Source organism: Cupressus sempervirens, chromosome 10, assembly GCF_028749045.1.
Source record: "Cupressus sempervirens isolate cs-2001-9-10 chromosome 10, ASM2874904v1, whole genome shotgun sequence".
NCBI lineage: Eukaryota > Viridiplantae > Streptophyta > Pinopsida > Cupressales > Cupressaceae > Cupressus > Cupressus sempervirens.
Window position 1 is genome coordinate 310,593,156 of NC_143127.1, and position 144,179 is coordinate 310,737,334.

The window sequence follows — 144,179 nt, forward strand, 5'->3', positions numbered from 1 at the left end:
TTCCTTTTTTCTATCAAGGTGACATGTCACTACTAGTGAGATTCCTTCATTTCCTAGTCATGACATAGTGACCCCTTTTAGAATTTCAAAATTCTAGTGCAATGGAAATTCACCACATTCTTGCCTTTATTACTACAATTAGTGCTTCTGACAACACATCATAAGCATATATCCCCTTTAAACATATGATGACTTAATGGCACCCATCATTTTGTAGACCTCACGTCTTTTGATTTTTTTGTCAAGGCATCATGTCGCTACGATAGGGCTCTTGTATTTTCTAGTCATGACATAGCAACCTCCTAAAATTTACCCATGCTAGTGATGAAAAACAAAACACCTTCACTTAGCTCATTTCTTTGATGTTGACACTTATGACATCAACCTGACCACTGAGAAACGCTTTTTTTAAGGAAAGAAAAATTGATGCCCCATTTTTTCCATTTCCATTGCCATTCTTTTATTTCATGATAGTCACCATGTTGCATAGGATTAAAAAACTTGCAACTCTTCATAATGACTTGATGACCACCATCGATTTTATGAAAAACTCAGGAAGAGAAGACTAAAAAGTTTGAAGATTAAAATGATTTCTCAACAAGATAATTTACTTTGAAAAAAAATTTCCTACCTAAAAACATTTGAAAAATATAAGCAACAAACCTAATATGTTTATTTGGGACATGATATTTTATTTCAGTAGGTTTTCACCTAGGGTTAAAGTTACACAAAAAACCAAAACCTTATCTAATTTTTTTATAACTAATATTTATAAAAAAATTACCTTGTGAAAAATTAGACCACTAGATTACAAAACTCAGTTGCAAATAAAGATTGAGACACAAAATCAAGGACACAAAAATGAATCACAAGAGTATATCAAGTCAATATCTTACACTAGAAAAATTAACACAATAAAGGCCTTGAATGGTTCCCTTATTCTTGCCTCCAAGGTAAGTCAACAACATTTCATCTAGTAGTTACAAGTAACATGTAGAAAAATTTGAAGGACTCCTAAGAGATCATGACAAGATCACATTTTGCAAAAAAATTGGAACCCCTAAAAAACATTTACAACTACCTTTTATAGAGTTTATGCATAACTCGAAATATTACATTGGGTTCAAAGTTTAGCTAGATAGAGTTAAAATTGTAGAGGAGCAATAACTGATGAGAAAAAGAGATCATGATCAGATGCACATCTCCATACTAGAAGATTTGATCTTTTACAGGCAAATTTGGTTTTGAATGTTAGAAATGATGACCAATACCACCCTAATTGGGCAAAAGAACAACCATAGTAGTGAAAAGATGAGAACAACATTCATTAGGCATGGAGAATCACTCATAAAGTGGTTACAAGTGATCAATGATCTAATTTTCTATTAAGGAGCTACTTAAAACCATGTTCATGACAATGCCAAGTACAATAGGTCATCAAGTCAATAGGATCAACCATCAAACTTACCATGTGGATCAATCCCCTTGAAATATTTTTCCACCTCATCTAACTTCCTTCTTCTATTGACTTGTTTACTACCTAGTGTCTGTGGCTTCATAGCCTAATTCTTCCTTTAACTGTCTAACCCCACAAAACTGAGACTACCCCTTATCTCATGCTTGATTAGTGCATCACAACTTAATTTTACTTTAACACTTTGACTACTACAACCCTACAAAGGATAATAGATTGATCCCTCACACTATCATCATAGTTTAGACTTAATAGTCTTCTAACCATGTAAAGATGTGAAAACAATTGTCTAACCTTTTGTTGCCCTTTTTCTACTTATTTCCTGGTTGGGATAAAATGTCTATGACCCTACAATCATTGTAAACTTCACTACATCTTAACTATCATTCACATTGTCATGTCTTAATTACTAACTATGGTGTTTAACCCCATGAATGAGTGATCAAAGTAATGACTACATCACCATCTTATACTTGGGTTAGAATTAACCTTCTGCAACCATGCAAAACATTGAAGATCATCATTTCACAACATAAACCCTAGGTCAACCTTAATTTCCTATGATGGAGTGAAGCACTAGATAATGACTGCTATGGTTAAGTCACATGGTCACAACCTAAAGCCTTGAAGCCTTTCAAAAGAGAAATATCAATCTAGTGGATCTGCCTTCATTTGATGAAATACTTTTTACTCTTGCAATGATGGGATTGAAAGATTTTTGTTGTGTTGCCACTTTAGACTCAAGTCAAGCCTAACCATGTGTGACTATGTGAATGAAGGTTGTTCACTATGTTTCCATACTAGCCTTAGGTTAATGCTAACTTTCAGTGACTCCATGAACTACTCAATGCTTTCATGAATCGAGGCCCACCAAGACACGTATTGTACCCTCACATTCTCACTTTAGGTAAACTTTTTTCATCTTCAAAATATGGGGAAGAAATAACCTTTGATCTCCATTAGATCTAATAGTCGAGGAGATGCATCAATATTTTTTATTTGGAAACTAAAGGAGACTTACAAGATAGGTTTCAACTTGTCTCACCTTCACAGTAAAAACCATGGGTCAAGCATTTAATTGTTTGACCATGTGCATGAGGGCATTTGCTACTTCACTATCCAAACCTTGAGTTAAGCTTAACTACATGTGATCAAGTGATTAAGAGTATTTTGCAACATCACCACTCTATCTCTAGTTTTCTCTTGACCACTTACAATGATATGGTGAAGGAGCTTTGACTATGGCTAGTTGAATTTTTTGTACACTTGTAACTTAAAAAATTGAAACCATATTGATGGAATGAAATTGATTGAACAAATCAGCCCTCATTTGATGAAATACTCTTTTAGAAATGACCCCTTGTGATGTTGTAACCAAAGGATATCCTTATGTACATGGGCCACCATTGAGTTTTGTTGCACTTTGTCCACATGGTGAAAATTCCCTACCCCTCTTTGATTGATGCCTAACGAACCTAAGAAAGTGTGAATATGCTAGCCATAGATCTTGGAAGATTTAATAGTCATGAGAAGATGTGGGCCACTTGAGCTCTTTTTGAAGGTATGACTTGACCCATGATCATGTGAAGACCAAACTTTGAATACCAATCACACTATCACAACTACCTCTTGTTTCCTTCCATTAACCATTGCAACCATGTGAAGTCACAAAATGAAGTGCTTTGCAACCTCAAAGTGCTTAGGGCCTAGCCACTTCTTAACCTTGTGATAGTGCAAAAAACACCCTTTCATATCTTTTCCACTTGATATGCTAACCCAATTGCTAAGCATGTGAATGAGCGAACAAGGCATTTCACTGTGTCACCATTCTGACCCTAGGTTAGGCTTGGCTACCTGCAACTATGTGAACAAGACATTAGATAGAACTTTGTAGTCAACTTCTCTTGGTCACATCTTGAATTTATTTGAACTTGAAGTTGCTTGTGATCACACAACTAGCTACAATCCTAATTGTTCACACCTTCACAACCTATCCTATTATTAACGCATGAACTAGAGCGAGAAAGAGATGGAAGGCAGTTGCATTTTCATGAATATAAATCTTTTAAGGATGGATAATGCAATATAAAACATTTTAAGGTTTAGGGATGTAAAGGATATGACCAAGATTTTACATATCTCTCTCATGCATGCATGGCCATTAATGAATAGGCAAGAACGTGGCTGCCACTTGGAGTATTATGAGGCAAGTCAACATCTCTACCAATTTACATAAGGAGGTGGAAATTAGTAACACATATATCTTTTTTCACCAATCCCATTTTTCTTAGGGGTCTTAGGTGTTGATAGCTATCTCTTAATGTCATTTACTTCACAAAAGGCATGAAACACATTTGAGATAAACTCTCTACCTCTATCTAATCTTAAATATTTGATCTTTGTTCTAGATTCATTCTCAATTCTATTCTTAAACAACTTAAAAATTTTAAATGTCCCATAGAAACTCTACCCACATCATCCTAGTGATATCATCAACAAAAATCATGAAGTACCTTTCACCATATAATCCTCTTGTTCTAGTAGGACAACTCAAATTTGTATGCACAATCTCCAATTTAGCTATCCTAGTGAACTTCTTTCTAGGAAAGGAATCTTTCTTCTACTCATCCATAATACATTCTTTACACACAACATTAGTAGGCTTCACAATTTTAGGTAAATTTCTAACAAAAAAATGTACTAGTAGTCTTTACAATTTTATCAAAGTTTATATGACAAAATATTCTATTCCATAACCAATTATTATCCACCTTTGCAACCAAATATTTGATCTCCACAGGGTTCAATTGAAAAACATTACCTCTAGATCTTGTACTAGTATCAATCAAATTACCATATTTATCTGTTATAATGCATCTCTTCTCTGTGAATTGTTAGAGATATACTTTATCAACTAACTATCCATAACTCAATAGGTTATGCTCTAATCCATTAAAAAATTAGACATCAGAAATGTTAGTATTTCCATCAAGAATCATAGATCATATTCCCTTCATATGACAAGTTGCATTATTACAAACTTTGACAATTCCTCCATCATGACTATTGGGCTTAACAAATTTATTCATTTCACGAGTCAGATGATGCAAATAACCACTATCTATGATCCAAACATCTTTCTTTTTAATCTTTTAAACTAGAGATTTTTTTTCTACAACTTCTTTTTTAATATTTTCTTCTCTTTTAGCTATAAATCCTATCTCACCATCACAATCACTCTGAACTCTTTCACCAGTCTCGTAATCATCATTTACATACAAAAAAGCTCTAGGCCTTCTAGACATGAAATTATTTTTATACTTTTTCTCTTTTTTAGGATACTTAGAAGCATAATGGCCAAATTCATTTCAAGTCTAACATTTAAGGATTATCTTACCATCTAGTTCTCTCCTTAGAAGTAGAAAAGTTCCTTCTTTAATTCTTCTATCCTCCTCATACCTAGATTTTCTACTATTGGCATAGTCTCCACTACTACTTGTACTTCTTGAAAAAGAAGGGTGAACACTTAATGCACTAAAATTTATTTCCACTATAGGAAAATCTCTAGATTTCTTGAAGATCATTTCTACTACCAATCTTCTAAGAAGAGTCTCTTTGGTAAAATTCTCAGTGCAGGATATGACTAGCTTAATCATCTATATTATCTTCCTGAATGGTGGTGTCAAGGTTTTGAAGATCTTCCATATAATCTAATCTTTGCTTTTAGATACATTTCAAGACTTAATTCATGTAATAATTTTAGAAATTCTACCAATATAGGTTCTTATAGATTCATCTTCCATTATCTTAGCATCTTAAAATAAACATATCCAATTGTGTAATCTAATTTTCTTATCATATACATCACCTTCAAATACAAATTCTAAAGCTTTCAAAATTTCATGAGATGTCTCTAAGGATTTTACTTGTTTCTATTTATTTTTAGGAAGAGTTGATATGAATGCTTCTTTGGTGAGCATATTGCACATAAATAGATCTCTTCTAGCTTTACTGCAATCCTCAAGTTTCATTTCTTCCACAATCTTCTTTCCATTCTTTTTTGTTAGTCAATACCTTGGACCCATACATAAGAAATTATTCTTCATCTTCTCCTTCTAGATTTCATAGTTAACTCCATTGAGTTTAGGAATTTATTTTCTGAAGTGACTTATCATTGATCTACTTAATTTATTAAGATTTTCTTTCAAGGACTTGATGCTCTGATACCAATTGTTAGAAAGTAAAGCTCATTAAGATAACTAAGAAGGTACGAATTAGTTATCAAACTATTAAATCATTTATCAACCTTATTAATCCTTAACCATGTGAGAAATATAACCAACAACCATAAGAACATATTGTTAAGAATAATTCTTCAAATTGTATGTTGTCATTAATGTTACACAAATGTTAGTATTAATCAAGAAGTTGGGCAATGAGGAAACTTTAGTATCAACCAAGAAATTAGGAAATGAAGGACTTCCAGTATTAACCAAGTGGTTAGGCATTAAAGGACTTCTAGTGTTAACTAAGTGATCAATCCTAGTATTGACTAGGTATCAATAGATTACACTTGTTAATTAATTGACTAATTAGGGATGACTTATTAGATGTTCAATGGTTATTTGAAAGGATATTCAATCTAACCTATCAAATCCTATGATATATAAGAAAGATCAAGAAGTGTAATGAAAAGTGTGAGTCATGTAATACATGGAATAAGATGGATATTTTATCGAAGGAAAATGAAGGGTAGGAAAGTGTAGAAGATAAGCTGTAAAAAATATTCGGATTAGTAAGGATCCAAAGGTCTATCTAGAATAGAGATATGAATTTATAAAATAAGTTTCTTCATAACTTAGGTCAAATTAATGTTACATTCTAACTATTGTAGCAGTGAATAAATCTCTTACCAAAGTTGACTTAAAGTCAAATTTTAAATCCTTTAACAAGGCAGCCTGACATTTCAGGATTGAAGTTTTTGAAGACCGCTAACTAGGCTACTCCTAGTAGGGTGATCTAAATCCTCTAACAAGGTCATACTTAACAATATGTATTGTAACCTTTAACAAGGTTGGCTCCTAATAGGGTTCACTTTAGAAGAGTGAAAAATATTGTAACTATTTTCATGATTGTTTTCCCAAATCAGGTTTGCACATTAAATCTCGATGTCATTTGTGTCCATGTTATTTTATTTATGCTTTATGTTTCTACAACTAAGTTATTCAAGGTTATAATAGATTATTATTCATAAGATTACTTTGTTAACTAATTCACAATAATAACTTAGATTTAACTGAGATGGATTAAGTATTTCATTATCAGTGGAGAGTTTTATTTGACATCTAGAGATAGTGAATTTTATTTATGGTATATGATTCACCCCTCCCCTCTTAGTTACTTTCTTTATTTCCAACAATTGTTATTAGAGATTTTGGTGATTGCAGGAAAGGTTTCAAGGATGTAAGTTAAAGATCAAGATTTCATATAGGAGGAAGATTCCCAATCTTAATAGAGAAAAAATTTGAGCATAGTAGTAATTGAAGAAGCTACACCTATCAAGCATTGGAGATACTAGTATATTCTACTTAGAAATAGATATGTACCACCACCTAAACCTATGACTATGTAATAGATGAAAGAGGAAAAAGATCACAATATAATGATGATTGATATGGATTCCTATCTCATTTATGCTTAATTTGATAAGATTAAATATTGTAGTACTACATTTGACATGTAGGAAAGACTATATAAAGTCTATGAAGATGATAAAACTGTGCAAAGAGCCAATACAAAAAGTTTAAGAGGCAATTTTGATGAAATGAAAATGAAATAAGGTGAGAACTTGTCCAATATAGTGAGAGAATAAAAAAAAGAGTGAGCTCAATAAGAGTTTTAGGTGGAAAAATAATTGATGAAATAATGGTCAACAAGGTATTAATAACTCTTCTTCATATTTATGCCATTAGAGTTTTAGAAATTCAAGAGATGAGATGCAATCCAAAAACTAATATAACTCTGGAATTACTTATGGGAAGACTCCCTTCTTTTGAATTAGATAACATTGACAACTATCCTCCTATTACTAGAAAATTTGAATCCACATTTAAATCCAAACTAACTCTTGGAAGAAAATGGGGAAACTCAAAAAACAAACAGGTTGATAGTGAAGAATATGATGATTCAAATTAAGACATTGAAGTCATTGAAGCCTTGCTTGCAAAAAAAGTATCAAAAGGGAAAGGTAAATTTAGTGGCAAAATTCCATTGATTTGTTTCTCATGTGAAGAGGTTGGTCATATTGTTGCAAGATGTTGAAACAAAGAAGAAAAAGATGAGAGAAGAAATAAAAAGTTGACTACAAAGATAAAGATAAGAAATCTTGTTACATTGCTAAAGATTCTGATAGTGATGATAATGAAGAAGTAGTCTAGATTTTTTTAAAGATGAATATGGTAATGATGAAAATGAGAAGATGACACTTATTTCTCATATTAGAAAAAATGATTCATGGATCATAGATAGTGGTTGTTCTCATCACATGACTGGTGACAAAACTAAGTTTGAACATTTAGAGCACTATGATGGTGGAAGTGTTAGGTTTGGAAATAGTGAACCATCTTATGTAAAAGGAAAAGAATTCATAGCATTAATTGAAGGAATCAAATGTGACAAGGGTAATTGCACCAAGTTGTGGTGCCAAAAGGGGGGTATAAGTAACCACTTTTTCTTTTCTTTTTTCCCTGAAATCAGCAATTTCTAAACTTCAACAAGAATTTGAAGATAATTATGCTCAAAATTTTAAATATGACAAAAACAAAAGTAGTAGTCCTTTAAAACTTGTTTGTAAACTACTAATTTTTTTCAAAATGGTTTAGTTTTAGGTCCTCAAAAAAGAGGGCCACAAAAAGTGGTACTATTTTTTCAAAAAAAATAACATAGTGCAAAGTGTGGCTCCCCTAAAATTTCAACTTTTTTTTTAAATTCTTTAATCGCTCTAGTGAAAAGTTACCTAAAACTGTGTAGTTTATCTAATTTTTTTTGAGTAATTATATAAGGTGTATTTTTATGATAAGTTTTTTAATTGGACATATCCCAAAAATGTGAAATATGTGTGTTCTCCCCCTAGAAATGATTGAAAACTAATCTAAAATAAAAACTTTTTTTACAAAGTGTGTAGAATGGAGTCTAGTTTTTAAAAAACTAATTTGTTTCAAAATTTGATGAACAAGCTAAAATTTACACCCCAATTGGTACAAGTTGTTCTTTTACAAAAAAATGGACATACATTCAAAATAAATTATAGTTGGAAGGCTTGAAATAGTTCAAATTCAAAATAAATTATATGGTTATATAGCTAACACAGAGATCTACAATGTCATGTAACCTAATTTTATTGATGCTCAACCATGAGGAAACTTGAAGGAGAGAACACAAGAAAATCAATCATTTTTTATATGTTTGCTACAAAACACATTTTAGGCCAGTTTAGAGACTCCAAACCTTTGGGTTAGATCCCCAAGACAAAACCAAGCCTTAGGCTTGGTAGAATCCAAAGCTTTGAATAGCACATGTGTGCTTTAGTATGCACACACTATTTAAGGCATTTTAAAGTTTGGCTTACATAACATGTATGTTCTATAGTGCACCTGCACTTTGTAAACATGAATTTCAATAGAGAGGGAAGGAGAGAGGGAGAAAGGGTAGAGAATGAGAGAAAATAGAGCATGGGGAGAGAGTAGGAGATGGGAGAGGTTCAGATAGGGAGAGAGGGAGGGAGAGATAAAGAGATATTAGGGGATGCGAGAAGGTGGGATAGGGAGAGAGAGTGAGAAATGGAGAGAGAGGGAGAGTAGGGAATGGGAGAGGGAGTGAGAGAGAGGGAGAGTAGGGGATGGGATAAGGTGTGATAGGGGGAGAGAGAGAGAGAGAGAGAGAGAGAGAGAGAGGTGTGTGAGAAATATATAGTAAAAGAGAGGAGTGGGAGAGAAATTTAGGTAGAGAAATATGGAGATGAAGATCAAGATAGATACATGAAAAAATATATATAGAGAGCGAAAGAGAAAGAGGGAGAGAGAGGGTGAGATAGAGAAAGAGAGAGTAGGGGATGGGAGAGGGAGAGAGAGAGAGAGAGAGAGAGAGAGAGAGAGAGAGAGAGAGAGTATGGTATGGGAAGGGGAAGAGAGAGAGATCTTGTTCCCAATCTCTATGAAAACTTAAAAAAATACAAAATAATGCCAAAATAAGAGTCAAAAACATACTATGTGATCTCAAACTTGATCTTCAATGATGAGGAGGCATTTTGAGGAGGAGAGTGAAAAAATTCTTCAACTTCTACAAACTGTGTGTGAGTTGTTGAGGAGAAAGAAGGTAGCAACAAAAAGAAATAAGATGAAATGGAATGGGTCTTGGGTTTGTTTCCCATATATAAAAAGTTTACATTTTAAAAGTGCACAAGTGCTATAGCATGTGTGTGCTCTTCTAGAATTTTAAAAATTTGAATTGCATGTCATCTTTTTGGCACCACAACTTGGTGCATTCTCACACATTGCCTACTGGGTTGAAGGAATTAGACACAATCTAATTAGTGTGGCAAAACTAAACAACATAGAATATAATGTAGAATTTTGTTGGAAATACAGATGACATAATTGAGAGGGAAGGGGTGAATCAGTTACCATAGAAACAAGTACAAAAATTCCTTAAATGTCTAAAATGCTTATTTACTGTTGATACTCGATAAATAGTGCAGAAATACTTTAACTCGGTAAGTTAACCAGTTACTGTTCATCTAGCATTTATAGGTATTAATATGCATGCAAAGATTAACTAAATGAACACAAGAGACACCAGACTTAACGTGGAAACCCAATATGGGAAAAACCACCAAGTAACTAGTTACCAATTTTCACTTTTATGAAGTGAGCCCTGTTAGGAGCCAAACCTGTTAAAGGTTACAATACACACTATTAGGTGTGACCTTATTAGAGGATTCAATCACCCTGTTAGGAGTGGCCTGATTAGAGGTCCTTAGAACAATCCAACTAAACTGGCACCTTATTAGAGGATTTACAAAATGGTTGTTAAACCAACTCTGTTAAGAGATTTGAAGTCATTGCTACAATGGTTAGAAAGAAACAATGAATTGACCTGAATGATATGCAACTTATCTTTTGCTGAGTATAGATCTCTATTCTGCTTTAGTGGATCCTTGCTAATTTAATACAACTTTGTAGCTCCTCTAAGATATCTAGTCCTTTATCAAAATTTGCTCAATTTGCTTATTCCAACCTTCTCCATATATTCTCATTCATACACACTCTGATTCACAACTTGAGTATCTATATATATAACTTTCAGATTAACAAGTCGACTTAAATATAGGTTCCAATAACTAAAAAATCATTACATCAGTCGGCCTTATGAAGCAATTAAACTCAATATCAAAAGAGTAAAATTCTTTGCTGGCTGACCAAGCTTGGTAACCACTACTTCAGAATGGTTTTCTAGTGTTAACCAAGTGAAGCTTGGTAAACACTGCAAAATCTTACAAAAGTGCTTTGGAGACTGAGTGAACTCAGTGACCACTGACTTTCCTTTACTATCATAGTGAACTTAGTGGAAGTTAACTTCCCACCGTATTTCCTTCGATGACTGAGTGAGCTCTGTAGAAGGTAACTTTTCTTTCCTAATCGAGTGAGTTCGATAGAAGCTAACTTTCTTTTGTTGACTAAGTGAGCTTGGTAGAAGCTAACTGATGACTGATATGAAATTTGTGTAACATCAAAGACAACATTCAATTAACAATTGTATCCAAAAATTTCCCTCTTTGGCATTGATGACAACACAACATGTCATCACAGAATGAAATTTGAAAACAAGTCTAGCAAGTCTTTTCTTTAGCAAACTCCCTCTTTCCGTAATCTCCCTCTATGAAGGAATTACTTAGAAAACCCTTCTTTGAAACAAATTTCAGAAAGATATGACAGTAAAACTCTCCCTCTTTGATAACACATGCCAAAGACAACATAACTCAAATGAATTCTAATGTACCTTTAGTACTAATTCATATGCAATGTTTCATGTCTATGTTGCATCAACTAATAGATCTTCAACTTGGTATGTGTTGATGCATCACTAAAACTTCATTTTAGTGAACTTCAGATAGGGGAGTGACCCTAACTTACCTCTTAGATACAAGAATGCATCCTTAGGTAGTGGCTTTGTGAATATGTCGGCAATTTGGTCCTTTGTATGGACATATTCCATTTTGATTTCCTTATCTTGCCCCAATTCTCTAACAAAATGATATTTTATTGCAATATACTTAATTTTGGAATGAATTAATGGATTCTTAGATATGTTAATTGCACTTGTGTTATCACAGAACATAACAATTGGTTCTTTGATTTCCACCTTCATGCCTTCCAACAACTATTTAAACCAAACAATATTAGAATAGTTTACTACTACAGCAACATACTCTGCCTCTATAGTAGATTGAGATGTACAATTTTTCTTTTTACTTGTCCACAAAACCAACCTTTTTCCTAGAAAGAATGCTCCTTCAATTGTACTTTTTCGGTCATCAAGGTTTCTTTCCCAATCAGTATTAGTAAACACTTTTAAATCTAGATTACCTCCAAATTTGTACCATAAACCATAATCTTTAGTTCCTTTCAAATATCTCATTATTCTTTTGATTGCCATCATGTGATTTTCTCTTGGTTTTGCTGAAAATCTCGCTACAATCCCAACTGCAAGGGCAATATTTGGCCTAGTATGAACTACATACTGCAACTTTCCAATCATAGATCTATATAGTGTTTGATCTACTTCTTTTGATTCATCTTCCTTGGTAAGTTTTAATCTAGTACACATAGCAGTCCCAACTGGCTTACAATCTTCCATACCAAACTTTTTCAATATCTCCTTGATGTATTTTGATTGAGTGATGTAGATACCATTTTTATTCTACTGAATTTGAAGACCAACAAAGAATTTTATCTCACCAAACATAGACATTTCAACTTCCTTGTTCATTTTTTTTGAAAATTCTTTGCAAAGATCATTATTTCTTGTGAAAACAGTATCATCTACAAATATTTTTGCCAAGACAATTTTATCATTTGGTCCATCCTTTATATACAAGCTAATATTATCATTAGTTCTTTGAAAACCAATTTGAATAAGATAGTTATGTAATCTTTCATACCATGCTCGAGGGGCTTGTTTCAGACCATATAGTGCCTTGTGTAATTTGCAGACCATGTTTATCTAGATCAACAAAACCTTCAGGTTGTTCAATGTAAACCTCTTCATCTAGTATACCATTGAGGAATGTTGACTTAACATCCATTTGATAAACTTTGAATCCTTTGTGAGTAGTGTATGCAAGTAAGGTTCTGACTCTTTCCAATCTTACAACAGGACCAAAAGTTTCTCCATAGTCTATTCCTTCTTCTTGAACATATCCTTTGCATACTAATCTAGCTTTGTTTCTTGATACCTTACCATCTTCAGTCAACTTGTTGCTGAATACCCATTTAGTTCCAATCATAATTTTATCTTTAGGCTTGGGTACAAGAGTCCATGTCTTGTTTTTCTCTATTTTCTCTATTTCTTCATTGATAGCCTCAATCCAACTATCATTTTCTGAAGCATCTTTGATATTTTTAGGTTCAAAATTAGCAAGTAAACAAGTGTCTTTAAACTTGCTTCTTGTCATTGTTCCTTCATATTTGTTTTCAATGATCTGATCTACTGAATGATGTCTCCTGACATATTTTGCTAATATAGGTTCCTTGCCTTTTGAAATAATTTCTTTGTTATCCTCTTGAACTTCAATTTTATATTCTAGCTATTTTGGCTTGGTAGATATTGGCTCAAGTCCTTGAGACTCGATAGACATTTGTTGGGTAGCATCTAAATGTAACTCGAGTTGATGTAACTTAGTTTGAACTACCTGTAACTCAGTTACTAATGACTCAGGAGTAGAAGATTCCTGATTGGCTAGTATTGTATCAGGTTCAGTGAAAACAAACCTTCTATAATCTTCTAGTTCCCTTTTGCTTTCTTCTTCAGTCCTTTCTTCAAACTCATCAAATTTCACATGTGCACTTTCTATGACTTTGTAAGTAGATAGGTTCAAAAATCTATATGCTTTACTTTTGCAAAAGTATCTCAAAAATATTCTTCATCACCTTTTACATCAAATTTTCCTTTTCTAGATTCTTTCAAAATGTAACATTTACTTTCAAATACTTTTAGATAACTTACATTAGGTTTATAGCCATACCATAGCTCATAGGGAGTTTTGAATGAGTCCTTCTTAAGATGTACCTAATTCAAGGTATGAACTGCAATGCTGATAGCTTCCTTCCAGTGTTTGATAGCAATGTTCTTTTCAATCATTAGGCTTCTTGCATAATCCATGATAGATCTATTCCTCCTTTCAGCTATTCCATTTTGTTCAGTAGTTCTAGGGGATGATACCTATCTTTTGATTCCTCTTTCAATGCAAAAGTTATTGAACTCATGTGAAATGAATTCTCCTCCTCTATCTGACCTCAAGCATTTCAATCTTTTTCCTATTTCCTTTTCTACTCTAGCTAAATACCATTTGAATTTCTCAAATGCTTCTGATTTGTTCCTTCGATACATGACAATCATCATTCTTGAGTAATCATCAATAAAAACAATGAAAACTTTTCTCCAGTATAGCTAAATCAATTCCAATGGATCCACATAAATCAGTATGCACAATTTCTAATATATCTTTAGACTGATAGTTTTTACTTTTAAAACTAGTCTCTCCCATTTCACCAATCTAACAATTTTTGCATAGATCGACCTAATGTTTTTTTATGTTAGGAATGCCTCTTAATTTCTTGAATTTTCTTATATTTACCAAGTTATCAAAATTGACATGAAACAACCTTTTATGCCATAACCAACTTTCTTCAAATTGAGCAATAAAACATGAACATTCACCAAGTTCAAGATAAAATAAGTTACCTTTTGTTTCAGTGCCTGATCCAATCGGTTTTTTTTGCTATCTAGTGTTAGGAATAAAGTGTCTCAACCTTGTATAATTCCTATTCTTATTATTATTTGTTTTGTAAAATGTATTTTTGCAAATAATATGTAAATGTAAGTGTACATGTCTAGTTGGCATTTTGATCACTTACATGTGTCAGCATCTTGAAGTGTATGAAGTTGATCATGGATGAAATGGTTATGATGGATTCCTATGATGCATAAGAGTTATTTCAGGAATGAGCTATGACAGGTGTAAGAGCATCTTATGATATGAGGCCTATTTGGGTGCCAAAGAATGAGTGGTTGGTGTTTGTAAGAGAATATGCCAAAAATAGGTTGGTATGACAGATTCCCTTACACTTCTCTTGTGATCACTATTTTTGCCAGATTCTATGACAAGTTTTCATTGTCTATTCAAGAGATGGACACCCATTTCTTGATATTGGATGTAAATGTGGCATTGTGCATGTTTCTTTGTGGTTGAGCCATGAAAAATGCCCAACTCCATTATGGGCATTTTGTTGGGTCTTAAGATGTTCATAAAATGGGTATTGCATGTTGTAATGCAATAGAGTGATAGATGAAAGTTTGCAAGTACTAAGGTGTTGCTGGAGTCTTCTATTGTTGCTATTGAACTTGCATTGTAAGTGTATTGTAATGTTGTGTTGAAGATAATACATTGTGCAGGTTCTGGAAGGGTGGGGTTGTTTTACTGAAAGGTTTTTCCCCACCGAAAAATCTTTATGTTATGTGTTCTTTCTCTATCTAATTTTTGTATGCATGGTTGGATGCAATAATGTTGTTTATATGATATTGAATCTGTAAGTGTAGAAGATTTTAAAAGGATTTGCACCATACTTTCCTTATGAGATTAGTGTAGGAAGTTGTTTCCGCACCTGAGTTTCCTTACAAGTGGTATCAGAGTTTGATCAACTTTTGATCCTAGTTGTTGGGTAGGGTTTTTTGAGCTTATCTCAAGTTGAGTGGGAGTCTTGTGCAGAGCATCCTGAATCTTATTTGCAGATTAAGATGGATAGTTCATCATATGGAAGAATAGAGGTGGAGAAATTTAATGGCACTAATTTCAAGCTGTGGAAACTCAAGATGGAAGACATGTTGGAAGATCGTGACCTATGGGAAGCGAATACAAGCACTACAAGACCAGAAACTATAACTCAAGTAGATTGGGATATCAAAGATCATAAAGCTAAGGGTCTCATAAGACTCTATTTAACTGATGCAATCCTTCTGAATGTTCTAGATGAGAAAACCGCATATAGTTTGTGGGAGAGACTTGGGGCTGTGTATCAAGCCAAATATTTGGTGAACAAGTTGTTCCTAAGGAAGAAGTTGTATTCTCTATGAATGGAGGAAAGTGGATCCTTAATGGATCATTTAAATGCATTTAATCTACTGGCTGCACAGTTGACATATGCTGGTGTCAAGTTAGAGGAGGAGGATAGTTGGTACACATTTTTGTGTTCTTTGCCAAATTCATGGGACCATCTTGTGATGGCTCTCGAAAGCACATTAGTCACCTTCAAAATGGATGATGTTGTGCCTTCGCTACTATCAAAGGAGATGTGAAGAAACGCTTCTGTTTTGGAAAAAGAAGTCCTTGCTGTTTGTGGGAGATCCACAGAAAGTGGAAAGAAAAATGACAATAAGTATGACAATAAGGGTAGATCCAAATCCTGTGGGAAATCAAAGACTTCCAATAAGTCCAAGGCAAAATGTTGGAACCGTGAAAAGACTGGGCACTTCCATAAAGACTGTAAAGAGCCTAAGAAGAAGAAGAAAGCCTTAGATTCTAGTTCTAAAAAATCTCAAGAAGATGGTGATGCATTCATCATAGCTTTTGCAGCCCATGCATCTAATGATGTGTGGTTGGTTGACTCGGGTGCATCTTTTCACATGACCTCTCATTGAAACTGGTTCTCAAGATATGAAGAGTTTGATGGTGGAAAGGTGTACTTGGGTGATGATTCTCACCTAAAGATAGTTGGACACAGAAGGGTCGCTATCAAATTTCTTGATGGACGAGTAAAGGGAATCAATGGAGTTATGCAGATTCTAGGCTTGGCACGAAACCTATTATCTTTAGGTATGTTGAATGATGTAGGTGTGCAAGTTGTTTTTTTGAAAGAAGAATGTAAGATGATTAGAGGATTGATGGTGCTTTCTAAGGGTACTAGGAGAGGTACTTTGTTTCAGCTAGATGCATGTATTCCTCTATGTAACAGTTCTTCATCCTCGCCATCTGAATGAGCAATGAAGAATTCTGTGGTTATTGGTTTCGATGGCAATGCAAACACTTTGGAAGGAAAGCTTCTTGTAGAAAAGACAATGTTGTGGCATATGAGACTTGGCCACATTGGTGAGAAGGGTCTCAGAACCCTAAAGAAGAAAAATCTTGTTGAGGGGTTAAATGATTGCAATCTTGAGTTTGACTTCTGTGAACACTGTGTATATGGTAAACAAAACCGTGTTCAATTTTACTCTAGTTCTCACAAATCTTTGGATGCTTTGGATCTTATTCATTCTGATGTATTTGGTCCTGTAAAAGTTCCTTTGATCTCCAAGTCTATATTTTTTATATCTTTCATAGATGATTATAGTAGAAGGACATGGATTTATTTCCTTAAAAGTAAGACACAAGTCTTTAGTTGATTCAAGGAATTTAAAGCCCTCGTAGAGAATCAGACTAGTAAGAAGATTAAGTGTGTGAGAACTGAAAATGGTGGTGAGTTTTGCTCAGCAAAGTTTGAACAGTTCTGTAAAGAACAAGGTATCAAGAGGCATAAGAAAACTCCTTATACCCCAGAGCAAAATGGAGTTGTAGAGAGAATGAACATGACACTGATGGAGAAGGCTAGGATTATGCTTAGTGGAGCTGGTTTAGAACAAAGGTTTTGGGCCGAAGCTGTGGCCACTGCTTGCTATCTGGTTAACAGATCTCCTACATCAGCTCTTGTTGGTAAGACACCTATGGAGGTGTGGTCTAGTAAGAAGCTTTCAATTAGACATCTTTTTGTTTTTGGCTTTGAAGATTATGCATATGTTTCAAAGGAGAAAAGATCTAAGTTGAAAAACAAAGCTGTTAAATGTATTTTCATCGGGTATAGTGCTAGTGTGAAAGGATACAAGCTTTGGGATCCTGTGACTAGTAAGGTGTTGTATAGCAAAAATGTTATTTTTAGAGAGATAACATCTTCTCCTATTGTGCTACAACCAAATGAAAAAGAAGAGAAAAAATATGTTGTTCAGTTGCCTCCTACCCCTAAGAAGACTGAACAGAGAGACCATGTTGGGTCTAATGATGAGGAGAGCTCTAGCAGCTCTAAAATTTTAGAAGAAGAGGAAGAACAACCTCAACCTCAGCCCTTGAGGAGATCCACAAGGGAAAGAAAGCAACTAGAAAGGTTTGGTTATTCTATTTTAGATTCTAGTTGTGCTTTTGCTTTGATTACTAACACTGATGAGCCTAGATCTATGAAAGAGGCTTTGGGCATGAAAAATGCAAGTTCCTGGATTGAGGCTATGGATGATGAGATGGCTTCATTAGAGAAAAACAAAACTTGGGACCTTGTACCTTTGCCTAAAGGGAGAAAACCTGTTGGCTATAAATGGGTGTTCAAGAAGAAATTTTGTGCAGATGGCAGTGTTGAAAGGTACAAAGCTAGATTGGTTGCAAAGGGGTATTCATAGATAGAGGGAATAGATTATGGTGAAATATTCTCTCCTATTGCGAAGTTGACATCCATTAGATTTCTGTTATCTCTTTCTACATCATATGATTTAGAGATAGAACAGATGGATGTGAAGATAGCTTTCCTTCATGGTGATTTGGAGGAAGAGATTTATATGTCACAGCCTAAGCACTACATTGTTAAAGGTAAAGAATCCTTTGTTTGCAAATTGAATAAATATCTATATGGTTTGAGGCAATCTCCTAGGATGTGGTACCTTAAGTTTGATGCCTTTGTGTTGTCAATTGGATTTGTAAGATCAAAATCAGATCATTGTGTTTATTTTAGAGTTGAAAATGATCGCCTTCTTATTGTTGCATTATATGTTGATGATATGTTGTTGTTTGGGAAGGGTAAGGGTATGATTTCTGATTTCAAATCTCAGTTGTCAACACAGTTTGAGATGAAAGATCTTGGGGTAGCTAGGTACATCTTGGGTATGGAAATTAGTAGAGACAGGTCTAACAAAAAACTTTGGTTGAGTCAATATAAGTATGTGAAGTCTGTGTTGGACACATTTGGCATGGCAGATTGTAGACCACTATGTGTTCCTATTTTTGTTGGAACAAAGTTATCTGTAAATGATTGTCCAAAATCTCCTAGTGAGGTGGAGGACATGAGTAGAGTACCTTATGCTAGTGCACTTGGCAGTCTTATGTATGCTATGGTCTGTACTAGACCAAACATTGCCCAAGTAGTGGGAGTCCTAAGTTAGTTTATGGCTAATCCTATACAGATACATTGGGATGCAGTTAAGAGAGTATTCAGATATTTGAGGGGTACATCAAATTACTCCATATATTATCATGGTAACTCTTTTGGATCTCCGCATTCAGTTTGTATTCATGGGTTTGTGGATTTAGATTGGGCAGATGATATTGATCGCAGGAGATCCACCAATGGTTATGTGTTCAGTATGTTTGGTGGTGCCATCAGTTGGATGAGTAAGCGACAACCTATGGTTGCTTTGTCCACTACAGAAACTAAGTACATGGCTTCTACTAATGATTTTAAGGAAGCCATTTGGCTTAAGATATTGTGTTCTGATGTTGGTGTTGATGCAAAATAGATTACTATTTGGTGTGATAGTCAGAGTGCTATTTGCCTTGCGAAGAATCCAACATTCCATGCCAGAACGAAGCACATTGATGTGCAGTTTCACTTTGTGAGAGATATGGTGGAAGATGGAAAGGTAAATTTGGAGAAGGTAGATACTATGAAGAATGTTACAGATGCATTACTGAAACTAGTGGGCACTGAGAAGTTTAGATGGTGTTCGGAGTCTATGGGCCTTTCGGCCTATAGCAGTTAGTTCCTATTATGTTCTTGATTGCTCTTACGAGGTATTCGACAAGTGGGAGAATGTTAGGAATAAGGTGTCTCAACCTTGTATAATTTCTATTCTTATTCTTATTTGTTTTGTAAAATGTATTTTTGCAAATAATATGTAAATGTGAGTGTACATGTCTAGTTGGCATGTTGATCACTTACATATGTCAGCATCTTGAAGTGTGTGAAGGAGATCATGGCTAAAATGGTTATATGGATTCCTATGATGCGTAAGAGCTATTTAAGGAATGAGATATGATAGGTGTAAGAGCATCTTATGACATGAGGCCTATTTGGGCACCCAAGAATGAGTGGTTGGTGTGTGTAAGAGAATATGCCAAAAATAGGTTGGTATGATGGATTCCCTTACACTTCTCTTGTGACCGCTATTTTTGGTAGATTCTATGACAAGTTTTCATTGTCTATTCAAGGGATGGATGCCCTTTTCTTGGTATTGGATTTACATGTGGCATTGTGCATGTTTCTTGGTGATTGAGCCATGAAAAATGCCCAACTCCATTATGGGCATTTTTTTGGGTCTTAAGATGTTCATAAAATGGGTATTGCATGTTGTAATGCAATAGAGTGATAAATGAAAGTTTACAGGTACTGAGGTGCTACTAGAGTCTTCTATTGTTGCTATTGAACTTGCATTGCAAGTGTATTGTAATGTTGTGTTGAAGATAATACATTGTGCAGGTTCTAGAGGGGTGGGGTTGTTTTACCAAAAGGTTTTTCCCCACTGGAAAATCTTTGTGTTATGTGTTCTTTCTCTATCTAATTTTTGTATGCATGTTTGGCTGCAATAATGTTGTTTACATGATATTGAATATATAAGTGTAGAAGATTTAAAAAGGATTTGCACCATACTTTCCTTATAAGATTAGTGTAGGAAGCTATTTTTGTACCTGAGTTTCCTTACATCTAGCAGTCTTGCTTTTCCATGCATGAATTCTACTTTGAATCCATTATTGAGTAGTTGTGACACTCAAAAAATTATGCTTTAGTCCTTCTACCCAATAAGAATTATCACATATAAGTTCTTTGGTTAGAGAGATTCTTTCTCTTCCTTTTATACAACAAGGTTCATTGTTACCAAATCTTACACTGCCACCATCATAGTTTTCAAAGTATTCAAACTTAGTTTTATCACCAGTCATGTGATGAGAACAACCACTATCTATGATCCATGTATCATTTTTTTCTCATATGAGAAATGAGTGCCATTTTCTCATCATTATCAAATTCATCTTTCACAACAATGTAGACAATTTCATCTTCTTCTTCATCATTAGAATCATTAGAATCTTTAGCCATAAAACATGTTTTCTTACCTTTATCTTTGAATGATTTGAAGTCTTTGTTGCCATTGTACTTGTAGCCTTTCTTGTCATCTTTGTTCTGCTTGTTTGGGCAGCTAACAGCAATATGACCAACTTCTTCACATGAATAGCATATTAGAGGAACTTTACCTTTAAATTTACCTCTGCCTCTAGAATATTTCTTTGCTAGTAGAGCTTCAATCACTTCAAGATCACTACCTAAACTTTGGTCTGATTCATCTTCACTTCTTGACTAAGATTCCTTTTTCTTTTTCCTTTTCTCCTTAAGTGAAAGCTTGGCTTCAAATGCTGATTCAATGTTCTTGGAAGCTGAAACATAGTTGTCAAAGTTGTCATGTTCAAATGCAGTCAATCTTCCAACTATGGGCTCTAGATTTATCTTGTGATTTGCTTCACGTCTTCTTTCTTGAATTGTAGAAACTCTGATTGCATAAATGGGAAGTAGAGTTCTAAGAACTTTACTTATTACTATCTCCTCCTTGATATCTCCTCCAGATGCTTTGATTTCACTGACACATGCTTTGACTCTTTCAACATATTTTGCAATGTCTTCATCCTCTCTCATCCTCATTTGATCAAATTGTCCTCTCAAACTTTCTACTTTGGCTCTTCTCGCATTATCATCTCCTCCATAGATTTATTTTAGCTTTTCCCACATTTCAAAGATATATTTCTAGTCTTTAATGTCATCAAATTCTTCATAACTCAGGGTAGATGCTATCTCTAGATTATCATAATATTGTGAGTCTTCTTTTCAGCAATATCATTGATAGATAATGTACCAAATGGTTCTGCATATTTTTCATCAAGGTATTTTAGTCTTGTATTTCCAATAGAAGCTAGATGAAGTCTCATCAACCCTTGCCATGATAAGAAGTTGTCCCTATTAAGTCTTGGAATTTCCCTCTTATAAGACATCCTGATCTTTAGCATAAATCATTGAAATCTTTTCCTAAAAGCACCAAAAGCTCTGATACCAATTGTTGGAAATATAGATGAAGTAACTGAGAGGGGAGGGGTGAATCAGTTACCACAAAAACAAGTCCAAAAATCTCTTAGATGTCTAAAATACTTATTTACTATTAATACTCAGTAAATAGTGCAGAAATACTTTAACTTGGTAAGTTAATTAGTTAATGTTCATCTAGCATTCAGAGGTATTAATATGCATGCAAAGATTAACTAAATGAACACAAGAGACACCAGATTTAACATGGAAACCCAAATATGGGAAAAACTACCAATTAACTAGTTACCAATTTTCACTTTTCTGAAGTGAACCCTATTAGGAGCCAACCCTATTAACGGTTACAGTACACACTATTAGGTGTGACCTTGTTAGAGGATTTAATCATCCTGTTAGGAGTGGCTTGATTAGAGGTCTTTAGAACAATCTAATTAAACTATTACCTTGTTAGAGGATTTACAAAATGGCTGTTAAACCAACTTTGTTAAGAGATTTGAAGTCATTGCTAGAATGGTTAAAAAGCAACAATGAATTGACTTGAATGATATGCAACTTATATTTTTCTGAGTACAGATCTCTATTATGCTTTAGTGGATCCTTGCTAATTGAATACAACTTTGCAGCTCCTCCAGGATATCTAATCCTTTATCAAAATTTTCTCTATTCGCTTATTCCAACCTTCTCCATATATTCTCATTCATACACAGTCTGATTCAAAACTTGAGTATCTATATATATAACTTTTAGATTAACAAGTCAGCTTAAATATAGGTTCCAATAACTAAAAAATCATTACATCATTTGACCATATGAAGCAATTAAACTTAATATCAAAATAGTAAAATTCTTTGCTAGCCGACCAAGCTCGGTAACCATTGCTTAAGAATAGTTTTCTAGTGTTAACCAAGTGAAGCTTAGTAAACACTACAAAATCTTACAAAAGTCCTTTGGAGACTGAGTGAACTCGTGAGCACTAACTTTGCTGTCGTAGTGAACTCGATGGAAATTAACTTCCCACTGTATTTCCTTCGATGACCAAGTGAGCTCGATAGAAGCTAACTTTCCTTTCCTCGCCTTGTGAGATTGGTAGAAGCTAACTAATCATTTATATGACATTTGTGTAACATCAAAGAAAACATTCAATTAAAAATTATATCCAACAAAATTTATGAATGACAAAGCTAAACTATTGTATGGTAAAGGGAACTTGGTTGGGACTGGAAATTAGTCAAGTAACTTTTTTTTACCTAGATCTCACTGAAAATAGATGTCTATGAGCACAAATAGAGGAAATTTGGCTATGGCATAAAAGGATGTGGCATGTTAACTTTGATAACCTAGTTACCATAAGCAATAAAAAAGAGTAAGAGGCATACCAAATCTAAAGAAACCTAAGATAGCCATGTGTAAACAATATCAAATTGGAAAGACGATTAAAATAAGTTTTACAAGTAAGTCTTTAAATTTTGAAGAAGTTTTAGAATTAGCACATATAGATCTTTGTGGACCAATAGGTATAGAAAGCTATTGTGGAGACATATTTTTCATTCTATTTATTGATGACTATTTTAGGATGATGAATGTAATGTTCTTAAAAGATAAATCTAATCCTTTACAAAAGTTGAAATGGTATTTGGATAGGGTTGAGAAGGAAATAGGGAATAATATAAAATGCTTGGGATATGATAGAGGAGACAAATTTATCTCAAATGAATTCAATGAGTTCTACAATGAAAGAGGAATCAAAAGATAGGTATCATAACCTAGAACACCACAAATAGATGGTATAGAAGATAAAAGGAATAAATCCATCATGGAATTTACAAGAACACTAATGGTTGAGAAAAATGCTGCACCAAAATACTAAGAAGCAAACAAAATAATAGTTCATACACTAAACAAAGTTCAACTAAAATAAAGTACAGACAAAACACCTTATGAATTATAGTATGGCTACAAGCCTAATATTTGTTATCTTAAAGTATTTGGAAGTAAATTCTATATCTTGAAATATGTAAGAAAAAGAAAACTAGATGCCAAAAAGTGATGAAGGTACATTCCTAGGTTACTCCAATAAGAGCAAGGCATACAAATGTTTAAATCTTGCTACTCACAAAGTCATTAAGAGTGCACACATGAAGATTTATGATTTTGTAGAAAGAATCAAAGAACAAATAAGCAAGGAGCTTGAAGACTACATAAAAAAAATTTATTATGAGGAGGAACCTAAGATTTTACCATAGGCAATTGAAGCCAAAAAAAACTAGAGTGAACCTACCAAGTCAATTCAAACTATACAACTTGAGTTATTGTCAATTGAGATAGTGCAACTTGAGTTGTAACTAGATTAGAAAAAGGAACTAAAGTCATAGGAATTACAAGCCAAGTTGCAGCTAGATTAGATAGAGGAACACTAATGGAGGCACAAATAAAGACTAGAATGAACACACAAGAAAAGATAAATATTATTATAAAATAAAAGTTCCCTATGGGCTTACAATAGTATGATTCTGGGGAAAGAAATTCTCCACACAGTACCTTCTCACTAACTCCACTAAGAGCTACCTTTACAATGCCAAAAATGTTCTTAAATAGACCTGAATTTGTTTAGGGTTAGGAATACATTCTAGAATACACCAGTTGGCATCCATCACCAAAATAGAATGTTCTAGAAGTCACATTAGAAGTTGGTGTAAAATTAGAAGAATCACAGTAGTCCAACTTCTAGGAGGCACAACTTTTGAACTGGGACTCCGATTGATGAACTGTTTACATTTCTAGAAAGCTCTTGAGGTGCTCTACAACCTTATCAGCTATCTTCTCTTATACCCCATTTTTAAGTATTTTATGAGGCCATTTTGTGCCCCATATTTGACTTTGAACTGCTCTTAAGAGGTCTCTAGGAAACTTAAAATTGCAATAACTTTCTAACCATAAAGTCTTTTGACTTGATTCTTTTTCTAGAGCATTTTAAATTACAATTATAATCATCCCTCCAAATTACACCTTCTAATTCACATAATTTTTTCTTTGTTACAAAATAACACATTTTCTACATTTACACATATACCAAGGTGCTTAAAAACTCTAACCTAGAAAACTGATAGTAGAACTGTGAGAGTTGGAACCTTTATTTGATCCAAATGGGTATCCTGAAATAAAAACACATTAAGCATAAACTATTCCTAAGAATTTTTTTTGGGTCATATAGGATTGCCCTTATACCACTAGATGCTCCTAGATTAGACACCCAAGGTTGATTGAAAAGTGACCCTGTCACTTTATGGTAGAGGAAAACCCAAATGGGCAACCTCTAGCACTAATACCCAAGTTGAGTCCTCTATTGTTTATCCTTTCCAATTGTTGGTCTGAATTTTCGTATCATAAAAATGCTTTGTCTAGGAATAGAAATTTTAGTTTGTGTCTATAAATGGATATTAGGATTTCTAGCTAAGTCATCCTTTTATTAGCCTTTGAATTTTTTTGAGAACCCTATGTTTCATTCCATTCATAATTTTTTTGGGTGCGAAATGTTTGAATTTTCAAATCAGGAAAATATTCTATTCCCTTTATATCTTCTATGCCCTGAGCTACTTTTCTTCTCAGATTCCTTAGCCATTTGATCTAATTAGATCAACCATTTTTGCTTCCTTGCTATGAAAGCATCGGTAGTCTTTATGTATAGCGAGGTAGCGAGTGCTAGAAAGTTATAAGATGGGACTATAAAATGAAGACACAACAGTCAGAGAATTGTTTTTAGGCCAATCATTCAGTCACGTACACCTTCCAAGTACTATCAATACCAAAAAAGGAAACTAGTGAAAGCAGTCAGAAGTCAACACCAAAATGATGATTTCTCTGATGTCTCACTACCTCACTATCAAAAAATTTTACATCTCATCGTTAGCGAAGTAGCGAGGTGCCACAAAATCAAAAGCATAGTGGCCTCAAAATTTATTAGTAACCATGATTTGTCCAAGTGGCATGATCAGTAATAACTACTATTGTTAGGAGCAGTTGGTAGAAGCAATAATGATTTGATGGGTCCTTGTATTTCACAGTGTCAAGATTTATTAAAAATTTCAGAGCTCGCTACCTTGCTATTGGAAAATTCTAGCATCTCGTCATTAGAAAAGTAGCGAGGCATTGAAAACTCAACAGTCAGTGGGACCTCTAGTAACATGGATGATGAATAGGATTGAAGTAAAGTCTTGTTGGGTGCCAGTAGTGCAGAATCTCCTATGTCATCGTCAATCTAGACCCATGCCCCATTGATCAAGTATACAAGAGATCCTGATCATTAGAATAAAGAAAAGTTAACAATCCTCACCATCTCGCTTTGGAAAGTTGCAAGTTGTTTAAGCTATGCGACATAGCGAGTATGGGGCCCACCACCTAATAGGAAAATTAGTATAGTTTCTCCATCATCAATTCAATCTCAGATTAATGACCTTTGCTATCTCACCATGAAGAGTTACTAGGGTGATACATATAGTGAGGTAGAAAATGAAGGCTCGCCACTATCTTTCTAAGTAGTACAGTAACATGTCATCTACAAGATCAAGATTAGATCGATGGCTATCGCTACTTTTCTATGTAAGGTGCTCGTTCTTTATGTATAGTGCAATACTGACCTACTGACATGTGTCCTCAGTTGCTAGTGGGTCTAGATAGAAGTGCCATCAAGGAAAAAGCTATGTACATGGGTAATTTTCATTGGATCGATTGACCAACTTGTCAAGTACAATGCTTAGTTGTTTTTCTCCATATCCCATGATCGTAGGATTTTTAAAAATTGATGGTGTAGATTTAAATGCAGAATATGGTGCCACTCTATGTATTAATTAGACATGAAAGCTTAACATGTGAGGAAAAAATATAGTATAATACAAAAGATTTCATCAGTTTCACCTTACACAAGCAAAGATTTTGAGCTATTCGTAAGAATAAGAAATTACTGAAGAAAATTGTGTTGAAGTTTGGCAAGCTTGTAAAGCAGTTTGTTTGCAAAAATAATCTATAGGAACACAAAGGAAAACGAGGATGGAATTCAAGTAAGTACATTTGTTGTAATCTCTGTAGGTGCTTCAGTTATATAAAGCATAATTAAAGATGCCTCCAAAGAAGGGATTTTTAGGTCAAGTAAATTATTTGGATAGAAATGTACATGATGACTTACTTGAGTTGTTGCTTGAGTCTACTATAGAAATAGTACAAGTTAAAAGGTTGACCTCATTAAACCCTAGGTTGAGAATAGCTGATGGATTGTATGAAAAGGGTAATTTGGTCTAGGATGCTCAAACTTCACAAATTGGTTTAAATTTGTTCAAGAAGTAGTTTACAAAAATGAAATTGTATGCCCCACATGCCAATATATGGAATTTTGACCTGGGAAAGCTAGTTGTTCCTAGTGTGTTTATGGATTATGACCTCCTTGAGGTCATGGTGAAGAGTTATGATCAAGCCTCTAGGGTAGTGAGAAGAGTAGATGGTGAAATTTTAATCACTATCAATCCAAAAGAGATTAGGGAAGTTTTCCCTTTGGGACCTCTTACTAGGTATCATGTGCCCATTGATTTGATAGAATTAGAAAAAGAATATATGCCAAAGAAGGATGTAGTTAGAAAAGGTGCACCGAAGGCCCACATTGGCAGAATTGGAACCCTACTAGCAATAACATCATCCTCTAAAGAACCTTTCAAGAAATCATGCTTCAATGCCAGGGCAATAGAAATATATAGGACCCTATGTAGAGTTTTTGGAGAGGATTAAGAAGACTTTATCCCTATGAGTTTTATGTATATGATCACTCAACTCTCCTCATTTGGTGTAGAAATAATTTTTGATTTTACTTCCTACCTAGCTAATGAGATTCACAGTGGATTGGTGGGGATTACAAAGGGCAAGGTGGAGAAGGTTTGGGGCCAATACTCCCTGTTAATGCATATGTTTTTGATTAAGGGTGTTACATACTTTGGTAAATAAATGGTTCTGAATAGAGAAAAAGAGGGGGAAGCACTACCAATTCAATTATGGAGTGTAGATATGAATGGGGAGACAAAAAATGCTAGTTTTGTTAGATTTGATAGGCACTTTGCCTCCAAACTAAGATGCCTCGTATTGAGTGACAATCCCAGAATTCCTAAGGCACTAATGCACCTTGTTAGGCCTATGGACAAACCCCATAGTCTAAATGTTTCACATAATTGGGGAGATATCATCCCATATTTAGTTTCAACTATCATCAAATTTTATGGATTCAAAGGGACACCCCGTGTACTACCTTACCAAGTGCCCTTAAAGCTAGGAGTGGCTGAATTTTTGTGGCAATTGGGAGGAGTGGAAGAAGCCTTTTTGCACAAAAGGGGAACAAGATCAATTTTTCCCACTTGCATAGTAGCCCACTAGTTTGTAATAACTAAGGAAGGGTGGGTCTTCCTCTACAAATTTTTGGATTAGTATAAAATGGCAGTATCTCACTCTCATTTTTGTGATGTAAAAGATTTCTTTAATTTTGCTCTTAGGCATAGAATCAAACTTCATCTAGTTCGACATGAATTTTATTTCCCTAAAGATGTAATAAGGAATGAGTATTCTCTGCAAGAGCAAGAAACAAAGAAAGAAAAATGGAGAGTCTATTCAAAAGTTTTAGATTTCATTAATTGTTTCGATAAAAATTACAGCTCTCTTAGTAATGTTGTGACTATTGTAGATAGAATAAATAAGCTTATGAGTACATTCCCCAAAATAATGGAGGTAATGAATGAGAAGAAGCAAAATTTCATTGATTCTTTTCTAGATAAAGCCAGGGAAATGATGAGAAGATTGGGTTTCACTCCCAATATAGGGGTAGGCCCATAGGTTGTGCAAAGGAGGACAAGATATACTATCATTCAGGATCAAAGGCCCATTGTGAATAAAGGAAAATAGATAGTTGAATCTACTAGTGTTGTTTTTTAAGAAAGGCCACCTGAATCCTCTCCTAAGAGAAGAAAGATAATAAGGGTAGAGCAACCACATGATGAAAGTTACTCACCTTCTAAAAATCCTATGAGAATTGGGGAGGAGTAGCTCACTAATGAGCAAATTGAACAAATTGGATCACAAGGGGGAGTCTTTGTTACCTAGGTAGAGATTGATGAAGGGAACCCCCAAGAGCCTCCTGTGCCAAGTTTTGAGTTAACTATAGTAGATTTTAGGGGAAGTGAATTAGACCCTATTTTAGAACAAGCTAGTCATCAATTTTTGTTTGATGACAATTTTGTAAAATTTAGGGCTTTCCATCAATTTTCTTGGAGGGCAAACATGCACAATTTTGAGGAAAGATGTAAAAATATGAAAGCAGGACATCCAAAAATGGATGAAGCCTCCATTCAAGATCAAATAAAGGAACAAATGATACAAGAGTTCTAGAATATAACCTTTGAAGATGGAAGACAGATGGTAAAGCTTGCAAATATTTTATTATTGCCCAGTTAGGACATTGATAATGCCTTGATTTTTAATTCTATGTCAAATAATTTTGGATTGCAAGATCCAGATAAAAGAGAGTTCTTGGGAACTGCATTCAATAATGACCAAGCTACTCTTGTTATGTGGTCATTAAGAAGAGGATCTAGGGCTACTCCATCATAGCCTGATGATTCAGGACTAACAGGGAGTATCATTGTGAGGAGAGTTGTTGATTCTTCACATGTACAAGCAGCCCACATGAATGAGGATTATTCTCAATTTTCCTTGGCTACTGTAGAAAGGGAAGAAAAGGAAATGACTGAGTTGTAGAGCAAGTATGAAATAGTGGTGGATGCCTACAATAAATACGTAAAAGAGAGAATTGAGCTTGACAACAAGCTATTGGGAAGATCCACTAGGCCAAGAATAACATACCCTCACCCCCTATTTGAACCCTTCAAATCCACCCCCCTCATAGAAATACCAGATACACCCCAAAAGCCACAATACTACACTGTTGAGGATTTTAAAGAAGAAAAAGGAAAACTATGGGCCTTACATGTAGAATTAGAATCCAAATATGAAGATAAACTAAGAAAAGCTCTCACATATATGGGGGAAAAAGTTGAATGGCCACTAATTTATGATCAGTTGGCTAGGGTGATCAGTATCTGTGAGGATTTGGAAGCCAATGATGAGGCTCTAATGCCTATTGTAAATAAATGGGTAAGAAGGGAGAAAGAAATAGTATTTTTGTGTTTCTTTGTTATAGATGATTCTTTTGATCAAATTGAAAAAATATTTGATATTGTTTCTGATCTTGCTCATTTTGATAATAAAAGAATTCATTTACAAAAAAAAAGTAGTAGGCTACTTGAACAAGTACAAGAGCCAAAAATTCAGTTTGTTTCCTCATGCCTTAATTAAAAAGAATAATTTGAAAAGCAAAGATGAATTGGCAAAGGAACTTGATGATTTATTCTATTTAAGAATGAATCATGTCATTAATGAAATAGGGCATGCATGATGGGCTACCACAATAGAAGAAATGGTGAAGGCCTAAATATTCTTTGATTCTTTAAAACACAAATTTGTTACCATTAATAATGAAGCTGAATAGGTGCTAGAAAGATAGAGAGATATTTTGCAATTCAATTGGCCAGATGATACATTATTTGACAAGTGGATGGTAGAAATGGCTCCTAGCGAACAATTTAATGAAGATGTAACTGATAGTGATGAGGTGCAAGGTGAAGAAATCTAAATCATTGACACTGTCACTACAAAAGCCCAACTAGAAGAAGAAGAAAAAAATAAATAGTCACCTCTAGTTGCAGGCCTGGGCCCACAAGATGTTGATATGACTGAAGAAGAAAAAAAGGTAGAAGTCACTTCCACCATATAGGATAAAGGTGATGAAGACCCACAAGTGGAGGTTAATGTGCCATCATCAGAACCAACTTCATCATTGGCTAATTTGGTTGATGCATATGAAGGAGGATTAGAATAGCAGCCAACTTAGTAGCATTAGAACATGTGACAGAAGCTAACCCACCAAAAGAATGTTTTAATTTGGATATCTTCTATTACCCACATTTTTGTCATTTTGTGATAGGTGTATGTAAATATTCCTTGTAAGAGACACCTATCATTTTCTCTTAGCCTGAAGCTTGTTGCATCTCACACTATATAAGTGAGTTTCCAAGGTAGAGAAATGGTTTGAATTCTATTTTTCTAAGTGATACTTAGTCTATTTTTGGTCCATCATCTTAAGCAAGTTTGTGATGTATTTTCTCTATCAGATCTTTAGAATACACGAATATAGAGTGATATATGTTTCTTCTGAAGGTCATTCTTAGTCTATTGTAAATTGTACACAATTTTAAAAGAAACGTGAATACAAACTATGAACTATCCCCATATCAGTTCTTTCTAAACTTTGTCTCCTTTTGATTACTTGGTTATCTTAATGTTGTATAAGGAAAGGCTTGTGCAATTGAATGATATCTAGTTAGGTTGTATATTTGTTTATCACTACTATTAATTTAATGGATTAAGGAAAAGCTTTGATGAATGTGATAAGGTTTTTTTAGTAGTGGAAAGGATTTTTGAATTGTTGATAAAATTTATTGTAAGGAAACAAATTAGATCTATGAATTTGCTATAGACTTTGAACCCTAATGGATTAGGCACTAATCAGATTTGGTCCAGCTGAAAGAGAAATGTGTCACAAATGGTTGTCAAAAATGCAAAATTATAATCAATTTTACTATTATGTCTTGAAGATTTTCAAAGTTGGCCTCTACTTGTTTGCATGGAATGTTTTAGCTTCAGTTAGCCACTCCTACTGAGAACATTTGTAGACCTATAGGAGATTTTTGGCCATATCTGTTATATGGGATGTGTTTATCAAATTATCAAGAATTATGTATGTATTTGAGGATTTGAGATGAGAATCAGAATGAAACTAAATAAATCCTCATACACCCATTCTTGAATCATCTCTGGGTATACTCACCTTGGTTTTGCAGAGCTAGAAGAGTAGAAAACCACCCTTTGTTTTGTTGAAGTTGGGCCCAAATGGTTTGCACATACAATTGTTAATAAGAATTGGCTATTCTTTAGGTTGTGTAAGTAATGTCATCTTGGTAACCTTAATTATATCCTCAACTTCTTCCATAAAGTCCTCTAGAAATACCCCACAAATTTAGTATCTTTGTTGGAAACAATACTCTTTGGGAGACCATGTAGTTTCACCACGTCTTTGAAAAATAAATCTACAATATGTATAGCATCATGAGTCTTCTGGCATGGGATGAAATGTGCCATATTAGAGAACCTATCAACCACCACAAATACTAAGTCATTACCCCTTTGTGTCCTTGGCAATCCAACAATAAAATCCATACTTATGTCCTACCAAGGCTTTGATGGAACAGGAAATGGCTAATAAAGTCTAGTATTGTGACTAAATCCTTTGGCTTCTTGACATACTTGAAAAATCTGCATAAATTTCTTCACATCTTGTGACATTTGAGGCTAGAAATAATATTCTCTAAGAATGGCAATGGTATTATCTTGACCAAAGTGTCCTACCATTCCACCACTATGTTTCTTTTTGATCAAGTTTTCCCTCATGGAACTCCTTGGAATGCATAATTGACTACCTTTGAACAACATATCATCCTGAATCAAATAATCTAGCCACCTAGTTTTGTCTATAGTAACAAGTTATTTACAAGCCTTCCATGCTTCAAAAAAATTAAGATCCTCAGGGTACAGATTCTTAAGTTCATCAAACTCAACCACTTCAACCTGCATTACTGTAAGCAAAAACTTTCTCCTACTCAATCCATTTGCAACCCTATTGGACCTTCCACTTCTATGTTTCAACAAAAATGTATAGCTCTACATGAACTCTACCCACTTCATGTCTTTGGTTAAATTTACCTTGACTATTTAGGCACTATAATGCCTGGTGATTAGTATACAAGACAAATTCTTTTGGCAATAAATAATGCCTCCATTTCTTTAAGGCCTAAATGATTGCATACAAATCCTAATCATAAACATAATACTTCTTCTTTGCATCATTCAATTTTTCACTAAAATATGCAATAGGCTTACCTTCTTGGCTCAATATAGCCCCAATAGTACTGCCATTAGTATCAAAATCTACCTAGAATATTTTACTAAAATCTGGAAGTGCCAACATAGATTGTTTTGTCACCTTCTTCTTCAATAGTTCAAAACTCCTTGTAGCTACTATAGTCCACTTGAACTCTTTCATATCCCCCCTTATTATTTTAGTTAGGGGTGCACATATGCCACTAAAATTCTTAATGAACTTCCTATAGAAGCTAACCAGACCATGAGATGACCTCACCTTAGTAGCAGACCTTGGAGTAGGCCATTCCAAGATGGCCTTTACCTTCTTTGGATCTATTTTGAGACCTTCAGATGATAAAACAAACCCCAAGTAGACTAACTCTTTTTTTATAAAGCTACATTTCTTCAAATTAATCAACATTTTCTCTTCCCTCAACCTTTCAAGGACACTAAGAATGTGGAATAAATGTTCATCCGAAGTCTTACTATAAATTAAAATATCATCCAAATAGATGATAACAAATTTTCTCAAGAATTTCTTTATTACCTCATTCATAAGCCACATGAAGGTGCTTGGAACATTGGTTAGTCCAAAGGGCATGACTAAACAATCATATAGACCATCCTTTCTCTTGAATACAATCTCCCACTCATATCTCTCTTGTATCTGTATCTAATGATAGTCACTCTTGAGATCTATCTTTGTGAAGTACTGAGCTCCACTCAAATAGTCCATAATATCATCCATTCTTGGAAAAGAAAATCAATACTTGATGGTTATTCTATTTATAGCATGAGAGTCTGTGCACATTCTCCACTCTCCATCCTTTTTTGGTGCCAGTATTGTAGGTACTACACATGGACTCAGCCTCTCTCAAATCAAACCCTTCATCAATAGCTCCTAAACTTATTTGTTTAACTCCTTAATTTTATTAGGAGTTATCCTATGAGCAACCTTGTTAGGAAAACTAGCTCTAGGGATTAAATCTGTCTAATGACTAATTTTCCTTATTGGTGGTAACCCTTCTAGAACATTATCAGAGATGGCATCTCCATACTCACTTAATAAGCTTGAAACTTCAGGTGGAATTTCACTATTACCTTCCTTACCTCTTCTAGGAATCAAAGCATAACACATACGCTGATGTTTCATACCATCCAAAAATTTTCTTCCATCAACAAGACATATCCTAGCACTACTGCATACCTTTTCACCCTCATTTACCAAGGGCTTCAGTTTGTGGTGAACTCGATCCTTTGTTAGAGAGTATGTATTTGCATGACCATCATGTAAAACATGTCTATCAATGCCACGGTCTTCCCAAGAATAAAAGATAGATATCCATTGGCATAATGTCACAAAGAACTTCATCATGGTAACTCCCAATCTTGAACTTCACCAAACACTATTCACTAACTAGGACCTTATGATCATCCTTCACCCAAGCAATATGATGGGGTTGAGGGTGTTTCTTCCTTTTGAGCTTTATCTTATAGACCATATCCTCAGACACCAATTTTTCAGTGCTACCACCATCAATAATCACATCACAACACTTATGCTCTCACTTGCACCTAGTATGAAACAAACTCCTCATTTTTCTAGGTTTAGTCTCACCACTTAGTAAGACACTTACATTTATGAGAACCTCTCCTCTTTCTACATCCTTAGAATGTGATGACTATGCATCTTCATCCACATGAGAAACCCTTACTTGACCATCAAATCTCCTATCCATCCTTCATTGTTGTTGAGGACATTCAAATGCATAGTGACCTTCTTCATTGTAATGAAAATAGGTACCACAAAAGCCTCCTCTTCCTGAACCTTGTCTATGTCCTCTAACTCTTCGCCTCTAATCTCCAATTTTTTGATCACGAGAGTGGTTGAAACGCTCATTCCTCTAGTTCCTACTAGTACCCACATCTTCATTTTTCTTTCAGGTCTCATTTTGGCCTCCAAATGATCTACTACCACCCCTTCCTCCTTGATTGCACCCTCTTTGCCTTGCACCAAAATTTTTGTTTAGCTGCTATTCAACTCATAGGGCAAACTGGTATGCCTCTTCAATACTAGTCATTCTGACCAGACTTAACTACTCATGAATGCTAGATTGTAACCCACTGAGGTAATGGGAAACCTTCTCCTTATTAACTTCTACATGCCCTACCCTAATAAGAAGTCAATAAAATTCATTTGTATATTCCTCGATAGATTTTTCTACTTGCTTTAACCCTTGCATTTTCTTTAACAAATCAAGCTCGTAATCAATAGGAATGAACTACTTCTTTAGTTTGTCCACCATGTGATCCCACCTTGTGATTTTCTCCTTTCCTCTTCTATTCCTTTCTAGCTGAACCTCTTGCCACTATATTTTGGCATGGCCTTTCATTTTGGCATTTCCAAATTTAACCCTCTCTCGGTCTCTAATATCCTCATACTCAAAATACTCCTCTAGTTCATTAATCCAATTGATCAACTCATCTGGGTTTAAGGTTCCCAAAAACATACCCACATAAATTTTAGGTCTTTATCCAAAGTTAGAAATGGCCCTAAAAAGCCTCTCCTCTGCCTGATTTAGAACTTCCTCTTCACCTTCCCCTTCCTGTCTAATATTTTTTTCTTCTTTATTTTCTTCAACACTTTCATTTCCCGTGGCAATATTCTGTCCTCTATAGATCTCCTCCTATAATTCTTGAAGTTATCTATGGAGGGCTCTAACCTCAAGAGTAACAACTCTAACCCTTCCACCACATTCCCTTCTTGAAAGCATCTTCTTCTCTCAAACCCCCAACCATATAGTCCTAGTGCAAACTACCTCATAGTCGGCACTTTGTCTACACACTCAAGGAAACTTGCTCTAATACCACTTGATGGAGACACAACTTAAAAATAGAATGAACACATAGGACAAGGGAAACATTATTACCAATGAAAAGTGCCCTATGGGCTTACAACATTATGATTCTAGAGAAAGAAATCCTCCACACAGTACCTTCTCTCTAACTCCACAAAGAATTGCATTTACAATGCAATTTTTTTTCTTAAATAGACCACAATTCATTTATAGTTAGGAATACATTCTAGAATATGCCAGTTGGCATCCACTACCAAAATAGAAGGTTCCAAAAGTCACATTAGAAGTTGGTATAAAATTAGAAGAATCCAGAAATGGTAGTCCAACTTCTAGGAGGCATAACTTTTGAATCGAGACTCCGATTGACAAACTATATACATTTCTAGAAAGCTCTTGAAGAACTCTACAGCCCTATAGACTAGCTTTGCTCATTCCCCATTTTTTAGCCCTACAAAAGGCTGTTTAGTGTTCCATATCTGACTTTGAAGTGCTCTTAGGAGGTGTCCAAGAAACTTAAAACTGTAATAACTTGCTAACCATAAAGTCCTTTGACTGGAATTTTTTTTTTGGAGCATTTTAAATTACAATTATAATCATCCCTCCAAATTAAACATTCTAACTCATCATAATTTTGGCTGTAATAAAAAATAACCCATTTTTTGCATTTACACATATCCTAAGGTGCTTAAAAACTCTAACCCAAAAAACTAATAGTGGAACTGTGAGAGTTGGAACCTTTATATGACCCAAATGGGTATCCATAAACAAAAATACATTAAACAAAAACTATTCCTAAGCATATTTTTTTTGGGTGATATAGGATTGCCCTTACACCACTGGATGCTCCTGCATCAAACCCTAGTCACAGATAGAGAAGCCTAAGAAAAAGTTAGAAGATCATGGAGAAATAAGTGAACCTAGAAGAAGAGCACCAAAACTTACAAAATACATCAGAAGACATCATGCACCCAAACACATAATTGGAGGAGAGATAGATGTCATACTAAAAAGAAACAAATTAAAAGGTACATGCTTTCTTAGTGAATTTGAACCTAGATATGTAAAAGATCCTTTAGATTTAATGAAGGTTTGATAGAGGCAATAAATGAAGAAATTGAGCAATAGAAAAGAACAACACCTAGTCTCTTGTATGTCGACCTAAGGATAAAATTTTTGTTGGCATAAAATGGATATTAAAAAATAATTTAAATGAAAAAGGAGAAATAAAAAGGAACAATTCAAAGCTAGTATGCAAAACTTATCAATAAGAAGATGGTATTGACAATGGAGAAAATTTTTCCCCTATTGCAAGTCTTGAATGAGTTAGGATACTTTTAGCATATGCTACACATAAAGGATTCAAAATATATTAGATAGATATAAAATCAAATTTCTAAAATGGAGTGCTATAGGAATAAGTTTACATTGAACAACCTGAAGGTTTCATTGATCCAAACAAAAGAGACATTGTATGTAAACTTCATAAAGCTCTATATGGACTAAAGCAAGCTCCTAGAGCATGATATGGAAGGCTTCATGGATGTATGGTAAGAATTGGTTTTAAATTTAAGGAAAATAATAATAGTAATTTGTATACAAAGGAAGGACCACATGACAAGATATTGCTACCAAAATAATTTGTGGATGATATCATATTTGGAGGACATGAGATGTTATGTAAATCATTTGTTAAAGAAATTAGGAAAGAATTTTAAATTTGTATGTTTCAAGAGATAAATTTATTGGTTGGCTTACAAGTTCATCGAATGAAGGATGATGTATTCATCACTTAGTCAAAGAACATCAATGAAACATTAAAAGCATTTGGAAGGGAAGATTCCAAATCAATTGGAATACCTATGTCTACTGGATATAAATTTTCAAAGAGTGATGAATCAAAGGAGGTAAACCAAACTACCTACAAATCAATGATTGGGAAACTTAAGTATGTGGTATACACCACAATTGATATTGCTTTGGAAATCAGCATAGCTGCAATTTTTTTTGCAAATTCTAAAGAAAATCTCATCATGACAATAAAAAGGATTCTGAGCAACCTAAAAGGAACTAAAGAATATGGTTTATGGTAGAGGAAAGGAAGATATATTGAGTTAAGAATTAATAATACACATTGGGTAGGAATCACTGATGATAGAGAAAAAACCAGCGGAGGAGCATTCTTTCTTGGAAAGAAATTTTTATCTTGGACAAAAAAGAAGAAAATTCATATTTCTCAATCAATAGAAAAGGAAGAGTATGTTGCTGCAATAGTAAATTGTTCTAACACTATATGGATCAAGCAATTATTTTTTTAGGAATAAAGGAGGAAATCAAGGAACTATTAGTTATCTATTATGATAACACAAGTGCAATCAATATATCTAAAAACCATGTGATGCACAAAAAGACAAAATACATTGCAATCAAGTATCATTATCTAAGGGAATTAGTTCTAGTGGTCTAATTTTCTACAGGTAAAAAATTAGATAAGTTTATTTTTCTCTAGGTTAGGGTTTGGTTTGTTCAACCTTAATAAAGAGAAACCTAGGTGAAACCCTATTAAATATTATTACGCCCCAAGAAAATTTGTTAAGTCATACGTTACCTTTTTAAAAAATGAAAGCTTGGTGGTGAATCAATTTTCAAAGTGGAATATTCTTTCAAGAGATCATTTTAAAGTTCTTTCCTTTTAGTCTTCTCTTCCCAAAATATTGTTCTACCGCTAGATCTCTTGTAGATTTATAGTGGTCATCATGTCACATAGAAAAGTTACAAGTTTTTTACCATAAGCGACATGGAAACCATCATGAAATGTAAAGATGTTGATGAAAATAGCAAAATGGTTGCCTATTTTTTATTATTTTGAAGTTCTCAATAGATAGATTGATGTCAAAGATGTTAGTATCAAAGCAAGGGGCTAGTTGTTTTCCATCAGTAGTTTTGGCAAAGAATCTGGGAGGTTGCCATGTCACAACAAAAAAATCAATGAATTCTACTGGTAGTGACATAGCGCCTTGCCCAAGAATAAAGCACGATGTTAACAAGTGCATGGGCCTCGTAAAGTTTTTCTATTCTTTAATGAGGTTGTATGCTTATGATGCTTTGTTAGAAGCATTAATTATAGTAATAATGATGGAGACATGATATTTCTTAGCACCAATGTTTCTTAACACCTTAAGGAGGTCACTATGTCACAACCAGAAAATCAAGTAATCCTACTGGTAGCAACATAGTGCCTTGCCAGAAAAGTCAATACATAGCAAGACTCAACTTTATCATGCTATAAAAGGAAGTAAAATATTATATATGACTTTCTAGCATGTCAAAGTATTTCCAAATCATATATGACATGGAAAAGCACTCAAGAAATGTTAGATGAAGATTTGGGATCGTCAGATCAAAGTTTCATCAACGACTATCACCAAGTCACCATCAAGAGTTGTGCTATGTTTATTTCATGTGACATGGTTACCAAGGGAAGGAATGCATGCAGCCACCATAGTTGAAGTAAGAGAATAGCAGATTCCACACCATCAAATCAAATTTGCATCAAATGTAGGTGCTAAGTCATTATGAAGAGTTGCAAGTTTTTTTAATGCTAGCAACATAACGACCAAAGGAAGGAAGGAGGGGCCCTCTACAATCAAATTAAAATAGTGATCAACTACATGCCATTAGATTATAATTAATTGAAGGTGGTCATTATTTCACATATGGAAATTGCTTACTATTTATGCATGGCGACATAGTGAGAAGGCAACACATATCTGCAAGTGCTAGTGGGTTCGGTCCAAGTTGCCAATAGTAAAGGAAAGGCTTATGTGGAGAAATATTATTAGATTGACTTTTAGCTTGGTGAATGGAAAATGAGTCATTCCTATTTTATTCCTAAGTTGTCAAACTTTTTGAGACTGATGGTGTATTTTCAAAATTAGAAGGTGGTGCCACCTTGTTGTCCTTACAATTCATTTATGAAGATTGAAGGCTCCTCATGTGAACTAGGAACAAATTTCATTGTATAAATCTTGCCATTTCCTTTATACATGAACAAATCTTAAGGCCTCCAAAGAATTTAGAGCTATTACAAAATTGTGTTGGGTGTGATCAAAATGTGAAAGAATCTCCATTTGTCCATAGAATATTGTAGAATTGTATAGAAAAAGTAGCAGAGAAACAAGTTCCTATTTTTACCCTATATATCATAGTATTCTAGTTTTCTACAATTCTATTCACCATGCCTCCAAAGAAGGTTTTATTTGGTCAAGAAAACTATTTAGCTAGAAATATTCATGATAATCTTCTTGAATTGTTACCTAAGTCCACAAATAAAATTGTTAAAGTAAAAAAATTAGTTTCCCTAAAATCTAGAGTCAAATTACTGACAAATTGTATGATAAGGGAAACTGGGTTAGGGATGCTCAAAATTCTCAAATAGGGCTTGTTCTTTTCAAAAAATGGTTCTGAGAAAGGAAATTATTTGCCCCTCATGAGAACATCTGGAACTTTCACTTGGGAAAACTAGTGGTCCCTAGTGTTTTCATGGATTATGATCTATTAGAGGCTATTGCTAAAAATTATGATTCAACAATCAAAGTAGTAAGCAGGTTGGATGGCAAATGTCCCATTATAGTAAGCCTTGAGAAAATTAGAGAAGTTTTTGTTCTAGAGCCATTTTTAGATTATCATGTGTCATGCTTGACCACTACTTTAGGTTTTTCTGCAAATTAGGACCTTGTTGTTATAAGTTCCTTTCAGTTGTTGTGTTTGTATTTCTGAAGAACTTGGTTATATTACTATCTTTGAATCACGACACTTATGCTGAACATATTTTTTTGTTTTGAACTATGTTTTTAGCAATGAAGGTGATTTAGGATTTTGTGATTTGAAACTGGCATATAAATAATTGCATGTTGATTGGGTATTGGTTATGTTTATTATGTTTTTAACTCGTTGTAAACTGCATTCTGTGTTTGTATGCTTTGGAAAGAAAGTAAATATATTGTATGTTTAACTTGACATTTCAAATGCTTTTGAATGTTAATATGCTGTATATGTTTAGAATTTGTCATTGTATTTACGTATGTGTGACTGAGAAGGGATTGAATTATTTCATTGGATTTGTTTTTAGTATAGCATATAGGCATATGTTGTAAAGGGATTAGATTTTTCTAAATACTTATAACCTTAAGATGGTTTTGTTTTCATGACTTATATTAACTTGATATTTTTAAAAGAATCGCAATTTGCATTGCATATATATATATACTTGTTATTAAAAAGGGGCTAAATACCCTAAGTTGAGATGGGCATAAACATTTTCTATTTTTAAAAAGGGTTTAATTACCTCTTAAGTATTATGTAACCCTAAATGGGTATCGAATGCCATGAAAGAGGGAACATATTCATTATTTTGAAAGCCAAATTCATGGTGGTGGTTTTGACACTGCCAAATACATGGCTCTGTGATACTTGATGGGTATCGAATGCTTGTTTATGAGGAGTTATGACACTTAAGGTTTGGTTGGCCATTTCTTGTTGTGAGTTGGGTTTTTTGCAGAATTTGGGCAGGAATCTTGGCCGCATTGCTCTGTTTGGCTTAACATCTATGATCTTGTTGCTGAGGTATTGACATAATGAAGGGTTTTGTTGGAAAGGGAAACTTGCATTTTTGGTTAAGCATGATGGAGTTAGTCATCAGAAGTTGTCTATTTTTATTGTTGGGTTCTTCTACTTCACTCCATTGTGAAGTCATTTGCGAGTTATGTGTGTAAGCATCGTGGAGATCGTTACCAGTTTTGACTTGGCTTTTGGGGCTTTGGCATCGAGCTAAATTGTAGAGCATTTGCCATCTTCTATATTCATTTAGGGGCAATTTCTTACCCCACTCTCTCTCTATTTACAATTGCATTGTGATATCAATTAGCATGTTGCAAATGGTTATCAATTTTTCATGATGTGAATTTTACACTCAAGGATGGATATATCTAGAGCGTGGCATTATGTGCAATGCTTAGCTTTGTATATATCCACCTTTGAATGTGGAGTTATGGAGATATTAATTTGGGTGTTGCTATATGTAAATTTGTTTGGGCTTTACCCTAAACATATATTTCTTTCTCTGAGTTGAACCCGATTAGGGCTTCATGCTTGCGACAGTAAGTATGCAAGTGTTTATGATATGCTTATTGGTATTCAACTTTGTCAAGGTTGAGCTCTGAGAGAACCATATTTTAAAGTTCATAGATATGTGTGGTTTGGCCACAGACACGAGCTCATATTAGGTTACAGACTTGTGACTGATTAAGGGCACAATCACTCTATTTTTAAGATATAAATAATTTAAAATGAGGGCTATGTCATTGTAAAAAAATAGTATGCTTTAATTCTATAGCTTGGTTATTATATATTAAAACAACAACATAGAAAATAGTATGTGACATTTAATAGTAAAGACATTTTGTCAAATAGTTAAAAGGAAGCTTGATTCAAGTAGAAAATTCTCTGTGACAGCATAAATTAACCATTAAAATAGGATGGAATTGAATCATAATTAATTATTGTTTGTGAAATTGTTCGTAACTGAATAAGACATTATTCTTATAAAAAAAGACAAGGATAGATCCTGTTATTGCAATATCGATAGGGTCATTATGTGAACAGTTTGTGTGCTTCTTATAGCTTAGGGATTTGCATCCTAATTACTTCTGGTTATTGGCATGGTGTAAGTTACGTTGCATATTTGTGAATTGCATTTTGAATTGATCTCAGATATTATATTTTTATATGTTGTTGTAGTTATAACTGGGTGTTGGCTTATTTTCAAATAGTGGTAAAACTTCAATAGACATTTGAATATTCAATGACATTGTAAAGGACCATTTGTTAAAGCATTAGCTGCACTTGGATTCAATTATGTTTAATTTATGCTATGAAGTATCTTAATAGCATTTATGGATTGTTTTGAGATAATATGTTTGAAATAGAATCCTTTTTATTTATATAGATGTATTTCAGTTTATAATTGAAATGGAAAGTGATTTCATTTATGAGGTAGATTTATGATATATGTTTGATGATATGTCATTTAAAGAAAGAATATCATATGCGTATTGTTTTATTATCTTGGTCATTTCAAAGGATAAGTTTAGTTTATTATAACAGTAGGAATAAGTAGTATAGTACTACGACTGGTAAATATCATTAAACTAATGTAATAATTTAGTTATATTTACGAGATTGTAATATTGTAGTATTTATTTTTGTTGTTAAAATAACCTAAGTTTACTTTCAAATTTTACAATAGAAGATGAGATTTTTAAAAGATGAAGAATGTAGCATCATGAGAAAACTGACTGTTATTCGTTGCACGTCCATTCTTAGAATATTTGTTTGATGTGTATTTTAAGGATAACTATAATGAACGTATATCGAGGTGCCTAAATGTTGAATTATCCTATTCAATTAATTAATTCAGTAATAATTTTAAGATGAATTGGGTGGGTTAATTATATACAAAAGATAATTGGCCTTACCTATGACTTAAACCAGTAAGGTTAAGTATGGAGAATAAGGCAAGTCTTTATTACATCATTTCACGAGTACCATAGAGAATTCTACTATGTGTTATCTATGAGCTTACCATATACAAATGCAGTATCTTAGCAGCATAGTGATGACACCTCAATATATATATGATTCATTTACTAGTTATTCTTAGTGCGAGTTTAATTTTTGCATTGTTAAGAAGATGGTTACTTCTTGCATATTAATTTTAGAATTGCACTATGTTATGTGGTTCAGATATCTAAATTATGGTTTTGTATATGTTTATTCTAACATGTATGCAGGTGGACTACACTTTTTAACTCAGTATGTACTGAGCCCTCTTTGTGTTGTGTTGCATTTTGTGTGTATTTCAGGTATTTCAAGTTGAATAACTGGTAGCTAAGGATGATTGTTGAAGTTACTTCTTGAAATTGAATTTGATACTTGTAGAGTCGATATGTTGAACATAGGCATCTAAGAATGATATCATACTTCATTATTGTACTAAACTCTTTATGTGTTAACATCATTATGGAAATTTATTTGGATGATATCTTCTTCTATTTTGAGGTTTACAAATTGAGAGTGACTCAATCATTGTTCTTATTCTTGTAAAAGATGATTAAATAAAATAAAAAAATTCTTTCGTTCATTATGCTTGTTCTTGGTTTTCTATTTATTTATTTAGTTTTAGTATAGCATTACATCATGTACCTATTGATTTACAAGATTTGGAGAAGGAATATTTATCCAAGAAGGATAAGATCAGACAAGGTGCATTGAGGGCACACATAGGCTCAATTGGGAACTTACCAGTAATCAAAACATCTATTAGGGAACCTTTTAAAAAGGAGTATTTCACTTCCTGGCTATGGAGATATATATGAAACTGTGTAGGGTTTTTGTTGAGGATGAACATAATGTCATGCCTATAAGTTTTATGTATATGATGGCCCAAATTTCATCTTTTGGTGTTGATATTATTTTTGATCCCACCTCATATTTAGTAGAAGAAATCCATACATGCCTGGTTGGAATCACCAAGGGAAAGGTAGAAATTTTTTTTGGTCACTACTCATTGCTGATGCATATGTTCTTGTTCAAAGGTGTGACATATTTTGGGAAAGAAATGTATTTGAATAGAGAATAGGAGGGAGAAGTTCTACTAGTTGAATTATGGAGTACAGATATAACTTGAGATGCAGAGAATGCTAGCTTTGTCAGGTTTGACAAGTACTTTGCCTCAAGGTTAAGGTGCCTCTTATTAAGTGACAATCCTAGAGTTCCTAAGGCATTAATAAATTTCATTAGGCCCATGGATAACCCCTCTGGTTTGAAAGTATCACACAATTTTGGAGATATTATACCATACTCTATTTCAACTATGTTTAGAGTTTATGGTTTCAAAGGGACCCCTCGTGTATTACCTTACCAAGTGCCTCTAAAGATAGGAATAGCTAATATATAATGGAAACAAGGAGTATTGCAGGAAACTTGTTTGGATAGAAGAGGTAGAGGCTCAATTTTCCCAACTTTTACTATAGCCCACCATTTTGTAATTACCAACGGTGGTTGGTTGTTTTAATACAAGTTTCTAGACTAGTATAAGATGGCTATGTCTCATGCCTATTTTTGTGACACTAAGGGTTTCTATGATTTAGTTTTTAGAATTAGGGTTAAGTTTGGTTCTATAAAGCATGGGCCTTATTACCTTGAGGACATAACAAGGAATGAGTTCTCTTTGTAGGAGAAAGAGACCAAGAAAGAAAAGTGGAAAGAGTTTTGGAATTCATTCTTTGTTTTGACAAAGATTATGAGCCTCTTGGTAATGCAATAACAGAGGCAGATAAAATAAATAAACTCATGATATTTTTTCCTAAGATAATGGAAACAATGAATGAGAAGAAATAATTCTTCATTAATATCTATCTTGATAAAGTCAGGGAGGTTATGAGAGGATTGGCATTCACTCCCAATGTTGGAGTAGGACAATTGATTGTCCAGAAAAGGTTTGGCTATAATATAATCCAAAATAAGACGACCACTGTGGATAAAAGTGAAAAAATAATAGCATCCACTAGTGTTGTCTCGAAAGGAAGACCTGATGAGCCCCCTCCCTAAGAGGCAAAGAATAATGAAAGAACAAGGTTTTCACATTGAGGGATATTCACCTACCCAATCCCCTTTGTAGATTGGAGAGAAGCAGCTCACTAGAGAGAAGGTTGAATAGTTGGGATCCCAAGGGGGATTTTTTATCAATGAGGTAGAGTTGGATGAGGGAAACCTTCAAGAGCCTCTAATGCCAAGCCTTGATTTGACAATAGTAGATCATAGAGAAAAGGAATTATATCCTATAATTGAACAAGTTGGTCATGGATTTTTGTTTGATGATAGCTTTATTAGAACAAGAGCCTTCTACCAATTTTCATGGAGAGAAAATATTGGAAAATACAAAAAAAATGTAATAAGTTAAGAATAGAGCATCTAGAAATGGAGGAAATAGCCATGCAGAATCAAGCAAAAGAAGAAATGATGCAAGAATTCCAAACTATAAACCCTAAGGGGGGAGAAGGATGGTAAAAGAATCTAATATTCTACTTCTACCCAATTGGGATATAGAAGATGCTCTTTTTTTAATTTTGTTTCAAATAAATTAAACATACATGACAAAAATAAGAAAGAAATAAAAGTTGCCACCTTCAGTGAAGACTAGGCTGCCTTAGTTATTTGGTCATTAAGGAAAGGATCTAGGACTATCTCATCACAACTAGATGACATTGGATTAATGGGGTATATAATTATAAAGAGAGTGGCAGATACTACCCATGTAGATGTTGCAATTTGAATGTTGGAACATCTCACTTAGTTTTGGCCACTGTAGAATGAGATGAGAAGGAAAGGTTGGAATTATAGGCTAAGTATGAAAATGTTCTAGAAGCCTATAATAAAGAAGTTCAAAAGAGAATTGAACTTGAAAATAAGGTATTGGGATGGTCTACTAGGCCAAGGATCATATACCCTCGCCCACAAGTGGAGCCTTTTAAATCGACTCTCCTTATTGAAATTCCTGATACACCACATAGGCCATAGTACAATACTGCTGAAGATTTTGAGGAAGAGAAAAGTTAACTATGGGCATTACATGTAGAGTTGAATGTGCAATATGAAGATAAAATGAGAAAGGTTCTCATGTATTTGGTTGACAAAATCAAATGGCCATTGTTGTATAATCAGCTAGCAAGGGTAATAAACATATGGGAGGAGATAAAAGAAAATGACGAGACTTTGAAACCCATTGTCAATAATTGGAGCAAGAGAAAAAAAGAGGTTACATTTTTACGTTATTCTATCATAAGATCTTCACATGATCACATTGAAAAAAATTATGATCTTTCTCATGATCTCCTAGAATTTGATGATAAGAGAATTGAGCTACAAAGAAGAATTGTTAGCTATTAGGATAAGTACAAAAGTAAGAAATTTTATTTATTCCCACTTGCTTTGGATAAGAAGAATAAACTAAGAAATAAAGATGAATGGGCCAAAGAGTTGGATGATTTATTTTGTCTAAGAATGAATAAAGTTATCAATGAAATAGGACATGCATAGTGGGAAACCATAATTGAAGAAATGGTGAAGGTCCAATTATTCTTTGATTCTTTAAAACAAGATTTTCTTAATGTTGATAAAGAGGCTGAATATGTGATCAGGAAGCAAAATGATATTCTGTAATTTAACTAGTTAGATGACACACTTTTTGAGAAGTGCATGGTAGATATTGTTTCTAATGAGCAATGAGAAGAAGTTGAGGATGATGATAATGAGTTGGATCAAAATGAAATACAAATCATTGATGTACCTTTGAAAGATCAGAGGAGAAAAGAAGAAAAGGAAGCATGACCATCTTAGGAAGAAAGTGCCATGGGCCAAATGGATGATGTTGTAGAAATAAAGCTAGAAATAACTATCACTTTGATAGTTAATGATGAAGACAATGAAAACCCCCAAGTTTACATTAACTTGAAGGTACCAGAACAAGAAACATCAGTAATAATCTTGATAGCCACATACTCTGAGGAGTTAGAATAACCAAAGAATAAATCATGGAATTCATAGTCTTGGAGGTATAATAGAAAAGTGGCCTACCTAAAGAATATTATTGTGTAAAGGTTTTTTTCTATTACACACAATTTTATCTTTTTGTGACAAATTCAAAATGAAAATATCTTTTGTGAAAAGGATAGCTATTAGTTCTTTATGCCCAAAGCTTGTTGCATCTCACACTATATAAGTGAGATTCCAGGGCTAGAGAAAGGGTTTGAATAGTTGTAATTTTTAGCTTATGTTAAGTCTTTCTTTTAAGTCTATTTGGTCCAATGCTCTTATGTGAATACTTTATGATATATTTTCTCTATAGGTTAATGAGAATGCATCAATTCAATAGGATTTAGATATTTTGTCTTGAGTCATTTTGAGTCTTGTTCAATTGTATAAATTAGTTTCAAAATGAAATTAATAGAAAGATGACCTGTCACCACATCTTTTCTAGCTGAATCTTGTCTCCATTTCTTTTACCTAATTATTTTGAAGTTGTATAAGCAAAGCTTGTCTAGTTGAATATAATTGAATCAAATTGTATATCAATTCACCATTACTATTAGTTCAATGAATTAAATACATGCTTTAGTGGTATTGATAGGGTCTCCATGGTGATAGGAAGGATGTATAAAAGTATGATTTTCAGTAAGAATTGTTGATAATGTTGATAGTAAAGCAATCAATTAGATCTAGCAATTGAATGGACTCCGAATCCCACTGGATGAGGCACTGATCTATTAATTCCAATTTGTATGGGACGAAATCATAGAAAACCATCAAAATCAAACTCAAAATCAAATTTTACTTCACTATTTAAAATATCTCAATGCTAGTCAGCACTTTTTTGCATTTCATCTCTAAGCCTTAGTTAGCTACTATTGCTAGAAATATTTGCAAATCTGAGAAGAATTGTGACCAAATTTGCTTATAAGGGATGTGTATTATCTTAAGATGTCACGAAATGAAAAAATTATGTATATGTCATAAATAGGAGATGAGAATCAAATTGAAACTAAGAGATTTTTATTTAGTAGCATTCATTTGAATCATCTCTAAGGTATACCCACCTTGGTTTTGTAGAGCCTAAAGAGTAGGAAATATATCTTGATTTCATTGCAGTTGGGTCTAGATAAGAAAAAAAATCATTTTTTTATAGGAAGTAACTAATCCTTAGATTTTTTGTGCTTTCATTATCTAGGTATTAAATATCTTGTTACTTTATAGTTCAAAAAACACCAACACATTCAAGACAAAGAGGTGAGATTGGAATCTGTGAACACCAAGGAGAAGTTAGCAGGCATATTTACTAAGGTGTTACCTAAGGATGCATTTATGTATCTAAGAGGTAAACTAAGGGCTATTCCTCTATCTAATGCTCATTAAAGAAAAAGTTAATAATGCATCAACGAGGTTTCATTGAAACTCTATCAAGCTGATGTAGATTATCACACTTGAGGTATGAAATGCATAAATATTGCACATGTCTTAGGAAAAATATTTGTCCTTCAAAAATTAAATACAAAGAATGACTCAAAATACCCAAATAGAAGAACAATTGCTGGAAATAGGTTGGAAATACTATCATGAGATTTATAACTTTCCTCTGAATTGAGAGATACAACTCCCTCCAAGAAAGATATTCAATAAGTCTAATAATTAGACATGTCTTTGAACTAAAGAAACAAAGCTTTAACATCCATCCATAAAAATGAAATGAATGTCCTTACGAGGTTTACAAATAAAACAAAGAAATCATAGAATATAACCATATGGCCAATCATTCAATCCCATTTACATCAAATAGACATGGAGAAAAACATCATGAAAAACATCATGTTATCTTACAACTATGAATGCCTACAAGACTATATTCAAAACACTAAAGAACTTACCATATGATCAATATCAATCCAAGAAATAGATATTCAAACAATGGAATTAGATGAAGATGAAATACTATTCATTCTAAACATGTAACAAGAAAAACCAAATGATTGGTTTGTCCTCTCAATTACAAATAAATTGTAGAAAATGAAATTAATCCCCCCATTCCCTATTACAATAAATAATTAGAAATATGTAGCCTTCTCCTATAGTCTTAGGACTGATCAAAAGAAGTACCCTTTCTTTGAAAAATGTTTCAGTAAATAATACCACGGGATCATTATTCGATTATATAACTGAATCTTTAAAATGATCATCCTCCAATTTAAAGGTTTTTATTTTTATTTTAGAAAGTCACATTTAGGGGAGAAAGTTATTTAAATAATCTTAGAAAAATTATTATAACAATGTTTGATTAAAATTATTATAATATTCCAATTTCTTGCATCATATAAAGCCTATTCTTTTGCAACAAATTAAATTCATGTTATTGCTACCAGAATAGGAAGTTGCTGACCTCTTGGATAAATGTCCACACAATCAGCTATAACTTTTGAAAGAAAATTAATTTTTCTAATCACTCTGGTTGGAATTTGGAAAAATAGTCTCATAACAACATATCAAAAAATGAGAAAAATCTAACGGTGGGTAAACAATTATGGGCCCTTCATCAGGAGTGATTTTTGTAACTGAAAAAAAATTATGATTAACTTTTAATTAGAAAATTAGGTTTTTTTTGCTCCATCTTTATGAACCAATAGATGGTGAACTTATTATCAAAGCATGATAAACTGATCCATAATCATGAGATTTGGAGTCAAGGTCTAAAATCCTAAATAATCAACTCAAACAATTGTGTTTTTGAAGTTGAACTTGAACTATATGGTCAGGATTCAAGTTTAATAGTTCCTTACAACACTACTTGCCTTCCACAATAGAATGAACAATTTAATTTTTTTGAATGCTTCATGGTTTTACATTTTTTTTTTGCATTTGATAACCATAAATGAGTATTTTGAAGCTAGTGAAAATATGAGTTTAGCATAATGCTTACTATATGAAAGGGTTTTTCCATCTTTGGTATTCTTGACATTAGCTTAATGTACCTTATAATGAAGTTATTATACTTCTTTCTTTGACTTGGTTATATTGAAGAACATGACTCATTATTTACCTCCACCTTCTGGCCTTAGATCTCGGATTCTCAAGCAACTTATAACATCATTTATGCTTTGTACTTTACAAATGCCAAAGTGACCTTTCAAACTTTTAACTTGAACTTGAACTTGAACTTTGAGCTGCCAGGGTTCAGGTTCAAGTTCAACTTTCACATATGAAAATAGACAGATCAACGATTGGAGGCTAGCCACCCACTTTTAACATTTCTCACTAGTGACAAAACTTGAACTTGAACTCAAAGATGAGAGTCTAAACTTGCATGAACAAAACATAGAACATTGACTTTGAACTTGGTGGGCCAATTTTGAACTTTGGACTTGAACTTGAACTGACTTGAAGGGCCAAGTTCAAATTCCCTCATACTCAATAATGAATCTCAAACATAATTAATAGCTTTAAAAAAAATTATTTTTCCATATCTTTAGGCATTATTTATACCATCTCCCAATGAACCACAATACTAAATTGTAATTTGTGAGTTGAGAGTTAAGATTGTGGATTAGTTTGTTTTGATTTCAATCGAATAATATTTTAGATAGTAAGGAATGTCCAAGTTGTAACTTGATTGGAAAGTTATTTCTTTCATATTTTGATGTTAAATCTCATTGTTGTGATGTAATATAACCCCAGGTACATCCCCTATTAAGGTTTGCTACAATTATCTAAAATTTGTACGAGGAACTTTATGAAAATTAAATTAATTCATGATTCTTGGTTTGACATTTGACATTACTATTGATCTTAGATTGGTTTTGACAAGTAAGTGTCAACATGCTTAAGCCATTTACAAGGGCCAAATTTATTCATCTTCAGCTTGTTGTAAGTACCCATTGGAAATCATTCCTTTCATAAGTGTACCGTAACCATATCCCCTACTTGGAATTCCTTATGTCTCATCCTTTGATCTTCCCTAGCCTTATACAATGTATTCATCTTGGTGATGTGTGCATGGACCTCCTTATGTAGGCTCTTGATATGTTCAACAAATTCTTCTTCCTCAACACTTGTCCTTTCCCCTTGCTCCATCTTCCTCAATTCTAGTGCAGTCGTTTGACTACATCCATACACAATTTGGAATGGTGATCTATCAGTACTCCTATTTATGGAATTATTGTAAGCAAATTCTTCTTGTGGCAGAGTCAAATCCCATCCCTTGGGCTTATCTCCCATTAAACACCTCAGCAAATTGCCCAAACTTTTATTTACCACTTTAGTCTATCCGTTAGACTATGAATGATGTGTAGAATTGAACCTCAATTCTATCCTCAACTTCTTCCATAAAGTACTCAAGAAATACCCCACAAATTTACTATCTCTATCGAAAACAATACTCTTTGGGAGACCATGTAGTCTCACCACCTCTTTAAAAAACAAATCTGCAATATGTATAGCATCATGAGCCTTGTGGCATGGGATGAAATGTGCCATCTTAGAGAACCTATCAACCACCAAAAATACTGAGTCATTACCCCTTTGTGTCCTCGGTGATCCAAGAACAAAATCCATACTTATGTCCTCCCAAGGGTTTGATGGAATAGGCAATGGCTGATAAAGTCTAGTATTGTGACTAAATCCTTTGGCTGCTTGACATACTTGACAACTCTGCACAAATTTCTTCACATCTTGTGACATTTGAGGCTAGAAATAATGTTATCTAAGAATGGAAATGGTCTTATCTCAACCAAAGTGTCTTGCCATTCCCCCACTATGTTTCTCTTTGATCAGGAGCAGTGAAGATTTGTGAGTGTCATCCCCACCCCAGTTTTACCTTCTCACTTGCAAGGTTTTTGGGTAATCATGTTTGGTGTTCTATGTGTGATTGCTTACATGTTTACATGATTTAGATGCATATGCTTTACATGTTATTTTAGTTTATATATTGAATTCATATGATGAATGAATGTTGAAAGTTTTATGGGTCCAAGTTCAAACTAATGATTCACCCCACCTCTTAGAAGTTTACTCTTTCCACTTGTAATTCTAACAATTACCCAAAAATATATCTATACTAGAGGATGCCTACCTCCATTTGGGTTTCTTGTACTTGTAAAGAAACCACTTAATGCTCCATTTCTCTTTACAAATAAAAAACACTATCAATATATGTATTCTTCTACCACAAATATTTTTTTAAAGAAATTAAGCAATTTAATTCTTTCGCAGTGTTATACTCATAATGGATATAGTATCATGTTTCTAAGAGATAGATCACCTGAATGGTCATCATATTCTAAAGCCACCTCATGGCATGAATAGTCAACCAAACCATTTCTTGCTTCATTTATAATCCCATGATGCCTCCACCCCCAATGCACCTATTTTTCGAAAGATTGTGAAGCTTCGTGAGCCACATGCTTTAGAATTGGATTCTTCTTTTAGGTGGGTAAAAGCATAGATCTGTGTCACCGTTTGTGATACAAAAACTGTTAGAGTAAATAATTAATTGTTAATTATTTATTCTATTTGCTTAAGCTTACTTAGGTCATGCATTTATTTAATATTTAGTATTTAATGCATGTAGTGGTTAGTTGTTGACAACACGGGAGTTTGTTCCCTTCTTGTTGGCATCCTTATCTTCTACCACCTTCCAGCTTGTTCTACAAGCTTCCATGAGCTCTTTATATTCGGGCTCTCTCTCATTGTATTTTCACATCAAAATCATAACATCATTTCTTATTGTAAATACATTTCTTCTTGTGTTTGCATTATGATGGCTCTCATGTCCGTTTAGGGTTTTTTGCCCGTGCTCCATGCTCTTCCCTTCTATGGCTTCTCTTTGACAGGTTTCGCATGCAGGTGATCTTGGCATCTTTGGAGTTAGCTTTCCTCAACTCCAACATGGTATTAGAGCCTTCCTGCTGCTGCCTCGTTGAAGAATTTTGAAGCCGTGATTTGAAGTCACAAACCCTAGTTTGTTTGTGCATTTTTTCTTCAAATCAGGGGATCAGCAATTTTTTGGAGCATTTTCAGCCCAAACGGACATCACCAATGGATCCGAAAGGCTGTTTGCAGTCAGGATTCATATAAAGCTTTTCATTTTTGGACACAGGGCAATTTTGGCAATTTTTTGAGGCCTCCAGGGTCGCTGCCGTACAGATCGTATGGACGCAGGGCTTGAGAAAAAAAAATAAAAATTATTTTGGGGTGCACCGCCGCCGCGCCATCGTGGGGCCGCCACCGCGCCACCTGCGTGCAGCCTGCAGCAGGCAGCGCCGCCCGCGCTCCACCGCGGCCCGGCCTCCTCCCGTCCGCTGGCAGCTCATCCTCTGGCGCTGCTCTGCGGCCACCTCCACCAGCGGCGCAACCTGACTCTGCCACCTTGCGGCCACCTCTGCTCGGCCGCCTCTGCCCGACAGCTGTGCATGCCGCGTCAGCATCTATAGCCACTGCGGGGGTGACATGTGGCCTGGGCGCCACGTGGCACCTTGCCACGTGGACCCGCCACGTCACCCCTGCCACGACGGTTTTGCCGAGTGGCTGCCACATGGACCTGCCATGTGGCATGCCATGTGGCACTTTTATGCTATGACGGTTACCAAATCGTCAATTTTAATCTCTGGGTCTACTGACGTCAGCATGCATCATCCATCCTTGCATGCACCTCTCTTGATTCACTTTTGGACCTACTTGTGGTTTTTTGGCCATAACTTTTGCATACGGAGGTATTTTTCTGATCCGAAAGAAGCATTGGAAAGCTGGTTCTGAGACGGAGACATTGCTGTAGGTATTTTTTAGTTTTGATGCATTTTCATTGCCCGTTTTTTCTGTTGAAGTCCGAAGTCCTATTTTTGACTTCGGCATGCCTATCTTTTGCGTCCCATGTCAGTTTTTTGAAAACTTTATATTTCTGGAAAGCTGGTTCTGTATACTTTTCAGAAAATTAGTCCTTTTTCTTCATTTTTGGCCTCTACTCTTTCTATCATAGTTTTGGCATTTTTGCTCTATGATGGATATTTTGAGTGTTTTAGGCCCGAGGATCATTTTCCTGACATGGTTTGCTTTCTTTTCGGTTGTACTTTCTTTTGGTTCAGCTCTTTTTCAGTTCTGATCATTATAGCTATCATTTTGAAGCACTTTTTATTCTCGCACTGAGATAAACTGTCACTTTTGTATTTCGGGAGTCATGAATGTTGTTTTGAGTCAGCTGTGCATGCACTATTTCATAAAGCACCATGGGGGGGATTATTTGTTTGTTGTTTTAGGCATTCTCCCTTTGTCAAGTGAGTGTCCCTTCCATGACATTAGCCCCATGCAGAGTCAGTTAGACCGTGTCTTTATCGGTGTCTGTACCTCTTTCCCTCTCTCCTCGTTCTTGGTTCGTTTGCAGGAGATTTTGGCCCACTTTCTCAGTTGCCTGTCATCACACCCCGTCTGCATTAAGGGGGGGTTATGCTGTGTTCTAATGCATCCGTGGTTCGATCCATGGTTTGATGGTTCGATAGTGTGAACTATGTATTCAGTGGTTGATCCTATGTACAAGGCGATTACAGTGGCTGGCTACCTATGCATTTCAGTGAGATGGATCATCTACCATATAGACATGCTCGGTTCGTGCCTTCTTCTTCCATGGAGGTTCTTCGAATTAGAAGTTTGGCAAATTTGCGGCTTCTTCATGCTTCAGTGATGCTGCTTCTTCATGATCATTCTTTGTTCCTGTTTTAGGGGACAATTTCCCTAGTTGGAGACTTCTTCAACTCTTCACTGGGTTCTTACCTCTTTTTGTGGGAGGGTTTTTACCACATGGTTTTCTCTCTTTCCTCACTTACAGAGGTTGCATTCTTCTTGCATTGTACTTGGGTACCTAAAATGGCCTCGTTGCCGGGACCCATTATGCATTCATCTTAGTTTTGTGAGCTTAAGGCATTTCCCTAAGTTGCACTTAAGGGGGGGTGTTAGAGTAAATAATTAATTGTTAATTATTTATTCTATTTGCTTAAGCTTACTTAGGTCATGCATTTATTTAATATTTAGTATTTAATGCATGTAGTGGTTAGTTGTTGACAACACGGGAGTTTGTTCCCTTCTTGTTGTCATCCTTATCTTCTACCACCTTCCAGCTTGTTCTACAAGCTTCCATGAGTTCTTTATATTCGGGCTCTCTCTCATTGTATTTTCACATCAAAATCATAACATCATTTCTTATTGTAAATACATTTCTTCTTGTGTTTGCATTATGATGGCTCTCATGTCCGTTTAGGGTTTTTTTCCCGTGCTCCATGCTCTTCCCTTCTATGGCTTCTCTTTGACAGGTTTCGCATGCAGGTGATCTTGGCATCTTCGGAGTTAGCTTTCCTCAACTCCAACAAAAACCTGTTTTGGTCAAATCTCATTTCTCTATCAAAACTCAATTTTTAAAAAAAAAACTAAAAATACCCTTTTATAGATTTCAGATTCAATATCATCATTATATAAATTTTTGAGTGTTTTGATTAGTTATAATATGTTATAATCTCAAAATATTATAAGTTGATATTTCAACATTTGAGAAGATGCTCTCTCAAAAAATGATAAAAAATAGTAAATCATATCAAAAAAATAAAAAATAAATATTTATCACTATAGGAGAGAATCCTCTTCACGAATATGTAATTTATTTTCAAGACGGTATAAATTTGATAGGGAAGTTTTGACGAGAGGAAAAAACTATTGGATTCTGACAAGGTCGAACTTGAGTACTTATAACAAAGAAAATATACATCAAAACTAATTATTTCTTTTTTTGTGCACTAGCTATACATGTCATCTATAAAATATTTTCAAATTAGAACCAAAAAAGGTGATTTGCACATACTTGTTTGACGGGAACTACATCCTATTTTTTTACAGTTAAAAAAGCTACTACAAAATAAAATAAAATGAATAAATTCTTAGTCGAAAAAATTATAAAAATTATAGGCATAAAATTCATACAATTCTACACATTTCATTAGTTTACATCATCTTCATATTCTAAACACAAATACCATTTTTTTTGTCATTAATGTTGAACTGTCACATTCTGATATCACATTTCTTTATAAAAGGTGACACAGGTTTGTGCTTTTACCCAGGTGTTCCTAAATCCCATCTTTGTGCACCAAAAAACCTCAAAAGATTATGGGGCCCTGATCCATTACAAACACCATCAAAGGGTTTTTGTTTGCTATCTGACCAAAGCCACCATTTTTATAGATCATTCTTAAGGTGGTCCATACATACCTAGTAGTTTGCTACAATGTGAATGTAGGAGTAGCTCAGTCTTACATGTGAAGGCAAGAGTATCTCCATGTATACATACAACTTATAGAAAAATAAAAATGTCCATTTCTATCAGAGAAGTAATGGTAATTAATAATAAATCATAATCTAGCCTATGAATGGGATTCTGACTTGAACAAGACACTTCCTGACCTAGGATACCCTAGGAAGTATCTTAATGGCTAATAAGTCATATGAAGCCTACCATTTCATGTAGAGAACAATGAAATAGTGTTAAGTAATGATTACCTTGAATGTGTGTGTATGGGCATTAGGCCTATATGTAGAGTTTAATGCAATTACTTTGAGGCTATAGCTAATGTTAGGGAAGTGGGTCATTGAATATTTTTAATTATATAAGATGGTGGTTTAGGTTTGTGATAGAGGAAGAATATTGAGTAGAGATATTATGTGATTAAGGGGCAATGCAAGCCAATAAATATTATGAAAATATTCAAGGAGTGGATTCTCATGATGTAGATTAAGAAAAGTGTGGAGTACAACTATAAAAGAAGCTTTAATTGCTTGATAACAATCCATAGTGTTTACTAGTTGTCATCTGTATATAGTTCATAAGGAAGAGAAAGAGTGAGTGAGGGGGGTCAAGATAAGAGGAGAGGCTAATATGTGTGTAATTATGATTCTTTTATTAGTAGTCAACAAAACAAGAATATTGTTCATATAAAACAATAGTCCAAAAGGAATAAAGGGCATATATGCAATTATGTTAGTTCACTATTCACAAATACATTTTTCTTAAATCTATTTTTAATCACAAAAACATTTCAAATTCAAAATTTTAAGTTACCAACAACTTAATAAGAAAATCATAGTACTTATGTTCAGGCCATTTTAAGGCATTCACCTAGAACTTCCTATGTTCACCCACTAAAAGTAAGTACCGTGTTGGATACTTCAAAGTTCACAAGTGGGGTCAAGATTAAAGGAGCAGCTAATACGTGTGTAATTATGATTCTTTTATAAGTAGTCAATAAAACAAGAATATTTTTCATATAAAATAATAGTCCAAACTATTATGGTAACTTACTAGGGAATTCAAATTACTTCCTCTTTGAAAGTACGAATAATATCATTATTCAACATATTAGAGATTTTAGGGGTGTAAAAATTATGAGGTCAATCATGCACGATTTTCATAATGAATTCGTATGGGATTTTGAAGTGTCTCAAAAATGGGCTTTTATAAACATTTCAATCATCAGAGAGAGGTACAGAGTGAAAAATATTAGTAGTGATATTGGAGAAAAGGAAGTTCAAAGGTGCATCACTAAGGTGGAGGATTTGGAAGAAAGCAGAGAAGAAATAGGAGGAGATTTGAATAGGCTAGAGCCCAAAAAAATTAAGAATTTCAAAGATAGGATGGTGACCTAGTTCCTATTAAAGGAAGGGGGATTTTTGCCTCATATACAGGTGATGGCAAGGAATGATGAGAATTGTACCCTCTAATTTTTTAATGGGTGGAATGACCACAAGGTAACCATAAATGGCATTATTTCCAAATTAATGAGGACGTAATTGCCATGGTCACTAGGTTGTCTATGAAAGGAAGAAAATGGATAAAGGTCACTAAAATGATAGATGAGGTTAGTATGAGTAGTTTTTTTGTGGAGGACGAAGAACCAATGCACTATAGAGGAGGACTTAAGAGGGATAGACTGCTAGCTCTATGGGAAAATGTCTGTCTGGTGCTTATGAAATGCATTACGCTTGATGAATAATTAGACTTATGAAAATTACCATTATTCATCAAGGCCTAATTTTCTTCCTATACCAATTCCATCTTGCCCTTTTTCCCCTTAGGGTGGTAGTGGTTGATAACTAGCATCACTATTAGGGTTCCTCCCTAAGTACTAGCACTAGTACCATAATTCATACCCCGCGGCCTTCCCCTAGTTGTGAAAATAAGAAGAAGAAAGCTAAAGTGGTTGTCGAACCCAAGGCTAGTAAAAATATCAAAGTTGAAAAACTGATGGAGATGGAAGAGGAGGAACTAGAGGAGGAGGTTTGTGGAAAGGGAAAGATAAGGTTAGGTAGACTTGTGAAATCCTAGGCAAGGCACAAACAAAAATCTAATAGATTCAGGGTTGAAGAGGTGGAGGAGGAGAGCTTTGAGAACAATGAAAGGGTTAAGGAGGAGGAGAATAATGATAACTCCAAGAGAGAAAAAGGGAAAGAGGAGGTAGAAAAGAGTGATAATTTAGTTGGCAATTCTATTGATAATGTCTAGATGTCTATAGGAAACACTCAGGTGTCAGCTGGAAATGCCTCCACTATGGAGACTACCCATGTTTCTGCCAGCTTCACCCTACAACCCATTATCTTCTATGAAGATAGTAACAAAGTTGATACCTCCCCCATTACCATTACTGATGCAGGGGCATTTGAGGGTCAAGGCTATAGACTTAGATGTGGGTTTTAGTTGAAACTTACTTTCGAGGGTCATAACTTTTGACTCAGATGTGGGTTTTGGTTGAAATTTCATAGGTGGTTGCACTATAATGAGTTATGTAGATTGCCAATGGAGCTTAACTTGATATGTGGCCATTTTGACATTTTTTTGGGAGCCTATAAAGCTCATCTTGACCTCTGAAATTGGATTTTAGTTTTTTCTCTCAATTTTTTTTAAATTTTATTTTTATAATAAATCCGAAATCATATCTTTGATTTCATTGATTAGTTGGCAATTTTTCTTGCCTTAGTTGGGGTATTTTCACGGGAAGAATCATGATTCATAGGATGACTTTTTAAAATTACCAAAATTAGAAAAAAAAAATTTCCCAAAAATTTGCCAAATATGGTAATTTTCAAATTTTTAATAAGTAGGTGTTTGTTTTCATTGTAGAGGTAGAGTAAAGTAGTAGAATTTTTAATGAATAGTTATGTTAATCTGAAACATTTGTCTTGTGTCAAATTATGATTTATTAGTTAATGATATTGGGGTTACATCAATTTCCTCCGTGATCAAGGAAAAAGCCAAGGTTTATACTAACCCAAAGGTCTTGCAAGATGATAACTAGGTGGAAAAAGCTAAAGAGGAAGCTAAAAAGGTAGGAACTGAAAACAAAGAGAAGTTCAAGAAGCAAATAAAGGTAATTTTTGTGCTGAATCAAAGGGTTAATATTTTATAGGAAGGATTGTCTACCTTCTCTAACTTTTTCCTAAAGGTCACTCATGCAGCTGCCACCACCCTCCAATTGCTGACTCATGAGAAAGAAGACACAAGGATGGACATGGGAAATCATAAGCTTCTCTTTAAGTTTATTGCTGAAGAATGGGCCTGAGTTCTCTTGGTAGGGAAGGGAAAGGAAAAAATTGACAAATAAGTCTATAGTTTTAAAGGATCATTGGATCCTAGTTGTTTTATGTTATTATGTTGATACTTGGTTTGCTGGCATCTAGCTATTTCTCAGACTTGGGTTGGTTAAACTATGCCAACAATTTTTTTGTGAACTTTAGTAGTATAGTTAACTCTATGGACTTCTACTATAGTTTAGTTGTTTACGCTCTTAGTAGTATGCTGGTTAGAAGTTTGGGTAGAAATATTTTGGTTAAATTACTTCTTAGTTTGCTTTTAGTTCAATAATGTTCTATGTTATTTCTTGTTGGTGATGTGTTGGTTACCAACATTTTATTTGTAAGGGCCAATCTCCTTGTTTTTGATCACTTTTAATTTCAAAAACAATAGTCCAAAAGGCATAAAGGGCATATATGCAATTATGTTAGTTCACTATTCACAAATACATTTTTTAAAATCTATTTTTTTAATCACAAAAATATTTCAAATTCAAACTTCTGAGTAATCAACAACTTAATAAGTAAATCATAGTACTTATGTTAAGGCTATTTTAAGGCGTTCACCTAGACCTTACTATGTTCACCCACTAAAAGTATGTACCGTGTTGGAGACTTCAAATTTTGAGCATCTCCATATACAATAATGACAATAATGCATGTGAGAGACAATAATGATAGAAATATGTTATGACTAAAATTCTTTAATGAGGAAATTAAAACCACTAATGTTTTAATTAGATCATAAATTAATAAATGGGATTGTTAGTGTAGTAACAAACCTCAAGTATCATTTTAAAACTTGGGCACTCTAGCTTAAGTTTTTCAGTTCTACTACTCAATACCCTACAACAAAATACAATGAAATTGTGATCAATTAGCATTTATAACAACAGATTTAAGAAGAAAAAGATCATCGTGTTACCAATATGATTGTAATTAGTAGAGATCAATTTTAGTGAATGAAGGCATGACACATTTCAACAAAGGAAACAAAACATTTCTTTTAATAACATCAAAATTTAGAATATAGCCATAGTCAAAAAAATGAACTCAACAATAGAATGTAAATAGTGAAGAGTAATTGTCTGTAGCTAGTTAAGAATCCATATGTCTTTTGTTTCTCTCCCTTCCATCTAAAACAAGATTCAATAACCACTTTGAATTGAGATTGTTTGTGCAACAACATTCTTTATGCATGGACAATAGGTGAAGCTGAAAAGATGTAACACATTTACATTAATGACTTGTATAAAAAATGCAAACATGTTGCATTTTTCAGCTCCACCTGATGTCCTATGCATATTGATTGAGATTGCATTTTGAACTAGGGCCTCCTTCTGCATTGCCTGAAACCAAGATGGATGAAAAAAATTAATCCAAAATACAGAGTTAATCCTAGGTACAAATTTAATCTAAATCTTAGAAGAATACTTTTATGAGTCGATCTTTTAATTTAGGGCCTTGCTCATTCCACCTTTTTAATAAGGAAAAAATTGTTAGGTAAAAAAATTAGTTCAAGCTACATAACTTGAATATATTACAACAAGTGGATGATGGAAAAATGTAGAAACCAAGTATATCAAGATACATACTGTTTACGTAATTTGGGTCCAAATATTTTCAATGTTAAATCATAAAAATTTTCATAAAAAAGATTGTTTCTTGCAAAATCATCATGAGATCATTAGTCAAAAAATGAGTTATGAATAAGTAAACTAGAATTATGCTCTAAATAATTATAATTTTAAAGTACCTAAAAGCTTAGGAAATTTTAAGGGAATCATATATTTCTCGACTGTCAACAATGATGCCTCCAACAATCCAGTAGAATTAACATAAGATTCTCTAGGAAAGGATGGTAAATTATCACCAGTATTGGTATCAATTCTATCCTCATTAAAAGGTGTACCTATCCCTGCACAAAGTAAATCAATGTCATACTATACTCAAATGAACAGGAAAGCACAAATCAAATCATATTTAATACAAAACAAAATATAGGAAAACAAAGATTTACCAGCTCCAGTTGCAATACGTGTGGATGCTTAAAAGCTCCTTGTTTTCGATCTTGCAGTTGGTAATCTCAGAGTATTGGCTGACCTCATGGAAGTAGGTGTATGCAAATCATCAACACCTAAAAAATAATAATATACATATACATATATATACATATGTATAAATATATATATATATATATATATACATACATAAATATATATACATACATACATATATATACATACATATATATATATATACATACATATATATATATATGTATGTATATATATATATATGTATGTATATATATGTATGTATGTATATATATATGTATGTATGTATATATATATATATATATATATATATATATATATATATATATATATATATATATATATAATATGCTAGAAATGATTGAAATGATCATAAAAACAATCATTGGAATAATATATGGAACTGGTAAGGAATGTCCTCAATCATTTTTTTTTCATTGATGTCAAACTCGCTACTTGCAAGGATGACAATTGCTTTAGTGATCTAGATACTATCAATTAGTTGATTGTCAAGGTGGAAGCAATCAATAAGATGTAACTAGAACACCAAGAGAAAGATTGAAGTTATGATGTTGTAATGAAGTATAAGGATCATTCAAGCCATTAATGAAATAGTGTATTGGATGACATACTAAAAGATACGAAGAATGAGCACACTGAAACATATCAAAGATCTAAGGTTTTAGCTAAGTCTTGTGTAAAGTTCAAGTGCTGAGCAAGTTCAAGTGCCGAGAAAGTTCAAGTGCCGAGCAAGTTCAAGTGCTAAGAAAGTTCAAGTGCCGAGCAGGTATAGGTGCCGAGTAACACAAAGGTGCCAAGCACCAGTAACTCAATGATGCCGAGTAACACAGAGGTGCCAAGCACCAGTAACTCAATGATGCCAAGTAACACAGAGGTGCCGAGCACCAGTAACTAAATAATGCCGAGTTGCTACATTATTTAGAAAATTGAAGATTCATCAGATCAAAGCTGACAAAGTTATTATCTAGAAAGCTATGAATTAAAAGGAGGATAAGAATGATGAGTTGGTGGCACAAAACACCATGTAGAACATTTTTAAGGTACAGTTGGCAAAGAAAACAAGATATGGGGTACATACATTGTATCCTACCTAATCCATTTTTGAAACCCTAAAATTAGAGAGGGAGAATTGAGCGGCAAAGGAAAATCAGACTTGTATATAAGAAGACATAAGTTAATAGAAAACAGTGTGGAAGAGAGTGAAAAAGAAGGGATAGTGAGAGAGAGAGCCCTGGTCAAGCATTAAAGCATGAAATGCTGAGGAACTCTGTTTGGATAGACGACCACAAGGATGATTGCTTTGGTAGAATGAATAGGAAAACTCAAGGAGACAAAGCTTGAGAGAGAGACAAGCAAGTTAGAACTAAAGTGATTGAAGCCAAGCATAAGGATTGAACTGAAAGAGTGATCTGAAATCTGCAAAGTATGTTGTAAGTTATGTCAAATCAAAAGACCACTATCGTTACTTTCTAGCAATTCTAACAGTAAGATAAATACTATGGACTTAGGTTGGTTTAACAACCATTAGATAGATCCTTTAATAGGGTGACATTCCAAGTGGATGTTCTAAAGACCTTTAACTAGGTCCATTCCTAACAATTTGGTGAAATCCTCTAACAAGGTCACATTTAACAGTGTGTTGTAAGCCTTTAACAGGGTAGGCTTTTAATAGGGCATCACTTCAGAAGAGTGAGAATCAAGTAGCATGTTACTGGTGGTTTTCCCAAATTGGGTTTCCACTTAAATCATTGTGTTATGTGTTGATCTTGAATGTTTTATCTTGGCATGTTGATTTACAGTAATTTGCTTATATAATTGTTTTAAGTTTGAACAGATGAAAAGGGTATAAAAGTATTAGAAAGGTATTAATAGGGCATTTTGGACCTTGAATAACTAATTCACCCCCCCTCTCAGTTATTCTAAAGAATTCTAACAATTGGTATCAAAGCCTGACTGTTGATTCAATTTAAAGGGACTACTAGTAGAAAAGATCAAAATGCAAAACAAAGAAGTTCCCAAGCTCAACAAGGAAAACTTTGTTGCATGGAAAAGTTTGATGAAGCTACATCTTGGATCCATAGGAGATTATGCCCAAAATTCAATTTTCACTAAACATGTAGATCCAACAGGTGCTCCTACTGCCAAAGACATGAAAAACAAACAAGAACACAACCAGACAATGTTGGAGATTGCCTCTACACTCAACTATGCTGAATTTGATGATATTAAAGGATGTGACACTGCATTCAAAATGTGGAAAGCCCTATCAGACATCTATGTAGGAGATTAGAATGTACAAAGAGCAAAAAGAGAAAGTCTCAAAGGAAAATTTGATGACATGACAATGGAAGAAAATGAGAATGCTACTTAGTATGGTGCAAGAATAGAGGAAGTAGTAAGTGCAATAAGATGCTTGAATGGTCAACTAGATGAAGATACTATTAATAGTAAGTTCTTAAGAACCTTACTCCCTATCTATGCTATTAGAGTATCGGAAATATAGGAGCTAAGATGTATACTAGGAAATAATCTAAGCTTTGAAGGTATAATAGGTAGACTCGCTGCATTTGAGTTATCTAACTTTGACAACTACAAACCTAAAAATGTTGAATCTGCTTTTAAGGCCAAGTTATCACTAAAAGATGCCGAACAGGTGAAATCAAGGAAAGGAAGAAAAATGAAGTATGTATCTAGTGACAGTACCACTGATGAGGAAGATGTGGAAGAATTGGAAGCATTGCTCGCTAGAAAATTTCACAGGGGCAAAGGAAAATTCAAAGGTAAGATGCCTATCAATTGTTTCAATTGCAATGAAGTAGGTCATATTGCTACAAGATGTCCACAGAAAAAAGATTCCAAGGAAGGCAACAAATACAAGAACATAAGAGATGATGACAAGAGAGATTACAAAGAAAAAGGTAAGAAGTGTTATATTGTTGAAGAAAATTCTGATGACAATGATGATGAAGTTGTTTATGTAGCCATGAAGGACCAATCTAATGAAGAAGAAGCCACAGCGCTGGTGACATGTATAAACAAGAATGACATATGGATCATAGACAGTGGATGCTCACATCACATGACAGGAGACAAAAGTAAGTTTGTTAACTTTACTCAGTATGATGGAAATAGTGTTAGATTTGGTAATGATGCTCCATGTCAAATCAAAGCAAAAGGTTCCATTAAGCTCACAGACCAAATTTCACGTGACAATGCATACTATGTTGAAGGATTAAACTACAATTTACCGAGTGTCTCACAATTAGGCAATATAGGTTGCAAAGTGGAATTTGAAAACAAAACTGCAAAAATCTATGATAATGATGGTAAACTAATAGGAAAAGGTGATCAAACAAAGAGTAATTTGTTTTACCTTGATGATGCTTCTTTTCTATTTGCAAAATTTGATTATGAATGGCTATGCAATAGAAGATTATGTCATGTCAACTTTGACAATTTGGTCAAAATCAGTAAAATGAAGAAAGTTAGAGGTCTACCAAAATTGAAGAAGCCTAATAATATCATGTGTAAACAATGTCAGCTAGGAAAGATGACAAAGTCAAGTTGCAAAAGAAAAACTATACATCTAAAGAGATACTTGAGTTAGTTCACACTGACTTATGTGGTCCAATGGAAATACTAAGCTATAGAGGAGATAAATACATAATGTTATTTGTTGATGACTATTCCAGGATGATGACTATTATGTTCTTAAAACAAAAATCTAATGCTTTTCAAATGTTTAAGTGGTATGTGGCCAGAGTTGAAAGGGAAACTGGAAAATGCTTGAAATGTCTAAGATCAGATAGAGGTGGTGAATTTACATCAAATGAATTTGAGATATTCTGTAATGACAATGGAATCAAAAGACAAACATCACCTCCTAGAACTCCCTCATAGAATGGAATTGCTGAAAGAAGAAACAAATCTGTAATTGATTGTGCCAGAACATTAATGATGGAAAAGAATGTTGCTCTAAAATACTGGAGAGAAGTTGTAAGTGTAGTTGTTCATACATTGAACCATGTACAAGTCAACAAAGGTACAAATACAATACCATTTGAATTATGGTATGGTTACTCACAAAATGTAAAACATTTCAAAGTATTTGGTTGCAAATGTTTTATCTTTAAAGATGTTAGAAATGGAAAATTTGATGCAAAAAGTGATGAAGGTATATTTCTTGGTTACTCCACAAGAAGTAAGGCATATAAATGTTTGAATGTTAACACTAACAAAATTGTGGAAAGTGAAAATGTAAATTTTGATGACCACACAGAAGTCCAAGATGAAGAACCAAAGAAAATGGAAGAATACAGAACCTTTGTATATTCTTATGAAGGAATAACTGCTGATGAGGATGATGTCAATCAAATTGAAAGTCAACAACAAGTGTCAGTTTTAGCTGATTCACAACCAGTGAATGCCATGCTGCATTCAAAAGCTAAGTTACATAATGAAGAAAATACACAATCCAATTCAGAAGACAACATATATGATGAAGAACAATCTGATAATGAAGAGCATAGTGATCCTAAATCCGAAAGATCAAACAGGGAAACAAGGAAAAAGCCAAGATTATCCAAATATGTAAAAAGACATCACCCTACTGAACAAATAATTGGTGACAAAGATGCAAGACCAATGACAAGGAACAGACTATGACATGAATCATGTCTGATTAGCAAATCTGAACCCAAGATAGTATACGGTGCATTACAAGATGGCGACTGGTATAAAGCTATGGAAGAAGAAATTGATCAAATAAGAAAAAATAAAACCTGGAGTTTGGTTCCCAGACCAGCTGACAAGAATGTGATTGGCACCAAATGGGTATTCAGAAACAAACTAGATGAGAATGGTGAGATTACCAGAAATAAATCCAGATTAGTATGCAATGGTTATGCTCAAGAAGAAGGAATAGATTATGGAGAAACATTCGCTCCTATTGCAAGAATGGAAGGAGTGAGAATTTTACTTGCATATGCTACCTACAAAGATTTCAAAGTCTATCAGATGGATGTAAAATATGCCTTCTTAAATGGTATACTAGAAGAAGAAGTCTACATTGAACAACCAAAAGGATTTGTTGATGAAAATAATGGGGATATTGTGTGTAAGTTACATAAAGCACTCTATGGTTTGAAACAAGCACCTAGAGCATGATATGAGAGACTTCACAAGTATCTAGTGCAAATTGGATTTGAAAGAACTGATGATAATAACAACATGTACATCAAAGTAGAAGAAGGTAAAGACATTATTTTATCTCAAATTTTTGTGGATGACATAGTATTTGGTGGTAAGGAAGTACTTTGCAAAGACTTTGCTGACAAAATGAAACATGAATTTGAAATGTCTATGTTTGGTGAAATCAAATTTTTTGTTGGATTGCAAGTTCATCAACTCAAACATGGAATATTTATTATGCAATCAAAATACATCAAAAAAATTCTTAAAACATTTGGATTGGAGGAATCCAAACTAGTCAGCACACCAATGGTGACAGGGAATAAGCTATCCAAAAATGATGAGTCAACTGAAGTCAATCAAACAATGTACAGATCCATGATTGAAAAACTACAATATGTTGTACATAGTAGACCGGACATAGCATTAGTAGTCAGAATAGTGTCTAGGTTCTCTACCAATCCTAAAGAAAATCATCTAATAGCAGTAAAAAAAATAATGAGATATCTCAAAGGGACTGATGATTTTGGTCTATACTACAGAAAGAATGGAAAATTTGAACTCAACGCATATACAGATGTAGACTAGGGAGGAAACATTGATGACAGAAAAAGCACAAGTGGAGGTGCATTATTTTTAGGCAAAAGGCTAGTTACCTGGACTAGCAAGAAATAAACATGTATATCCCAGTCCACTGGAGAATCAAAATATGTGGCAGCTGCAGTCAATTGTACAAACATTGTATGGCTCACACATCTATTGAATGGAATGAAAGAAGAAGTACCAAAATCGGTGATATTATATTGTGATAATACAAGTGCTATAAACATATCCAAAAATCTAGTGATGCATGCAAAAAGAAAGCACATTGCTATCAAGTATCATTATGTCAAAGAATTGATAGAAGACAAACAAGTGAAGTTCAAAGGAACAAATTGCAAATATCTTCACCAAACCATTTCCCAAGGATGCCTATGAATATCTTAGAGGCAAGCTGGAGTTTATACCCCTAACTCAAGTAGTTTAAGGCGACAAGGAAGCTGCCTTGCATCAATAGGAATAAATCATTGAAATATTAACAGGTTGATGTAAAAGATGACAGCAGGAATAGAAACTCCAAATCAGTCACAAGCATGGTGACAAAGGGAGAAAGACAAAAAGATGCCAAAGCTTATATTTTTGCATAATAAAGATGCTACATCTTTGGCATTTATGTCAAAGAGGGAGAAATATGTAGAAAACAGATCAATGCAAATAGGGAAATATATATGAAAGAGGGAAACATATGTGATCAGTAGTGAAAATGCAACAAATCAATACAATCTTGGTGGTAACTAAATTGATTACTTGATTAGTTTGGTTTGCCATCAATGCCAAAGAGGGAGATTGTTGGAAATGATTGAAATGATCATAAGAACAATTGTTGGAATAATATATGGAACTGGTAAAGAATGTCCTCAATCATTGTTTTCTCATTGATGTCAAACTTGCTACTTGCAGGGATGACAATTGCTTTAGTGATCCAAATACTATCAATTAGTTGATTGTCAAGGTGGAAGTAATCAATAAGATGTAACTAGAACACCTAGAGAAAGGTTGAAGTTATGATTTTGTAATGAAGGATAAGGATCAATCAAGCCATTAATGAAATAGTGTATTGGATGACATACTAAAAGATACAAAGAATGAGCACACTGAAACATATCAAAGATCTAAGGTTTTAGCTAAGTCTTGTGTAAAGCTCAAAGGAAGTTCAAGCGCCAAGAAAGTTCAAGTGTTGAGCAAGTTCAAGTGTCGAGCAAGTTCAAGTGTCGAGCAGGTATAGGTGCCGAGTAACACAGAGGTGCCGAGCACTAGTAACTCAATGATGCTGAGTAACACAGAGGTGCCGAGCACCAGTAACTCAATGATGCAAAGTAACACATAGGTACCAAGCACTAGTAACTCAATGATGCCGAGTAACACAGAGGTGCCGAGCACCAATAATTAAATAATGCCGAGTTGCTGCATTATTTAGAAAATTGAAGATTTTTCAGATCAAAGCCAACAAAGTTGTTATCTAGAAATATGTGAATTAAAAGGAGGATAAGAATGATGAGTTGGTGGCATAGAACACCATGTAGAATGTTTTTAAGGTACAGTTGGGAAAGAAAATAAGATATGGGGTACATACATTGTATTCTACCTAATTCATTTTTGAAACCCTAAAATTAGAGAGGGAGAATTGAGCAACAAAGGAAAATCAGACTTCTATATAAGAAGATATAAGTTAATAGAAAATAGTCTGGAAGAGAGTGAAAAAGAAGGGATAGTGAGAGAGAGAGCCCTGGTCAGGCATTAAAGCATGAAATTCTGAGGAAATTTGTTTGGATAGACAACCACAAGGATGATTTCTTTGGTAGAATGAATAGGAAAACTCAAGGAGACAAAGCTTGAGAGAGAGACAAGCAAGTTAGAACTAAAGTGATTGAAGCCAAGCATAAGGATTGAACTGAAAGAGTGATCTGAAATCTGCAAAGTATGTTGTAAGTTATGTCAGATCAAAAGACCATTATCATTACTTTGTAGCAATTGTAACAGTAAGATAAATCCTATGGACTTAGGTTGGCTTAACAACCATTAGATAAATCCTTTAACAGGGTGACATTCCAAGTGGATGTTCTAAAGACCTTTAACCAGGCCCATTCCTAATACTTTGGTGAAATCCTCTAACAAGGTCAAATTTAACAATGTGTTGTAAGCCTTTAATAGGGTAGGCTTTTAATAGGGCATCACTTCAGAAGAGTGAGAATCAAGTAGCATGTTACTGGTGGTTTTTCCCAAATTGGGTTTCCACGTAAATCATTGTGTTATGTGTTGATCTTGAATGTTTTATCCTTGCATGTTGATTTACAGTAATTTTCTTATATGACTATTTTAAGTTTGAACAGATGAAAAGGGTATAAAATTATTAGAAAGGTATTAATAGGGCATTTTGGACCTTGACTAACTGATTCACCCCCACTCTCAGTTATTCTAAAGAATTATAACAATATATATAATATATATATAAATATATATACACACAATGTATTGTCTTGACAATAGTAATATAAAAATTTAAATAATAATCATGGAGAAAATAATGTCCATTATGATTATTGAGAATTGAAATCACATACTTGTAGGGCCTACACTAGTACCCTCGTTAGGTGGAACAACTTAGTGTGGTCTCAAAAATTGTTATAACAAAATATACATATTTTTATTCATGATCGATAAACTAGTATAAAACATAAATCTTTATTGAACTGTTTCCCTAGAAAAAGACTCATTTTTACTTACTTCCAAGCAGTGTGCTCTATGAAAAAATTCATTTCTTGTGGCCTCTTTCTCTTCTTTTGGATTTGGATCCAACACAAGCCTAAGAATTTGTAGATTGATGCTCTTGAGGGTCTTTTACACAATGTTATAGGGTCATTTCTATATGCGATGTCATCATCGTATAATATTGTGGCTGCTATATTAACAAATATTTGTTGTTGTGTAATATATTCTTTTCCCTTTCCATTAGCATCAAATTGTGACAAAAAAATCAGTAAAACAATCAAAACAAGTCCAAAACCTTCACAAAAATAACATAATAATATGAGATTTTATAAAATTATAATTGCATAAATTTTATACAAAAGGTTTATCTGTGTTGGAGAAGGGGTGGGAGCAACATCACTATCTTTATTACTTGATGGATCGGCCATGTTTCCTTGTAACAAAGAATATATATAAAAACATCAAAATAATGAAAGAAATGGTCAAGTTAGCAAAAAAACTTATTAATAAAATCGTATATTGTATATTGGAGTTCTGATTGGAAGTAATTAGTTTCAATATTACATATATAGTACTTACAGGTCCCATGATGGTAACTTTCTTTGTATCTATGTAATTCAAATTGTAATCTATTAGTAGCTCTTCCCCTAAACTTGTTTATTTTATTGCACATACAAAAATATGATTTCCCTCACATGCTTTGAAAATGCAATTGGGTCACTTATTAGTTGACCCATGATGCATACTATTTATAAAACCTAAAATGTTCCCTATTACTTTTGGCCTTCCATCAATGTACATAGAAATTCTTTTAATTTGATCATTTTCTTTCCATTGTAGATAATTTGGTGACAATGCATACCTACACATACTTTTTTTATATTGAACTAGCTACATCCAATTTTTGTAATTGTAAAAGTGTCCTATATACTCCATCAATTCAACAACTTTGTTATAACTAATATTTATTCCATCCATGTAAAATAGGCACAAACCATGTAATGATGATAGAGCTATGCAATATATCCTCTCGTTAACAAAAAAATTAGTGTTAATTGAAAGTAATTCCTTGGGTACCCATTCCTTTGTTGGGTGATGCGACGTGCTCCCCTACCCACCGATGGTTAATTATGTCGTGTTCCATGTTTACTAACAATCATGGCTTTTGGTGCAACAAAAAATGGGCCCTACAATTGTTATCAGAGCCTAGTTTTGGCCTGGTCATGGGTTCAAATCTCCCTGGTGCCTTCCCGACCCGCATTAGCACCTGGTATGCGCATCGAGGGGGAGATTGTTAGGTGATGGGACATGCTCCCCTACCCACAAGTGGTTAATTGTGTGGTTTTCCATGTTTACTAATAGTCGTGGCCTTTGGTCCAATGGAAAATGGGCCCTACATCTTTCTCAATATTTGTATACCTCAAGGGAACCTTGATGTCGCCCTTTTTCTCATCATCATAAGAACATGGCCCCTTGAGAAAGGAAAAATTGCATGCATTTATTGAATTTACTTATAATCTTTTGACCTCTACTTTATCTCTTTTTCATAGACCTACCACATGTCTCACTATCCTCTTCTATTCCCACATTTTCCTCACTCAAGGAAGACAAATATGATAGATATCTAGTTGGTGGTACTTGTAGCCCATCAAATGAGAGATATAGTTGAAGGAGAAAATTATTTTTCTATAAAATGAGGCTAATATTGATGAAGTTTTCCTAATGTTAATGTTGAAGGTAAAGAGAAAGCAAGCATGTAATAAACTTATACCTTTTTATCCATGTCACTTAGTATGATCCTCGTTAAAGGGGTATTGTTTGCTGCATATATAAATCATTTGTTTTAAGATAGTTACAAATTACATGATACTTATGATACAAATTACATAGAACATAACATGAAAAATATGTATACATAGCAAAAAACATAACATTGTATATTTTAAAATTGGTTAACTCTCCAAAAAAAACATATTATAAGTAATTAGCACTGAGAATTGAGCATTGTAACAAATATTTCAACCTAATCAACACCTAATACATTTACATTAATCATGTCATTGATAATCTTCTTCATCTATCTCATCATCATGAACATAATCATTATCACCATCATCATCCAAATAATTAGAATGACCATTGTCAACATCATGATCATCATAATGATCATCATCATTGTTGTTGTCATTGTCATCATCATCACCACTATCATCATCTTCTTCATCGCCACCACCACCACCACCACCACCACCATCATCTTCTTCTTCTTCATCATCTTTTCCATCTTTATCATCTACTTCATACTCCACTTCTTCCACTTCTTTGCTATCTTCTTCCTCAATCACATTATACTTTACCAATCCTCCCCTTGGATTATGTCTAACGAAAAATGACCGACCCGATTTATGTTGAATGCCAAAGTAAAATATGTGCTCACATTAGCTTGGAAGAACATATGACTCATTTCAAACTACCACAAATGACCTTGTATTAATCATTGTAAATCTATTATCATGTTCAATAATAGTTCTATCAAGATTATTTTGATTCAGTCGTAGACTATACCATTTGATAGTGAATAGAACTAGTTTGAAAGTCTTAAAGTGACACTCAATTATATCATCCAAAATTTGATAGTATTTTTTTTTAGATTGTTAAGGATGCATGTCATTTCCAAATGAATATTGGTGACCTTGAAGACTGTAGTTATCTAAGAATCACAAGTTATCTTCACCTCATCAACCTTTCTTATGTGAAATTTATGATCATTGTAGTACATAGCTTTGAGATGCTTGACCTATTATTTTCAAACATGTAAAAATTATGCATCCATCCATGAGTTGATATTAAACAAATGGGTCATGATAGATTAACTTATACGTACCTTTCCATGTCTTAAACCATTTGATACATCAATTACCATTAGTGTAACATTAGGATCTTATAATTACCTCTCACTTTCATCAATCTACCTTTCCCAATCAATTTTTCCCATTCAAATATATTAATGGAGTTAGGATCCCAAATGCAATCTACATGGATCTTTGATGCAAACTTGAGAAGATATTCACTAATGTACACCATGTTCTGGTAGATCATATATCCCTTGACCACGGGACCCTCAGGACATGCTCCCAATTGAACCAAGCCCTTCAAAAATGTCAAGTGCCTCTCAACCATCCACATTGACCTAGTTTGTATAGGTCCACACAATTCAATGTCCTCAACTAGATGTATGAGATATTATTATTATGCATTGAAAAAAGTTGAAGGTAGACACTTTTGCATCTCACACAAAAGATTAGGAATTTTTATCTTCCATTGCTTTATGTATTTTTAAATCAATTTGTTTAGATGATAACCACCTAAAAGACATTCATCATGCAAAAACATACTAATGAGACTAATAAAACTTCTAGACAATGAATCTAACAAATAAGACTTCTAACCTCATGTCTTTCCCAAGATCATATATAATGTGTTTAGCACTCATGTTGTTGAAGTTGTGTGGCAGAGATAGAGGTAGAATGTACTATAGTAATAATAAAATGATCTTTTCAATATATTATAAAATAAAGTAATAAAAAATATATGATGTTTTACAAATTAATTATAAATAAAGAAGAACATGACTTATCTTGATGAAGGTATGCCAATCATGCATTTTCAACCCTAACCTAAAATCACCTTTCTTTGATATGAGACTACTTATATTTGTAGAAAATCCTGTGGGAAATTTAGTTTTTTTTATTGCTTCATATATGGCATCAATTTGTTGTTGCATTAATAACGAAGGAATGACACTCATATTAATCTAGTTTTGATTAATACTTGCTTCAAGGAAAAACTTTAGTGCATTATTGGATTCATCAATGTCACTGTAAATTTTGACCAATTTTTCTTTTTCATGCCTTCCATCATATTTTCCATAATTTCTCTATTACATTCTTTCAAATATGCATAGCATCAAACAAATGTACGATTAGGAGGTGCTTGTAGTATGGAAACCTACTAAATTGTCTAGGATAGCTTTTAAATCATTTTGGAAGTTTCTCATCGATGCCTTGATGACCTTCACAAACATCAATTATATCATTATGAAATAAAAGACAGTATTTGAATTTAAATTTTGTACAAAAACCTACATTAGAAGGAATGACATTACCTCAAAAATTCATTCTATTGTACTCCCACTTCCACATGTGAGGTGTCATTCTTTGTCGCTTTGATGTTGTCTCTTCCTTTCCATTGAAAATATGTTTTTTTAGAAATTCAATACTTATGATTTTTGTGGAGAAAGTGTTTATGCTCATCAAACAATAGTTTTTCTAAAGTTTTTGAATGACAAGATTTCATCTTTGGACCTCAAATTAGACATGCAAATTTTTCCCCTTTTTGAAGACCTACAAGATTGTGTATAATTGGATGAAACATGTACTATAAGATTCATATTTTCAATTATCACATGCAACTTAAACATACAAAGAAATCTTGTTAGCACTATTACATATGAGAAATATACGTTAACAATTTTACATACCACAAAAATGGGTTAACCCAAGCGCGTCATGTATTGTCCATACAAGCATTGCATGAAATTTAAATTTCAAATCATAAATTGGTCTAGAGATTTTGTACATAGTAATCCTAGTCCATAACTCCAACAACTAATCAATCAATAGATAAATATATACATTCATATCTTTAACTTGATACTTACCTAGTTAAATTAACATAAAAAAACAATAATTATTATGACCATTTTGATGCTACGTTTATAAATTAATTTAGATGACTATTAAATGGAAAAACAATTGGTATAATAATTTTTAACATTATGTTCTCCCTCTTTATCGACATCCAATGAGAAATGTTACTATTAATTAAAAAAATAGGCCAGACTAAGTAAATAGGTCTCATCTCTCCAAATGGATTGACATTGTCTACTACCAATGAAAGCTTCAGATTATAAGATTCATCTTTAAATATTGGCTACCTATCTTATATGTCCTTATGTTTAGAACTATCAATGTTATGTTGACTTCTATTATGTGCATAATAATGCATATATTTTTCCAAGCTAGTACACCTAAATAATCATTGTAGATGTGGAATAATGGGAATGTACTAAAGAACCTTGCAAGTCACCTTTTTGGTTATTTGATCTGATTGATATCTACTAATGTGACAATTAGGGATTTCTATTGCAAATTCATGTTTTTAATAATATATAATATGATAATTAGGGAATTCATGTATTGTTTGATACTCCATTCCAATATCTTTCATAATGGGTGATAATTCTTAGTAATAGCAAGGTAGAATGTTTGATGGTGGTAACAAACACTCACCTATCAGCTTATGGAAAAACCTTGTTAATATAGAGAACATTAATGGCACACCAACATAGAAGATGAAAAAAATGACACTATACCCTAGCATACATGAGATTTCTACTTGGATATACTATTCATAACCTTGAAGTTTACTAGCAATAAAACAACAGAGAGAAGTGTTGTTTGGGAGCCTTGGTATAGGGGCTCGTATGACTTGTCAATTATAGTTATATCAAGGTTCTCTTCATAATCATAATTATATGTATGAATACCACTATCTTCATCATCTTCATCGATTGCATCAAGAACATCTTCTTTGACATTGTTATCTAGCACATTATCATCTTCTTCCATGGGAGCATTACATCCTCCTTCGATATTCACACCTCCATGTACCAGTAGTTTGAAATCCACATTCACCAAAGGGAAAAAGTCCTTCCCCCTTCAATGTGATCATGTTGTCTACGATGTCTCTAAGCTATTTTTATTAGAATTCTTTGATTCTTTAAGCCCTTGCATTGTTTGCAAGGAAAATAACATTTCCCATCACCATTTCTTTTGAACTAAGACCACAATCTAGCAATTGTCATCTTATTGTGTTATGGGTTCATATTGTTAGGCATTATCTACTAATATAAAGGTTCATTATGAAGAGCTATGACCTAGTTCATGTTTGTTTCCTTTTTACAAGGCCTAATCTTGCAAGAGTTCTCAACCCTTTAAGAAATTATTTAACAAAAATAAAATTACATTTGTTTGATAAAGAACTCATTGTCCAATTACAAAGAAAGTATACTAATACAAAAAATACTATACTAACATGCCAATGTATGATTAGTCTAAAATAAAGCTTGCATATAATCTAATCTAGCATCAAGGCTCACACATATAAAAAATAACATTGATCATAGGATCATAATATATGCTCATTTACAAATTCAATCTTTATAGCCAACTAACAAAAAGTCTTCACAAAATTTGTAGCAAAAAATCTAATACAAAATATAAAATTATGCCACCCAAGGATTAACATATACTATATCATCCCTACTATGCCAAGAAATTGAATTGATTAAATAATTCAATTAGATTGTCCAATTTGCCTAATCTCCAAAATTGTCCTTAATAACTACTATAATATGTCATTTTTACTCTATCTATCCAAAATATGTGCTAATTAACATAGTAACATAGAAGACCATATTTTAAGCATTCATAAACTATAAATATTACATATATAAAATATTTGAGCCAATTCTAAAAAGTATTATGTGCTTTCTAACCAAAACTATCTAACTATATACTTTTTTTTGCTCTATATTAGGCATTTTTCATGAATGACTTCAAATCAAAACATATTCTCTAACCAAATGATCGTATCGATAATCTATATTTTCATTAACAACAATATCTATAACTTCATCCTATGATCACTTTCCTATATATCAAGGGCGAAGGAAAATGTATACTAAAACTAGAGAATGAAGGGTCATCTACATAAAGTGGATCCTAGTGGAGATTACACAAGAAAAACATGGAAGGGAAAAGGAAAATTAATTTTACATATTCCCAATAATAATTTGGCTTTAATAAAACAAGGTATTCCTTTAATTCCTCCAAGATACATACATGTATATCTTAAAGGAAAGAAAGTAGAAAAATTAGTTTCAAAACTTAATGATGTTGGAATGTTTGTAAAATGATGAGGGAGTTGAGAAATATGTAAAAATATTGCAAAATGGTAAAGTAAGTATTGGGGAATCAAATTACTACTAAAACCTCTACCATATTGATTCACTATATTTACCAATCAATCGATCATAAAGCTAATATAGGCTGTTTTACAATGTAGAAAAGTTGGAAAGAATAATAAGCATCCTTTCCTCTTCTCTACTTAAGAAAACTCACTATTACATATAGCCAAAATGGAATTTTCAATTTATTACCCATTACCAAGTATTCCTATCTGTAAATGAAAGCATGCCAACTTGATTAAATTAGATTTAAGTCCAGTAACTAACTCCCAGAGAAAAAAAAATGAACCTTTAGGGAATGGATCATAAGTCTAATAGAAAACTAATCATTATATGACGTACCAAGGGCCAATATACTGATTGTTCCAAATTATTTTATCTATTTGATGTGCTAACAAAATATTACCTATAATGCCTTACCAAGGGATCCAAAGAATTTCACTAAGTTTGCCAAACAATTTTTCTTTTTTTAAAACGTGAAAGTAAAACAATTCATAACATTCGTGGAAGCAATAGTAACATCCAACTGAAAGTAAACATAACATACATACATAACATGCTACGTTCTTTAAAGATCCCTTAACGTTCAATTACATCTAGATTAACCATTCATCTAACATCACATCCTTATGAAATAACAATGATACATCCAACATTCTTAAACCATACAAGTATCTTTTTTGTAATTACATTTCAAATTGCTCAGTCATCCTTTGTACATGTTACAAGGTATGAAAAGCTTAAAAGAATATACATTCATGTAAATAAATTACATCATCATACTAACTCTATTCCATGATGCAATTAAAGTAGATGAAAGCACATATCATACATGATACATCATCAAAAAAGATATAAACATCCATCATAAAAGATAATCGTATATCACAACATAAATAACTAGGTGCACAATTCCTCCCAATTGTAAATAGTATCATTAGATCATCATGGATCCTAGCCATCCCTCTGTGCATAAAATTATAAAGCACTAAAGAGATCATCAGTATTATCATAGTAGGAATGTCACTACTAAAACATCCTACTAACATGCAAAGTAAAGCATAAGATAACATCATCTAACATATGCAAATCATCAATACAAGAAACACACCAGTAAATACATCCTTCATAAGGTATATCATCTATCATAATAATCCAAGAACATAATGAAAATAAATATCAACCAAGAATGCTCCAGCCATGATGTCTTGGATGGATCTCAAATGATAAGAGTGGAAAAATACGACCACCTGATCATGTGGAACCTAAGTGGTCCACTCCCACCATGATGAGGAGAGAAACACAAGTCCCAAATAGGCTATCAAACCACAAAGCATAAAAATATATTCAAAGTCCTGGAATCCTAAAAGTATAGTAACTCAAAGGTTACAAACACAAAACTGACATCTAATTCCCAGAGGCACACAATGACATGTAAGAAACCTACTCTGCAAGTAGGAAAGTGTCATTGCATATATCATGTACAAGTTATGCTGGTAGTTAGCTAAACTCCATGGGTCCATACTAATCCTCATGCAGCCACTACTATCTTCTCATTCTGATGAGGCATACTATGGAATGTAAGGTCACAATCATGCGTTCTCTCTACTCCCATCATAGTCTATACAAGCACTCGAGGCATGGGCGAGAACCAAAAAATTATCTTTTTAAGTTCATTTAATCGCCATTTAGTGTGTAAATGTTATCACTTATTAACCAAATTTACTATGAGTTACCCTGGCAGCCACTTAGGGACCCGACCCCCATTGCAAGCCACTTCCTGACACTATAAGTAGATAACCTACCCTAACCTCATAGAATCATAAATCACCATAGTCCTGTACAAGCAACTGTAAAAATACCAAAAGATAATCCATAAAAAGAAACATCAAATATCCATGATGAAAGCATCAAATATCCACAATAAAAATCATCAAATCTCCATGAGCATCTGAAAAGCATCCATAGAAAATCATGACCACAACAGTTCTCTATTGGCAACTAAAGACATCACTGATAATCATAAGTATCCATTGGTTTTCAATAACCAAAAGATATCTCAAAATCAATCACCATATCCATTGGTTCTCAACAAGCCACCAAGAATACCTCAAAATCATACTGATTGAAGACTCCAAATGGTTGAGTCAAAACATGTCACAACATGACATCATCAAGAAATAAATCAACATTTTAGTTCCATCATGGAAACTAGAAAATAATCCAAGGATAACTGATGGATGACTAAAAAATAATTAGCTCAAGTGTCTCATTCATAAAAATCTCAACTACAACAATAAGTAATTACAAACATCTCATAGAGCATTCCATCACATAATCATGGTTGGGTTTGTAAAGATCAAGACCAAATAAGATCAACATGCCATCACATTTGCATAACCCCCAAGCCTCTGGTAACAACCTAAGACTAGTCAATAATCTAGTCAACCCAAAATCCAAAACAAGAAGCATAGAGAATACACAATGCAAACACATGTTTTGGTTTACTAAAATCACATAGTCAAATTAAGTGTAGAGCTTTAGTATTCTTCTTTCCATCATTAAAGTATTCTAAGAATAGCTGAAAGATAAATATTAAATCAATTGACACTTAATAAAATCATTAAGATTAATGTTACAAATTGAATGACTCTTCTTAATGTTACTTCAACTTTTAACATAAATCAAGGATCATTATTCATCTAAATTATAAGAGAGTCAATTACATGTCTTCGAATAAGAAGATTATAACTTTATTAAAATGATCAATTTAATCAATCAATTAACATACGTACACCATCAATGACCTATTAACATTCTACTAGTTCCTAATTAAATATTACTAAGTCTCACTATTAAAATATCTAAGGTCATTACTCAAGTCATGAGAGTACAACTTGTCATCTTTGATAAACATACTCGACAACTTCGTTAGAGGAATCAATATTAGCATATAAATTAAAACTTTATTACATAACTTAGTTATTAAATAAATCTAATTAACTCTAATTAATTTAATTAATAATTAGATATCCATGGCAATGTTCCAATTAATATCAGTTGACTAATAACTAACTATAATTTTGTAAGTTAATAGTCAACTATAATCTAGTACACAAATATTCATATTCATAGTTCAATAATAATAACTTGTTAATATATAATAACAAGCTATATTGAGAATCTTATTAATAAATCTGTAATGACCACATTTGTCATTCTTTCACTGAATACTAATATTCCCTTGGTAAAACAATTAAAACTCTACTATCAATTAAATCTAATTAATTCTACGATTAAATTAACTAGTAGCTATGTCAATAACTACATGATTATGAGCTGATAATAGTTTTGTTCATTAAGAGTTAACTATGTATCATTCCATCAATGTTCAAATTATTACTTTACTAATAAAAAATTATAATAAATTCTCAATATTAATATCTCAACTAAATACCTCCTATGTTGGTTGATAAATAGGTTAAATATAATTCTTCTACTATTAACTAATCTTAATTAAATTTGATTAGCTAATAAATCATATAAAACTAATGCATAAGAATAAGATTCTACTAAGGAAAGATTGCACTAATATCTTTAATTCATTTTATGCTTTGATTTATATTATATTTGTGAAGTTTAAGCATAAAGAACTATTGGTTATGGGAAATGGAGAAATATATGTCCTTCAATAAAATAGTCCTAGTACAAGGGCCATATCTCCCCAATGAACTGTTGGATCAGGCTAAAATTGAAATATGTTGCAGAGGGCCAAGCCATAGCAATTTTCACTAGAGTGATCAAATAAATTCGATCAAGATAAAAAGTTATAAATGATTGAGTTTGGGTCTATCCAAAGGGCAGCAACAAGGCAGTCTATGATGACTTAAGAATTTCTCTTAAAAGGTAATTGTTCTCTAAATTTACCCATTCATCCATCTAATAGGTTTGTCTGTATGCATCTAAAAATATAATTTCATAAAAAGTTTACATCTAACCATTCAAATTTTCAACTTAGAATTTCTATTTTAATTTCAAATCTTGTCTGTCTAATTTCATAATATAAATTTGAACCCAAACCCGACTCAGATCTAATTTCTTCTTTAATTGGATCTAGGGTTTTCTATTGTTCTCTTTGCAACCAAATATCATACATATCTAGATTCCAATTTCAAATTGCAGATTCAATCACAAAGAGTATTCAGACACATATAATAGACACGATGAAGATAGGAAGAGAAAGAGTGCAAATAAATTATGTGATTATCATGAGTGCACCTGGACACTGATGCTAATTTTTCACGCATTAGAAGGCCAGAGAAAATCCCTTCTTTTTTCAACATTCACAATTCCTCTAAGATCCAAGCCAACTAAAAACCTCCAAGTGACTAGAAGTGCTTGAAGAAGCATAGAAGCATGTAGAAACATATGAGCATGTAGAGGCATATGAGCTTCTCAAATGCATGTAAGCTTTGAAGCTTGTCCAAACACACTAGGAGAGCCTCTATTTAAAGGCCTCTAAGATGCATCTAGAATGTCTCTAGAAACAACTAGAAGATAAGCATGAAAACTAAGCATGAGTCTTCTCCAACCTTCTAGATGAGTCATAAGGTTGTAGACACCATGTGCTCAAATAAAATGCTAACTCCTAAGTGTAGATAACTTGTACATTCTTAGAGTGCAAACTCCTGTGTTGTCTACATGACAACTCTCAAGAATTTGCAAACTCCTATGTGAGAAAACATTAAAATAATGCACAATCATTAATATAATATTTACTTTACTCTTTTCAATTTAATTTATTTATTATTAAATCTTATGCACTAACTTTAATAATTCCACTTAATCTTATCTTAATATATTTATATTTTAATCATGTGCGCACATCATGCAACCTTTAATCTTTTAATAATTTTAAATATATTTTCCACTTTTAAATTTATTTTCAAAACTTAATTGCTAAAATATTTATTATCTTTAATAATATTATTATTTAGTCATTTATCTAAAAATGAACTCTAAATATATTATTATTAAAATAAATATTGTCACATTCCAAAACTTATAACTTTTATTTTTAAATTTAATTATTTTATTTAATTAATTTTTCAATTAATTAAATAAAATAAATATTAAAATATCATATTAATTTTCCATTAAATTAAACCATTAATTAAATATTTTAATTAGGCTTAATTAATAGAAAATACATCAAAGACTCATACGAAAAACCCATCATGGCAAAACACATACAAAATCAAACCAAGGGTTAATATCAAGAATTATCTTATCCAACGTATTCGAAGGGTACTCAACTCAGATACTTATCCTAATTTTCAATTAGGACAAATGGCTTAAACGGTTGGGATTTGGCCTTGAGAATTTATCTCCCCTCTCTTATCATTGAGATGATGTGATAGGGTATGCTCATCTTGGCAATTCAGAGAAGTCGATACCTGGTACTTGCAACCTGCATAAAATCTACGCATGTACAAGTACAATATATACTAAACTAAATAGGCAATGGCAGGAAGTGATGCATCATGTAGATCTCGACTACTAGGTGACTACGACTCCCTTCTTTAACCACATCAGACACGCTATACATAAGAACAAACACATGCAAGTATGGGATAAGTATCCATAAGAAAACACATATGATAATAAATCATCTAACTAACCATCATCAATAGCTGAAATCACTAAATAATAATCATCATGCATACATGAAATGTAAAGTTTAAGTGATCTCATCGCATAATAAACTGAATCCATAGCACAATATCTGATAGTCTCAAACAATGCTGCTATCCACCAACATAAAACTAGTCCTAAAAGAGTTCGACAATGGCATCAAAAATGTGACCTAGGGGTAGGCACTACATCCACCTCCCCTAGAATTATGCTTACTCCTAGAAGCTTGCAAGATTGAAAAACTAAGATACTATCTTTGCAGGTCTCATTGAACCCTTTCCCCTTGTAAGAGGATATGACTCCATTGAAAACACTACAATACACTTAGAGCAATATGATTCTAGTTTAATGATAAATCAAAAATCATATTGATCCAACATTCATTTTTTTATCAACTAATAAAATAGATCTACTAGTACATTCTAAACAAGAGCAACTTAATTCTTGCAAAGGCAATCAAAGGCATATTACTTTACAACATAGATAAAAGATACATGTTTTGCAACTAGAATAAGTTTCAATTTTCAATTTTGCCTTTGTTTAGGTTTTTAGTAGAACTTTCAGTTTTGAAAGCTAGGTGTTGAAGTCTGAAAAATATGCAAGTAACAGTTTTATGTTCTGTTCCAGTTCACCTAGTTTCAAGTTTTTATTTTGAAAGAGATACACATGATAGTTCAAAGTTCTTCTTTTTTTTTTCAACTAGTTGACGACTAGTGGCATTCCAATAAACCTAGAGCTCCCAATGTTGAAACTCGAGCTCTGATACCAAATGTAATGCCCCGCCAAGAGATCCAAAGAATTTCACTAAGTTTGCCAAACAATTTGTTTTTAAAAAAACGTGAAAGTAAAACCATTCATAACATTCACAGAAGCAATAGTAAGATCCAACTAAAAGTAAGCATAAAATACATACATAACATGTTACATTCTTTAAAGATCCCTTAACGTTGAATTACATCTAGATTAACCATTAATATAACATCACATCCTTATGAAATAACAATTATAGATCCAACATTCTCAAAACATAAACAAGTGTCTTTTTTGTAATTACATTTCAGATTGCTCAATCATCCTTTATACAAGTTACAAGGTATGAAAAGCTTAAAAGAATATACATTCATGTAAATAAAGTATATCATCATACTAACTCTATTCCATGATACAATTGAAGTAGATGATACCACATATCATACATGATACATCATCACAAACGATATAAGCATACATCATAAAAGATAACCATATATCACAACATAAATAACTAAGTGCACGGTTCCTCCCAATCATAAATAGCATCATTAAACCATCATGGATCATAGCCATCCCTCCATGCATAACATTCCAAAGCATGAAAGAGATCATTGGTATTATCATAGTAGGAATGTCACTCCTAAAACATCCTACTAACATGCAAAGTAAAGCATAATATAACATCATCTAACATATGCAAACCATCAATACAAGAAACATACCAATAAATACATCTTTCATAAGGTATATCATCTATCATAATTATCCAAGAACATAATGAAGATAAATACCAACCAAGAATGCTCCAGCCACAGTGTCTCGGACGGATCTCAAATGATAAGAGTGGAAAAATACTACCACCCGACCACGTGGAACCTAAGTGGTCCACTCCCACCATGCTGAGGACAAACTCGCAAGTCCCAAACAGGCTATCAAACCACAAAGCATAAAAATATTCTCAAAGTCCAGAAATCTTAAAAGCATACTAACTCAAAGGTTACAAACACAAAACCGACATCTAGTTCCGAAAGGCACACAATGACATGTAGGAAACCTACTCTGCAAGCAGGAAAGTGTCATCACATATATCATGTACAAGTTACCTTGACAGTTAGCTAAACTCCACAGGTCCATACTGATCCTCATGCAGCCACTAGTATCCTCTCATTTTGACGAGGCATACTATGGAATGCAAGGTCACAACCATGTGTTCTCTCTACTCCCATCCTAGTCTATACAAGAACTCGAGGCATGGGCGAGAACCAAAACAATTATCTTTTTAGGTTCATTTAATCTTTATTTAGTGTGTAAATGTTATCACTTATTAACCAAACTTACAATGAGTTACCTTGGCAACCACTTAGGGCCTCGACCCACATTTGCAAGCCACTTCCTGACACTATAAGTAGATAACCTACCCTAAGCTCATGGAATCATAAATCACCATAGTCCTATATAGGTGACTATAAAAATACCAAAAGATAATCCATAAAAAGAATCATCAAATATCCATAATAAAAATCATCAAATCTCCATGAGTATATGAAAATAATCTATAGAAAATCATGACCACAACAGTTCTCTATTGGCAACTGAAGGCATCACTAATAATCATAAGTATCCATTGGTTCTCAATAACCAAAATATATCTCAAAATCAATCACCATATCCATTGGTTCTCAACAAGCCACCAAGAATATCTCAAAATCATATTGATGGAAGACTCCAAATTGTTGAGTCAAAATATGCTACAACATGACATCATCAAGAAATAAATCAACATTTCAGTCCCATCATGCCAACTAGAAAATAATCCAAGGATAACTGATGGATGACTCAAAAATGATTATCTCAAGTGTCTCATTCATAAGAATCACAACTATAACAACCAGTAATTACAAACATCTCATAGAGCATTCTATCACATAACCATGGTTGGGTTTATAAACTCAAGACAAAATAAGATTAACATGCCATCACATTCACATAACCCTCGAGCCTCTAGTAACAACCTAAAACTGGTCAACAATCTAGTCAACCGAAAATCCAAAATAAGAAGCATAGAGAATACACAATGTAAACACATGTTTTTGTTTAATAAGATCACATAGTTGAATTAAGTGTAGAGCTTCAGTTTTCATTTCAAGTATACCTCAAGTGTCTAAGTTTAATCATTTCACCTATAAGTCAACCTGTTTGTTCCGCGATAGCATTATTCTTTCCATCATTAAAATATTATTCTCAGAAAAGCTGAAGGATAAATATTAAATCATTTGACACTTAATAAAATCATTCACATTATTTTGCTAAGATCAATGTTACAAATTGAATGACTCTTCTTAATGTTACTTCAACTTTTAACATAAATCAAGGATCATTATTCGTCTAAATTATAAGAGAGCTAATTACTAGTTTTCGAATAAGAAGATTATAATTTTATTAAAATGATCAATTTAATCAATCAATTAACATAGGTACACCATTGATGACCTATTAACATTCTAATAGTTCTCAATTAAATATTACTAAGTCTCACTATTAAAATATCTAAGGTCATTATTCAAGTCATGAGAGTACAACTTGTCATCTTCGATATACATATGCCACAACTTTGCTAGAGGAATGATATTAGTATATCAATTGAAACTTTATCACATAACTTAGTTATTAATTAAATATAATTAACTCTAATTAATTTAATTAATAATTAGATATCCATGGCAACGTTCCAATTAATATCAGTTGACTAATAACTAACTATAATTTTGTAAGTTAAAAGTCAACTATAATCTGGTATACAAATATTCATATTCATAGTTCAATAATAATAACTTGTTAATATTTAATAACAAGCTATATTGAGAATCTTATTAATAAATCTATAATGACCACATTCATGTTTCTTTCACTGAATACTAATATTCCATTGATAAACCAATTAAAACTCTATTATGAATTAAATCTAATTAATTCTATGATTAAATTAACTAGTAGCTATGTCAATAACTACATGATTATCAGTTGATAATAGTTTCGTTCATTAAGAGTCAACTATGTATTATTCCATCAATGTTCAAATTATTACTTTACTAATAAAAATTATAATAAATCCCCAATATTAATATCTCAACTAAATACCTGCTATGTTGGTTAATAAATAGATTAAATATACTTCTTTTACTATTAATTAATCTTAATTAAATTTGATTTGTTAATAAATCATATAAAACTAATCCATAAAAATAAGATTCTACTAAGGGAAGATTGCAATAATATTTTTAATTCATTCCATGCTTTGATATATATTATTTTTGTGAAGTTTAAGCATAAAGAACTCTTGATTTTGAGAAATGAAGAAATATCTGTCTTTGAATAAAATAGTCTCAGTACAAGAGACATATCTCCCTAATGAACAGTTGGATTGGGCTAAAATTTAAATATGTTGGAGAGGGCCAAGTTTTGCCAATTTTAACTAGAGCAATCGAATAAATTTGATAACGATAAAAAGTTATGAATGACTAAGTTCAGGTCTGTCCAAGGGGCAGTGACAGGACAGTCTATGATGAATTAAGAATTTCTCCTAAAAGGTAATTGTTCTCTAAATTTACCCATTCATCCATCTAATAGGTTTGTCCGTACACATCTGAAAATATAATTTGTCAGAAAGATTACATCTAACCATTCAAATTTTCAATTTAGAATTTCTATTTTAATTTCAAATCTTTTCTATCTAATTTCACAATATAAATTTGAACCCAAACCTGATTCAGATCTAATTTCTTCCTTAATTGGATCTAGGGTTTTCTATTGTTTTCTTTGCAACCAAATAACATACATATCTAGAATCCAATTTCAAATTGCAGATTCAATCACAAATAGTATTCTTGACACATATAAAAGACACAATGAAGACAAGAAGAGAAAGAGTGCAAATAAATTATGTGATTATCATGAGTGCACTTGGACACTGACGCTAATTTTTCACGCCTCAGAAGTCCATAAAAAATCTCTTCCTTTTCGAACATTCGCAATTTCTCCAAGATCCAAGCCAACCGAAAACTTCCAAGTGACTAGAAGTGCTTGAAGAAGCATAGAATCATGTAGAAACATATGAGCATGTAGAGGCATATGAACTTCTTAAATGCGCGTAAGCTTTGAAGCTTGTCCAAACACACTAGGAGAGCCTCTATTTAAAAACCTCTAAGATGCATGTAGAATGTCTCTAAAAATAACTAGAAGGTAAGCATGACAACTAAGCATGAGTCTTCTCCAACCTTCTAGATGAGTCATAAGGTTGTAGACACCATGTGCTCAAATAAAATGCTAATTCCTAAGTGTAGACAACTTGTACATTCTTAGAGTGCAAACTCATGTGTTGTCTACATGACACCAGTCGAGAATTTGCAAACTCCTACGAGAGTAAAATAATATATATTTTACTCTTTTCAATTTAATTTATTTATTATTAAATCTTATGCACTAACTTTAATAATTCCACTTATTCTTATCTTAATATATTTATATTTTAATCATGTGCACACATCATGCAACCTTTAATCTTTTAATAATTTTAAATATATTTTTCACTTTTAAATTTATTTTCAAAACTTAATTGCTAAAATATTTATTAACTTTAATAATAATATTATTTAGTCATTTATTTAAAAATGAACTCCAAATATATTATTATTAAAATAAATATTGTCACATTCGCGTTTCAATCCCTTGTTTTTTCAAGATTTAAACGTATAACTTTTATTCGTAAATTTAATTATTTTATTTAATTAATTTTTCAATTAATTAAATAAAATAAATATTAAAATATCATATTAATTTTTTATTAAATTAAACCATTAATTAAATCTTTTAATTAGGCTTAATTAATAGAAAATACATCAAAGACTCATACGAAAAACCCATCATAGCGAAACACATACAAAATCAAACCAAGGGTTAATATCACAAATTATGTTATCTAATGTATTCAGAGGGTACTCAACTGAGATACTTGTCCTAATTTCCAATTATGACAAATGGCTTAAAGGGTTGGGATTTGGACTTGAGAATTTATCTCCCCTCTCTTATCATTGAGATGATGTGATAGGGTATGCTCATCCTGGCAATTCAGGGAAGTTGATACCCAGTACCTGCAACCTACATAAAAATCAAGCATGTACAAGCACAATATATAGTAAACTAAACGGACAATGGTAGGAAGTGGTGCATCATGTATATCTTGACTAGCAGGTGACTAGGACTCCCTTCCTTAACCACATCAGACAAGCCATACATAAGAACAAACACGCACACCATACACATGCAAGTATGGGGCAAGTATCCATAAGAAAACACATATGATAATAAATCATCTAACTAATCATCATCAGTAACTGAAATCATTGAATAATAATAATCATGCATACATTAAATGTAAAGTCTAAGTGATCTCATCACATAATAAACTGAATCCATAGCACAATATCTGATAGTCTCAAACAATGCTGCTAACCATCAACATAAAATTAGTCCTAAAAGAGTTTGAAAATGACAACAAAAATGTGGCCTAGGGGTAGGCACTACATCCACCCCCCCTGGAATTAGGCTTACTCCTAGAAGCTTGCAAGAATGAAAAACTAAGATACTCACATTGCGGGTCTCATTGAATCCTTTCCCCTGTAAGAGGATATGACTCCATTGAGAACACTACAATACACTTAGAGTAATATGATTTTGGTTTAATGATAAATTGAAAACCATATTGATCCAACATTCATTTTTTTATCAACTACTAAAATAGATCCCCTAATATATTCTAAACAAGAGCAACTTAATGCTTGCAAAGGCAATAAAAAGCATATTACCTTACAACATAGATAAAAGATACATGTTTTGCAACTAGAATAAGTTTCAATTTTCAGTTTTGCCTTCTTTTAGGTTTTTAGTAGAATTTTCAGTTTTGAAAGCTAGGTGTTGAAGTATGAAAAATATGCAAGTAATAGTTTTATGTACTATTTCAGTTCACCTAGTTTCAAGTTTTAAGTTTGAGAGAGATACACATGATACTTCAAAGTTTTTTTTGTTCAACTTGTTGATGACTAGTGGCATTCCAACATACCCAGAGCTCTCAATGTTGAAACTTGAGCGTTGATACCAAATGGAATGCCCCACCAAGGGATCCAAAGAATTTCACTAAGTTTGCCAAACAATTTTATTATTATTTAAAAACGTGAATGTAAAACCATTCATATCATTTGTGGAAGCAATAGTAACATTCAATTGAAAGTAAACATAACATACATACATAACATGTTACATTCTCTAAAGATCCCTTAACATTGAATTACATCTAGATTAACCATTCATCTAACATCACATCCTTATGAAATAACAATAATACATCCAGCATTCTCAAACCATATACAAGTGTCTTTTTTGTAATTGCATTTAAGATTGCTCAATCATCCTCTATACATGTTACAAGGTATGAAAAGCTTAAAAGAATATACATTCATGTAAATAAAGTACAACATCATACTAACTCTATTTCATAATACAATTAAAGTAGATGAAACCACATATCAGACATGATACATCATCACAAAAGATATAAACATCCATCATAAAAGATAACCATATATCACAACATAACTAACTAAGTGCATAGTTCCTCCCAATAGTAAATAGCATCATTAGACCATCGTGGATCTAGCCATCCCTCTATGCTTAACATTCCAAAGCATCGAAGAGATCATCAATATTATTATAGTAGGAATGTCACTCCTAAAATATCTTAATAACATGCAAAGTAAAGCATAAGATAACATCATCTAACATATGCAAATCATCAATACAAGAAACATACCAATAAATACATCTTTCATAAGGTATATCATCTATCATAATGATCCAAGAACATAATGAAGATAAATACCAACCAAGAATGCTCCAGCCATAGTGTCTCAGATGGATCTCAAATGATAAGAGTTGAAAAATACTACCACTTGACTGTGTGGAACCTAAGTGGTCCACTCCCACCGTGTTGAGGAGAAGATCGCAAGTCTCAAATAGGCTATCAAACTACAAAGCATAAAAATATTTTCAAAGTCCGGGAATCCTAAAAGTATAGTAACTCAAAGGTTCCAAATACAAAATTGACATCTAATTTCCAGAGGCATACAATAACATGTAGGAAACCTACTCTGCAAGCGAGAAAGTGTCATCCCATATATCATGTACAAGTTACCCCGACAGTTAGCTAAACTCCACAGGTCCATACTGATCCTCATGCGGCCACTAGTATCCTCTCATTCTGACAAGGCATACTATGGAATCCAAGGTCACAACCATGCGTTCTCTCTACTCCCATCCTAGTCTGTACAAGCACTCGAGGCATGGGTGTGAACCAAAACAATTACCTTTTTAGGTTCATTTAATCCCCATTTAGTGTGTAAATGTTATCACTTATTAACCAAACTTATAATGAGTTACCCTAGCAGCCACTTAGGGCCCTGGCCCCCATTGGAAGCCACTTCCAAACACTACAAGTAGATAACCTACCCTAAGCTCATGAAATCATAAATTACCACAGTCCTGTACAAGAAACTGTAAAAATACCAAAAGGTAATCCATAAAAAGAATCAACAAATATCCATGATGAAAGCATCAAATAAACACAATAAAAATCATCAAATCTCCATGAGCATCTAAAAAGCATCCATAAAAAATCATGACCACAAAAGTTCTCTATTGGAAACTGAAGGCATCACTGATAATCATAAGTATTCATTGGTTCTCAATAACCAAAATATATGTCAAAATCAATCACCATATCAATTGGTTCTCAATAAGAAACCAAGAATATCTCAAAATCATACTGATCGAAGACTCCAAATTGTTGAGTCAAAACATATCACAACGTGACATCATCAAGAAATAAATCAATATTTTAGTTCCATCATGGCGATTAAAAAATAATCCAAGGATAATTGATCAATGACTCTAAAATGATTAGCTCAAGTGTCTCATTCATATGAATCTCAACTATAACAATCAGTAATTACAAACATCTCATAGAGCATTCCATCACATAAACATGGTTGGGTTTATAAAGATCAAGACCAAATAAGATCAACATGCCATCATATTCGCATAACCCCCAAGCCTTTGGTAACAACCTAAGACTAGTTAGCAATCTAGTCAACCCAAAACCCAAAACAAGATGCATAGAGAATACACAATCCAAACACATGTTTTGGTTTACTAAAATCACATAATTGAATTAAGTGTATAGCTTTAGTTTTTATTTCAAGTATACTTCAAGTGTCTAAGTTTAATCCTTTGACCTACAAGTCAACCCATTTGTTTCCCGATTGCATTATTCTTTCCATCATTAAAATAATATTTTAAAAATAGCTAAAAGATAAATATTAAATCATTTGACACTTAATAAAATCATTCACTTTATTTTTCCAAGATCAATGTTATAAATTGAATGACTCTTCTTAATGTTACTTCAACTTTTAACATAAATCAAGGATCATTATTCATCTAAATTATAAGAGAGACAATCACTAGTCTTCGAATAAGAAGATTATAACTTTATTAAAATGATCAATTTAATCAATCAATTAACATAGGTACACAATCCATGACTTATTAACATTCTAATAGTTCTCAATTAAATATTACTAAGTCTCACTATTAAAATATCTAAGGTCATTATTCAAGTCATGAGAGTATGACTTGTCATCTTCGATATACATACTGCACAATTTTGCTAGAGGAATCGATATTAGCATATCAATTAAAAATTTATTACATAACTTAGTTATTAATTAAATCTAATTAAATCTAATTAATTTAATTAATAATTACATATCCATGGCAATATTCCAATTAATATCAGTTGACTAATAACTAACTATAATTTTGTAAGTTAAAAGTCAACTATAATCTAGTACACAAATATTCATATTCATAGTTCAATAATAATAACTTGTTAATATTTAATAACAAGCTATATTGGGAATCTTATTAATAAATATATAATGACCACATTCGTCATTCTTTCAATGAATACTACTATTCTCTTGATAAATTAATTAAAACTCTATTATCAATTAAATCTAATTAATTTTGCGAATAAATTAACTAGTAGCTATGTCAATAACTACATGATTATTAGCTGATAATAGTTTCGTTCATTAAGAGTCAACTATGTATCATTCCATCAATGTTCAAATTATTACTTTACTAATAAATTTTTTATAATAAATCTCCAATATTAATTTCTCAATTAAATACCTCCTATGTTGGTTGATAAATAGATTAATTATACATCTTCTACTATTAACTAATCTTAATTAAATTAGATTAGTTAATAAATTATATAAAACTAATGCATAAAAATAAGATTCTACTACGGGAAGATTGAAATAATATGCTTAATTCATTCCATGCTTTGATATATATTATTTTTCTGAAGTTTAAGCATAAAGAACTCTTGGTTATGGGAAATGGAGAAATATCTATCCTTGAATAAAAAAATTTCAGTACGAGAGCCATATCTCCCTAATGAACCGTTGTATCGTGCTGAAATTGAAATATGTTGGAGAGGGCCAAATTGCACCAATTCTATCTAGAGCAATCAAATAAATTTGATCACGATAAAAAGTTATGAATGACTGAGTTTGGGTCTATCCAAGGGGCAGCGACAGGGCGGTTTGTGATGAATTAAAAATTTCTCCTAAAAGGTAATTGTTCTCTAAATTTACTCATTCATCCATCTAATAGGTTTGTCCATATGCATATGAAAATATAATTTGATAGAAAGATTACATCTAACCATTCAAATTTTCAACTTAGAATTTCTATTTTAATTTCAAATCTTGTCTATCTAATTTCACAGGATAAATTCGAACCCAAACTCGATTCAGATCTAATTTCTTCCTTAACTGGATCTATGGGTTTTTTTTTTTTTTTTTGGAACAAAATAACATACATATCTAGATTCCAATTTCAAATTGTAGATTCAATCACAAAGAGTATTCAGACACATATAATAGAGACGATGAAGATGGGAAGAGAAAGAGTGCAAATAAATTATGTGATTATCATGAGTGCACTAGACATTGATGCTAATTTGCTACGCCTCAGAAGTCCATAAAAAATTCTTTCCTTCTCCAACATTCACAATTCCTCCAAGACCCAAGCCAACTGAAAACCTCCAAGTGACTAGAACTGCTTGAAGAAGCATAGAAGGCTGTAGAAACATATGAGCATATAGAATCATATGAGCTTCTCAAATACATGTAAGCTATGAAGCTTGTCCAAACACACTAGGAGAGCTTCTATTTAAAAGCCTCTAAGATGCATCTAGAATGTCTCTAGAAATAACTAGAGGATAAGCATGACAACTAAGCATGAGTCTTTTCCAACCTTCTAGATGAGTCATAAAGTTGTAGACACCATGTGCCCAAATAAAATGGTAACTCCTAAGTGTAGATAACTTGTGCATTCTTAGAGTGCAAACTCCTATGTTGTCTACATGATAACTCTCGAGAATTTGCAAACTGCTATGTGAAAAAATATTAAAATAATGCACAATCATTAATATAATATTTACTTTACTCTTTTCAATTTATTTTATTTATTAATAAATCGTATACACTAACTTTAATAATTCCACTTATTCTTATCTTAATATATTTATATTTTAATCATGTGCACACATCATGCAACCTTTAATTTTTTCATAATTTTAAATATATTTTCCACTTTTAAATTTATTTTTGAAACTTAATTGCTAAAATATATATTAGCTTTAATAATAATATTATTTAGTCATTTATTTAAAAATGAACCCCAAATATATTATTATTAAAATAAATATTGTCACATTCCAAATTTAAACTTATAACTTTTAATTTCAAATTTAATTATTTTATTTAATTAATTTTTCAATTAATTAAATAAAATAAATATTAAAATATCATATTAATTTTTCATTAAATTAAATCATTAATTAAATCTTTTAATTAGGCTTAATTGCTAGAAAATACATCAAAGACTCATAGAAAAAACCTGTCATAGCAAAACACATACAAAATCAAACCAAGGGTTAATATCACGAATAATGTTATCCAATGTATTTGGAGAGTACTCAACTCAGATACTTGTCCTAATTTTCAAATAGGACAAATGGCTTAAAGGGTTGGGATTTGGACATGAGAATTTATCTCGCCTCTCTTATCATTGAGATGATGTTATAGGGTACACTCATCTTGGAAATTCAGGGAGGTCGATACCCGATACCTACAACTTGCATAAAAACCATGCATGTACAAGCACAATATATACTAAACTAAACAAGAAATGGTAGAAATTGGTGCATCATGTAGATCTCAGCTACTAGGTGACTATGACTCCCTTCCTTAACCACATCAGACAACCATAGATAAGAACAAACATGCACACCATAAAAATGCAAGTATGGGGTAAGTATCCATAAGAAAACACATATGATAATAAATCATCTAACTAATCATCATCAATAATTGAAATTATTGAATAATAATCATCATGCATACATTAAATGTAAAGTTTAAGTGATCTCATCACATAATAAACTGAATCCATTGCACAATATCTGATAGTCTCAAACAATGTTGCTAACCATCAACATAAAACTAGTCCTAAAAGAGTTTGACAATGACAACAAAAATGCGACCTAAGGGTAGGCACTACATTACCTTCTTAGTAGGAACAATGTTAAAATCTAGCTCAACAATCATTTTTCAATAATGGTCTTGGATCATGCCACTCTACTGCTCCATAGACAAACATTATCTTGAAGTTCATCACCTTCAACAAATCATACATACAATTATCTAAAGTTCAATAAGTATATTGAAATTGTTGAAAGTAATAAAGAATAAACTTAAAACCATGTCAAAATCCAAGAGTTTACAAAATCAAGGCCTTTTAGTTGGTAATTCAATTCACATGTTTCAATCATTGATATATGTCAGGAAAATTACTTTCAATGTAACATCTCTACAATTGTGAACCACAAGCAGACAAATCCTCATATTATGCCACTACAGAAAATTTATTTTCTATATTTACTTGTTAATCAATTATAATTTTTGACCATTTTTCCCCCTCCACTCCTACCCATTTTTCCAAAAGTTGACCAATTTTGTGAAAATTGGGGTGGTGGCCATGTCTACATCCTTTGAGCATTCATTTATTGCTATGCAAGTCTAATACACCATAAGATCCTTGACCTTTTCTCTTTTATTCCTATGTCTTGAATCTTTGCATATTCTCATGCTATACCCTTATAGGATTTCAAGTTGTGATTATGTGACACTGCAAAAATCTAGAGCATTTATAGTTTTGGTCTCTACTATCAAATCTTCCAAGATCAATGGTCGGTGTTTCTCCACTTCCTGAAGGTGCATGGCATTTAGGGAAATTAATAATATGAGGATTGGACATGTGTCTAGGTTGGCCTAATATTTTGGTTCTTTTGGTCATAGCATCACATGAGCCAATTTTTGATGGAGTCTTTTATTAGATGAATGTGGATAAGATTGAATCGATAGTCTTCATTGACAAGACCAGTTTTAGGTATTCCAATCTTACAATAAACTATTGTTGTGAGATCATGAGTGTAAGTTGAAGGATTACCAAAGTCATGACAAATGGATAGTTAACCATGATTGTAAGATCATAGGGGTTAAAGTTGTCATTATCGATGTTATGGTATACTAGGATCCTAGGATCGTAAGGTCAAGATGACTGTGCTTGTGATATCATAAAAGGAGTTAAAGGGTCCTTTGACTGTACAATAGAGAGGCAATCATGAGATTGTAAGGATCATAATATAGTAGGACTAGGCCATTTGCATGAGTTATCTAGTTATATCTCCTAATGCTATGACAAGTAGCAGATCATAAGATCTCAAGGGTAGGTTGATAAGCTTCCAAATCTATGAGTCAGGTGTATTCATGTGTTTGTGAATTTGTGTTATCATGGCATCATAGGATTCTAAGGAAATGAGGAGGAGCCCGATGTCAAAATAGATCAATCATTGAAAGATCATAAGGGTTTACATGTTTGTTGTTGATGCTATGCCAAGGGCTATGTTGTATGGTTGTAAGGATGGAAATTGATGTTGATGATGATGCAAAGGGTTTCACTTGAAGAATGATCATAAGATCGTAAGACACTAGGATGAATAAAAGGGTATTTTTTCTTGTTTTAGCTAGAAATATAGAGGCATCTTAAACCAATAAAGTTGTAGAAAACATATAGGGCATTGTTTGAATATAGTTGAGTTGATGATGCATCTGACTTGGTGTCTTAAGAGTGAAGGAAGCAACTCCTTTAATGGAGAATCGATCTCTTGGATCATCTAAAACCACTTTTGGTGCTCTCCATGCTTATTTAATGTAGTTTCATCCTTCTACCCCTTTGCTTGTCCTTTTGTCCAATTAGGTGATAATGGTTGTCATTTTTGTCATTCAAAACAAGATTTGTACATAAAAGGTAAATTTTCTAGCATGGGAAGGTGTATCTAATCATGTTTCTCTGATCAACAGTTACTACTCTCACCTACAATCTCAACTCATTTTTGAGGTCTGAATTCAATACAATATTTAGAGTTATGCTTGAACTTTGTAAAAGCTAGTTGTAAATGTATTTTAGGGGTTCCATTTTTTTGCAAAAAGTGATCATATTATGATCTCTTAGGAGTAGTTCACACTTCTTTTGCACATTTCTTGTAACCATTGGATGAAATGTTGTTGACTCACCTTGGAGGCTTGAATAAAGGAACAATTCAAGGCCCTTATTGTGTTAATTTTTGCAGTGTAAGCTACTGATTTGATATACTCTTGTGATTCATTGCCCAGTTCCTAATTTAGTGAGTCAGTCTTTATCTGCAAGTGAGGTCTAGAATCTTCATACAAGTTGTAAGTTGTGACACTTTGACTTCTTTCGAGTTTTTGTTAAGTTGTAAATGCTATCATTCCCTTTAACATATTGTCTTAAGTCCATCCTTCTTGTGAAATATTTATATACAAATACATTTTTGATATCTATATTGTGTTAACCTTAGTTGTTCAAGGTAGTTTCCTTATGTATGCTCAACAATATTGGAATCTTAATGTTTGGTGCATCACCTTAGCCTTAGGTTTTAATTTTAGTACTCCTATCACTTTCCCTCTCAAGTTTAATTTTGGTTTGAAGAGATAATAGGTTAAGCATCATAAGGAATTGAACTATAGCCTATAAATTCACTCTTACCTCTGGTGCACCCACTACCTTAGGAGTATTTCCATGTTACTCAAAGTGACTTGATTCTAGGATCTAGTTAAGGTGCAACTTTTAGAAATAAAAATAATAATATAAACTCTTTTGTGATATAGAAAATATATCAGAATGAATAATAAGGATCATGTCCTCTTCTCTACTGAAACCAACTTGTGATTACATATAGCCAAAAAGGCATTTAGACTTGATTGAGCATTAGAAGAAATTCCTATCTATAAATGAAAGCATGTCAACTTCATGAAATTAGATCAAGTTTAGTACGCAACTCCCATAGAAAAATAAATAGGCCTTTTCAGAAGCACTCATAAATTTAATAGAGAACTAATCATTATATAATGTATCAATGGCCCCTATACTAACTGTTCCTAGTTCATCTCACCCATTGATGTACAAAACCACACATTGTGTACTTAGTAGAAAGCATGTTAAATTCTAACTCAATAATGGTTTTCAGTCATTGACTTAGATCATTGCACCCTACCGAGCCATAGACACATTATGCAACAATTCATGACCTTCAATAAATCATACATAGAATGATATAAAGTTATAAATGGGAGTTCATGTGATAACATTGTCAACAAGTATATTTGAACTAATTAAAGTAAAAAGTAATTGACTTGAAATCATGTCAATGTCCACTAGTGTAAAAAATCAAGGCATCTCCATTGGAAATTCAATTCATTAGTTTCCAATGTTGACATAAGTTAGGACAATTAATTTAAAAGTGACATCTCTGTAATTATGAACCACAATATTATTTATGGGGTAGAACAATAAACCTCTTCTATAAAATTCAAATCCTCACACTAAATATCTAATATAGATTCAAAGCCCATCCACAATAGAAAATAGAAATGAATTAATCTGTCATCTACCTATTCTTAATAGAAAAATATCATTAAAATAATTTAATAGCCCATATCTTAAGAAACAAATAAATTCAATAGCCATGTTCAAAGAGAACATGCCTATGCTACATCAAATATAGAAAATGAAACTAAATATATATCACTCAACCTGACATGAAATAATAATCCTTCTGTACAAAAATCTGTCAATTAAAAATAAATAAAAATTAGTCAACACATTGTAGAAGAGTAACCAATAAGGGTTGCATTCATAATTTTAAAGATCAATTTTTTGCTCCCACTTAGCTCATAGCTTTAACTCATTAACACATCATGATTATATATATGATGTCCACATCTACTAGAGAAGCAATTGGTAATCAACAATAAATCATAATCTACATACAACTTATAGAGAAAGCAACATGTTGTAATTCATAGTACTTACATTAAGGCCATTTTAAGGGGTTCACCTGGAACCTACTATGTTCACCCACTAAAAGTAAGTACAATGTTGGAGACTTCAAAGTTTGAGCATCTCCATGATCTACAATAATGAAAATAATGCGTGTGAGAGTCAATAATGACATGATATAGAAATAAGTTGTAACTAAAATTATTTTAATGAGTTTAGTTTAAGCTTCACTTGGTTTTGAGAATCCTTTCATAATCTCTACTTAACAAGGCCAACCACGTGAAGGTGGAAGCTCATTTGGCCTCCCCCCCCTATAATCACTCTAAATTCCCTATTAACAACTAAATAAATATTTTATTTATTCATTTTATAAGTATATCATTGAATCATTATAATCACATAACATACATTAACACACCATACAATAAATTAATACATATAAACATTGATCAATAATTTGTGAAAACATCAATCATTATATTCACATCACATTCATTAACATGACATATAATTCATTAATGCCTATAAATCATTCCTCAAAAATTTGTGAATACATCAATCATTATAATCACATAACAATATTCAATAACATGACATAAAATTCATCAACATTCATCATCAATAAGAAACATTCATAAAAATCCATTAATAAGCAACATTCATCATCATAAAAATCCTTTAATAAGTAACATTCATAAATATCCATCAACACATTCATCATCAAAAAAGGTTTTAAACATTCATTTCTTCTTTTGTTTTTTTGTTTTTTTGAAGATAAAGGATAATAATCACATCTTGACTATCGTTGAGATCCTATGGCTCTTATGGTTCTGATCTTATGACATGAGGCTTCCTCTTCTTTTGTCAAGGACAACTCTGATGCACACTTGCAATAAGAAATAAATGGGTTCAACTCTAAACTTTTTCTTAAATGTTATAAGTATTTTATTAATCTAAAGAACATAATAGGGATTTTTCTTTACCTAATAGTGCCACAACATCTACTATCACATTCTATTTAGCCCAACCTCAACATGCTCAACACTAACATCATGCTTTGCATACTCAAAAAATATCACATAGAGGTTATAGCAATTGCAATTTAGGACGTTAATTTTATTAATAATTACATGATTAATTTGAAATAGAAATTGAATATGTACTTATATCATTGTGATGCACATTGAGGTCTTCATCATGTGTAGTATCCATGCCTTTATCATCATCAATAAGATTTGTTCTGGGAGTAGTAGGTTGCAGTGAAATGTCATGAACACATTGTTATCATTGTTTGAAATTATAATCAAATAAATTATTTGTAATGAAGTTCACAATTACAATTATTATTAATTTGTCCTATTTACTTGTGTGTCAACCACTACACCAAAATATTCTACACCTATTTAGCCATTGGAATCAATGTAGTGGCAGGAAACCACTACTTTATAGCCTTGCATGGAGCCAATTTTTTTGTCCTCTTCTATTGGTGCTAGATTAAATTCAATGCTTGATATTTTTTGCATAATATCATCAATAATTAATGTATTTCTTATTTGTAATTTTTTATTTAAAATTTGATATGAAATTTCATTTACTACTACTTACAAGGCATGAGTGAATTTTCATATATCCACTACAGAAAAGATGGTGTTGACCAATCTTCTCTTTCCTAGGTTGTGTTTCCTTCAATGTGTCCTACAACCTATATATGTCAACTTTGGAATTTGTTAGAAAAATGTTCGATTATATAAATCCACAATCAACATGATTGACCTTCTTTGTTAAACTCTTTAATAGGTTAATATTTGAAATAAAAGCACAAATTCTTGGATGAGATGCATTCTGTATCTAGAGTATAATTTACACATTGCTAACATCAATAAGTTATAGAATTTATTTTATGTGTCATCTATAATAACTTATAAGGATTAAATCATTAAGGGGTGTCTTGTTTTTATTCAATAAATCAACTTCTATATACTAAAGAAAAGAGTTACAAATATGACAATATACAATCATATGCATTTATATAGATAAGATACAATCATTCATTGCATTTATCTCCATCTAATTTAGTATGGTGTAATGCTAGGATAGCTCCACTAAATGTATGATACATAATAATGAATGTTGGGCATAGGTAAAATGAAAGGTAAAATAAAGAAGAAGGGTATATTGGTGAGCTAAACATCCATTACTGTCATTAATTAGGGTAAGAAAATAAGAGAGGGAGACATATTAAATACCATTAATAGGAAATGAGATACATGTCTAAAAAGGATATATGTTTTAACATAACATGTTGTTTATTTAGTCTTGAAAAAAATGTTGTTTGAATATATTCAAGAGAATTGAAGGTAGAGAAATATTTTTTTGGGTTCTCATCCAAAAATGATGGTAGCCATGAAACCATATTTTTAACTTGGATGATCTATGCTTCTATTGGCTACATTTGTGTACTGGGGCTTTAATACCTCAAAAACTCCAAAATTCCCTATCTCAACATAGGAAAAAAGGCACCAAGCAATCTGCCTTGCAACTTGGCTTGGAGGTTGTTAAAAAAATTAAATTAGGACTTCAACCTACAATTATTTTGTGAACTCATTGCAACACATAAGACACCATCTCCAAGGGACACATGTTCATTTTCATTTACTTGGAAAGTTTTAAAATCCCAAAGGAAAAAAACCTCACTACTCATTTCTCACTGTTAGATGGTAAAGACATAAGGCAAAGGTAATGGCAAAGGGCCTCACTGCTCTTTTTAAGATAGTAAATACTATGCAAATTCAAAATGAAGAATACATTTATTGTATGATTCTCACTATATGAAGAATATAGGAAATCAACATTCTTGAAAAAAAAATGTGACTGAAGTTTATGAGACACATACCTATTTTTTTTGGGTGGTGGGTTAATTCCTTTATCCCTTAGTCTCTTCTCTTTTTCATCTTAAATCATTTCATTCCACTCTAGTTGTGGCACCATAGGAGGACACTCATACTTTGGGTTGAGCTTTAGAGCCCTTGTGTATTGGTCTCTCATAGTCTTTAGATGTTTGCAATCTTTTTCTATAAGTTGGTCTCTATTCAAAATATTTTGACCAAAGAACTCTTCCATAGTTTTTATGAGATGATCTTTTAATTAAAGGGCTTGGTTAGTTTGGCTTTTAACAAAAAAGAAAATTTTTAGATAAAAAAATTACTTCAAGGATGAATGGAAAATTATAGCAACCAATTATATCAAGCTATGTACCTTTTACATAATCTGGGCCCAAAAATTTTCAATGTTAAATCATAAAAAGTTTCATAAAAAAAATTGTTTCCTACAAAATCATCACCACATCATTAGTCAAAAATGAGTTATGACTAAGTAAACTATAATTACATTCTAAACAATTATAGTTTTAAAGTAGCTGGAAGCTTAGGAAATTTTAAGGGAATTATATCTTTCTTGTCCATCAACAATGATTCCTCCAATGAGACATTACAAGTAACATGGGTTGCTCAAGAAAAGGTTGATAAATTATTAGCAGTACTGGTATTAGTTATATCATCAACATGAAAAGGTGTACTCAACACATAAAAAAGTTAATCAATGTCATAGTATACTCAAATGAACAAGAAAGTATAAATATTATCATAGTTAACACATAATAAAATGTAGCAAAACAAGGACTTACCATCTCTAGTTGCAACAGGCATGGATTTTTACATGCTCCTTCTCACCGATCCTGCAGTTGGCAATCTTGGAGTGTTGGCTGGCCTCATGGAAGTAGGCATATGGAAATCATCAACACCTAAAAAAAACTCATATATATATATACAATTTATTTTTCATGTCCCCTATTTTCCTCTAATAGGATTTAATAATATTTAACAATGACATCACTATTGGGAGAAACTCTCCACCCATAAGTCATTCTAAATAAATATTATCAAGTCGAGGGTAAGCATTACACCACTATAAGTGGAACCAATGCTATAGTAATATATTAGGAACAATAGATCATCATATCACAATAAGCAATATTTGAAAGATAATATATTTGTACAACACCATATGACAAGCTCATATTTGAATTAAACCGTATGACCAATGAACGTCATACAAGAAAGAAAGAGAACAATGATTTAATTGTATATATAATATTAAATATACTCCTAACCTTATTTTCAAATTTCTATTTATAAAACTGACACTTCTAAATAAAGGCCAAATAATCAACCAAATTATCCATCATTAGAAAGTAATGAAAATAATGAAACTTGAACCAAAAAAATTCCTATTTCTCATATGAAAATTAATATATGCAAATGGAAATAATCACAATCTGATAACGAAGTTGATGGAAATATTATCATTGATGTCAAAAGTATGCTTAGTAGAAAAATTTATATTAAGACCAACATATACATTACTTGGCATTTGAGCATTGTAAATAAGTATGAATTCACCAATCATAATCAAACTTGAAGGACAAATTAATTCACTAAAGAGTGCATTGAAAATTGTGATATGGAGTGATATGTTCCTCACACTAACCAAGGATAAACATCATCTACAATTGTAGATATAAAAATAAGATCTATTTGTCAACAAATATAGTGCGTTGCTATTGGAGATAAAAAATGAAGGAGAGACACATAAGACAGGGCAAGCCAAGATGGAAACAACCAACATTAATAACAATCTGGTAGATTGAATAGTCAACATTAAAGAGCACATAAATTAGAAGTGATATGTATATATATAATAGGATAATATTTAAAGAGTCTCATTTTTCATTAACCAAGATTAAATGTATAGAATAACCAATAAAGAGAAGAAAACATTAGGTACTATGCATTAAATGAGAGAAAGATAAGCTTTATAAATCATATGCTGAGGCACTTTAAAGCCAACAGACACTATAAAAAAAACTTTTAGCGATAAACCATATGACCAATGATCAACTATTATGTACAACATAGATATCAGAATCATATCATCACAAGCTCATGGACATGGAATTGGTCAAGAGGATATTCATTTAAGACTATATCATCATAAAGGTTCAACAATTATAATTAGAAAATATATGAGTTTTCCACATACAACAATAATCTTAAGTATCAAAGAATGAATAGAAGTGGTTAAATAAAGGAGAAGAGTGAACATGACAATAGTAATATAAAATTGTCAATAATAATCATGAAGAAAATAATGTCCCTTCTAATGATTGAGAATTGAAATCACATACCTATAGGATGTACACTAGTACCCTCATCAGGTGGAATAACTTGATGTGGTCTCAAAAAATCCTATAACAAAACATACATATTGTGGTTCATGATTCATAAATTAGTATAAAACATAAAGCATTATTGAACTATTGTCCTAGCAAATGACTCATTGTTTCTCACTTCCAAATAGTGTGCTCTATGCACAATTCATTTCTTGTGGCCTCTTTTTCTTCTACAAGATTTGGATCCATCATAAGCCTAAGAATTTGTAGATTGATGTTCTTTAGGGTCTCCTTACATAGGCTAACATGGTCACTACTATATGTGATTTCATCGTCACATAATACAGTGGTTGCCATATTAGCAAGTAATTATTGTTGTGCAATTTATGATGCAGGAGCATCCTGGGTGTCAGAGAAATCTTGCATGACCAAAAAATATTTTCTTTTCAGTATTTTCTATTTTAATAAGGACTAGTAGACAAGGTGGTTACTATTTATGCTAACTTTCTATTTTTATTAAGTTTGTTATATGACCTCAGAATGTTCTCATTTTTTACATGAAGGTTCATTTTAGACTTATAAGCCTATCATAAAATATTGTTGCTCCAGCTTAAGTATTAGAGAAGTTATTGTAGATTTTTAGTGGAAGCATTTGTAGAAAAATCTTTAGGCTCATTTTTGGTGGCCTTAGAATGCCTAAATGAGGTCCAAAAACTCAACGGAAGGGCGCTAGTGCCATTCCAAGCCTATAGATTAGGAGCTGGAATTTCCAAAAAGTGGTTATAATAGCCAATTAGAGCAACAATTTGAGAGTTATGGTCTTCTAAAGTTGGGTTACGCAAAATATCTTAAATAATTGTCAAATATTTATTTGGCCAACTTCATAAAATTTCCTATTTAAGAAAGGCCTGAACATTGTCTAGAACAACTCTGGGTGGTAGTTTACAACTTAATCTTGTAGATTACTATAATGAAGGTGCCCATGTGGGTTAGCATATTGTACTTGTGAATTCTATAATTCTACATTATGACACAAATAAGAAGTCCATATTTTGTTCTTGTATTTGTTGTTGTTTCTTTGTTTTTGTTATTTGTTTATGGTATTAAGGGGAGCACCCTTCATTGGGTGGTATTAGAGATAGAGTTCTTGAGTGTGTGGATAGATCAATGACTCTAAGGCAATTTGCATTAGGACCATGGTTTGGGCTAAGCATGTAGATAGATCACTAATTGTGAGGCAGTTTGCACTAAGGTTTCAGGGAAGGCATGAAAAGGGCCTCCATGAAGAGAGTGTGGTTGAAGAGCTATAGGTGTTACAACTAAGGGTTTCTAAGCCCTACAAAGACAAATACAAGCATTGAAAGAAAAAATGTGCAGAGGAATAAATCTTCCCGTAAGAGATGAAAGCAAGGATGAGGACAAAGTAGAAGAAAATGTTGAAGTAGAGGTAGGTCTAAACCCTGAGGAAGAGAGGCTATTTAGAGCCATCTCCAAGATTGGAAAAAGAACTAAGTTTGAATTTCCCACATTCTTGGGAAATCTTAACGTAGAGGAGCTGATCAATTATATTGATGAATTGGAGGAGTACTTTGAGTATGAAGATATTAAGGATCCTATAGGGTCAGGTTTGTGAAGGTAAAACTGAAGGGACATTCAAATATCTAGTGGCAAAAGGTGTTGTTGGAGTGAAATAGAAAGGGAAAGGACAAAAATGACAAGATGGGAATTAATGATAGCAAAGCTAAAGCGAAAATTCATTCCCATAGATTATAAGCTTGATTTGTTGAAGAAAATGTAAAGGTTGAAGCAAGCAAGAAAATCTATTTAGGAGTATACATAAGAGTTCTACCAAGTTCTCATTGAAACCAGCCATGTAGAAGCTGATAAGGAGAAAGTGGCTAATTATCTTAATAGGTTAAGGCCAAGTATTCAGGATGAGCTCAGTCTAGTTTGAAAGAATTATATTGATGAGGCATACCATTTTTGCCTAAGAGTTGAGGAGAAACTCAGTAAGAAGTTTGACAATAAGAATATTGGAAGAGGTCATAGTCGAAGATTTGGTGAAGGATCTTATGGTGGCTATAATGATGATTAGAGGAAGAAGGATCAGGCTGGAAGTAATAGTTAGGACTAGAGAGGAAACAATTCCAATCATTTCCATGATCATAACAATAGAGATTAGAGAGGAAGAGGTAGAGGACAAGGATCTAGAAGAGGAGGATTCTTCCCAACACCAAGGGATGATAGATCAAAAAACATAAGGCTAGACCAAAGTTGTGCATGTTGATGAAGATGCAAGATCCTTACATTCTAAAGATGTTGAAAGAGGAGAAGTCCTAGTTAATAGAAGAGTCCTACTGAGTGGTGAGAATGAACCTGATCAAAGAAGGAGTTTGTTTTACACAAGACACATATGTTAAGATAAGTATTGTGATGTGATCATTGATGGGGGAAGTACTGACAATCTAGTGTCAAAAATGATGGTCACCAATTTGAAACTAAAGAGATATAAATATCCATGTCCATACCATATTGCTTGGGTTCAAGATGACCACAAGGTCATGGTCAATAAGCAGTGCTCTATGAAGTTCAAGATTGGAAGCTACCAGGATGAGTTACTATGTGATATCATACCTATGGACATGTATCATATGTTATTGTGTAGGCCATGATACTTTGACATGCATGTTGTACATAATGGGCAAGCAAATACCTATACTCTCACCACGGATGTAGTGAAACATAAGTTGAAGCCCGTGAATGATAAAGAAGAAAAGGTATGCAGTGCTGCAAGAATATGATTTTTTTGATGGAAAAGAGTTTCTCAAAGGTATGAAGAATGAGCATATGTGTTTTGCTATAATTCCAAAATATAGTAATGAAAAAGTAGAGGAGGTACTTGCATAAGTTACATATATGTTGGTTAATGTTTTTGATATTGTATCAGATAATCCACCTAATGGATTGCACCCACTGAGGAAGATTAGTCACTAGATGGATTTGCTTATAGGAGCCAATTTTCCAAACAAGGAAACACATAGAATGACACTAGTAGATTGTGAAGAGTTGAACAAACAAGTTCATGAGTTATTGCAGAAGGGTTGATTCAAGAGAGTCTAAGTCCATGTGTTGTACTAGCAATATTAGCACCAAAGAAGAATGTAGAATGGAAGATGTGCATAGATTCTATTGCTATCAACAAGATCAAAATGAAGTATAGATTTTCATTACTGAGGATGGATGATATTATGGACTATTTGGGTGGAGTTGAGTATTTCACAAAGATAGATCTAAAGAATGGTTACCATTAGAATCGTATCAAAGAAGGTAATGATTGGAAGACTACATTCAAGAAAAAAGAAGGACTGTATGAGTGGTTAGTCATGCCTTTTGGGTTAACCAATGCATCAAGCACTTCAATGTGGCTAATGGATGAGTTACTAAAGGATTTTCTGGATAAGTTTGTCATTTTTTACCTAGATGATATTTTGATCTTTAGTAAGACATTAGAGGAGCATTTGATTCTAATTCATAAGGTGTTTAATAAGGTGAGGGAAGAAAATTTGTTGATAAACATGAAGAAGTGTACTTTTGTAAAGGAGTTGGTGTACCTAGAATTTGTAGTTTCACTAGAAGGTCTAAAAATGGACCCAGAGAAAGTGAAGGCTATCCTTGAATGGCCTACTCCAAGGAGTGTGATAGAGGTAAGATCTTTTCATGGACTAACTAGTTTTTATAGAAAGTTCATAAGAGGTTTTAGTATTATTTGTGGATCCTTAACTGAAAAAATTAGAGGGGATAGGAAAGAATCTAAGGGGACTATAGGAACAAATAAGAGTTATAATCTATTGAAATAAAAAGTTACTGAACAACCTATTTTAGCACTTCTTAATTTTAACAAGGTGTTTTAGGTAGCCTATGATGCTATTGGTATTATAATAAGAGTTGTTATGAGCCAAGAAGGTAGACCTGTTTCTTATTTCAGTGAGAAATTGAATAATGCAAAAAGAAAATATTATATTTATGATCAAGAATTTTATGCTATAGTTCAAGAATTAAAGAAGTGGAGACACTATCTTCTTCCTAAGGATTTTTTTTGTATATTGATCATCAAGATTTGCAATATTTGAATAGTCAAGGAAATTCAAACTAAAGGCACTTGAAGTGGGTTGAGTTTTTGTAGAGTTATACATTTGATTTGAAACACATGAGTGGAAACTCAAACAAAGTTGCAGATGCTCTTAGTAGAAGACAATTTTTTTCCAATAATAATGCAAATAGAGGTGGTTGAGTTCAATGAACTCGGTACTTTTTTGATGCCTCGCCCCAACCCATTGTAGCATAGTGATACATTACTATTATTTTGACACTCATGACTCAAGATGTCGAGACATTATCAAATGCTTTGAACATATTATATTATTTCATGTTGTGTGATGTTATTTTTAGATATTTGATGTTCGTCATTTGATGTATTATGTTTGTCTATGTTGATGAATTAAGTAAAATGTAGGATTAACATTTGGATTAAGAGGTTTTAATGGTTAAGAATTGAGAAAAACCCTAACTGATTTATAGATGTATATTTTAATTTATGTGATTCTTGATACATATATACATATGTGCATATGATTTTATGGGACTACTAATGTGTTCAATGTGTGTGCAGGATATTTTAGCTAAGAAACCCAATGGAGGAACATAACTGATCCCTATGTGTTAATTGTGGAAACCTTGTTGTTTGTAATTAAATTGAGATGTATGTATGTATCCTTCTATGATCAGTAAATGTTAATGTTCGTAACTATGTTCTTTTGGTGTCGCTTGTCACTCATGAATTGTTTATACTCTTCAGTGTGCTAGCTAGGGTTAGCTATGTAACCTTTGGACCTATATCAGATTAAGTTAGTGTCTTTTTGCTAATTTGGTTCTCAATTGAGTTTAGTTATCCTTAATTTAGATTAGTGCTTAATCTACAATTTTAGAGTTCTTAGTTGGTCCTAATTATTTCCTAGCTTTTGTTGGTTCCAAACCTATTCCTAAGGTTTTAAAACATGAAATATTTATACCCAAGGGGTATGGGTATGGGTTGGGGGTCTTTTCCAACCCCTAAGCCCCTTTTATTGACTTCTGAGGTCACTCAAAAAGTCTATTTTTGCCTTTGTGCGAGAATTGTAAGTGGCTACCATGAGTTGCATCACCTCAACTCCACTTAATGGTTAACCTTAGTATGGGTTGAGTTAGAAACTTCTAGATTTGTAGGTGGGTGGGAGAAGTTATTGCCTTTTTGGTGGTTGAGTTTGAGTCTTATTCAGAAGCCCTTCTTGGAGTAGTTTAGGTTGTTACCCAATATCTACTTTTAGAGAGGAGTCTTGGAAGAGTGAAGGAAGCAAGGAAAATCTCTACTCAAATTTGTTCATTGGCCATTACCTCTTTGTGAAGGTAGGAGTTCTTCATCTCCGTTGTTCACATTTTTATGTTTTTTTTATGCTTATGCTATGGTGTTTTTATTTGGATGCTTGTATGTATGTTGGGTATGTTGGGAAGGATTGCAACCATATTTTTTGAATGTTTTCCTTTCATGTTTATGTTGAATTTTGAAGTTTTCTTGTATGGGTGTTTTGGTATTACTCACCCTTGGATAGGGAAAAAGTGACCAATTTTGGGAAAGGTCTTTTTAGTTGGACTCCAACAAGTGTAGACTGTCTTTTTAGGATGAGAAGAGGGAGAGAGGGTAGGGTGTTATGGGCCCCTACCTATTAGCACAAACCTCTTTTGAGTTTGGTATGTTAAAATGGAAGAACGGAAGTTATTGGTTTATAGCCCCGATTGGGCATCTATTTTGGTATTGTGTCTGACTTCTCCTATTGGAAGAATCCACCTTTACCTAGTTTTGATTCATTGTGAATCCTATTTTGAAAACTTGGTATGAATATGCATGTTTGATTTCTCTCTTGGTCATGCTTTTTGTCACCTGATCCGGTTCTGTTCTCTCCATGATGCTTAGAAATGTGTTCCAGAAATTGATATGGAACCCTTGCTAAGGGTCATGAAGGAAATTCAATTAAATTTTTGTAATTTTGGGATTCAAATCTTGTGTAATTTGTTTCTCAAAACCTTGTTGTAATGGTAATGACATCGAGTTTTCTTCCTGTTCTTTCTCGGTTGAGCCTTTGAATTAGGTTTGCCAATAAAATGGTGATTGAGTATAATTTTGTATGATGTGATTTAATTTTAATTTTTAGTTAGGTGGATGCACATCAAAAATAAGATGAAATGATGATCGTTGAGTTAAGATAAATTTTCAAGTTTTCTTATATGTTAAAAATGAAAAAAATTATGTTAAAGAAAGAAAAATGGATATGGTTGATATATTTCAATTCAAGTGTGTTTAGGAGATCAAATAAATATGGTACTAATGTGACAAAAACTATTGAATCTATGTTTTAAATCCATCAAAAAAATACCCCTTGTAAAAGAAAAGTTTCAAGAGAGTAAAAACGCTCTATTTTTGGTATGGGAAAAAGAATTGTTACCTTTTTGGTAACAGAGAATCTAAAAGATTCCCTTAATATCCTTTTTTCTTTATTGAATGTTTTATTTAAAATGAAAAAAAATAATAAAAAAAATACCAAAAAAAAAAAATTATAACTAAACTAAATATCCTAAAAATCTATCTTACTACCTAAGAAACTTTTTGCATTAATCCCCCCCTTGGACGTCAATTTTGGAGATGCAATTTTAAAATTTTTTTTTTTAACAAAGTCAAAATGCCATCATAAGGCATGACGTCACCTGTTCCCTCCATAAATTTTTGCAGACCTTGGACCATGGAAAGTAGATTAAATTTTTTTATAAATTTTCACCCCCACCTTGCTAAGCTTAGGTCATCACCTTTTTGGGAGATAGGCTTGCGCATGTTTTCCTTAAGTCTTGGTCTGCGTAGCACTTTTGGGTTTATGAAATTTGCTTCCTCGTGTACTTGGATGCTGAGCAAGTGCTTGGGAAAGCACATGGGAAAGTGCATGGGTATGAGGGGGTTGATGTGTCATGTGGAAGGGGAGATAGAGTAGGTTTTTAGGTGTGTAGGGTTAAGGGAATGGGGTTAGAAAGTAGGTTAGTATTTGGTCTCAACATAGTGTGTTAGATATTTATTTAAATGTAGTTAGTATATGTTATAGTTGTTAGTTTAGTGTAGTTCAGTAATAGTTTTAATTAAATTTTTAGTTTAGATATTAATTTTGTTATTTGTTTAAAGTTATTTGTTTTAAATTGTTAATATATATTTAGTAGTATTAGTTTATTAGCATGTCTTAGTTAGTTAGTTTTAATTTTAATTAAGTTTTAAAGTTGTGTTAGTTTAGGATAAGGTTAGTATGTATTAAAGTTAAGTTTTATTTAAAGATTAATCACTTATTTTGTATATGGTTAGATCAAATTTAGATTTAATTAGTTTATTTTTAAATTAAATTAGTCAGTTGTTAGTTAATTAAATTTATGACTAGTTTAAGATTCACATTAATAACATTTAATTTAAATATTGGTATTAGTGTTTTGTTTTAATTATTATAATTGTTTTAATTTGTCCTAAGTTAAATAAAGTATGTAAAGGTTAATTAAATTTTGTTATTAGTGCTTAGATTTTTAGATGAAGTTAGAGATTAGTTCTATTTTAGTAGAATATTTTATCAATTTATTAGATAATGTTAGTTAGTTTTGTTTAGTTAAAATCTAAGTGAGGTTGCTTTGTCAATCAATTAATCTCTATATATTGTGATAATCGTAATCTAATAACTATTTGTGATGTCAACTTAATAACGAGAGTATTAATTTAACAATGTAGAGGACCTATACTTTAACTTTGAAATCAAAATTATCGAACTTAGAGCTTTTCAATTATTATTTTTTAAAAAAAATTGTGTGTTTTTGCCTCATAATTTGGGCATGAAATTTTGGTATTAGAGCCCGTCTTTCAACGCTAGGAACCTTAGACCATTGTGCTTCCTAACTTAATGCAGACTTTTAATTGTGTAGATGCCTCCTATTACTCAAAGCAACCGGTGAGGCAGAGGTTGTAGGGCTAGGAGTGGTAGAGCGGGATAGGAGGATGGACCACCTCCACCACCACCTCCACCTCCACCTCCACCTCCACCTCCACCACCACCACCACCAAACCTGAACTAGGACATTATAGATGCACTTCAGATCTTGATCGGTGTAGATTAGTAGAGAGTAGTACCTATAGTTCAACCAGTTGAATAGATTCCAGCAGTGAAAGCAGAGGGACCCATAGGAGGTGGACCTGGAGTTAGAGAGAGGACTAGGAGTTATCCACTAGGACAGATAGAAGGTCAGGGTGAGCACAAGGAAGAGTCAATACACTAGAGAGGACCCCTACTTGACAAACCTCCTAGACATATAGGAGATGATATCAAAGAATTGATTTGACTTGGGCCACCATTATTTACCCATTCCACTGAGGGAATAGTAGTAGAGGCATAGTTATAGAGCCTAAAGTGGTGCTTTGGGTTATGCCCTTATGGGAGTAATCTAAAGGCACATGTAACAGTTCATCAATTGAGAGGGGATGCCTCCAATTGGTGGCATCAGGAGGAGACCATAGGAGGAGTGAGGATGGATACCCTCACATAAGAGTATTTCCTAAAAATATTCTTAGAGAGGTACTTGTCAAAGCATTTTTGATAGAGACAGATAGAGGAGTTTCATTCTCGTTATTAAAGAGGTCTTACAATGTCTTAGTACGAGAGAAAGTTTCATAAGCTCCTTCCTTATGTGGAATACATTAAGGATAGGAAATGATAGGTGCATCACTTTATCATGGGTCTGAATTTCTCTTTCAAGATCCAGTTCAGATGTCCTTCCCTAACACCTTAAGATAGGTAGTGGAGATAGCACTAGTTACTGAGGGTACTCGAGGCAGGCAGGAGTCACGAGATCGGTCTCAAAACTAAAACTCTTCCCAATAGAAACCCTCTTGGAAAGGGAATCAGAACTATATAGCAAGGTCCTCTAAGGGCCAACGGTCTCAATAGTCAAAACCCTAGCAACAACATCAATAGAAACCTTCTTAGGGTTATCAAGGCTCCAAGCCCAAGTAGTGGCAGTCACAAAGGTCCCAAGAAAGATAAAAAAATGCAGGCCCCACAGACATAGTTAATGAAGACTTAGCAGTCTTCTAAAGGTGGATACAGTGGATCTAGTAGGTCAAGAGGCCCACAGCAATCTAGATCATAGGGTGTATGATCTTATAGTCAAGGACCATGCTACACTTGTGGTGGCATGGGTCATATAGCTAGGGAGTGTCTATAGGGATAGGCATCCAGTGGTCAGAGTAGGGATTTTTCAGAGCTGACAGTTGGTGACATGGGTAGATCCCACAGAGTTTTTACAATCATTGATAACTACCAAGCTAAGCATCAAGCCACAGTTATCGAGGCTATAGGAATTATACAGGGTTGTATGGTTGCAATTTTATTTGATTTCAGAGCTACTAACTCTTTTATATCTCCATTTGTGGTGGAGAATTACATGCTAGTGGCAGTTAGATAGGTTGTTAGTTGGGAAGTAGAATTAGCTTCAGGAGCTAGAGTGTCAGTTATTTCCTTGGTGTAGAATTGTTAGATGTAGATTGGAGACATGTCCACTATGTCTGATCTACACATTACACCTTTAGGTTCTTATGATGTTGTTCTTGGCATGGATTGGCTTTATGCCCACAATGCCAAGATCGATTGTTGGCAGAAAAGGCTGGAATGTGTGGATGATGATGGTATCTCTAGGGAAATCTTTGGAGTGAAGAGACTTGTGTCCCTTCATATGATTTTTGCTATGCAGCTTAGATGGTGCATGCGAAAGGGTTGTGAGTTGTTCGCTATCACCATTAGTGATAGAGAGGAAGATTTAGAGGGGGATCCATCTCTTGATGATTTTCCAATCCTATAGGAGTTTGTAGATGTGTTTCCTTCAGAGCTTTCTAGTATGCCTCCACCTCGAGCAGTGGATTTTTACATAGACCTTGTGCCAGGAGCTGAGCCAATTTCAAGAGCACCATATAGGATGACTACTCATGAGCTTGGTGAACTAAAGGCTTAGTTGGAGGAACTCTTAGAGAAGGGGCATATTTGACCTAGTGTGTCACCTTGGGGTGCACCAGTGATCTTCGTTAAGAAGAAGGATAGATCACTTAGGTTGTGTATTGATTATCAACAATTGAACAAAGTGACCATCAAGAACTGATATCCTCTTCTTAGAATCGATGATCTCTTTGATCAGTTGTAGCGTGCCTGAGTATTTTCAAAGATTGATCTAAAGTCAAGTTATCATCAGTTGAGGATTATGGATAGTGATATCCCCAAGAATGCCTTTCATACTGGGTATGGTCACTACAAGTTTACTGTGGTACCATTTGGCCTCATGAATGCTCTGTCTGTATTCATCAGCCTCATGAATGGAGTATTTGATACCTTTTGGATAAGTTTGTGGTTGTTTTTCTTGATGACATTCTGATTTATTCTCATGATGAGAAAGAGCATGAAGAGCACCTAAGGCAGGTATTGCAGAAGCTGAGAGAGAATCAGTTGTCTGGTAGCTTGTTGAAGTGTGCATTCTTTAGACCCAAGACACATTATTTGGGTCATGTCATATCAGGTGATGGAGTCTTAGTAGACCCATCAAATATTAAGGCCATCATGGATTGGCCACCACCCACCAGTGTTACTGAAGTGAGGAGCTTTATGGTGCTAGCAGGATATTATCAACGTTTCATTTTAGGATTCTATAGATTGGTACACCCCATCACATCTCTTCAAAAAAAGGGGAAGAAGTACGAGTGGATAGAGAAGTGTGGTAGAGCTTTTCAAGAGCTCAAGAGAGCCCTCATGAGTGCACTGATTCTTGCAGTACCAAATCCTTCTATAGATTTTGTGGTGTGCACCGATGCATCTTTAGATAGTATAGATGCAGTCCATATGAAAGATGGATGACCTATTTCCTTTGAGTCTAGGAAGTTGAAGACTCATGAACTCAATTATCCTACTCATGACCTAGAACTTGTGGCAGTGGTTCATGCCTTGGTGAGATGGCAACATTTCCTTTTGGGCCATAGATTCAAGCTTCATTTCGATCACCAGAGCTTGCAGTACATAATTTCTCAACCAAACCTTAATGCTAGGCAAAGAAGGTGGATGGAGTTTTTGTGTGAGTATGATTTTGATGTTCATTACATCAAGGGAAAGGAGAATGTGGTTGTAGATGCCTTAAGTAGAAGGCACCATGAGTGTTCATCTATGACTACTTGCACTGACTTGAGAGAGTGGATCTTACAACATTTACAAGTCGATGAGCTTTATGCAGAAATGAGTTAGATAGTGCATTCTCAAAGACCCTTGGAAGGGAAGTATTTAGAGTATTCCTTAGAATCTGATGGAATTTTGCATCATAGAGGACATATGTATGAACCTCCTATTGGAAGTTTGCACAAGCTCATTGTACTTGAGGCTCACAAAGCACCTTATGCAACACACCCCAATGTTAAGAAGTTGCATGCAGATTTGAGGTAGTTGTATCACTGGCATGGAATGAGAGTATATATTGCTAGCATAGTTGCGAGATGCCTTGAGTGTCAAAGGGTGAAGGCAGAGCACTGTCATCCTGGTGGGCTTCTTTAGTTGCATGAGATTGGAGAGTGGAAATGTGATACTAAATCTATGGATTTCATTGTTGGTCTTCCTATGTCATCTCACCACCATGATGCCATTTTGGTGATAGTTGACACATTGACCAAGCTTGCCCATTTCTCACCAGTGAATACTATATTCACTACATGTGACATAGCTCAGGTGTTCTTGTGGGACATTGTCACACTTTATGGTGTTCCCCATAAGATCATCTTGATAGAGAGTCTTTGTTGACTTCTTCATTTTGGAGAGAGTTGCAGGCAGCTTTGGGCACTAGGCTCAATTTTAGTACAGCATACCATCCTCAGACCGATGGTTAGATTGAGCAAGTTAATTGAGTTTTGAAGGATATGATATGTATGTACATGATGGACCATCAGGTCAAATGGGAGGAATACCTACATCTTGTCAAGTTTTCCTATAACATTGGGCACCATTCCTCCATAGGTATGCCACCTTATGAGGCCTTGTATGGAAGACCATGCAAGACACCCTTGAGTTGGGATAGGATTGAGGATCGAGTATCTATTGCTCCTCAGTTAGTAAAGGAGATGGAGCAGCAGGTGACCTAGATTAGACAACGCCTAAGAGAGGCATAGGATAGGTAGAAGAAGTATGCTAATGCGAAGAGGATAGATCAAGAGTATCAAGTTGGTGACAGAGTGTTCTTGAGGGTGCGATCGCACAAGAGTCTGATTTGATTCAGAAAGGGCTCTAAGTTGGCACCCAAATTTTTTGGGCCATTCGAGATCCTAGAGAGGATAGGACCTATTGCATACCATTTAGCTTTCCCACCTAGCCTATCACACATTAACAATGTGTTTCACATTTTAGTACTTAGAGGATACATTTATGATGAGTCTCATATTATAGATTTGGATACTTTATAGGTGGAGTCAGACAAACAGCTAGCACTGGAGCCTATTTGTATTATTGCCTGACAAACCCTAGCACTTCGAGGCCGAGAGCTGGACCAGGTTAGGTTCCAGTGGGATTGTTATGATGAGGCCATGACTTCATCGGAGGATGCAGTGAAGATGTGATCTCAGTACCCTTATCTTTTTGATGAACTCCAAGAGGAAGTTCATGCCTAGTGGGGGAGGATGTGAGGCCTCAACCCAACCCATCATAGCATAGCGATACATTACTATTATTTTGATACTCACAACTTAGGATGTCAAGACATTATCTGATGCTTTGAACATATTATATTATTTCATGTTGTGTGATGTTATTTTGAGATATTTGATGTTCTTCATTTAATGCTTTATGTATATGTATGTTGACGAATTAAGTAAAATGTAGGGTCAACACTTGGATTAAGAGGTTTTAATGGTTAATAATTGAGAGAAACCCTAATTGATTTATAGATATATATTTTAATTTATGTGATTCCTAATATGTATATACATAGGTGCATATGATTTTATGGGACTACTGATGTGTGCAATGAGTGTGTAGGATATTTTAGCCGCGAAACCCAACGGAGGAATAGAACTGATCCCTTTGTGTTAATTGTGAAAACCTTTTTCTTCGTAATTAAATTAAGATGTATGTATGTATCCTTTTGTGATCATTAAATGTTAATGTTCGTAACTATGTTCTTTTAGTGTCCCTTGTCACTAATGAATTGTTTATGCTCTTCAGTGTGCTAGCTAGGGTTAGGTGTGTAACCTTTGGACCTAAGTCAGATTAAGTTAGTATCTTTTCGCTAATTTGGTTCTCAATCGAGTTTAGTTATCCTTAATTCAAATTAGTGCTTAATCTACTATTTTAGAGTTTTTAGTTGGTCCTAATTATTTTCTAGCTTTTGTTGGTTCCAAACCTATTCCTAAGGCTTTAAAACATGAAATATTTATACCCAAGGAGTATGGGTATGGGTTGGGGGTCTTTTCCAACCCCTAAGCCCCTTTTATTAACTTTTGAGGTCACTCAAAAAGTCTATTTTTGCCTTTGTGCGAAAATTGCAAGTGGCTACCATGAGTTGCATCACCTCAACTCCACTTAATGGTTAACCTTAGTATGGGTTGAGTTAGAAACTTCTAGATTTGTAGGTGGGTGGGAGAATTTATTTCCTTTTTGGTGGTTGAGTTTGAGTCTTATTCAAAGGCCCTTCTTGGAGTAGTTTAGGTTGTTACCCAATCTCTACTTTTAGAGAGGAGTCTTGGAAGAGTGAAGGAAAGAAGGAAAATCTCTACTCAAATTTGTTCATTGGCCATTACCTCTTTGTGAAGGTAGGAGTTCTTCATCTCCATTGTTCATATTTTTATGTTTTTTTCATTCTTATGCTATGGTGTTGTTATTTGGATTCTTGTATGTATGTTCAGTATGTTGGGAAGGACTGCAACCATGTTTTATAAATGTTTTCCTTTCATGTTTATGTTGAATTTTGAAGTTTTCTTGTATGGGTGTTTTGGTATTACTCACCCTTGGATAGGGAAAAAGTGACCAATTTTGGGAAAGGTCTTTTTAGTTGGACTCCAACAAGTATAGAGTCTCTTTTGAGGATGAGAAGAGGGAGAGAGGGTAGGGTGTTATGGGCCCCTACCTATTAGCACAAACCTCATATGAGTTTGGTATGTTAAAATGGAAGAATGGAAGTTCTCGGTTTATAGCCCCGATTGGGCATCTATTTTGGTATTGTGTCTGACTTCTCCTATTGGAAGAATCCACATTTCCCTAGTTTTAATTCATTGTGAATCCTATTATGAAAACCTGGTATGAATATGCATGTTTGATTTCTCTCTTGGTCATGCTTGTTATCACCTGATCAGGTTCTGTTCTCTCCATGATTCTTAGAAATGTGTTCCAAAAATTGATATGGAACCCTTGATGAGGGTCATGAAGGAAATTCAATTAAATTGTTGTAATTTTAGGATTGAAATCTTGTGTGATTTGTTTCTCAAAACCTTGTTGTAATGGCAACGACATTAAGTTTTCTTTTTGTTATTTCTCGGCTGAGCCTTTGAATTAGGTTTGCCAATAAAATGGTGATTGAGTATAATTGCTTATCATGTGATTTAATCATAATTTTTAGTTAGATGGATGCACATCAAAAGTAAGATGAAATGATGATCGTTTAGTTAAGCAAAATTTTCAAGTTTCCTTATATTTTAAAAATGAAAAAAATTATGTTAAAGAAAGAAAAATGGATATGGTTGATATATTTCAATTCAAGTTTGTTTAGGAGATCAAATAAATCTGGTATTAATGTGACACAAACTATTGAATCTATGTTTTAAATTCATTAAAAAATATACCCCTTGTAAAAAAAAAAGTTTGAAGAGAGTAAAAACTCTCTATTTTTTGTATGGGAAAAAGAATTGTTACCTTTTTGGTAACAGAGAATCCAAAAGAGTCCCTTAATATCCTATTTTATTTATTGAATGTTTTATTTAAAATGAAAAAAAATAATAAAATAAATATCAAAAAAAAAAAAATTATAACTAAACTAAATATCCTAAATATCTATCTTGCTACCTAAGAAACTTTTTGCATTAATCCTCCCCTTGGACATCAGTTTTTGAGATGCAATTTAATTTTTTTTTTTTTTAACAAAGTCAAAATTCCATCATAAGGGATGACGTCAATTCTTCCCTTCATAAATTTTCACAGACCTTGGACCATGGGAAGTAGATTAAATTTGTTTATATATTTTCACCCCCACCTTGCTAAGCTTAGGTCATCACCTTTTTGGGAGATAGGCCTACACATGTTTTCCTTAAGTCTTGGTCTACACAACACTTTGTGGTTTATGAAATCTACTTCCCCATGTACTTGGATGCTGAACAAGTGCTTGGGAAAGTGCATGGGTATGACGGGATCGATGTGACATGTGGAAGGGGGAATAGAGTAGGTTTTTAGGTGTGTAGGGTTAAAGGGGTGGGGTTAGAAAGTAGGTTAGTATTTGGTCTGAGCATAGTGTGTTAGATATTTATGTAAGTGTAGTTAGTATATGTTTTAGTTGTTAGTTTAGTGTTGTTTAGTAATAGTTTTAATTAAAGTTTTAAGTTAATTATTAATTTTTTTATTTGTTTAAAGTTATTTGTTTTAAAATGTTAATATATATTTAGTAGTATTAGTTTATTAGCATGTTTTAGTTAGTTAGTTTTAATTTTAATTAAGTTTTAAAGTTGTGTTAGTTTAGGATAAGATTAGTATGTATTAAAGTTAAGTTTTATTTAAACATTAGTTGCTTATTTTGTATATGATTAGATCAAATTTAGATTTAGTTCGTTTAGTTTTAAAATTAAATTAGTTAGTTGTTAGTTGATTAAATTTATGACTAGTTTAAGATTCACATTAATAACATTTAATTTAAATATTGGTATTAGTGTTTTGTTTTAATTATGATAATTTTTTTAGTTCGTCCTAAATTAAATAAAGTATGGAAAGGTTAATTAAAATTTGTTATTAGTGCTTATATTTTTAGATGAAGTTAGAGATTAGTTCTATTTTAGTAGAATCTTTTATCAATTTATTAGATAATGTTAGTTAGTTTTGTTTAGTTAAAATCTAATTGTAGGTTTCTTTGTCAATCAATTAATCTCTATATATTGTGATAATCTTAATCTAATAACTATTGTCGATGTCGATTTAATAACAAGAGTATTAATTTAACAATGTAGAGGACCTACACTTTAACTTTGAACTCAAACTTGTTGGACTTAGAGCTTTTCAATTATTGTTTTAAAATTTTTTTTTATGTTTTTGCCTCGTAATTTGGGCATGGAAACTTTGTATCCAAATGATTTTAATATTGGTGAAGCATGGAAGGCTTGTACAAAACCTATTACACTTGATGGGACAAAGTGGTTCGATTTCATGAACTAGGATAGTATGTTGTTCAAAGGAAACTAGTTGTGCATTCTCAAAAGTTCTATGAGAGAGAATCTCATTAAAGAAAAGTATAGTGGAGGATTGGCTGGACATTTTGGCAGAGATAAAACCATAGCTTTGGTTGCTGAGAATTATTACTTTGCCACAATTGCAGCAATATGTGAAGAAGTTTGTATAGAGTTGTAGTATATGTCAGATGGCAAAAGGAGTGAAGAAAAATATAGGGTTGTATCAACCATTACCTGTACCAACAAAGTTGTAGGAGGATGTCAGCATGGATTTTGTTCTTGTACTATCATGGGCACAACATGGGGATGATTCTATTTTTATGGTGGTTGATAGGTTTTCAAAGATGACATATTTTATTTCTTGCAAGAAGAGTAATGATGATGTTCATGTAGCAAAATTGTTTTTCAGAGAAGTGGTTAGACTACATGGTCTTCCAAAGTGTATAGTTTTAGATTGAGATACCAAATTTGTTGGGTATTTTTGGTGTACATTGTGGAAGAAGTTATAGAAAAATTTGAAGTTCAGTTCATCATATCATCCATAGATTGATGGATAGACTAAAGTTGTGAATCACAATTTGGGAAACTTACTGAGATGTTTGGTTGGAGACAAGCCCAAAGGATAGGATGTGATTTTACCATGGGTATAATTTTCATATTATAATTTTGTCAATAAGAGTACTAGTAAATCACCATTCCATATTGTATATAGCATTAGTACTAGAAATGCTTCTAAATTGTGATAGTTGGATAAAGGAGAGATTAGTAGTGCTAAAATAGAAGAATTTGGTAAACATTTGAAGAACATCCATGAGGAGGTGAGGAAGCACATTATAAATATGAATACATAGTACAAGGCTAAGGTGGATGTGAAAAGGAGGTATAAGAAATTTTATATTGGAGATGAAGTCATGGTTCATTTGAGAAAAGAACATTTTCTAGTGGTTACATATAATAATCTGAAGATGAAGAAGTTTGGACCGTGCAAGATAGTGAAAAGGCATGATTCTAGAAATGCTTATGAAGTGGAGTTTCCAACTGAATTGAATATTTCACTAGTATTTAATATTTTAGATTTTACAAAGTATTATGAAGGAGGTGATGGAGATGAAGTTGCAGAATTGCAGTGGAGTATTCCAATAGCTAGTTTGGCTATAAAGGAGATTGAGTAGATACTAGATAGTCATGTTGGCAAAAGTACAAGGAATAGAACTTATGAGGAATATCTAGTCAAATGGAAAGGGAGGCAAGTAAAGGACTCATCATGGCTAGCAAAGGATGAGGTTAGCTTTCTTGGTTTTCCTTTGATCACCTGAGATGTGATGAAGTCACTTCTCAAATTGCCCTAGGTGTCTAATGTACCAGCATCCTAGGTGTAACAATAATCTTGCACCAGCCAAAAATATTTTTTGTTTAGTCTTTTCTATTTTAATAAGGACTAGTAGACATGGAGGTTACTATTTATGGTAACTTTCTATTTTAAGTAAGTTTGTCATACAAGCTTTAAAATTTCTCATTTTCTATATGAAGGTTCATTTCAGACTTATAAGTCTACCATAAAAATCTCATTGCTCTAGTTTAAGTATCATGGAAGTTATTGTAGGTTTTTGGTGGAATAGTTTGTAGAAAAATCTTTAAGCTGACCATTGGAGGCCTTGGATTGCCTAGATGAGGTATAAAAACTCGATGGAAGAGTGCTTGTGTCATTATGAGCAGGTAGATCACGAGTTGGCATTTCCAAAAAATGGTTATAAATATTAATCAGAGCAACAATTTGAGAGTTATGGCCTTCCAAAGTTGGGCTACTTGAAATATCTAAAATCATTTTCAAAGATGTACTTGGTCAACTCTATATGTATTTTTAGGGTCATTTAGCCTTAGGTACTAAGTTTCAATGTCTAGAACCTTCCTAAGTGTCGTAAAATTGCGTATTTAAGAAAGGCCTAAACTTTCACTAGAACAACTCTGGGTTTTAGTTCACACCTTAGTCTTGTAGATTACTGTAATGAAGGTGCCCCATGTGGTTTAGCATATTGTACTTGTGAATTCTATAATTTCGCATTTGTGGCACAAATAAGAAGTCCATATTTTGTTCTTCCATTTTTTGTTATTTCTTTATTTTTGTTGTGTTTATGGTATTAAGGCAAGAACCCTTCATTAAGGCTAATAGGGTCACTGCTAGATGCAATGACCATTTGATGAAGGGCCAAACAACCCTTACCAACTCAATAAAAATGACAATAATATGGAGACAAGGAGATGGCAAAATTCTTTAGGAAGCATTCTTTTATTATACTTGAAAATCCTTACAACACCAACAATATGACATCATAGATATGATTTCTTCCAAAAAAAGTTTACAAATTCTTTAACATAAGAGAACTCCCAAATAAGAGCTTCCACAATAAGAGTCTTCACACCAAGAGCTTCACCAAGAGCTTCCACCAAGAGAACTTTCACAAAGAAGAGCTTCACCAAGAAGAAACTCCCTCTCAAGATATTACACACTAAGGTCTTTCACCTCAAAGCTTTCTTACAAGATATTACTCCATGAGAGCTTGATTACAAATGCTCTTTAGCCTTGGTTATATAGGCACTTACCATCCAAGATATTACAAACACAACCAATGTGGGATAAAAGGTAAATGCAACTACCTGTCAACAAATATTTAATTTCCACCCAAATACAACTAAGTACCACCATGTGGTCCAATTAGAAAATTATATTTCCTTTGTGGATTAGAAAAAATATTAAATGCATGATTTAAGGAACTTTCCATAAACTTCTAAGATGTCACCTACCCCCCTTGAAAAATAAAATGATGACCATTTCTTATTTTTCTATTTATGCCACCTATGCACCTTGAAAATAGAAATTCCTCTTTTTCTTCTTTTTTCTACTTTTTAAAGTTTTAAATTATTTTTCCTCTAATTTTTGTCACTTTCTCTCTCCTACATATATATATATATATATATATATATATATATATAATTATTTGATCACACCCTTTTTTCATGATGCAAGAGCTCCTGCATCAGACACCTATGGTAGGAAAATTTTTGTGGATATGAATTCACAAAATAAAGCAATTGACAATGACGAGTTTTTTTTTTCTTCTCTTCCAACACCTTGTTGGAACAAGTATAAATTTTTGATATGTTTCCTTCTTTCTTCTTTTCCAACACATAGTTGGAACAAGTGTCTGTTGCTGAAAATAGTCCTCTGTAGTTAACTCTATCCAAGTATAACTCTCATCCTCCTCCAATCTTGTTGAATTAAATAAAACTATAATAAATTCAACAACACCATACTAATCTTCCTTTCTATTCTACACATCACTAATAAGATTCTCATATAAACCATCTTCATTATCTTTCAAATTAATCTCAAATTCAGCATCCCATAAGTCATAGAAATTTACCTCTTTCACATTTTCATCTTTGATTTCTTCTTCCATGTCTTCAACGAGGCAAGTAACCTCTTCACTTGTTTGACTTTCAACCAAGGAATTGTATGCATCCTCTACTAGTGCAGTCTCAAATCATCTTCATCTACTTTTGGCTCACAATCTTTTCATCTTCATGCTCTTCATCTTCTTCAACTTCAAGTTCACAAATATATCTATCTTCATCCTCTTGCTCTTCTTTTATACCACATGTGACATACTCCCCTTTCCCTTTCCCTATGAATTAAATTGTGACATAAAATATTAGTAAAACAATCAAAACAAGTCTAAAACCTTTACAAAAGTAACATAATAATCAGAAATTTTGTAAAATTAATATTGCATTAATTTTTATATAGAAGGTTTATCTGCATTGGAGAAAGGGTGGAAGCAACATCCCTACCTCTATCATCTAATGGCTCGGTCATGTCACCATGTGACAAAGAATATATGTAAAAACATCATCATAATCAAAGGAATAGTCCACTTAGCAAAAACACTTATTATTAAAATGGTATATATTGTATATTAGAGTTCTAATTGGAAGAAATTAGTTTAAATTTTACATGTGTAGTACTTACAAGTCCCATGATAGTAACTTTCTTTATATCTATGTGATTCAAATTGTAATCTATTAGAAACTCTTTCCCTAAGCTTATTGACTTTATTGTACATACAAAACCATGATTTCCCTCATGCACCTTGAAAGTTCAATTGGGTCACTTATTAGTTGACCTAGGATGTGTACTATTTATAAAACAATGTTCCCTATTGATTTTGGCTTTTTATCAATGTGCACAAAAAGTCTTTTACTTTGATCATTTACTTTCCATTTTTGATAATTTTCTATCAGTGCATACCTATGCATACTTTTTCTATATTGAACTTCCCACATCCAGTTTTTGCAATTATAACAAGGTCCTACATGCTCCATCAATTCAAAAACCTTGTTATAACTAACCCTTATGCCATCTATGGAAAATAGGCCCAAACCATGTAATGATGATGGAGCTATGCAACATCTCCTCTCGTTAAAAAATAAATCAGTGTTAATTACAAGTAATTCCTTGGGTACCCATTCTTTCTCAATTTGTATACCTCAAGGGAATGTTGATGTCATCCTTTGTCTCATCATCATAAGAACATGACCCCCCTTTAGAAAGGAAAAATTGCATGAATTTATTTAATATTCTTCTAATCTTTTTCCCTCTAGTTTTTCTCTCTTTCATAGACCAACTACATGTCTCACTGTCCTCTTCTATTCCCATATGTCCCTCACTTGAGGAAGAAAAATATGATAGATACCTATTTGGTTGTACGTAGAGCCCATGAAATGAGAGATATAGTTGAAGAAACAAAACATTAGGCTATAAAGTTTTCCTTAAGATAATGTTGAAAGTAAAGAGAAAGAAAGCATGTAATAAACTTACACCTCTTGATCCATGTCACTATATATGATCTTTGTTAAAGGGGTATAGTTTCCCTGCATATATAAATAATTAATCTTAATTTACTTAAAAATTACATGATACTTATGCTAGAAATTATGCATAGAACATAACATGAACAATATGCATACATTGCAAAAAACATAACATTATATATTTTTCAATTGGTTACCTCTACGAAAAACAAATTATAAGTAATCAACACCTGATACATTTCGATTGATCATGTCAATGTTCATCTTATTTATCCATCTCATCATCATGAATATCATCATTATCACCATCATCATCCAAATTATTAAAATCATCACTATGACCATTGTTGTCATCATCATCACCATCAACATCACCACCATCATCATCTTCACCACCACCACCACCATGACCACCACTATCATTAATCACCATCATCATGAACATCTTTTCCATCATCATCATCATCATCTCCTTCTTCATCTTCACTATCATCAACATCATAATCTCCTCCTTTATCTTTACCATCAACATCATCATCTCCTCCTTCACCCTCTTCAAAAATTACATTATACTTTAGTAGTCTTCCTCTTGGATTATGTCTAACAAAAAATGACCAACCTGGTTTATGTGGAATGCCAAAGTAAAACACTTGCTCACATTGGCTTGGAATAACATAGGGCTCATTCCAAATTGGCTCAAATAAGCTTGTATTAATCATTATAAATATATTATCATTTTCAATAATAATTCTATCAGGATCTTTTTTCTTCAGCCGTAGCTTGCACCATTTGACACCAAATAGAACTTGTTTGAAGGAATTAAAGTTGCACTCAATTATATCATCCAAAATTCCAAAGTATCTATTTTTAGATTTTTGAGGATGCATGTTAGTTCTGGATGAAATATTGGTGACCTTGAACAATGCATTTATCCTAGAATCACAAATTCTCTTAATCTCATCCAGCTTTTTCATGTGAAATTTATGGCCATTGTAGTACATAGCTCTGTGTTGCTTGACCTATTATTTTGCAAAGACATCAAAAATATGCATCTATACTTGAGTTGATATTAATCAAAATGGTCATTATAGATTAACTTATACATACCTTTCCACCTCTTAAACCATTTGTTAAATTGATTACCATTGGTGTAACATTGGGATCTCCATTAAGATGATCTTCTTTAACCAATGAAGAAACAACTTCCCATGTTAATGAGAAATCATTTTGTTGAGATTGTTCAATTGATAACATCATCTAATCAATATTTTTTGTAATATGAAAATGAATTGTATCCCACTCACGAGCAACTATATAAGATAAATAGATCAGTTAGAAACAAATTATATTGATGATGGATAAGAATTAATTAACTACAATAAAATCTTATAATTACCTCTCACTTTCCTCAATATACTTTTCCCCATCAAGTACTCCCCTTTGAATCTGTTAATGGAGTTGGGATCCCAAATGTAATCTACATGGATCTTTGATGCAAACTTTGGGAAATATTGACTAATGTAAACCATGGTCTAGTAGACCATATATTCCTCGACCATGAAACCCTCAGGACATTCTTTCCATTAAACGAAGCCCTTCAAAACTTTTAAGTGCCTCTCAACCATCCATATTGACCTAGTTAGTATAGGTCCACACAATTTGATCTCCTCAAATAGATGTATGAGGTAGTTTTCTTGTGCATTGAAAAAATTTAAAGGTAGACACTTTTGTATCTCACACAAAAGCTAAGGAATTTTTCTTTTCCATTCTTTTATGTCTTTTTTATCAATTTCTTTAAATGACAACCACCTAGAATATATTCATCATGCAAAAATATATTAATGAGACTAATAACACTTCTATATAAAAAATCTAAAAAATAACACTTCTATCCTCATGTCTTTCCCATGATCATATATAATGTGTTTGACACTCATGTTGTCAAAGTTGTGTGGTAGAGATAGAGGTATACCATACTACAGTAATAATAAAATGATGTTTTCAATATATTATAAAATAAAAAAATCAAATGTACATGATGTTTTACAAATTTATTGTAAATAGAGAAGAACATGACTTACCTTATGAAGGTATGCCAATCATACATCTTCAACCCTGACCCAAAATCACCTTTCTTTGATATGAGACTACTTATGTTTGCAGAAAATCCTATGTTAATTTTTTTTTATGGCTTCATATATGATATAAGTTTATTGCTATGTTAATAACCAAGGAATGGTGCTCATATTATTCTAGTTTCCATCTCCATTTGATTCAATGAAAAAACTCAATACATGATTGGATTCATCAATGTCATTGCAAAATTTGATCAATTTTTCTTTGTCATGCCTTCCATCCAATATTTTCCATAGTGTCTCTATTACATTCTTTCCAATATGCATAGCATCAAAAAAATCAACAATTGAGAGGTGCTCGTAGTATGATAGTCTACTAAATTTTCTAGAATGGTTTTTAATTCCTTTTGAAAGCTTCTCATTGATGCCTTGACCACCTTCATAAACATTAATTATATCACTAGTAAACAAAAGATAGTATCCAAATTTAAATTTCATACGAAAGCTTGTATTAGATGGAAATACATTACCTCGATGATTTATTTTATTGTATTCCAACTTCCACATGTGAGGTGCCATTATTCATGGCTTTGATGTTGTCTCTTCTTTCCCATTGAAAAAATATTTTTCAGCAATTCAATACTTATGATTTTTGTGGACAAAATATCTATGCTCATTGAACATCTACTTTCCTAAACTTTTTGAATGATGAGATTTCATATTTTGACCACAAATTGGACATACAAATTTTCCCTTTGTCTAAGGGCCTACAAGATTTCATATAATTTGCTGACATGTGCACTATAGGATTCATATTCAAAATTAACAATTTTAACAATTTTACATTATATAAAAATGTGTTAGTCCAGGGGCATCATGCATAGTCCATACAAGAATTGCATGGAATTAAAATTTCCTTTCATCAATTGGCCTATAAATTGTGTACATAGTGACCCCATTCCATAACTCCAATAACTCATCAATGAAGAGATCTATATATGCATTCATATCTTTCACTTAGTACTTACCTAGTTGAATGAACATAAACAAAACATAATTATTATAGCCATTTTGATATTATGTTTATAAATTAATTTATGTGACTATTAAATGAAAAAAATACTTGTTATAATCATTACCAACATTATGTTCTCCCTCTTTATCTATATCTAATAAGAAATGTTATTGTTAATAAAAAATATAGGCTAGACTGAGCAACAAGATCTCATCTCTGCAAATGGATTGACACCATTTTCTACCAATGAAAGCTTTAGATTATAAGGTTCTTATTTAAATACTAGTCACCTATCTTCTATGTCCTTAAATATAGAACCATCCATAGGCATTGACATACTGTAATCTTGACATCTATTGCATGCATGGTTATCCATAAATTGTACCAAGCTATTACACCTAAATAATCATTGTAGATGTGGAATAATGAGAATGTACCAAAGAGTCTTGTGAGACACCTCTCTCATTATTGGATCTAATCGATATCTACTAATGTGGCAATCAGAGCATCCTACTGAAAATTCATGTTGTTTTTGATATATAATATGATCATTGGGACATGCATGTATTTTTTAATACTCCATTCTAATATCTTTCATAATAGTCAATAATTCTCAGTAAGGAGGAGGTAGAATGCTTGATGCTAGTAGCAAACACTCAGCTATCAACCTATGAAAAAATATTGATATTATTATAAAGAACATTAATGGTACAATAAAATAGATGGTGACAAAAATGATATTATACCTCAGCATATGTGTTATTGTTACATTTGATATATCGTTCATAACCTTGATGTTTGCCAACAACAATATAGTGGAGAGAAGTGTTGCTTGGGAGCCTTGGTATAAGAGCTCATATGCCTTTTCAATTATAGGTATATCAAGGTTCTCTTTAGCATCATCATTAGATGCACAACTATCATCATCTTCATCATCTTCATCAGTTGCACTAGTAACATCTTCTTCAATCTTGTTCTTTGGCATATTATTAGCTACACCAATACCAACATTTTCAATTGTGTTCTCTATCTCATGATCATCATCTTACATGGGAGCATTACTTTTTGCTTTGATATTCACACCTCCATGTTCCCCTAGTTTGAAATTCACATTCACCAAAGGATGAAAATCCTTTCCCCCTTGAATGTGATCATGTTGCCTACAATGTCTCTTAGCTACTATGATTAGAATTCTTCGATTATTTAAGACCTTATATTTTTTGTAAGGATAATAATATTTTCCATCATCGTTTCTTTTGAACTAAGACCAAAATCTAGTAATTGTCACCTTATTTTGTTTTGGGACAATATTGTTAGGCATAGACTTTCTTTAGAAGTAAATATTCAAGCTATAAAATTATAACAAATATAAATATACAAGCATTAGTAGTATGCTGCATATAATTGATAATAATAAAATAATTAAATATTACTATCTCTTTGGTACAAATGGTATTTAAAAAAATCAAATGAATTATACAATATATATATTGGCATTGATTTTAAATAATATAGCATTAGCATTGATTATAGACTTCATTCAACTTGGTAGAAAGCTTTTGAACTATTAGATCCATGAGGTAAGGCCAAAGAAAGTGCATACCGCATTGTGATGATCAATGCTACCTAACTATGTCCAAGGCTATCTAAATATGTCCAACATGTCTACACATGAGAGGTATACTCTACCTATAGGGTTGCCTACATACCTATATACATAGGATCAAGACCCTTGAATTACTCACTCTAATGAATATGTAGTTCTAGTTTCTAATTATTTGATGTAGTTGTATTCCTATAACCACTGGTGAGCTTTACTCACTTGATACAACTATTTGCCATCATACACCGACTAGGGTGAATCAGGTAGTTTTCTATAATTATAATCCTATAATACTCTAGTGAAACCTTTGTGTTGTAGTTTATAGTTAATGTAAGGTTAACCTATGTACATCCTAACTCACTCCTTATATAGTTATGTTTTAAAGCTTGTGACAAATATAATTAGTGGGTCTAAATAGGCTAGTCAATTTAATGCTAGCTAAGAACAACTAATTGCTCATTTTATTGTACCTAATTTGTGTACCTATGAAATGTGCGCCTTTGAACCTCATAGACACTTCAACATAGTCATTACCTGCGGAATCATCTTGGAATAAACATTGAGTTGTTTATTCAAGTAGTCTGATAGAGTGACCTATCACCTTCTATCTAGAAGGATTTTCCTAATTAATGTCCTCAGAGTTGAGGTGTAGGCAACCAAACCTTCTAAGAATGAAGGATTTAAATGAAATGCAATTAGTCTAGATGATCATGCAAATAATCTAGATGAAATGAAATCAATTAATATAGGGAATAGAAGGCATTAATCTAAATGTATGCATTGTTAATTTAAATGCAATAACAATATGAAAGATAGAAAGTTGAGTGTTCAATTTGACAACAATTCAATATCATTCAAATTCCAACCTCGGTAATGAGGGTCTCTTAAATAGACTTTCCTAGAATCCATCAACAGTTGAGATCAATTTCAATCAACGGTCAAGATTGAAGATGAAGTTTAGTCATAAAGGAAGATTCCCAAATCAAAGGGAGTTAACTAGCTCAAATCTAAGTGTAAGAGTCAGTCAACTCAGATAGACTTTAGTGTAAAAGCAAGTGATCTGGGTCACTTTTAATTTGATCAGCAGTGAACTGGGAATTTCCTTTTTGAACTGAAGAGAGATTTTGGAGAGATATTTAATTTAATAAAATGAGATATTCTCTCATAATTACTTTTTTCATTTAATTAAAAAATTCTATTTAATTAATTAGAGGAACTTTTCTTATTTAATTAAATAACTTCATTGAATTAATTAGGAATGACTCCCCATTTAATTAAATAACTTTGTTTAATTAATTAGAAATAAGTCTCCATTTAATTAAATGATTTTGTTTAATTAATTAAAATAGGCCTATTTATTAAATTAAATAAATGTAATTCCATAGTACATTAGCCTTAAGATATAATTTAATTAAATTAAATTATAAATACTTAATAATTAAATTAAATATTAATCAATAGGTATAATGTCACTAATATGAGTAAATACTACAGGAACTAAATAATAAGCATGATGAATGCAGATTAGTGTTTTCTGCATCTAACTATTAAGTCAAGTAGTGAGTAGTAGAATTAGAATTGCCTATTAGAATAGGTTTTAGAATTGATCAGAATAGACCAGAATTAGTATCATGGAAATGAACCAATTTTGGAGTATTACAATTTGATGAAAATTCTACATGAATTTGTAATCAACCCAACAAATCAGCAACTAGACCAATTGACTTGTATGTGTCCTAACTCATTCCTTATATAGTTATGTTTAAAAGCTTGTGACCGTGCTACCTATTGAGTGAGTTTTATTGTTTATATACATACATAAATACATACATACTTACACACACACACATACACACACACATATATATATATACATATAAATATGTATATATGTATATAGATAGATAGATACAGACATACATCAATCAAAAGTGCATGACAAATTGGACCATCCATAGGCATTCACATAAAAGAGAAATTAAGCAAGAAAATAGAAGAGGATATGGATAATGAAAATGAATCCATCAACCTTACCTTGATGGTGCTAAAAATATCTTAATTGTTCATGCCTAAAGCTTCCCGACTGCTCTACCACATGATATAAGATGAAGTTTCAATTATTTTTGTTTATATCCTATACATACATACATACATACATACATATATACATACATACATACATACATACATACATACATACATACATACATATACATTGATCAAAAAAGCATGACAATGAAATCCTATATCTTGGTGCAAGGGCCCTAGGTCCTCAATAAGGTGGTCAAACATCACATAGGATAGTATAGAAGGTGATCAATAAGCATCCAAGTTGACACAAGATAGTTTAGACAATCTAAAACATGCATTTAGGCAAATTGTTTACATGTTGTAATAAAGTTATAGGCAAGTCAAAGGTTGGTCAACGATTGGTCAAACATTGTGAGTTGACCAAAAATCTCCATTTTTATGTTTTATAATCCTTTTTCATATTTTGTTATAGTTTTGAAGGCATGTGGAGTCTTTTATTTGAAGTTTGTGTAAAAGTTGTAAAAATTGCAAAAAATGCAATAAAAGTTGTGTTGCAACTGTTTGCAATTTTTTTTGCAATCTAGAATTATAATAATCAAATCATTATATTTATCAAACATGGAAGGATGAAGTTGTAAGGTCAAGAGTTGTGACTTGTAAATTGATTATCTTCAACGTAGACTAGGGTTGGAATAGTATTGTATGAATTTGGAATGAAGTAATAATCCTTTTGGTGGGAAAATCATTACTCTTGCTGATTTAGTCTTCATCACACCATAATATATACATACATACATACATATACATACATATAAACATACATACATACATACATCTTCATATGTAATTTTATCACCTCAATTATCTCTTCATACTAATAGGGATAGAGATGAAAACAAGAAACTGATACATGGCCATGATGACCACAATTAGAACATGATTTTGGTTAAACGAAATTAAAAATTGGTAGATGAAACTTTTAATTGACATGAATTCAAAAGTCCTTTAGAGACATATTTGATAGGTTTCAAATACTTTGGGATATAAGACCCAGCAAAACCCTTGTAACTGAGACTACATTTTTCCTTGTTTATTTTTTGAACCACAATATTTCACAATGTGTTTTTCACTTGCTTGTTGTGTTGAAATAATAGAAAGAATATCCTTTTCAATATTTTTCTTTTGTGTTAAGGAATTAAGTCTTTTATTTTGTAACCTATCCATCTTTTGTTGTAGGAAAATAAATTGAGCACAAAACTACATAACAGTAGGCTGAAATAGTCGCCAACTTTATGCTATTTGATTTGTTTCTTTTAAGTTGTCAATTTTGATGGATAAAAAATAATTCCATATTCAATCAAAGTAGATCCCAAATCCTACAAATTAGGTGCACTCAATACCTTACAAATACAAATTTCTTATTAAAAGAGAAGCACATTATAAGTACAAATCAATATCTCATGTCTCTAAAACAACTTTTACCTTATTAAAAACTGTTCAAAATTTCTACATTCATACTTACATCACTCTCCTCCTTTCTTTCTCCTTTATTTTTGTAGTTATATTCTATAAAATGTACATATCAACAATGTATTCTCAAGTTGTAATGAAAAAATGAATGTAATTGAGATTATTGTATCATCATTATATATTGTATATTCCTTCACTAAATACTTTTGTGACCATAGTAGAGGTTACTTCTTAATAAGTGAATTATAGTATAAAAGTTTCATCCTTTCCCTTGAAAAATCATTTCAATTATCTACCACTCAACTTTTTTGATTACCACCTATTACTAATAGTAATATATAGTTTGCATGGGAAGAAAAGATTCAATCCCAATTGATTAATGTTTACGCAGGAGTATTGGTACTCTCTTGTGTATGCATTGTGTGATATACATTTTGTGGATGCATATATTCTTTAATTTGAAGTCCTTTAGTTATTATATTAACTCCAATTAATATGGCAATCTACATAACAACAACATTGACTAATAGTGCGGGTTAAGACTTTTTCTTGTGCTAACTAGATAATAAGTAGTTGCCACAAAGCAATTTTTGTCTATAGGCTTAGTATATAAATGGACCCTAAAAAATGAAATTAGAGAAATGGTTAAAATCCTTTTAAAGTAAAATTTTATTACATTTAATTAGTTGAAAGGGTGGTACACATATCTTTTAAGAATTACAATTATCATAACCTTAAGGAAGCAAAAGTACACATGTAAAAAAATTTGTGCATGGTCAAGATTTATTTGTTTATTACTATTTAATCTAACTTACAATGTGAATGACATAAGAATTAAATATGCTAAAGGTGTATATCCTTAGTTGTAAGATTTAGTAATACTTATTGTTGAACAAAAATATTAATTCAGAGGTTGACATCAGATTGCAAAGACTTTGATAGACTTAGTCTTTTGGTTTTTATGTTGTTTGGCTACAAGTTCTTAGATAGTGAATTTGGATATTTGATTTTCCAATAACATAAACCTTTTTCTATGGGACTGATAGAAGTTGTATGAATTAATTATTGGACATTACTGTATCATTGGTCTTTTAATTAAGAAAAAAAATATTCTCTCTAGTGTGTTGAATATTGAGCATGAGAAAATTATTCACTTTTTTCTCTTGGAGAAAGTATACTATGCTAGTTTATTTTGAGGGTTTCCATTGGTTCCACAATATTGGAAAGTGAATATAATTTTTCTACTTGTGTCCATTTATAAAAATAAGTTGGTAAATATAGAATCTCCTTAAAATTAGCCTAGCAATTTCACTTTTAGAATAGGTATATTCCTCTAGTAAACTAGTTGCCTCAAACATATCAAGCTAAATTTGCAGTGTTACATGGGGATGCATCTTGGCCTCCAACCGCCATGTGAGACAAGGACATCCTTGGGATGGGGATCATACATATCCATTACTAGGGTATCAACATCTCCATGGAAGATTCCTCACTAACACTCTCACTAGGAGATCAAGGAAGAGAAATAACTTAATGTCCACAAGATTCCCAATTTTTTTTCTAGGGCATACATTCAAATTAATTATGCAATCTATTTGAAATTGGGCAATATAAAAAATGTCTAAATCACCATAGATGATGGCCAAAGTAAAAATTACCTTGAATCCTTACCCTAATATTAAGCAAGTTGCAAACAAAAATTACCTTGAACCCTTACAATGAAAATGAAAAATACCTTCAACCCTTATGTTGAAATTAAGAATTAAAACATAGGAGAAAGAGACCTTACCTTGAAAGAAATTTCCAAATAGAAGAGTACATGGATAATAAAAATAAATCCATCAACCTTACCTTGATGGTGCTGAAAATCTCCTAATTGGTCATGCCTGAAGCCTACTGCCTGAACTTTGCAGCATGATATGAAATGAAGTTTCACTTCTTTTTTCTATATCCCTAGGCACATCAAAAATTTGATGCCAATCTTAACTATGATCAAAATGTTGACATTATCGGGATCAAATTTAAAAAAAAAAAGAAATTGACAAGCCAAATTGGCTTGCCATCAAAAACTAATGTTGAACATTACCCCCAAATGTACTAGTGTAGGATGAGATTTTTACAAGGGGAACTGGTCCCATTTCCCATTAATGGCCAATTCCTAAAACATTACTTCGAGGCCTAAAAGCGAATTTTTTTTTTTTAAATAAAAAAATATTTCTACAAGTGTGTTTATGATTTTGCAAGTGTGTTTTCTTTTAGTTGCATGTTAACTTTCATTTGTATGTTTTCTTTATAAGTTCTATCTATCCTTTCATGTTAGTCTAGGGGGTTAGGTGTAATCAACATTCATTCTTGATGCATTTCATAAATCACTCCTTGTGGCTTCAACTTTTAGGAAGAGGTATTTCTTTGTCAAATCATTCAAATGATTTGTTTTCTTGTACTAACAGAAGAGGAATGCTACTTACAATCATAAAGGACTTTTAGTCTTGAAATTAGAATTGAAGATCGATAGTTCTCAACACTTAAAAAATTTAAAAATTGGTTATCTAGGTGTTTTCAAATCAAGGTTCACAACAATGAGGGATAGTCCAAAACTTTTTGATTCAAACACGTGGTCTTTTCAAGGGATTGTTGAGATAATGGGTGTTGCACACATTGCATAATATTGTTATATTGTATTATTTTATTTTATTATGTAATATTGTACCTAGATGGATGTGCAACATGTAAAAATTCCCATGGGATATACTTGATGAGTTGTATTGTAACATTGTGAAAATATTTGATGTAATTATTTAATATTGACGAAAAGAATTAAATGCCTAGTATTAAATGTGGATTCAATGGGTTAGGTAGCACATGGTTTTATAATATGGTTTATGTAATACCAATTGGTGGTTTTGTGGGACTTACTATTATATAAGAAGCCACATGGGTAGTTGTAGAGACAAGATATAAGGAAAAATGGGAAAGATTCAAGTGAGACAAGGCTTGACAGGTTAGCCAAGGGAGCATTTGTGAAGGTCGGAAGCATGGCATGGGATGTCCAAATTCATGCTTGTTCACATAGATTTCTTGGTTGTGGCTATGGCATTAAAGGATTTCATGGTTTTATTGCAATGGTGTTTTTGTTGAATAATACATGGTGATAGATGCTTATGGAGGCTCCATTTTCCCCTCAATAAGGGTTTGCTAGATTATATCTTGTGTCACATTTTTTTGGGTATGCTGTCTATTTTCTAGCATGTGGATTTTAATTGCATATTTATTTCAGATCTATTATGGGTTATGTGGAAATTGTTATATTCTTTCTTACAAGTTTTCTTACAAGTGGTATTAGAGCTATGGTTTTATTTTTGTAACCCCAAATTGAATTTGTTGGGACTCAAAATTGAAGCCCTAATTTTGAGTACCATCCTAAAAATCAAGCCCTATAAGTAATTTTTAATGCATGTGTACCCAACTATCCTTTTGAGGCCTAAGAGGTGTTTAATATTTTTAACACCTTGCATTCAACATATTCACTCATCCCATGAAGATAAATTGTCATTCTTACAATGACAAGAGACCTTGTTTCTATTTGAATATCTCGCACGTAGTATTGTTGAATGACTACCACTTTGGGAGTGTTTAGTATCCATAATAGAGAACCTATGTTTCAAATTTGGAGTTGTTTTGATATATTTTGACTAGGTTTTGAATCCTTCAAAGTTGGTTATTTATTGTTGTCATGTTGATGGAAATTGTTCAAGATTCTGGGAGGTCCTATTTGACTTGTTATGACTTTGACCCAATTGACCAAAATGAGATAATTCTATTTTCATTGCATTGTAGAGATTAGAGAGTTGTTATATTTCAATTTTGAGCTTATGAAAAATCTATTTGATCAGTTTTTCAACTCGGCTCTAAATGTTATTTGTGATGTTTTGTTGGTGTCAAGGTGTGCAGATTGGTTAGTACCCCTATTCGACATGTCATAACTATGAACCCATGATATGTGAGATCGAATGGATCATACCATTGTCTTCTACTCTAAAAATTATTTAAGTGTGCCAATTTGTAAATCTTCAGAAACCCATCTGCATACTTTCCTAGGTCCATTCCATTTCTAATAAATTCCTTTATGCTAGTGTTTCCAGTGCTACAAATCTAAGTAGCCTGCTTTGACCACTTGCTAAATGCATACTATTATTCATCATGAGCCCTAATCACATATTTATATTAATCTCATTTTAGTTAACCAATGTCCCAATTTTTGTGCCCCCAAGTGTTAGTCTGACATGTTTTCAAAGCCAAATCCAAATGGGTTTCATAGTTTTTTTACATCTTTTCTTGTAGGCAGTTTTGAGAAGACAACTTTGATAGTCAATATATTTTTGACTGAGAATTCATCATGAGACAAGATTTGATAGGGTACAAGAATGTGGAATATAGGATCAATGTGATTGATTTTATAGCCTAATTAGATGTTTTTGTCAGCTTTTAAAGTCGATCAAAAAACCACTTGACATAAAGTTGACAAGCTGCAAAAAAGAGGTGAATTGAGCTTTAAAATTTGAATCAACAGTGATCAAATGGTTGTTAGTCAATGTTGGATGTTCAGGAGGCCCATTTGAGATGTTAGATGTTTGAATTCAATTTTTTTATAGCCAAATCCACTTGGGGATCTGGTTGAAGCTAGTGGCCTAATAAAGCAGTGAGAGTTTCAAATATGTTTTAAAAGAAAGGTGATTGTTTTAACAAGTAGGCATGACTTTGGTTAAGACTTTTGCTAAGATTTTATATCATGGAGTGTGATTCTTATATGAATTCTAGTTGAGGAGGTCTCATATTTCACTTGAACCATGATGTGGAGTGTGAATTATGTTGAACATATTATTTTTCCCATCATAACTTCACAAGAGACTGAATACTTCCTCAAATGTATGCAAGCTTTTCTTGTATTTTGAATATGTGAATATAAATTTTTGAGCAATGTGGTTTTCTCCAAAAGGCTATCAGATTATTTTTAGAAAGGATTGGATCTTCCATTTGTTTGAACAAAATATGTTTTGTGAAGCTTAGGAAACATAACCTTCAGCTAGTGTAGGTAGAATATATCTATTTTTGGTAGTATTACAATTTTGACTATAGCTATAACAAAGAAAGTGATATGCTCAAATTGTTGCTAGGGTGAAATAGCTACTTTTGGAAAAGACTGGATTTCTAATTAAAAACAACTATTACACTCCATTGGCAAATGTTGTGATGGAATGCGGAGAACACAAAATAGTGTTGCTCAAAACAAAATATGTATTAACCATGCGCCACTATATTGTAATGAGAATCCCATGATTTGTAGTGCAAAGTCTAATTTGTAAGTCAAGGAGGGTTTAAATTCCAAGGTTTTTAAAGATGCATCATCTCAATGGTCTCAAGAGATGTGGAGATGACTAGGGAGCTCATTCTTCAAAATTTGTAGCTGTCCCATACATAATGGAGCTAAAGGAGTGTTTTTAAAATATTTTTGGATGGTTGAGTAGAGGTATTGTATGCTGTTGAAGGAGTACTTGGCAAGGCACAATATTTTGTTTCTTCTAATGTGCAAACAATGAGATTCCAAAGCTTTTCACCCCACTCCCATATCTTATCTATTCATGGTTTGTGCCCAAATTGGAGGGACCTAAAAATTAGAAAAGGGGGCATATTGGTAGCCTTGAACTTGAGGTGGTTATCTTTGGGGTTTTGGCAATACAATATGCCAAATCAAAGTAGTGAGCCATTCTAGAAAGATGGCATTAGAGGACATAGCATGGAGGAGTTGGAAATCAAGGGACTAATCAAGGTAGTGGAGGTTTTTAAATTTCAAAGACGCAAGGCCTCACACAGTATCAAAGTAGCCCATGGTGGAAGGCACCATTCCAACAGAACCAAATGAAATCTTTGATATTCATTTAAACCCATACTTTTCATACCTCAATCCACACTCTTTTTTCCTTATGGTGAATGAGAAAGGAATTGTGCATCTCATGCTAGGTTGATTCATGGTTTACAAGGAATTTGATCTTTAAGAATATTTGTTGACTGAGACCAAAAAAAGCTATCACCTTATTTCCAAGGTAGTTTCCTTTGTGAAGTGTCACCTCATGTGTGATTCTAGTTTGCATTCTGAGTGAAAGGTTGCCACCAGTTCAACCAAGGAGTTGAGCTTTCTCAAGTCTTTGATCATCTTTCATATTATCCATGATATCATTGCAAGAAGATATTATGTGAAGACATTTAAAATCAATTCTTAATAAGATCATGGTTTAAGTAATAGCTTATACAGTATGTAGCATAGATTAGCATTTTCATTTGAATATGGATATTCTAGGTAAGAGATTGGGGACACCTACACTTATGTTCACAAATCTAACCCCCTCACTTTAGCTACACAAAATCATAGCATTCCAAAGATTGAGATTATGGTACCAATATTCAATCAATGGTAGTTCTATGCCAGTCTCTTCATTTAGATATATTAGCTTTTGGTGGAAGTTAGTGAAATAGGAATGATATGCTTAATCCCACATTTGTAGTGTGGATGTTCTTTTAGTCTTCAAATACATCAACACACCATATTATAGTGTCTAAAATGACCATGCCTTTTGAGACATAAGGAAAGTTCATTGTGGGCCCTAGTCAGTTCGAGGAAGGAATAAATTTTGAACAAAACATGCCAGTTAAAATGATGACATGGATTTCTAAGAAAATTGTAAGGTGACAAGTGGTAGTGATTTGGGGCCAACTAGATTGAGATGGATGAATCATAAAATGACAAGTGGTGGAGGCTTTTAGACATGGAACACTTCCCAAGGTGCTGATGTGGAAGACAATGCCATGTGTTGCGACATCTCTATGTCATGATGATGTGGCATAATGCTGACTCATCATGCAACATAGTGACTAATGGTGTGGTAGGCTGATGTGGCACAATGATAGAGTAGTGATGTGGCACTACCAACCAGATGTTGACATGGATCGAGGTGCCACATGCTATGACATTACTATGTCATGATGATGTGGCACAATGCTAACTCATCATGTGACATAGAAACTAGTGCCATCTTAGGATGATGTGGCTACCACATGCTAGAATAGCATACCAATTAAACAATGACATGTGGCACCCAGGTGGTGGATGTTTGATGATGAAGCAAAATCCAATGAATCAAAACATGACATGTGTCACAGCTTGGTCAAACATGTTTGACCCAAATTAAAGGTGGGAAAACTCAAACAGGCATAAAATTATTATTTTTTAATATTTTCCCTCAAAAATCATGTGCAACAAACTTTAAATTTAAATTTGATTTTAAACCTATAGTTTAAACTTTGAATATTTTTAAATATTTGCAAACAAATGCAGTTTCAAAGTCTTAATAGGATCCTATTTTTCATTTTGAGATTTTGGGCATTTTTGGTAAGCATGTATGGCACTATTATACATCCCAAAATTGGGAGAGAATGAACTTTCCATTTGTGGAGGCTTTTTTGATATAGGAAGCCACTGGTTCAAGTTATACAAGGATTTGGCTCTGGTACCCAATTTTTAGTATCATTCAGTTGAGGCAATTCATATCTAATTTCCAATAAAATGGAAAACTAAGTGATTGTAAAAGGTAGTAAAAATGTAGTTATGGGTGAGTTTTGTCACATCCAAGTCAATTAAATCAAGGTATTATTAGCATTTCATGATGCATTATAGATATTTTGGTAACATAAGGGTTTTCATCATTGAAGAAGATATATTTTGGTTTGTTATTGAATAATGATGAAAATAATATTTGATCTCATGGGTAGAAAGATGAGAGATGCTCTACAATAGCAAATAATGAAGATTCAGGTGGACACATGTAACTTCTAGATCAGATCTAAGATTCCATTCTTCTTCTATGTCTTTCTTTTTCTAATCCATTGTAAGGGTTGGTTCTAGTTTGTCTCTAAGACCACATTGTTGGATCTAGAGCTATCATTACACCATTTTCTTCAGCAATTTCCCTTATAATGAATAGCAAGAAATAAGAATACAGATAGTTTTGATCTTTTAGGCAATTTTACATTTCAAATTTCATGCATCTTATTGTATTTGTTTCAAAGAAATGAATAAAAATGTAGTATCAAGTTAATCTTCATTTTGATATCTTGTCTCCCATTCATGTTGTTTGTGATCTTTTATGTTTTGTAAATAATGAGTATGAAACTCAGTTGTAATTTTTTGGTTGTATATGTTGATTTTTTTTCTTATGATTTAAGGAGTCATGTAAATTCTTGACTTATCATCATAAAATTGTAGATCTCATGAAGGGATAGGTTGAGTATTAGATTCAGAAAGATGTAGATGTCTTATTCACAAGGTGAATAAATAGAGGAGAAAGTCTTGATGTATGGGATATGTCAATGGCTTTTCAGGATGTGTGTTAGGGGTTTGTGTGAGTGCCCAATAGATAAGGCACTGATTAGCTAGAGGATCAAAGTGTTATGTTGTTCATGTCATATTTTTCTGAAATCAACATCATTAATCAAATATTTTTCCCTTTAATGTTGAAGAACTGAAATATGATACCCTCACTTAGCTTAGCAATTTATTTGGCCATGTTATTAGCTATTCCATGTTTGAGATCTATGCATAAGTGTTATAAGATTAAGGGTTTTATTTGCTTTGTTAGATTCAAGTGGTTGTTTTAGCACTAGTACCATATAAATGAATCTGAGGTTCACCTGCCTAGGTTTTGTAGAGCCTAAAGTAGAAGAAGGGCCTAGCCTTATAGTTGGCTTGGTGCCTAAAAGGGTATGTTGAAGATGAGAATTAGTTTTCCCTAGAGGTATTTTGTTCTCATCAAGGTAATTTGAAACTATGATGTTTCCAAACACCACCAAAATCCATGGGAATGCATGAGAGGATAAAAGAAAGAGCAAGATACATGAGTTGTTTGTTATAGATTTGAGGGTTTTTGGATGTATTGTTTTGATGGGATATTGGTAGATTTGGGCATTTGAAATTTTTGGTCAAAAAGATTTTTCAGATATTTCATTTAAATAGGGTTTTAGGGGGAGCTTGCTAGAATGACCTCCTAGATAAAAACAAACCTCATTGTTGAATTCGAGTCGATGTTTCCATAAATTTTGATATATAATATGCCCTAGTTTGGCCATGTTTAGAGGAAATGAAAGAGTTTTTTATTTTAAGATTGTGATGACTATCAAATTTAATCATGTTAGAATTTTCCTCACAAAAAAAATATCATAGTGAAAATGGTAAAAAGACTATCTTGATTAAAAGGCCATAACTTTCTCCTAGGATATCATATTTTGGACTTCTTATAGGTGTTGGAAAGCTAATTCAGAGCACTACAACTCAGTATAGGTTTCATTATATGATTTTGATTTTTTTTAGGTTTTAAGAGCATGAAAGTTAGATGTTATTTATTTTGAGCACCAATTAGAGCATAACTTGGGCATATAGAGTCAGATTTTGGACTTTGAGTAGTCAAAGGAAAGATCTTGGAGAGTTCTAGACATTGG